This window comes from Lontra canadensis, unplaced genomic scaffold, assembly GCF_010015895.1.
Source record: "Lontra canadensis isolate GAN:19392208 unplaced genomic scaffold, GSC_riverotter_1.0 scaffold60, whole genome shotgun sequence".
NCBI lineage: Eukaryota > Metazoa > Chordata > Mammalia > Carnivora > Mustelidae > Lontra > Lontra canadensis.
Genome location: NW_022631054.1, coordinates 5,117,006 through 5,221,915, shown reverse-complemented (window position 1 = coordinate 5,221,915; position 104,910 = coordinate 5,117,006). Strand labels below are relative to the sequence as shown.

Genomic DNA, 104,910 nt, shown 5'->3' with positions numbered 1-104,910 from the left:
GCACTGGGGCTCCCCAGGGATGTACCTGCTGCTTCCCAACTGTCACAGCCCTCAGAACCTCCTCTGTGGGAGTGGGTACTCGGATTCCAGGGTCAGTGCAAGGACCCGTCTTCTACCGTGGGGAGGGGAGGCAGATCAGGTACCGAGGAGTCCCGCCATCACCCTTGCCCAGGTAACCACCGCCCTGCGAACTGGGCACCACAGCAACCTCGGAGGAACCCAGGGGTCCTTCCCTGTTGCAGCTATGGATCCTTTTCTTCTTTGTTACATTCACCCAAATATTTTTTAGTGCCTTCCGTATCCCAGCTCAATTTACAAACCTTGAGGATTAGGTGGAGGTGAGATGGGGTATGGAGGCCCAGTGACAACCTGGGCAGGGAGAAAGCCCCCTGGCCAACTGCACCAGGCCCGAGGGGCACGGAGCTATCAGCAGAGGCGCGGGCCGACTGGCAGAACCGGTTCTCACAGAGGGGACTCTTTGAAATCTGGACTTCAGGGGCTCTGCCATAGCAAGAACAGGGTTCCCGCTCAGCGCCCTGACCGGCTCGGGCAGGAGCGGGATGGTTCTTCCCTGGCTTACAGCAGTGATCCTTCATCTTCCTGGGATCCTAGATCTCTTTAGAAAATACAAAGATGGGGACACCTTTGTGGCTCCATTGGGTGTCTGCCTTTGGCTTGGGTCATGATCTCAGGGTCCTGGGATTAAGCCCCTCATCAGGCTCTCTGATCAAGGAGTCTGCTTCTTCTGCCTGCTTCTCTCCCTGCTTCTGTGTGATCTCTCTCTCACAAATAAAAATCTTCAAAAAAAAAAAAAAAAAAAAAAAGGAAATACAAAGATAAAAATTTTGTGGATTTTCTCCCCAGGAAAATACATGTGCATAGGTACTATGCACTCCATTTTTAAGGTTCACAAATGCCCAGAAATCCATTCTTGGTTCCTGATTCTTACAGGACTCTCTCCCTTAGACGTGGAGTCTGAACCTCCACCTCCTGGTAGAGACCAGGGTGCTTCCTGCTGAGAACAGGTGACTCCGCTCCCTCTTCAAGAAGAAAGGCTGCTCATCAGAGAAGGAAGGCTGGCAGGAAGCTGAACCCAGAGGCTGATCCTGGGATGGAACTCCCAGAAACAGGAGTCTTCTCGGTCCCACCCCTGAGAGGAAAGCGCATTCATCTGTGTCCAGACCCAACTGGCCATCCTGTTCCTCCACTTTCCTTCTGATCCCTTCCTGGAGGTCAACTTGAGCTGGCAGGCTTCACAAGGAAGAGTACCATAAACGTAACCAATGTGCTGGGGGAGTGAGCAGGATTCCACGATATTTCCCCTCCCTCTGCATTACGTTATCCTTGGGACGATGGCTACCCCTCATTGTTTGGATCCTGCCAGCAGCCTCACTCCAGAGTTCTCGTGGTAGGAATGGACCTGTGGTCTCTCCCCACACACCACCCTTTCTACCACCAGCCAGCTCAAATTCTCCCATTCCAGGTGGGTTGTGGACGAACATGGCCTCCCCACCCTTCTGTTGCTTCTGAGAGTCCTCTCTACTCACCAGGCTTCTGATCTACACAAATAGGCATGTCCCAGTGGGACTTTGGGATGGGGGGGGGGTCCTTCAATCTGCCGGTGCTGCCAACTGGCTTTAATTTCTCCCTCTGGCTACAGTCTGGACATCCTACTGTGGCCCCCGTGGCCCCAGTGGCGGCAATGTGGGAAGGAAGTCCCGGGGCTGACAAGTGATTTCAGCGGCTGCAGCATGCACACGTAGCCTCAGGCGTGCAAGTAGGTCGATGACTACGGGAGTGGCGTGGCACGGGGAACATTGGGAATGTGCTCTCTATGCATGGAGAGGTGCGCAATCTAAAGTAGACGGGCAAGAGCCAAAAGTAAGGCAGCTGAGCTAACCCACCAGGTTTTCTGATTCTGCTGAGTGCCTGGCCCCCTCACACTCGAGCTGTCCCTCCAGCTCATCTACCCAAACCAAGGAGGAGAAAAAGAGCCTTATGTGGGAAGCCCTTCCTTTCACATGGACACAGACGTCCGGAGAGCCTCTGGGCCTTTCTCTTGACCTATTCACTTTTGGAAACAGTTCCCCTTGGACAGGTGTTGATGTGAGAGCTGCCTATTGCTTGTGGTGCTGGAGGGGAGGGGAGCAGCAGAGAGACTGAGGCACCTGGTGATAAGAAGAGGTGAAAGTAGGGGCACCTGGCTGGCTTAGTACCTAGAGCGTGTGACTCTTGATCTCAGGGTCGTGAGTTCGAACCCCATGTTAGGAGTAGAGATTTCTTACAAAAGAAAAATAAAATTAGAAGGGGTGAGGGTAGAGAGTGACGTGGCCCCTCCGGCCAAGCCTCACGTCAGCACCTTGGATCCCAAGCACTGCCTCCGCCCCTCGTGTGTGTAGCCCTCAGCTGGGTCCTTCGCTTTCTGGCTCCAACAGCACCTCGACAGAAGATGCCTGTGGCTAGCAGTAGCCATTCGGCTGCTTTGCTCAGAAGTAGCTGTCCTCAGCCCAGAGAACCCAGCCCTTCTTGGACTCTGTGACCAACCCTAACTCATGACTGTTGCTGGACCCGGGACTGCCCCTCCTTTTCCCCAACCTCATGACCTCTTTCACTTGACCTTTCCTTGACTTGTGACCCTTGAGCTGGTTGCCCCCTGCAGTGGTCCCCCCTCTCCTTCTCCTCCTCTCCTGCAGGTCTTAACTGGTAGCCCAGAACCTGGGGTGAAGCCAGCTGACCCCTGCTCCTGTCCAGGAGGAGACAGCCTCCTGATGCCTTCGCCCCATGGGAATGGAGCCACAGGGTTCAAGCCTATCCGCAGATATGCACAGCTTTGGAGAGATGGGCTACCAGGAGGCAAAGTTCAACAGAACAGAGCAGTGGGGAGCAGTGGGGAGCATCGGGGAGCATCGCTGCTGGGAGGTGAGGGGCGGGGCTGCGCTGCTGCTGACCCTGCATGCAGTGGTAAGGCGCTGGGAGAGAGATGCTGACAGGAAGAAGAGGAGTGGGTTGCTGGGGTTGGGGCAGGGGGTTGAGCTTGGTCCAGGACTGGGGTTGGGACAGGGGGTTGAGCTTGGTCCAGGACTAGGCGTCCCTATTCCTCCCAGAATCCCCACACTCTCTTCTTCCAGCTGATTCGACTCAGTGTTGCCCACTACATAGGCAGCCCAGTGCAACCTCAGTTATGGGGGAAATGAAACCAGTCCTAGCCCTTGCCTGCTGGGCGAACAGCAGGCTGCCAGCCCAGGCCCTTGCTCTGTGCCGGGCCCGCAGTGGCAGCCCACAGGGCGTGGTACTTTCTGAGCCAGCCTCAGCAGAGCAGCCCCACCAGCCTGGGGCCAGAGCCATTGCCTCTGCTCTGACTTCTCTCATTGGCCCCTTGAGCTCTGAGCCTTGCCCACCTATGAGCCCCCAACTCTGAACCCCACTCTTTGAAAAGCCCTTGAGTCTGAGCTCAGTTTTCACCAACCCTCAGCCTCCATCAACACCCTAACCTCTAATCCTGGCCAGGCTGACCCTTCCTTACCTTTGGAATCTACTCTCCTCACCACTCCCCAAGTCTGAGCTTTGTACCTTTGGGGCTCCACCCCCTCCAGCTTCCCCCGCCCAGCCCCTCCTTCCCCCTCTCCCCACCAGCACTCCCCTTCCCACAAGCTCTGTGGAAGCTGGTCCAAGCTGGCAGCACAGTGGGGAGCTGCCGGTTGTGACTGCCCCCCTCCCAAATGTAAGCCATTTCTGGGGTGGGGGCTGGGACTTCGAAAAGCAGTTACCACCATACTCCGCTGCAGCGGAGGTATCTCAACACTTCCCTAGACAGCCCTGCTGGGCTTCCAGGCCTAGGCCACTTGACCATTCCAGGGACAAGCTGCTTCCCACTAGGGAAAGGAGCCCCCTTCACACCTGCCTGCTCTGGGAGGCAGAGGCCAGGAAAAGAGTCAGGGCTCAGACCAATGGACAGACACATGAGTCTCCTTGCTTCTGTGCAGCATTCACGCCCTGTTCAGCCCGAATGGAGTTCCCAGCCCCTCAGCCTGCCTTCACCTTCTCTTGCAGGGGAAAACATGTGCCACCTTCTCCTGCAAGGGAGGGACTTCTTCCAAGGGCAGAAAGCTGTGACCCTGGGCCCTGAGGGCTTGGATGGTTGTGCAGTGAACACTGGGAGTACTCCAAAGATTGAGGGGCTGTCCTCCCTCAGAACTGTGCCCTTCTCCTCCTGCTTGCACAGAGGAGGTCAGCAGCTGAAGAATCTGGCTGGAGCTAGACCTGCTGGGGGCTAGGCTGCCTGGGGTCCAGCATGCTTGTCCCTCTCAGCTCTGAGTTATACTAAATCCAGAGCAGCAGCTGGGATTTTCCAAGTCTCCATGGCAGGCTTCCTTGTTTCTGCTCACCCTGTATGTTCTCTGGGGCCTGGCTGGTTGACCTTGTGGGGAGGGAGCTCGGGGACCAGGGAGGTTCTGCTCAGCGCATGATCTACTTAGCACTTTCTGCCTCGGTGAGTGGGGACCAGGGGCAAGTGGAGTATAAATGGTCTCATCTCTTCTTGCAGCTGAACTGGTCCAGCTTAAGCCATTCTGTGGGCTACAGCCAAGCTGCAAGGCAGGGACACCTGAAGGGTCCCAGGGTTGTGGCTCAGCCCTGGTAGGAGGGGTGCTGCCAAGCCTCAGCCCCAGGCAACTGCCTCCAACTGGATGGGAATCTTCACTAGGAGCCCCCTGCGCTGGGCCATGGCTGGGTCCATGCTGCTGCTCCTCCACTCTGCCTTGCTCCCTTCCCACTCCTCTAGCTGGACCCAGCAGAACCCGGGAGCAGCAGCTAAAAAGACCCCATAGTCCCTGCAAGCCCCCAGTCCCACCCCAGCTCGGATAACTGCAGCTATATCTTTAGTGAAAAGGATTGATGGAGTCCACAGCCTGGGTTCCAGGATCCTCACTTCTCCCTCCCAAGGCCTGGGCCTGAACTTGGTGCATTCCAAGGGGTCAGGGCCTCAGCGCCAGTCCCAGGGAGAGGCTGGGGTTCCTCTGGAAAAACAGAACCTCTCTCCTGACCCCCATCTAATGGGAGGACACCAAAGTCTGGCCCCATCCACTTTTCCCAGACCTTCCTCCCTAGCTTTTGTCATTAAGAGTGGGGAGGAATTGGGGTTCCCCTACTTTCCTGGTGACCCCACCCCCTTTATCCCTAAGGGTCTGAATCAATTCACTTTCTCCTCATCCCCCACGTAACTTTGAAATCAAATTCAAATAAACCTGAGGTCCATTTGAGTTGTGGATTTCTGGCAAAAGGAGATTGGGAAGAAGGAGCCATCTGTTTCTTGAAGCTGTTTCCATGTGTAGAGTTGGACTGGCCATTAGGGCAGCAACTCCCAGCTTAGTGAAAGAGAAGGGGGCACTGGTTTGAGGTCACAGTGGCCACTCCTTCCCCAGGACTGACCCCTTCGTTTGGGTCAAAGCTTAAGAGAAGATGTATTCATTAGGACAATGCATTAATTCCCTGACTCAGTAAACACAGTCTGCGGGCCAACTGTGCCAGAAACCGCACTGGGTGATATGGAAAAGACATAGCCCTCTCCTCAGGAAGCTTTCAGCTTACAGTGACATAGCCAACACGGTGAGAGACTCGTCCTGGACTCCCATATCGGAGCTGGCCCCTTTTTTCCATCTAGGGGAAACTCCTTATCCTAGATGCAGAAATCAAGGCCCAAAAGGAGAAAGAGCATAAATCAGGAGAGGAGGCTGGAGAGTAATAGGCTGTCTTGAGAGCTGAGGGACTCCCTTCTAAGTCCTCTCTCCTCCCAGAGGTGGGGGAGAGGGAGAAGGAGAAGGAGGAGGATTGGGTCTCTGGGTCTCTTCCTGGCAGTGCCGGGAACAGGGTAACCCCTTTACAAAGGCCACTCACATCCATTGTCTTCCAGCAGTCCCATGAGGCAGGCAGGACTAGGCGTCCCGTCACGCGCACGTCACGCGCACGTCACGCGCACGTCACGCGCACGTCACGCGCACGTCACGCACAGACGTCGCGCACAAAGGGAGAAGGGAGGGCAGGGCGGTGTGTGGCAGGGTCAATGCATGGAAGCTGGAGCGAGACTTTAGCTGAGCCCAGTTTTGCCACTTGCTAGCTGCAGGGCCTTGGTCACGCTGTTTAACCTCTCTGATCTTCAGTTTCTCCACCTGGGAAACTGAGGCGATGGTTCTTCAACAGTGCTGTTCTTCAAGCTAGGACAAGGTAGTTCTGTGGGGAGAAACCGTTCCAGTCGAGGCCAGAGCTGGCCAGCGGCGAAGAGAGGAGTTGAGGACGGGATAGAGGAGAAAGTGAAAATGCATTCTTTTTTTCCCTTAAGGCAGACGTGGCTGTCTTCCTTCCCGGCCCTGGGCGGGGAGCTCTGGCCCCAAGACTTAGAGGGCCGGGGTAGAGGTTAGAGCAGTCATTAAGAAAACCTTCCGGAACCGGGAACCCAGCATAGCCCAGAACCTAAGGAGTTAAAGGGGGTGGGGAGTGGAGGTGAGGGGGAGCCCCGGGGGGGGGGGGAACCCTCCCCCCACCAGCACCCCTGTGATTGGTGCGGGCATGCTGGGACTTGCAGGCTGGCTGACCAGCTTGTGGCGCAAATGCTACTGGGAAACGTAGTCCCTCGCCAGCCAGGGCCGCAGTGTCCCACGTACCCAGCGGTGACAGCTCAAGAGGTAGGTGAAAATGGCAGGGGGCTGGGAGCAGATGCGGAGCGGCGAGGCCAGGGCAGAGCTGGGCAGGAGGGAGTGGGCAAACTGAGGGCTGAGACCCTTGTCCTGTGGCTGTCACTACTGGACACCCCCCTGTGGCTGATGCAATGAGGCCTGCTGGGCGGGTCGGAGGACCAAGGAGCAATGGGATGTTTTTTCCTGTCTCCAAGGAAAGAGGAACAGGACTGGGGTCCTTGTCCAGGATAAGACACCTCCCTTCCTGGGAATAGGACATTTCCCCCCAAACCCAGGCAGACACACCATGGACACCTCCCAGAGAGGTGCCTCCCAGAGAGGACTACTACTGCTCCCTACAAAGGGAGACAGAGCCCTATCCCAGGGGCAGTGGGACTGTGTCTCCTTCTCCAATAAGGGGACAAGGCACCCACCTTCCAACAAGTTGACCGGACCCCACTCAGAAACAACTGAATGCCCTTCCAGACAAAGGGTGGTACAACAAATTGTACATCCCTCCAGGGCCAAAGGGATGACCCCTCCCCCTGGAAACTAAAAGGCCCATCTAAGGAGGAGGAAGAGGATGGTCAGGCCTCCTCTACCCTCTCTCTTTACAAGGACCCCTCTTCCCTGCCCCCCAGCCTTCTGAGGCAGCTCCATCACCTCCTGGGTAACATGTTGACCAAAGAGGGCTCCTATCTGCTGCTCTCCAGGGTGTGTCTGCCCAGCAGGGCCCAGCATGGACCAGTCTGTGGCGATCCAGGAGACCCTGGCTGAGGGGGAATACTGCATCATCATATCCTTCCCAGCACGGAGCTCCCAGCCCTGGCACTCACCCTGACCCTGGGCAGTGGAACGGACCTGTCTATGTATCTGTCTGTTCTCCTTCTTCTCTCTGCCATCGGGGAGAAGGAAACCAGTATTTACTAAGTACTTGCTCAGTCCTGGACTCTGCCCCGTGCTTTAAATACTCTGTTATCCTCCCAACCTACTGTTAATTGGGGGTTATCAGTCCCCACATCACAGATGAGGAAGAATCAGAGAAGTGAAGTAACTTGCCCAAGGTCACACAGCGAATCTGGGTGAGCGATGGAAGGGCAGGGAAGGTGGGCTGGGCTGGCTGGGCTGGCAGAGGCCTGGCCTCGGGTTTCGTTTTGGTTTCCCTTGACCTTACGCAGCAGGCACTACAAGGTGTGCTGTGTGAGGGAGACAGCAGACAGAGCCGCCTCCTGGGACTCGTGCGTCACCGCCCGAAACAAGGTGGCCAGGAATATGCGTAAGTGAGGGGTTTGGTCCTTGCCTGTCAGGCCTCAGGGTTATCCTTGACCATACCCTCCAGCTGGACTTCAGCCATCCCTCTGGGGCCCAGTCTTAAGTCTTCGAGATTAATTATACTAATGATACTTAATATTGTTTGAACGTTATATTCTAAGCCCTTCATGTGTATTAGCTTATAAAATCCTCAACAGTCTGATGAAGGAACGCCTCACACACAGATGACTTCGTGTACTTGCCCAGATCTTGAGCTGCATGGTCTTTCTGCCTGGATTCAAATCCAGGTTTTATTACTTCTGAGCCATGTGACTTTTTTTTCTTTTTGTTTTAGGGAGAGAGCATGCGAGCCAGTGGGATGGGAGAGGGGCAGAGGGAGAGGGCAAGAGAGCATCTCAAGCAGGCTCCACAACATGGAGCCCGACTCAGGTCTCTATCTCATGGGGCTCAGGGTCACAACATCAAGAGTCGGACGCCTAATCGAATGAGCCACCCACGCCCCTGAGCCCCATGATCTGGAGCAAGCAAACTCTGTCCCTCAGTTTGTCCAGATTAAAGGTTAGAGTGGGTTAGTAACACGTAACATGTTTCAGACCCTGTGAAGGACACAGAAAGTACCCAGTAAATGTTGCAACTAATGCCTACATATTACACAGAAGCAGAGAGAGAATGAAGACTTCTTATCAAAGGTCTCAGAGCCAGAAAGTGAGCCTCACGGTCTCAGAGCCAGGAGGGAGAGGCATGAGACATTTTCTAATCTGCCACCCTCACTTTGCAGATAGCAAAACTGTGGTCAGAGAGGGAAGGGGGCGGCTGAAGTTGTACTGTTGCTGTCACAGGCAATGGCTAGATCACGCATGTGTTTTACTCACAAAGCAGGGACGTCCCCCAGATGAGACATGTTCAGCTTTGAGGACCTATCCATAGAATGGTGGTCTCTGATGGGCACCAAGGACAGAGAAGGCATGAGGACTATGCATCGCTGGGCACCACCAGCACGACCCTAGGGACCAAGGAGGGAATGTGAGCATGCGAGGCTTAAGGGACAGCTAGGGAGCCCCGTCTTCACTGCTGCTTCCTGCCCTTAGTCTCTTCCTGTATATGCACCGGAGGATGGCCATTACGGGGGACGATGTCTCTTTGGACCAGATAGTGCCAGTCTCACGGGATTTTACGCTGGAAGAAGGTGCCACAGGGGCTGGGCGGTATGAATCCCTCTCCTCTGGGTCCCTGGGTCATGTCTGCCCTTGCAGGGGCTAGGGTGCTCAATGGCTAAGGGCCTTTGCCTTTCCCTCCCCACAGTGTCCCCAGATGGCGAACTCTACATTCTTGGTGAGTGGTCCTTTCAGCGTGAGTCCCAGCTGGGACAGGGGGTAGAGGAGCTGCAGAGAGAAGAATGGTGTGAAGTAAGAGCATGGTGATGTCCTTCCTGTGGCAAGCAGGACGCTGCAGGATCAGGCCCACCCACTCTCTGGCCCGGCTTCCACCATTTTCCTCCTCCTTGCTGTGCTTGGAATCCTCTGGATGGCTTCCATCACCATGAACATGACACCACCACCACCACCACCCCGCCGAGCCCCTGCCCATGCTGTTCCCTCTTCCTGAAAGACCCCACACCTCCTTTCACTTAGCCAACTCATCCTTCGGGGCTTCAGTCTACACTGGGCTTTTTCCAGGAAGCTTGTGTTGAGCCCCCTGAAACTGTCTGAGCCTCACGCATACCCATTCCTTTTTCTCATCTTCTCCGGTCTGTGGCACTCACAGTGATTTAATTATCGCTGGTGAATCTGTTTAATGCTCGTCTCCTTGGCTAGACTGCAGTAGTGGGGGCGGTGGTAAGAACAACAGGAATGAACATCTAATCCCTGGTTTTCTTGTGCCAGGCACTGTGCTAGGAGCTTCACAGGCATCATAGGCTGCTTTCCTCACAACTCTGTGAGGTTATTACTGTTGTCATCCCTAGTTTATGGACGAGGTAACAGAGGCCCAGAGAAATTAAGTAACTTTGTATGGGTGAACTGCTTACAGGCCGAAGGAGATTTGGGATCTTGGGGGACTGATTCTCTTCCATTCTGGGGCCTCCAGCCTTAGCGCTTGGTTCCTGGAGGCCAAGGGCTCAATTCCCACCTCCTCTGTGTAGGCTCAGATGTGACCGTCCAGTTGGACACGGCAGAGCTCAGCCTCGTATTCCTGCTGCCCTTCGGTTCACACACCAGGATGTTCCTCCAAGAAGTTGCCAGGGCCTGTCCAGGTAGGTAAGACCCCAGGTTCTCTGGGGTGGGGTGGGGGCGTTGGCTGGACACTGACCTACCTGCTGCCAGTTGACTTTCCACCCTTTGGCCCCATACTCCCCAGTTTCTGCGCCTTCTCAAAGCTGCTGGCAGGAGGCCAGAGTGCCCTCAGGCCACGAACCAAACACGTGTTTGCATTTCTGGTTTCCCATTTCCAGACCCGAGATTTACATCCAGCACAGTTCTCTTTGTCCTCCTGGCTCTGGGCAGGGCTGCACAGGGCAGTCTGTGATTCTGATGCAGAATCTCTTACAAGTTGGTAGGCCAGAAGCTTCTAGAGACCCATCTTCCCTCTCTCTGGCAACCACAGCTGGAACAAAGAGAGGTCGGGTACGTGGGCTCTCCTGCCCTTGAACCCTGCTCTCTCTCCCACTGCAGCTGAGGAACAAGTCTAGTTTTGGCTTAGCAGTGAGAGGTTAGTGGCTTCTGGGGAAAAATTTGTTTAGAGCAGGATTTCAGCCAGGCAGGGAAAGGAGAGTTTGTGCAGAACAGAGGATTAGCCACAGAACATGCAAAACCCAGCCACCAGGTGCTGGCCTTAGGTGTTACCCAATACTGTTACTTGTTTCCTCTCCAGCCAACACCTTGTCTCTGTGGGAATGGGGTGGGGAATGCGGTGGGGAACGCCTTCCTTCCATCATGGTCTCACCATGGACACTGACCGTCCAGGAGGTTCCAACTTAGCTACATGGTACGCCAGGAAGGAGACTGGCTTTTTTTTTTTTTTAAGATTTTATTTATTTATTTGACAGAGAGAGAGATCACAAGTAGGCAGAGAGGCGGGCAAGGGCCGGGGGGGTGGGGGAAGCAGGTTCCCTGCTGAACAAGGAGCCCAATGTGGAGCTCGATCCCAGGACCTTGAGATCATGACCTGAGCAGAAGGCAGAGGCTCAACCCACTGAGCCACCCAGGTGCCCCAGGAGACTGGCTTTGGGTGCAACCTGGCATACATAGGAAAAGGAAGTAGAAACAAAATTACAGAGCCTTGAATGCCTGGTTAAGGTTTTTTGTTTTTTTTTTAAGATTTTATTTACTTATTTGACAGACAGAGACCACAAGTAGGCAGAGAGGCAGGCACAGAGAGAGGAGGAAGCAGGCTCCCCGCTGAGCAGAGAGCCCAATGTGGGGCTCAATCCCAGAACCCTGGGACCATGACCCAACCCGAAGGCAGAGGCCTCAACCCACTGAGCCACCCAGGTGCGCCCCTGATTAAGGGGTTTAAAGTTTACCCTACGAGCGGAAATTTGTCTCCAAAGCTTCAACTAATATGGATAACTCATCTTACGATTATCAGTAGTAGATGTAGGAGGGGTAATAGAAGTCTAGTCCGCTATCCATTGTCCTATGGAGCCTGTAGGAGGGGTAATAATAGTTAATAGCAAAGAGCACGGACCTTGAAGCTACACAGCCCCTTGCCTTTGAAACCTATCTTTGCTGATCCCTAGCTGTGTGTAACTTGGGGCAAACCACCTTACCTGTCTGAACCTTGACTTGTAGACTTGTGTATGTCAAGAATATCTCCCTCATGGAGTGTGAGAATTAAATAGCATAACACATGTGAGAGTGCCCAGTACACAGTAGGAGCTCAGAAACCATTTCATCCTTCTGTATGAGAGGGTCCATAACTTAGCCAACATTCACTGTTGACGCATGTGTTTGACCCTGCTCTAGGACCTTTTCATGCATTACACCATTTTCCTTACCGCTGCGTTACAAGCTACGTCTTAGCAATGCCCCCATTTTACAGATTGGGCACCTGAGGCTCAGAGAGGGTGTCTTAGGTCACAGCTGGTAAACCATGGAGCCAGGATTAGACAAGACTAGAAAGTCTTCTCCAGAGCTTGAGCTCTTTATGGGTTTTGTTTGCTTGTTTGTTTGTTTGTTTGTTTTCAAGATTTTATTTATTTGAGAGAGACAGAAAGAGAGCACGAGCAGGGGGAAAGGAGGAGCAGAGGTAGAGGGACAAGGGGCAGCCAACTCCCCGCTGAGCACAAAGCCTGATGCAGGGCTCCATGTGGGGCCCGATCCCATGACCCTGAGATCATGACCCAAGTCAGACACTTAACGTACTGAGCCACCTAGGTGCCCTGAGCTCTTGTGTTTTGATGCAGAATCTTTTACGAGTGCTTCCTAAGCTCACGCCATCCTATCCCATATGAACAGATCCATGAAGAAAAACTTTGTGGGGGGAGGTGATGTGTAAGCTGAGAGCGGAAAGACGAATGAGGTTTTTCCAGGCAGGCAACAAGGGGGAAAGGGTTGTCTGAGGGAAGAGAAGGTTGTTGGGTGGTATCAAATGTGGGGTAGGAGGGTATGGAGGAAGCTGAGCCAGGAGAGGCCAACACAGACAGCTCAGGGAAGGGTTTTAACCAACCAGCAAAGACCTTGGACTTTGCCCTACAGCTTGTGGGGCGCTGTAGGAGTTTTATTTTTTTTTATTTTTTATTTTTTTTATTTATTTTTTTTTTTTTTAAAGATTTTATTTATTGATTTGACAGAGAGAGATCACAAGTAGACAGAGAGGCAGGCAGAGAGAGAGAGAGAGGGAAGCAGGCTCCCTGCTGAGCAGAGAGCCTGATGCGGGACTCGATCCCAAGACCCTGAGATCACGACCTGAGCCGAAGGCAGCGGCTTAACCCACTGAGCCACCCAGGCACCCGCTGTAGGAGTTTTAAACAAAGGAATGGCAAGGTAGGATTTGCATGTAGGAAAATGTGCCCATTTGCTGGAAAACTGGTGCTGAAGGGGAGAGCAGGGAGGTCAACGGAAGTGTACTGCATGGGTTCAGGAGTAAAAAACTTACGCTGGGAGGGGCGCCTGATAGCTCAGTCAGTTGAGTGCCTGGATGTTCATTTCAACTCTGGTCATGATCTCAGGGTTGGGGGATCAAGCTCCATGTTGGGCTCCACGCTCAGCAGGGAGACTGCTTCAGATTCTCTCCCCCTCTTTCCCTCCCCCCCCCCCATAAATAAATCTTAAAAGAAAAAAAAAAACCAAACTAACAAAACTGAGGCTTAGGCTAGAGCCTGGTAATTGGGACAGGGAGCAAAGTGTGCACTGGAGCGTTCAAACTGAAGGGGATGAAGGTTCCCCCGGGGGGCGGGGGGTGAGTTTGAGTTGTGTTCACAACTTTACCCCCAGTGTTTGGAACAGTGCTTGGCACTTGGTAGATCCTTCATGGATATATGCTGAATGCAAGAACAGAAATTGAGGCTGGCGTGAAGATGGAAAGAGAGGGAGGAGTTGAGGATGACTTCCCTCTTTAAGGCTTAAGTGTGTGTCTATTGGCTGTCTTCCCTGTTCTGCTTTCTGGGGCCCACACTTGGGACAACCAGCAGGAACCTGCACTGAATCTAATTCTTTGAGCAGTCGTCCCATGTGGACTTCCTCAGGGAGGGGCCCAGAGAAGAGGGGACTCTCACTGCTGAAGGCTCTTGGGTGTCTGTCTATAAGCCCAAGCCTTGCATTTTACAGGTAATGGGACTGGAGTCCATGATGAGGTATGAGGTGAAAGGTGAAAGGAGATAGGTTTTCTCCACCCAGTCCTTGGTGGATAATGTGCAGCACAAAAGGCCAGGGAGTGGAACTACCTTGGTCAAGAAACCACCGCTAGGGAAAAGAAGCAGCTAATGAAATGAACACCTACTATGTCCCAGATATTTTTCTAGACATCTAGACAATGCACACCAACCATGTTCTCCTGTTCTTTCTTTTGAGCAATGCTAAAGAGTAGATACCCTGTTTTACAGATGAGTAAACTGACATAGAGAAGGTAAGTAACTTACCCAAGCTCATTCATCGATTGAAGTACTATGATGAGATTTGCAACCCCAGGTTCTAACTCATGCCCATGGGGTCCAGAGATTTCAGTTCAGATCCCAGTTCTGCTACTTCCTAGTCGTGAATGTGAACAGTATGTTTTATTTCTTTAGGCCTTGACTTTATCATTTGTACAGTGATGATATGAACCTCCCTTCCCTACTACTCCAAGAGTTTTGTGAGGATCAGATGAGGCCCAGGATGGGCTAACAGTATGTAAATGCTGAAAAGTATTTAAAAGCTGTGTCTGGCGGTGCCACACTGGGGCCTGGAACCCAAATTTCTTCGGTTATGATGCTCTTGCAAATCCAATTCAGTTTGGTCAGGTTTGTGCAGTTTTACAAGACCAGGCAAAAGAGCATAGGAGACCAAAAGCATCTGGGGCTGAGACAGAACTGGGTTTGAGTGAGAGGCAGAACCACTCAAGACTTTCTAGGAAGGAGTGGCAGTCTGGTTAAGCGGGAACCAGAAGGCTTGTCATTGAGAGGACTTGTCTTGAAGCCATGTCCCAGAGCAAGCACGCTGCTTTCACTTAGAGTGTGTGTTTATTTGGAGTAGTTTACAAGTCGCTGAGGGAGATTATGGGCCATTAAAGCACCCTACCCCGCTCCCTACTACTGACAGCTATTTGAATTCCCACTGCCTGACCTTAGACTTAAGGTCTCTGAGCTCAGCTGCCATGGCGTAGTAGTTCCCTACCTCCTGAAGTTAGTTGTGAGGATAAGGAGTAACACAAAGGGAAGCGCAGGCATTGGCACATAGTGGCGCGGGTCTAGCCTGGAAGGTTTCTTTTGTTTTCACATTTATTATTGCATTTGAATCTGAAACGCACCGAGTGCGCGGGGAAGCGGGCTTAGGGACCCTCCCGGGAGGCTGAGCGACTTGCTCACCGGCATACAGTCATGCAGAGGCGGAACAGGCCCTTCAAGCCCATGGCTCAGCATTCCCTCCATTTTCCCGCCACAGGTTTCGACCCTGCGACTCCAGATCCTGAGTTCCTGTGGCTGTCTCGATACAGGTGCACCCGGCCGGAGTCCGAGCCGCCGACGCCACTCGGTTGGAACTCGCCTCCAGGTACCGCGCCGCGGTTCGCCGGAATTGGCGGAGGCAGGTATCCGTCTCGAAACGGCTGGTAGGGATTGGAGGAGGTGCGGCTACGGGCGGGCACTTTTTTTCTGTTTAGGGGCGGGGCTATGGAAAAGATCGGCCTTCGATTGGCGGAGGTGACAAGCGGGGTGGGCCCCTCTGGGGGCGGAGCGGGTGGGGCGGTGCGGGCGGCGTGATGAAGAGCTTGAAGAAGCAGGCAGGGAAATGTCCGCCGCCGCCGGCTCTCGAGACTGCGACTCTGCAGGTCTTTGGCGGGCTGTGGGTAGCTGGGCTGGGGCTCGGGGCGGGGAGGGGCGACGGGCCCGGGCCTCGGGCGCGCACGGTCTGCGGTTTGGCCGGTGGACGCACGGGGCAAAGACCAAGGTCCTGGCCCTTCGGAGGCGGGGACGCTGGGACTGAAGTTCCGTGGGGATATTATTATTCGCCCGCATGGTTGAGGGCAGGCAGATGGCTGTGTGGTACTCAGGGATCCGGAGGCTGGGGTTGTAGTAAAGCTCCGTTCCTGACTCGCTGTCTGACCTGGGGCCGGTCGCTGCCCCTCTCTGAGCCTCTGTTTCTCCATTCTGACCTTGCGTGTTTGGCTTGTGTTGGGGGTGCGCTCGCCATGACGGAGCCTTCCTTTGGGCGAGGAAGGGTTTGTGTATTGGGGCTTCCCTGCTCTCCTGTCGGCCCGCCCGAAGATAGATGGGGGTGATAGGTGGGGGTGTGCACACATCTGGAGTCTGAGAGAGTCCTGCCTACCCTGGGACTGGAGGCCAGGATGAGGTTACAGGTGAAAGGGACTAGATTCTTTAAACTGAGCCCTTACTGGGGAATGTTGTGCAGCACAAAAGGCCAATTGTTGAGCAGGAGGTAGTCTTTTGGAAAGCGAGAGGCCCAGGGCTGAAGTGTGTGTCAGTCTGGTGCTTTGGGAGGACCTGCAGACCTGGATTTTCTGTCCAGCTCCTGGATTTTCTGCAAGGGCCCTCTGGTATGTTTTTCTCCTGGGTGTGCCCATGCGGCACCAGTTACGTGTGAGCTCTGGCATGACCACTGGTACCCATTCGTGCCCCTTTTCTCAGCCATTTGGGAAAGATGAAGAGCCTGTCAAGTAGCTGTGTAAGTGTGGCCAGCACTCCACTTGCTCTTATAAGGCTTGGAAACTATGAGGGGCTGGGGCAAGGAGGGTGGGGATAGCATGTTGCACAAAGTTTGTAAAATGAGAGGAAATTGGGTGAGCAAAGGACTTCCTTAGTGCGTATGCTTTTCCATCATTGCAGCTGCTACCAGGCGCAGTTGAGGCACCTGAGGGTGCCGACAGTTTGCATCTTTCTTGGGCTTATCTCGTCTCACTTGAACTACTGCTCTTGAGAGGGCTGTTGCTTCAGTTCCCATGACATTCTGGACTGTGGTGCTGGGGCTGGTGAGAGCCTACAACTGAGAACAGGCCCAGTGGCCACGGAAGGGGGTGGGTCGTGTGTTCTTGGCCAGCGCCAGGTTGCTGGAGTGCTTCATTCCCTAAGTGGAGAGAGGTCTTCCAGGAGAAGTCCGGACAGCTCTGAAGGCGGCTTGTCCACCCATGGGTGATAAATGTGCAGGGATCTCAGAATCTTTCGTTTCCATTCACAAAACAAAACCTAGTCACATGCTGGTGAGGAATTATGGTCAAGGTTTTGGTTTTATTTTTGGTGTAAAATGACTTGGCTCCATCTTTGTACCTACAGTAAGTGGAGTTATGTGATTAATTGCTAAGTTGCTCATGGTAAGATTGGTAAGAGAGAGCACCAAGCCCCTAGTTCTATCTCTCGTCTCTGTTTCCAGAGTTGCTCCGGCCTCAGAGGAGAGTCCCTCTTTGGGCCTCCTCTGGATGTTCTGGATAGCTGGGGCCCCAAGGGAAACAGGTAGTGGATTGGATTCTAACAACATGCATATGATCAAAAGACCCACTTCCTGATAGCCTGAGGAACCAACCCGAGGCAAAAGGCTGCTTTAAAAATGCTACTCAGGAGGCACTTCAGAAGAAACAGGGCTCCCTCAAGGAGCTGACGGTCTAACCGAGGGGTCTGACAGATGGGATGCTGCAATGTGGGCTGCAGGTGGAGTGGTAGCCTGTTCATCTGATTCTCTTGGGCTAAGAAACTGCACTGGCCTCAGACAAGCAGCCATCACAGGTGGGGACATTTTTGCTTCACTTATTTGTTCTCGATGGAGCTTTTTCTTAAAAAGAAATAAGGACAAATGCCTTCTTAGTCCTATCCAGCAAGTGAAGGTGGTTTTATCCAGAAAGCTCCTTGGGGGATCCTGCATAGGCCTCTGCACTCATCACTGTCCTGTAAAACATTCACCTGCATTTCATCCTGGGCACATGCAAAGACCCAGAGCTGTGTTCTGGAAGATTCTAAGGTATGCGCTAAAAGGGAAAGAACCACTCAGAAGTCCCATAGGGGCTCTTCTGGGCTGATTTAACAAAGTGGTAATAACAAACAAATTTTGGTCTTTTGAAGTGGTTTTTTTATTTCCATGGTTGATTCAAAGTGAGGCAGCTTTGTAGTAACTCGGATTGCAAATGAGATGTGCTGTGAGTATTTTTTCCCCTGGACCCAGGAAACAAAGCATTAAAGTCTGTCTGGCCTGAGAAAGGAAATGAATGCTATTTATATCTCAGGGCAAGCCTAAAGGGTAACCTAGATCACTAGGGTAGAAACCAGAGAGAATGTTGGAAAAATAACCCCTGGGATGGTCAGTTCGCTCACCCCAACCCCTCTCTTTCAGTAAGTAAAATTTCTGTGACCAACATATCCTTTTAGCATGGAGAAAAGGAATTCTCTTAGATGTTTCTGCAGGTGGGAATATCGCCCATCCTCTCTCTCTGTCTGTGCCTTTGTGGGAAGCTCCACTGGCTTCTAAGCAAATGAGTTTGAATCACCTTGTTTCTTTAAACAAAAGAGAACTGTGCTTCTTTTTCTTCCTCCTTTTGTTGTTCCCTTCTCTATTTTCCCTCTTTGTCCCATTTAACCTTGTGTTCCTTTCTAGAACAGGAGAGCCCCCCACCCCCACCCCTACTTTTCTTTCCCTCAGAAAACAGTTTCTGTTGGAATTCTACAGTGGGAGTCTAGAGCAAGAGAAGTGACCCACAAACATTCACTTAGAAGTAGAGCTCTGCACAGAAAATTCCTCAGGGACGGAAGGTTCAGGAAGAGAGGCATCAATATTTATTAGAGGGAAGACAGTGTTGGAACATAGAAGTTAGCTGACTTGCATGTTTTCTTTGCTGCTTAAAATATACTGTAACAAATTTGTAGGCTTTACCAGTGATGATGCTTAGGCTAGCCGAAGCTGGATGAATGATGAGGATTTGAACAAAGTGTGTGGCTAAGTGGCCTGGATATATATATATATATATATATATATATATATATATTTAAGATTTTATTTATTTATTTGACACACAGAGATCACAAGTAGGCAGAGAGGCAGACAGAGAGAGAGGGGTGAAGCAGGCTCTCCGCTGAGCAGAGAGCCCAATGCGGGGCTCAATCCCTGGACCCCGAGATCATGACCCGAGCCGAAGGCAGAGTCTTAACCCACTGAGCCATCCAGGCACCCCTGGCCTGGATATTTTAATTTTTATTTTCCTTATTTCACCTTGGTATAATATTAGCTGTGTCTCTTGACTTTCCTTTCTTCCATCTATACAAGGAGAGTAAATGTTAGTCTCCTGAATTCACCTCTGAATTATTTAGTTATTTATTTAAAGATTTTGTTTATTTATTTGACACAGAGAGAGCATGAGCAGGGGAGCAGCAGGCAGAGGGAGAGGGAGAAGCAGACTCCCCGTTGCGTAGAGAGCCCGATGCGGGGCTCAATCCTGGGACCCCAAGATCATGACCTGAGCCAAAGTTAGGTGCTTTACCAACTGAGACACTCAGGCGTCCCTTTATTTATTTACTTATAAATATTTATTTATTTGAGGATAGAGTCAGAGGAAGAGGGAGGGAGAGAAACTCTGAATTATTTAGAGGTGCTTCCTTTTGGGAAACTCATTCAGGAATTGCAAAGCGCACTTCCCAGAGCTTAGAAACTGGCTGCTCTCTTCAGGGCCTATCCTAGGCTGGTTTCTTCCAGGTAACCACTCATCATCTTTCTTCTGTCCTCCCTCCAGTTTCTTTTCTGTTAATACAGTCACTAAAAACCTCAGTCATCCTGGACTCTTCCCTCTCCTCTCCTAATAACCACATTCTATCCATTTGTCTTCTGCAATTAAAAATTTTTTGAAAATTGAAAAAAAATTTAAAGTCCCATAGTTCATATAAGTAGCATCTTACCTGAATAAACCCAGTGGCTTCCTTATAAGCCTTCCTAACCTTAAGCCTTCTTCTCCATAGGGATCTCCTTAAACTCTTATCGTACCCTACTATTTTGTATGTGAACTTGAGTGTTTTGCCACTTCCTCGTGTCCACATGGCTGTTCAAGTCCTGCACAGCCTGGCTTTAGCCCCCTCTTATCTTATCTAGTCTTATCTGCCCCAGTTCACCTTCATTTCCTCTTCTTCAAACTTGACTGCTTATAGTTTTTGGATAAAGCCCTTTGCGTTTTCATCTTTGTTGACTGCTCGTTCAGCTACATTTGTACAAGCTTGAACTTGCTGTTGTTAGCATTTTTGCATCCCCCCCGCCCCCAAATGCCAGCCAGATTCAGCCTTGCACATCAGTAGGTACTCAAAAAATGTCTGTGACTTTGAGCTATAGCGACCCAGGCAGTTTATCCCCCGAAGTGCTTAGTCACGTGAGCAGCTCCTGCCCCCTTCCTCTCTGAGCATGCTCTGAACTCCTCTTCCCTCCCTTCCTGGTTTGGTCTTGCCACTTCTCTTTTAGCTGTATGGCGGGACCCAGACAGTTCACAGAGGTCCAGGGAAGGGAAAGCCTGGAGGGAAAAAGTTACGTCATCTGTCTAGTGGTCTGTCACCACTATAACCTATTGCTGTGAAGTGGTTGCACTGGAGTCTTCCTCCTTGAAAGCTGAACTGGGGGGCGCCTGGGTGGCTCATTCAGTTAGGCATCTGCCTTTGGCTCAGGTCACGATCCCAAGACCTCCCTGCTCAGTGGGGGAGCCTGGTCTCTCTCTCCCTCTGCCTGCGGCTCTGCCTACTTGTGCTCTCTATCTCTCTGTCAAATAAATAAGTAAAATATTTAAAAAAAAAAAAAAAAGAAAGAAAAGAAAGAAAGAAAGCTGAACTGGTCATGGTTAGCCCTTGCTTGACAACCCAAGTCGGATTTGCACAGGGTGCAGATTGGAGCTTGAATCCAGGGCTTGTCGGTTTGCAGGACACAGGATATGTTTTTAGAGATCTCTAAAGGAAGAAAAGAAAAGAAGAGAAAATGAAGAAGCATAGTTATTCAACTTTTAAGAAAGTAACAGAACTGTTTGGGTGGTGGCTAGGCTGAAATAGGAAAAATTGATTCTTTGCATTGTTTGTAATGCTAGGTGCGCTGTGTTACAGGCTTTTCTCCAGGATTTCCTGCATTGTGCACTATTTACATAGCTCCTCCCACCTTTGTTTTGTTTTGTTTTGTTTTGTTTTTGTTTTTGTTTTAAATAGACTCCATGCCCCACGTGGGGCTCAAATTCACGACCCCAAGATCAGGAGTCGCCTACTCTTCCAATAGCCAGCCAGGCGCCCCCTAGCTCCCATTTATCATAGAGTAAAATCCAAGCTCTACATGGCATTCAAAGTCTTAACACTTTGGCTATATATTACTAGTATATATGTATTACTAACAAATCCTTTAAAATAAAAATTTGTTCATAAAAATGTATGTGAACTATTATTATTAGCAGTTACCATTTATTAAGTGCTTACTATGGGTCTGTGGGTCTCACACTGTGCCATAAAAGTACAGTAAGAGGATATCCATTTCTCAGACGGAGAGATTGAGGTTCGGAGAGGGTAGGTAACATGCCTGTGGTCACTCACCGGTCAGTGACAGAGTTGAGAACAGAACTCCAGCTGTCAGTTTGAATCTAATGCTTGAGCCCTCATCCTTTCATTTTCCCTAAAGCTTCTGAAACAGAATTTTTCCTTTCTACTTGTTTATCCTACTTATTATTCCTTTTTTCTGAGGATACCATAATGCCATATCGTTGTACTGAAATTGTTTCTTTTGCCAGAAATGTTTTCTGAACTTCACGTTTTTCTGATAGTTAATATAGTTTACTGGTTAAAAGCACAAACCCTGGACCCACATTCCCTGGGTTTGACTCCTGGCTGTGCCATTTATTATTTCTGTGTTCTGGGGCGAGTTACTGAAGATCTTTGTATTTACTTTCTGGTCTGTAAAGTGCAGATAATAATAGCACTTACTGCTGGAGTAGCTGTGAAGATTAAATAAATGGAGAGCATTTAAAGCCATGCCTGGCATGTAGTAAGCCCTAAGTATTCGCTATTAATATCATTCATGATAGTGGTACTATCACTGTCATCATTAACACAGCCTTGACTTGGATTCTGGGTAGTTGGATCTGGATCTGTTTATCTTCCTGTCAGTTGAGTGTGTCTCTCTCTCTCTCTCTTTTTTTTTTTAGGATTTTATTTATTTATTAGACAGGAGAGAGATCACAAGTAGGCAGAGAGGCAGGGGGGGATGCAGGCTCCCTGCTCAGCAGGGTTCAATCCCAGGACCCTGAGACCACCACCTGAGCCGAAGGCAGAGGCTTAACCTACTGAGCCACCCAGGCACCCCAGCTGAGTGTATCCCTTGCCACTACGTGTTGCCGTTGTAGGCTGCGACAGTGCACGGCATGGCCCCCTGTGTACACAGTGCAGTGTCACTGATAAGCACTGAACCAGCTCACTCACTGCTGACAGTTTGAATCATGAGGTATTTTTCTCCCATGGTTTTGCTGGTTCTTCTAGTGTGCTGGAAAAGGAATGCGAAGGCCAGTAGCTGAGAAGATAGGAAGGGTCCTCCCAGACCTGTCTGGTAGATGCTCAGCAAGGGTAGGGCATGGCCTCCACCCAGCACTGACAGCCACACACCCACACACCCGGTGGACACCATAGTAGTACTTTTGCTTTGTTATCCAGACAGACTCACAGAGAACTTAACTCTGCAAGTTGACAGTTTCATCGAAGATGTTGTGCTCGTGCTTGCTTTAATGTCACTTGTGCCATTTACTGGCTTGGTTCTGTGTCCTTGGGTGTGTCTGCTTTCTACTGTGGGCCTCAGTATCCTTATTTGCAAAAAGAAGCCAATAATTGGAAATAACAGAGAAGCACTTAGGAGAATCCATGGCAATTAGAGGGTACTTGATCAATGGTAGGCTTTATGATCAGGGCAGTGGGGGGTTAGGAGTGTTGTGGGGGCAAGTGGGAGAGGGAAAAGCACTAACTGTTCCTGCTCGTCTGCTGTGTACCAAACTTTGTGCTAGGCTCTTGACCCACTTAGATTTCATTTGGTTATTCCTTTGGCTTCTCTGAAAGTTCAGTGGTGTCATCTGCATTTTGCAAATAGGGAAACAAATTAAGTAATTTGCTTGAGGTTTCATACAAGGTAATGAATGGAGTCAGTGACAAAGCCAGGGCTGTTTTATTCCAAAGCCTAAGACTTCTTTCCCCAAACACTCTAATTTCTCTTAGAGGGCCACACAAGTTCTATGAACAAGAAGGTCTCAAGAAGTCGGAGAAATGATACCGGGGACTAGCATGGCAGTGGGAGTGGGCCTCATGAGGGAGAGGGGCTTCCCCTTAGAGGCAGGTGTGAGGGTGGCTTACACAGTGAACCTGGCCGCTGAACCTGGCCATTGTGGCTGTTTTGATGGGGCTGTTTCTAAGTGGTGGAGCTGTGAGCTGGGGAGGAGGGCCAATTTGCAAAGGGCCTCATCTGCTAGTTCAACCAGTTTGTATCTTAACCTGCAGGTAGCAGTGCAGCGCTGAAAGCTTTGGAGCAGGGAGACAGGAAACCATAGTTCAGTCTGGCCACCTCCAGACACAAAGCTGGATAGGGAGAAGGGAGAAGATCCTGTAATGGGAGACTCTTGCGGTAACAAGTTGAGGAGAGGTTGGCCTGGGAGAAGGCAGCCTTAGGAACGAGGCCATCGGCTCTGGGGGCCCAGTGAGAGGGTTGAGCGAGAGGGTTGAGTGGATGGCAGGATTGTATCCGCACCAGGCTGGCGAGGACAGGGCAGGTGCAGGTGACAAGGGAGAGCTCAGGGAGAGAGGGTCGAGCAGTCCAATGACAGCTTTCCCTGGGACGGATCAACATAGGACACCGGGTAGAGATGTAGACGGTGACAGGACTGCGCTCAGGCAGAGCTGGACAGCTCCGTTTGGAGTGGACTGTGATAATTGAGGATTCTCGTGGAAGAGAAGGAGTGCGACCATCTGCACGACTCTCTCTGGTGGCCACACGTGGCTATTTACATTTCATTTAGGTAAATAAGATAAAATTCCAGTTTCTCATTCGCTCTACGAACATTCAAGTGTTTCAGTGTGGCTAGTGGCTATTGTTTCAGGCAGTGAAGTTGCAGAACATTTCTGCCATCGCGGGAAGTTCTGTCGGACTGTGCTGGTCTAGACCTTGGGGAGTACCTCCAGATAAGTAGGGGACTTGTAGGAGGAAATGGAGCAAGAGGGGGAGATAGAAGGGGCAACCAAATTAAGAAATAATGTTGCTGGGGAAAAAGAAGAAAGAAAGAAAAGAAAGAAAGAATGTTGCTGCCTCACAGACAATTCTGGAAAGAAGTCTGGTACTTGGATTTGGGTTTGAATTTACTGTTTTTTCCTCCTGTGATGTCCTGTTTGAGAAAAAAGCCCCCACCCCAGGTCAGTGATAGGCCTGGCCACAAGACGTTGGCATTGAGACCTTGTCTCCTGTCTTGGTTTTGAAGATCAGGCTTTCAATAGGTCTGGTTTGGCTTCTAGAGCTCCTTTTGGCGTTGCAGGGAGGGAGAGGCTCCAGTTAACCATAGGAAGAGAAGATGGCAACCATAGAGGGCAGATACACTGTTATCTCTGGTCAGTGGAGGAGCCTAAGCTTAGAGAAGTTAGTGACTTGAAGTTAGTGACTAGAAGTTAGTGACTTGCCCAAAGTCATAGAGCTAATGAGTGGCAGAGTCCAAAATGGAATCTGGGTCTTTGATTTCAAAGCCTGTGATAGACGTATATAAATAAAATACACATCGTAGGGGCACCTGGGTGGCTCAGTGGGTTAAAGCCTCTGCCTTTGGCTCAGGTCATGATCCCAGGGTCCTGGGATCGAGCCCCGCATCGGGCTCTCTGCTCGGCGGGGAGCTTGCTTCTCCCTCTCTCTCTGCCTGCCTCTCTGCCTACCTGTGATCTCTGTCTGTCAAATAAATAAATAAATAAAATCTTAAAAAAAAAATACACATCGTAGCTAACTTGGAAAGTGCATATAAGCAAAAAGTAAACGAAGTCCTACCACGGAGAAATGACAACTGTCGACGCTTTGGTTTCTCCCCTTCCAGGCTCTCCAATGTGTGTACGTAAATGTCTGTAAAATGTATAGGTATATTTATAAGCCTGTTTTATATGTGCACATACATACACTCTATTCCTTTCTGATGTATGTAGCTATGTCAGGCCATGTCCTTAACTGCCATCTTCATTCCCTTATCAGTAGTTCTGAAGTCCTAAAAGCTCCAAAGACTGAAAAATTTTTTTTGCAAGTTTGGCCCAAGCTCAGTTTGGCAGTAAGACTTGCTTGGACTGACATGAGGCTATTTATAGGTTTTCTTTATCCCACCTCGTATGACTACTCCTAAGTTGCATTGTGGAAATATTAAAGTGCTCGATTCCTTGGTGTCGCCGCAGACTCTGCTGGGGGTATTGTATTATAGGCAGCGTAGGTAACACATTAGCTTTCCAAAGTCCCCAAAATGTTGGGGTGCCTGGCTGGCTCAGTCGGTTGATCATCTGCCTTCGGCTCAGGTCATGATCCCAGGGTCCTGGGATCGCATCCTGCGTTGGGGTCCCTGCTCCATGAGGAACCTGCTTCTCCTTCTCCCTGCCCCCAACTAGTGCTCGCTCTCTCTCTCTCTCTCTCTCTGTCAAATAAATAAGTAAAAAATCTAAAATAAATAAATTAATAAAATCCCCCGAATTATGAATTCCAAGGTCACTTGGAATTTGGGTTTCAGATCAGGAATTGGGGGATCTGTTGCTGCTTGGGCTAAGGAAGGGGCCTCCAGGGGCATTGTCACCTGTTTAGCCAAGCATGGGAGAGGGGGCGTGGTCTGTAAGCTGTGCAATGCAATGCACAGAATTTGCAAGAAGAAGAACACTTCTGCAGTTTTATACACCAGATCAAGCTGTTACTATGGTTGACCTACTTCCTCCGTAGGCTCTTCAGGGACATGGTGTCACTTGTAGGTGTGAAAGATGGTCATCAGGAAGGCACCCAGGAGGCACCTGAGTGGCTCGGTTGAGCGTCTGCTGCCTTTGGCTCAGGTCATGATCGCAGGGTTCTGGGATTGAGACCCAGTCGGGCTCCCTGCTCAGCGGGGAGTCTGCTTCTCCCTCTGCCTGCCACTCCCCTTGCTTGTGTTCTCTCTCTCTGCTCTCTCTCTCAAATAGAAATCTTTAATTAAAAACAAAATTGAATTTAAATAAAAATAAATAAATAAATAACCAGAAATGATGCTGAGCTTGCTCTCTGCCCTGTGGCTATTTGTTCAGCGTGTGTCTACTGGCTGCCTGATATGTTCCATAAATTGTGGTGAGCCGAGGGCCACAGAGAAAAAGCAACTCCTGCTTCCAGGAAGCTTGTGGTCTAGCTAAAGAAGGAGGCAGAAAGAGTTAAACAGTTATGGTTCCATTATGACAAATCCCTTGCCAAGACAAACTCTGGGTGTGTGAAGGTACAAGGGCCAGGGTGCCTGGGTGGCTCAGTGGGTTAAAGCCTCTGCTTTCGGCTCAGGTCATGGTCTCAGGGTCCTGGGATCGAGCCCCGCATCGGGCTCTCTGCTCAGCGGGGAGCCTGCTTCCTCCTCTCTCTCTCTCTGCCTGCCTCTCTGCCTACTTGTGATCTCTGTCTGTCAAATAAATAAATAAAATCTTAAAAAAAAAAAAAAAAGATACGAGGGCCAGAGAAGACCTTTTGAAGGAGGTGAATCCCGAGCCGAGTCTGCAAGGATGACTGAAACTCACCCCATGAAGGTGGGATTGGGGGGTGGTTAGGGTCGGGGGTGTGAGGAGGCAGTGTGCAAAGAGAGAAGTCGTTTTGCTGTGAATCGTTTGGGGGAGGGTGGCAGGAGATGGGGCTGGAAAGGGAGTCTGGGCTGATTACAAAGGTCTTTGTATGTAATACTCTGTTTTTGGGGTGATTTTTGGGGTTTATTGCACGGGTGATAGAAGTTATTGTGGGATTTGAGGCACAGGAATGACCTGCTCAGATTTGGGTTTTCTTCAAGATGGTGGCAGAATAGACTGGAGAGGGGGAGATAATGGAGGCAGGGAAGTCACTGAATGTGCTTTCCAGAAACAGTAAGGGCCTAACCTAAGGCATGACCGTAGGGATAGGGAAGAGGGTCAGGTATAAAAATATTCAAGAGAGAGGATTTATAGGACTTGGAGGACAAACATGGGAAGAAAGGAAGAACCCAGATGTCAGCTGTTAGATTGGCTGACAAAGAAATGGAGGTCTGAGGTCGGAAAAAGGGCAGAGTGGGAGTAGGGAAGCAGGAGAGGAGGAAGGACAGGAAGCTGTGGTCAAGAAGGAACCATGGGGCTACGTGATGGTAAATTTGGCAAAGAGCCGCTGACAGCCGGCTTCCGTGCTAGATTCAGGGGAGAAGAGATTCCGAGAAGACTGCCTTGTGGCTGGAAATCCCCCAAATCATGCCTTAAAGTTTCCATGCATGGAGTGAGGAATGAAGATGTTCTTGTCCTTGCTGGACTGGGTCTTGCGGCAGACACAGCGATGTAGGTCTGCAGGGCGATTTTCAAGTCCACTCATGGACAGCAGCTGAATCCATCGTCGGGACATGCCACTTATCCCCAGGAGATGTCCTTTCAGTCTGGCTGTTAGTAAGAACCACCCCCTCAAAACAATATCCTTAGGAAGCACTGATGCAGGAACAGAGCTCTAACCCTTAGTCCTTAATTTGCCTTGGCCCATCATAACGCCCCTGAAGTTCCTACTTTGTAGACGAAGAAACTGAGACCCAAAGAAGGAACTTGTCACACAGGAAGATAATGCCACAGCTAGGCTTCAGCTTACGTTTCCTGATACTCGTTTGCATTTAACACTGTAGTAGTTACTATAAGCCAGGCGCTGATTCAGATACCTGGGAAAGAGCATGAGGACAAGTCCTCTGCCTTCCAGAGCTTACCTTTCAGGGGGCATAGCCTCCACTAAGCTGAGGAATCCTTATGAGGTAATGATATCAAATGGTATTAGTACTAAGAGGAAAGAGGTAACAGGATTGTGGTTCCCAGACAGTATGCTGTGGCTCCCTGGCGTTGTGCAGGGAATTCACAGTGCGACACATCAGAGTTGGGACACGGTGTGGGACACGTCCCACCATGGGACAAGACAGAGATACCTGTCCTGTCTGCTGGAACACTGACCTTCTAGCTCAAAGTAGTTCACAGCTTCAACATTAGATGGTGCTGCGTTTCTTTTGGTGACATGGTATCTTTGCGAAGCTGGGTTGGGTGGTTGCTGGGATCACAGGCAAGTACCAGGCACAAATCAATGTGGCACATCGTAGGCGGTGTCCCCTTGGATTCCAAGGTTTGAGAGAGTGTGCAGTGCCCAACCTGCATAGCCACCTCCTTAGTCGGTAATTCTGGTTATTTCAAAGGAAATAGAAATAGTATCTTTTCCTCCTATTTATGGGTATTCATTTTCAAAGTGCTACTTAAGTTGTTAGAAGTTAAATTAATCAGCGATTTTATTTTGGTCCTAACTACTTGAACAGCACTGGTCAGTACTTTTGGCCTATAGGCTCTTTGAAAAAAATCACTGTGGCAGTAAGGGTGCTGTGAACAGAGGAATCTGGAAGCTCTGGAGTAAGGGGATAGAGTGATGTGGGGTTGGTGGGGGGCTGTTTAGATAGGGTGGCATGGCCTCTGAGATCTGAGCAGAGCCCTGAATGAAATGCAGAGTCACACATTTCAGAGATCTGAAGGAAAAGCATTCCAGGCAGAGGGATCCACAAGAGCAAAGTCTCTGAGTTAGGAGTGAGCTCGACATGCCCAGGAATAGCAGGAAAGGAGATGTGGCCAGAGCAGACTGAGTGAGGGAGAGCGCGGTGGATGGGGCCAGCAGGGTGTGGGGGGCCAGCTTCGGGAGGGTCTTCTCAACTCTCTCAGGGGACCAGATTTTATTCTGAGGTGTGGGAAGTGACTTGAAAGTCGTAAGCACCTTCTTTTCACTCTGACCGCTGTCTAGAAAACTAATGGGAGGATTGTGTAAGGGTGGAAGTCAAGAACAGTTAGGAAGCTGCTGTGGTGAGAGATTCCAGGTATGTTTCTGAAGGTAGACCTTGGCTGAATTGCTGATGAATTAGCTGTGGGAATCAGGTGAAGAAAGAGGAGTCTCAGGCTAGTCTCATGTTTCTGTTCTGCGCAGCTGGTCCGGTGATGGTTCTGTCTACCGAGGTGAAGAAGCCTAAGGGGGGAAGCAGCACAGAACAGTCTGGAGCTCAGGTGAAAGGCTGGAGCATGGGGACTGGGAGTGGTCAGCATGGAGGTGGTGTTTAAAACTGTGAGACTGGGGCGCCTGGGTGGCTCAGTGGGTTAAAGCCTCTGCCTTTGGCTCAGGTCATGATCTCAGGGTCCTGGGATCAAGCTCTCCACATCGGGCTCTCTGCTCAGCCGGGAGCCTGCTTCCCCCCCACCCCCACCCCCGCCTGCCTCTCTACCTACTTGTGATCTCTGTCAAATAATAAAATCTTTAAAACTGTGAGACTAAGTGAGATCACCTAGCTGGGAAAGAGTGTAGCTGGAGAAGCCGTCTCCGGCCAGGGCTTTGCCGGACCATTGGAGTTCTTCCCGTTGGCTCCTATGTCCCTTTGACATACCCTTATCATTGTGGGTGTTTTTATTTTCGGAGTTTTTTAAAGTACTTTCTTGTTTTCTGACACTGGAAGATGCTCTGTCTTGTATATTGCCTACCCCAGTCCTAAAATAACCATATCTCAATGAGCCCCTATTCCTTTTATTGGAAAATGGTATTGGAAATTAAGATTGGGCATTAAAGATTGGTCCTTGCTACTGGTATGTCCTTGCTTCTAGGCCTCTTAGCAGATGGCACAAGGAAATGTACATGTGTATACTTAAATATGTGTATCTCTATATTTCTACATGTAACCGTATGTATCTATATTAGGTAAATATGAACTCATGCTGATATCTCCAATTCTAACTCATTACCACATTCTAGCCTCTTCCCCTTGTTTATCTGGAACCTCCCACTCCAGCAATGAGAAACCTGGCTCCCACAATCCACTCTCCATTTTTTTTTTAAAGATTTTTTTATTAAAAAATTTTTTTTTATTTGACAGAGATCACAAGTAGGCAGAGAAGCAGGCTCCCCACCGAGCAGAGACCCCAATGTGGGGCTCAATCCCAGGACCCTGGGATCATGACCTGGGCCGAAGGAAGAGGCTTTAACCCACTGAGCCACCCAGGTGCCCCAACTCTCTCCATTTTCTTAAGTGCTAAATTCCAGGATCCATGTATAGCAGCTTTAGAATTGTTAACCCATGTCCCTGTGGGAGACAGCGTTATCAGCTAGAGTAGGGTGCTTAGGAACAGTTCATTTTGCCTTTAGTCTTACAGATTCCACTCATTTCCAAAGCTATTAAAGTCAGCACTTTTTTCCTCTGGCCCCCCTCAGTGAGGCTATTTCACACATTTGTAATATAGTTAGATTCTTTTGTCATTTTCTGCATTTCACTCCAGGATCCTTTGATCTTCAAAATGATTTTTTTAAGAATTTGCATACATTACTGTGTGCCGTAGAGTTCTGTGGGTTTTGAAGCCTATGGATAGTGTCATGTATCCAGCCTTACAGCTTCTCACAGAATAGTTTCACTGCCCTAAAAAGTCCCCTGTGCGTCACTTACTTAATCCTTACCCACCCACTGCTTACCATCTCTAGAGTTTTGCTTTACCGTAAGGTTGTGTAATTGGAGTCCTGCAGCATGGAGCTTCTTCGCAATGACTTCTTTCACCTCACATGATGCATTTAAGATTCATTCAGGCCTTTTTGTGACTTGGTGGCTCATTTTTTTATTGCTGAATAATATTTCATTAAATAGATAAACCATAGTTTGTTTATCCATTTATTGAAGGACATCTTGGTTGCTTTCAGTTTTTGTGAGTATGAATAAAGCCAGTGTAGGGGTGCCTGGGTGGCTCAGTCAGTTAAGCATCTAACTTCGGCTCAGGTTGTCATTTCAGGGTCCTGGGATCGAGCCCTGCTTTGGGCTCTGCACTTAGTGGGGAGTCTGCTTGTTCCTCTCCCTCTTCCTCTGCCCTTCTTCCCCCTCATGCTCTCTCTCTCTCTCAAATAAATAAAATCTTTTTTTTTTTTTAAGATTTTATTTATTTATTTGACAGAGATTACAAGTAGGCAGAGAGGTAGGCAGAGGGAGGAAGGGAAGCAGGCTCCCCGCCAAGCAGAGAGCCTGACCTGGGGCTCGATCCCAGGACCCTGGGATCATGACCTGAGCTGAAGGCAGAGGCTTTAACCCACTGAGCCACCCAGGCACCCCATAAAATCTTTTTTTTTTTTTAAGTTATATGCTGGTTTTTATATGGACATAAAACTTCAAATAGATAAATATCTAGCAGTGTGATTGCTGGATCCTATGGTAAGGCTATGTTTAGCTTTGTAGGAAACTACCAAACTGCTTGCAAAGTAGCTGTACCATTTTCCGTTCTTACAGTCAGTAAATGAGAATTACTGTTGCTTCACATCCTTGCCAGCAATGGGTATTGTCAGCTTTTTGGATTTCAGCCGTTTTTAAAGTTTTCCCAGTATGCCATTCATTAACTCCGGTCCCTTGGTTCTCTAAGCTTTAGAGTTCAGTGAGAGTAAAGCAAGAGAGGTAGAATACAGTTGGGGATTTAGTTCTCAGAAATCATTTTGGTGAACCATGGAGTTGTAGAATTCCAGAAACCCTGCCTTTCTTATTTTTGTTGTATGCTGAAGACAATGGGAAGATGACCTGAGACATTCCAAAAGAAGGCTATACACTTGAGCTTAGATGTCGCATATTTATATATAAGACACATAAGGAATCCATGTGCATCCAGTATTTTCTGTTGAATTGTTGAATAATTGAACTGCTTTTTATGTGCTGGGTGACGGAGATGCAGTGATGAATAAATCAGACATAGTTTGTCCTCAGTAAGCTTCCAGTCTAACTGGGGGACGAACATTATAATAGACAGCAATTGAGGCTCTAATGAGACGTGCCGGGAGCTGTGGGACACCAGTGGCAGGGCAGGGTATCTGGCCTGATCTAGGGGGAGTTAGAGATGGCATTTTCGAAGACGTGACCCCTGACATGGGGTCTATAGCAGGACTCGGCTAAGTACAGTCCATGAGCCAAGTCTAGCTCACTGCCTGCTTTTTTTTTTTTTTTTTTTTTAAACAGCCTGGGAGTTAAGAATAGTTTTTATAGTTTTAAATGTTTGAAAAGAATTAAAAGAGATTCATATTTTGTGACATGTAAAAATTATGTAATCTTCAGATTTCAGTGTCCATAAATAAAGTTTTCCTGGAACACAGCCATGCTCGTGGCTTCTTTACGCTGTGACAACAGGGTCAGGTCGTTGTGATGGAGACGGTTTGGCCTGAAGAGCCTTGGACATTTATGCTCTGGCCTTTTGCAGAGAAGTTTGCTCACCCCTGGCCCCGGGATGGGTAGGAGTTAGCCGTGTAAAGCAGAATGAAAGAAGGAAGTGGGTTTCTGATTGGATTGTGGTGTAACTGCAGTAACTTTAATAGACTATGGCATTCAAGGGGATGGGAGGCAGAGGACTGTGGTAAGACATGCAAGAGGGCAGGTGGGATCCGGATTGAAGGGAGACTTGGCAGCCATACTGGGAGGTTTAAGTTTATTCAATGGGAAGCTTTTAAAAGGTCTTAAGTGATGTGATTAGCCTTCCTTTTTCAAAAAATCCTTTGGCCACAGTGTAGAAATTGGGCCAAAGATGGTGGGGTAAGAAGGGAGGCCCGGAAATTAGTTTGAAGTCATTCCAGGGAGATGTTGGTAACATGGGGTAATAGGGTCACATTGGACTATATTGATTTGAGTGGCATTCAGGAAACAAAATTGAAAGGCCTTGGTGATTGGCGTATTGAAATGTCATTATTTTCACGTTTCAAATTTGTGTGTGTGTGTGTGTGTGTGTGTGTGTTCTGGTTCCTGTGAATGCATGGTCGAAAAATCCATGTTTAGTAATAGTCTTCAGGGCAGAATTCTTTCGTGATGGTTCATGCCTGCAGTGCTCCTTGTAACTTGTATGTTGAAGCAGCCCGGTTCTGTGGCCTCTCCATTCTGTTTTCTGTGGATAAGTGATTGGGCTTTTAAGGAGCAGAGAAGCTATTGGCAGATTACTTTTCCTTTTCAGGTTTATCTTGGTTTAACAACTGTCCCAAAGTATTTATTTATTAAAAGTCCTTGGTTTGCTCTTTTGTTTTTGAGGCAATTTATTAACAATGACAGGCTATTCTCTAACACTTAGACCCTTTCCAGTGTCAGATCTCTGACCATTGGCTCTCTCCTCCTTGAACTTGAAGTTCCACTTGGAGTAAATGGAAATGAGATCACTATCTTATATTTCATAATATGCCGTGTTGCCTCCAAAATGCTTACTCATGTGTCAACTATTTGATCCTGGCAATAAACCTGTGAGAAGGGCAGGGCACGTCAAGTCACTGAGATTGAGAGAAGTTGGATGACTTGCCTGAAGTCAGAAGGTCAGTAAATAGTAGAGCCAGTGAAGGAACTTAGGTCTGCAGCTTGCATAGTTTTTATTCTTTCTGTAAGGCACTCCGTCTCTAGGAAAAGGGAGTCGGACCAGCTGAGATAGTTACGTTTTCAGAAGTTAAGATCTCTAGATAAAATGCTTATTTTTTTTGCCCTCTCTCTCGTGCTCCACAAGGTACCACCATCCACCTTACCTATGCTTTCAAGCATTATGTGCACAACCAGTGATTCAAAGACAGTCTCTATGTTCAAGTCTGTGTAAGCCTGTTTTCATTCTTTCCCCTTCCCCTTAGGTTCTTCCGACTTTGATGATTTGCGGTCAAATAAGAGACGCCCGCTTGTGGACCCAAGCTCTTGCGCTCAGGATACACCAGACAGCTTACTCACAAGGTAATGCAGCTGTCCATTCATTTGTACATCCTAGGGCCGAAGTTCTCCTCAATAGAGAACTGAGACCATTGCTGTGCGTGATGTAAGTTGTCCCAGGGTAGCTGGTTTAAGAAATGTTGGATGTTCATTAAGCGTTTACTCAGGCTCCATGCTCTTACCTGTATTATCTTATTTTGACCTAAAAGATAGTTACTATTGTCTACTATGTTCTACTGCTGCAGGTGAAGAGACTTTATTATTCACACAAAATCCAGAACTAGCAAGTAGCCCATGTAGGATTTGAAACTGGCAATCTAACTCTACCTTAGACATCTAGAAGATTAGAAACATTTTTATTTCTCCCTTACATTCTCTTAGGAGTTTCCTGACTCTGAAGATGCTTCTTCTTTTTTATTTTTAATTTTTAAAAAATATTTTATTTATTTGAGAGACAGTGAGAGAGAGCGCGAGAGGGGAGAAGGTCAGAAGTAGAAGCAGACTCCCTGTGGAGCTGGGAGTCCAATATGGGACTGGATCCCAGGACTCCAGGACCATGACCCAAGCGGAAGGTGGTTGTCCAACCAACTGAGCCACCCAGGCGCTGGATACTTCTTTTTTCTGTTTTTATTTACTTTTGTTTTTCCTGATGTGCTCTTTTATTTAGTCTGTACACCAGTGCCCCCTGCTGCTCATAGCCCTAAACAGCTGGTCAAGATAAAAAAAACTTGCTTGTGTCTGTATTTTTATGCACTTAAGCAGAAAGGAACAATCCCTGAACTTTAAGTGTAGCTGGATCTGTCCTGCTCAGTTCACTGGAGTCTTTTTGGTTACATACATACATTTTCACATGGCTGTAATTAGTATGGACTTGATGATATGATATCAGATACTTCTGTGGCCAGAAGTTGTTGCAAGTGCTCCATATGTCAATTCATTAAGTAATGTTCAGCAAAAGTTTCTTGCACTTTTATTGGGCTTCTGTTAAGTAAATATGTCAATTTTAAAATTTTGCTTAACTTTAAATGTTGGCATTTGAATAATTGTTAGTTTGGCTATTAAAACTATATAAATAATCGTGAAATATGAACTTTCATTGCTTTTCTTTTATTCCAGATTATTCCTGTGTGAAAGAGTTACAGTAGAATTTTCAAGTCAAAGGATCTGGATAGTTTTATAGTTTCGTTACATGAGGCAGTAGGGTCTAGAAAGAGTACTATCACATCTGGGTTCTAGTCCATACTCTGCTGCCATCCAGCTGGGTGGATGGTGCTAGATCTTATTTTTCCTATTTGGGAAAGGAAGGGATTAGATCAGAATGCCTTTAAGGTCCCCTCCAATCTGAGATCTCTATCAGAATCTCCGGATCAGGGGCACCTGGGTGGCTCAGTGGGTTGAGCCTCTACCTTCGGCTCAGGTCATGATCTCAGGGTCCTGGGATCGAGCCCCGCTTTGGGCTCTCTGCTCAGCGGGGAGCCTGCTTAATCCTCTCTCTCTGCCTGCCTCTCTTCCTACTTGTGATCTCTGTCAAATAAATAAATAAAATCTTAAAAAAAAAAAGAAAATCTCTGGACCAATGTGCTATACATTCAACAACACACAAATTTACTTAATTGCACACAGATGTAGTGGGTTTCTTTGTTTTTGTTTTGTTTGTTTGTTTTAGTAAATACATTTGACTTTGGCCTTTGTTCGTCTTCTGTGACTCAGACAACTTGTGTGTAGAAACTTCTAGCTTCATGTTCATGTACTTTGTCGTGGGGAATTCATCAGAATGTGATAAAGTTTTGTCTGTTTGTTTTTCTAGACAGAATAAATCCAAGTGTGAAATCACCAACATGGTCCGCTCCTCCACTATCATGGTATCAGACAAGGCTCACATTTTATCCATGCAGAAGTTCGGGCTACGAGATACAATAGTGAAATCACGTCTCATGCAGAAAGAAGAGGATTATACCTATATCCAGAACTTCAGGTAGATAACTGGGCAGACTATTTTCAAAGCAAAATGATCATTCAGCTCTGAAATTTCAGCACTTCACACCCTACGCTGGATTTGGAAACAGATCCTTCTGCAGAATCTCACCCGGCATTCTCAAAATGATCATTTCTTTTCACTCTTCATGAGCAGCCATTTATTCTGGCTTTTCTGGCCAAGCACGGTAGTAGGTGTGGTATAGCGGAGTCACACAGCTTACAAATAATTACGGCAGTATTTGAAGAGGTATAAAGGACAGAAGAATGAACGATATCCTGATATTTGTGTATCCTTGGTCATTCTGGGCCTTTGAAGGAAGTCATTTAAACTGAAGTTAGTGAAATGAAGTTGGTGTTTGGTAATCTTTTTAGACAGGATTACCAAAAGTTAAATGAATAGAGGTTGCAGGATTCTGCTAATCTTTTTAAATCCCTGCACGGGGCCTGTAATACCAAGTGACGTTGCTTCCAGGTATACAAACAATCCCTTACGGTGAACACTGCAGTTGCTTTCCTTCTGAAGATAATTACCAAGGTACTTTTCATTTTTCTTTCATTTCCCCAGCACACACAGGCTGAGGAATCATTTTGGGGATTATAGCTCTAATGGCTGTCAAGGCTAAGTAGCAATGTTCACAGTAGGCCCATACTGTTCGAAGTTACCACAAAAGCAACAAATATCATGACAGACTGCACGTCACCCTTCAGTGTCACAGTCCTTGGTCGACGTCCGGGGTGACATTGCTCAAGTCTGGAAACGTCTTAAAATTTGTTTCCAGAGAGCCTGAAACTGGGCAGAGTCAGCGTAGGATGCTTTCCCCGTCACCTCCATTGTCCTCCCAAGGGACTGATCCGTTCTCTTTGCTGACAGGTTTTTTGTGGGAACATACAATGTGAATGGCCAGTCCCCCAAAGAAGGCCTCCGGCCCTGGCTAAGCCATGGCATCCCGGCCCCAGATGTATACTGTGTGGGGTGAGTGCTTCTCTTCTCAGTTCTGCCTCTCCAGCTCCAGAAAATATAGCTGAGGGGAAGGGACAAGGACATGAATGTATAACTGAGTTCTCACAGCAGGTAAAGGAATTGAAAAATGACCATGTGCTTAATAACAGCTGCTTCTCTGTTTGATGTTCTTCCTGGAATTAAATTTCTGGCACCGTTAAAGCGATGTGCTTGGCATTTAAATGCTGTTATTTTGTGCAGCCCCCTGTTAAAATCACCACACCTCAAACTAACTTTTATCAATTAGATGTTCGGGACTTCATTGGTCACAAGGCAAAAATAGCTTTTGCCAGGGAAGTAAGGTTAGCTTTATTTATTTTTAAGATCTTATTTATTTATTTGACAGAGAGAAAGAGCAGAAACAGAAGGGGGGAGGGGCAGAGGGAGAGAGAGAAACAGGCTCCCCGCTGAGCAGGGAGCCCGATGTGGGGCTCCATCTCAGAATCCCGGGATCATGACCAGAACTGAAGGCAGATGCTTAACCGACTGAGCCACCCAGGCGCCCCAGCTTTATTTATTTTTTTGTTTCAATTTTGTTGAGAGAGAGAGAGAGAGAGTGCACAAGTAGGGATTGTTTAGGAAGTAAGCAGGTTCCATGCCTAGCGTGGAGTCTGATGCGGGACTTGATCTCAGGATCATGACCTGAGGCGAAATCAAGAGTCAGACACTTAACTGACTAGCTTTTTTTTTTTTAAGGCTCTATCAGTTAGTCATTTTTTCTTCCATACATATTATCCTCCTAGCCCTGGCCTGGGCACTGTGAATGTGGAGGGGGGCAGCAAAGGAGCCTATATAGTAAAGTGAGAAGGGCCTAGAATTTGGAATTGATCTAGATGTAGGGATGGTCCCCAGTTTGGCATTTGCTGATTGTGTGAATCAGGGGTCTCGGGTAAAATGGAGACACTTCTGACCGCTTCCCAGGCTGGTTATGGAGAGGAAATGGGTGACAGCTCGCCAAAGGGCTGGTAGTTCCTTAGCATTTAGTCCCTTGGCTCCACATATTTATTTTTCTCCCCTCGAGGGCCCTGCGGTTTAGCTGGAAAGCGAGGATACACATAGCTAACCCAATCTGAGGACGTGCTGTCTTGCACATGACTCTTCTCGACTGCCTGACTGCTTGCTGCTTATTATAGGTTCCAGGAGCTTGATCTGAGTAAGGAAGCCTTTTTCTTCCATGATACCCCGAAGGAGGAAGAGTGGTTTAAAGCTGTGTCAGAAGGTCTTCACCCAGATGCCAAGTATGCGAAGGTAAGCGAGGGATCAATGACCCTTAATTGTATGTTGCTATGCAAGGAAATTCTGAGACCTGTGACCGTTATCATAAGCCCATCCTAATTCTTTCAATTCCAAATCCTCCAGAAGAGGTGCTCTGGGTAGGAGAGATGCAGGTTTGGGCAGCGGTAGGCTATTTGGGTTATCACAGAGCATGCTCGGTGAGCTACACAGGTGATTTCCCTATGTTCTGCTGTGGAGAAGGAAACATATCGGCATCTTCGGCCGGCTTTGAGACCACTTTTACTCTGGGATGTGTCTTCCTGTTTCCGGTTTCCGGTTCATGCTGTGAAGGGAATGTCTGGCTCTGTTGTCCAGGTGAAGCTCGTCCGACTGGTGGGGATTATGCTGCTGTTGTATGTCAAACAGGAACATGCAGCGCATATCTCAGAGGTGGAAGCCGAGACCGTGGGGACAGGAATCATGGGCAGGATGGTGAGTTTGGGGGGTATGCTTAATCCCTAAGGCTTCGACCCTGCCTCTCACGACACTGTGACTGGTGTGTCCCAGTTCGAGGGGACTGGTGTGACAAGATGAATGGTGCCCTTAAGCAGGGTGAGACAGAGTGGACCACTTAGAAGTTGTAATTTCGTGAGCTGCTGGCTAATTTGGCACACATCCCTGTCTGCGCCTCCAGCTGATCATGAAATGATCATTTCACCCATGAAATACATTGCAGAAAACCAAGATAAAGAATGCTCATAATAGGTTTGCAATTTCCTCTTTTTGAGGCTCCTGAAGTCCTGCTTTTAGGTTCTCCTGCAAGAGCTTAGCTTCCTGCGGAGAAGGCCAAGCATGTGGTTTGCCTGTGATATAGTGAAAAATGGACTCAGCTTTGCCGCTGGCTGGTTACTCTGCTTTCTTGGATTTGTTTACCTACCTGTTAAAATATGGACAATAGAGGTGCCTGGGTGGCTCCATTGCTTAAGCGTCCAATTTTCAATTTCGGCTCCAGACACAATCCCAGGGTCGTGAGATCCAGCCCTGTGTTGGGTTCTGCAATCAGTGTTGGGTCCTGCACTCAGTGTTGGGTCCTGCACTCAGTCTGCTGGAGATAGTCTCTCTCCCTCTCCCCCTCTAAAAAAAATTAAAAAGAAAAGAAAATACAAACTGCTTCACTTAGCTGTCAGGATGATTTTGAAGAGAAAATACGTTGAAAGCATGCAGATTTAAATGGCAGCCATGTTGACGTTATGAATTGCGTTCTTCCGGGCTCTTTCCCCTAGGGTAACAAAGGAGGCGTGGCCATCAGATTCCAGTTCCACAACACCAGCATCTGCATCGTGAATTCTCACTTGGCAGCCCATACAGAAGAGTATGAGAGGAGGAACCAGGACTATAAAGACATCTGTTCTCGAATGCAGTTTTGTCAGATTGACCCAGGCCTTCCCCCTCTCACCATCAGCAAACACGAGTGAGTCTGGGCTCAGACCCCAAGTAGTTCACTGCTCCGACGTTGCAGAATCGGGGCCTGTTTTGTCATGGAGGTGCCTGGGGAGGCTTTCCACTCCCAGAGTGGGTACTCTAGCCATCGCTCGCTTACATGTGGATTATGTCTCGTGGGAATGTTCCGTGTCCTAACATACTCAGGCAGACCTCTAGACTCTTTCTTACACATCATTTGTCCCCAGAACATGTATAAGATTTATTTTAACATGGGTCTGCCTTGGATTAAACCCCACGAGGAAAGCCACCAGACAGCGAGCATCTCAAGTCCGGGTTTCAGAAGTAGGCTTTAGGATAGTATGGGTCTGTTCTTTCCAAAAGCACTTGTAATTGAGATTTCCACTGCAGTGGTCCACCTTCCCTCTCGAGCCAGCCTTACGAAGCTGCCATGATAGCTGCTTGGAGCATCTTGTGCTAATCTTTGTTTTCTTTATCTCTAAGACGTTCTATATGTCTCAAGTCAAGGCATATTAGAATTTCAGACTTTACAGTAACACTCGAAGCGTGTGCCACTTCTTTTAGACAAAGGAAGAAGCCCCCGAGGCCATGGTGTCGGGCAGGGAGTCCCCAGATGCAAGCCTTGCATCCCGCCTGCTGCGGTGGTGGAACAGTCTTGGGCTCACTGGTGTTCTGGAAGCTGACAGGATGGCTTTCCTTCTCCAGGGAACCTAGCAGGGAGTGTGTCTTCCGTTCTGCTGGACTCCCAGCGCCCTAGTTTGGGAGGTGGCCACTCGCATGTCAGTTTGTCCGCTTTGGGCTTGTGGATGCTTTTGTTTTGTTGCGTGTGTCCTGCTGCGCGGGTTCTTTAATGACCTGGTTGCTGGCTTCGGATGGCGTGGTATTGGACCTGGCAGGCTGTGTGCTGTCATTCAGGGATGTCCGGGTTACCCTTCTCCCGAAGCAGTGGCTGTGACAAACCACCTGTCCCACTTTGCAGAAAGAGCCAACCGATGATACAGTGGGGGTTAAACCCAGACTCCACTGTACAGGTTGAACTTTGTTTCAGAGGACCTCAGTTCTAGAAACAAAGGCTGAGAGTGTATTTGTGGACTGTCATGTGCATGGAGGTGACATCATGGCATCCTCTGGCTTGGGGTCCCTGAGCAACTGACCTGACTCCCAATATTTGATCTTTTGTGCCTCTTCCCAGGAATGAGGTCAATGGTTGTCTTGCTTTTAGATCTTATTAGACTATCTTTCCAACCACACAGCGTAAAACGGTCCAGGACAACTCAAGGCTGTTTCTGATGAACCTGGAGCAAAAGGTCCCTGAGTAAGCAGCATGTTAGCTTGCTGGGGTGGCAAGAGAAAAGATTTCCCGAACAGCAGAGTCCGTGCCCTCCCAGTTCCCAAGAAGCTGGCCTCAAGGGCCTTCCATCAGAAGCACACTGGCTAGGATGGGTAAAGTCCTTCCCCAACTTGTGACCTTTGTGTTCTGTCCTCACAGTGTGATCTTGTGGATGGGGGACCTCAACTACAGGATAGAAGAGTTGGACGTGGAGACAGTGAAGAACCTCATCGAGGAGAAGGACTTTCAAACCCTGTATGCGTATGATCAGGTACACTGGCCTCCTGGACCTTCTTTGGCAGCTGTCCCCCCACTGTGAGCGCGCAGGAAGGCCTGGGTTCTCCACCCTCGGCCTCTTCTTCCTTGATGGGGTTGGCTTCCCCGAGGAGTTGCTGGCCAGCCTTGTCCCTGGCTGTTCCTCCGCCTTCCCCGCCCCCCACCCCGCTGGCTCTTCTCTCCAGGTGCCTTATCCCCCTGGGGGCGGCAAGAGCATGTGTGTTCTCTGTCTCAGTCTCTCTCTCTCTCTCAACCCCTTTCCCCAGTGCCCATTTATTGATTCATTCCAGTAGGGGCGAAGGGGTACCAAGCTTCTCCTAAAGACACTTGGGATGTTTAAGACAATTTAATTGTTTTCTGAGTGAGTCTGCCTTGCCCTCTCCTGCTCTCCCCAGACTTGTCTAGTGTAAATGACCACTCTTCTTGAACCGCTTTCCTCATGTCCCATAGGAACTAGTTTGGTAAGCTGCCGTTCTCTGCCGTGGTTGGGGTCAGTGTTTCTTGCTCGGAGTATTAGCCATTTCACAGGACAAGAGCCACCTGAGTCTCGCTGACTTTAGTCAGGCTACCCTTCTCTGTGGGTTTCAAGACTGTTCAAATGGTCAGAGTTGTTCAGAATGTTAAAGTCCCTTTTCATTTTCATTTGCCCCCTTCTTATTGTCATCAGTCTGGATCTTTCTGTTAACCTTTTTGTCCCCTGGTGCACATTAGTCAAAGGGGAAAAAATATCAACTTTGTTATATCTTTCTTTATGGAATAATCTTTTTTGGACCATTTTTCTTGCCAGTTTCTTTCCTTGGTAAATTACCTTTTTTTCCTCTTTAATCCCCATTTCAGCATTAAGCTGGTCTACTCTGTAACTGAGTTTACTGCATCTGTATTCCTGAGTGAGGCATTCTAACTTCCCTGGTGGTTTCATGCCCACTGCCTCTTGCCTTCTTTTCTATTCCCCGCCACCCCCCCCAGGTTCATTTATTGATTTATTTATTTTTAAATTTTTATTTATTATTTTTTTCCTGGTCTTTCTTCAGGTAACAGTACCTGTTGCGTGTGTTCCCTACTTCCCAGATGGTTTTAAGGTCTATGTATACCAGTTTAAGAATCATCTTACATGGGGCGCCTGGGTGGCTCAGTGGGTTAAGCCGCTGCCTTCGGCTCAGGTCATGATCTTGGGGTCCTGGGATCGAGTCCCACATCAGGCTCTCTGCTCGGCAGGGAGCCTGCTTCTCTCTCTCTCTCTCTCTCTGCCTGCCTCTCTGTCTACTTGTGATCTCTCTGTCAAATAAATAAATAAAATCTTAAAAAAAAAAAAAGAATCATCTTACATTAATATCTCCATTTTTATTATTTCTGTGGGTTTTTCCTTAGGAGTTTTTTTTTTTTTTTTTTTTTAGGAATTCATGTTTTGGGGAATTTGGCAACTGTTGTTCCCTGAGTATCTGCCCCGTGTCCAGTGTTAGCTCACAGTTCTTCATCAGTTCTCACAGGGCCGAGCTTGGTCCTCTAGGGAGGACACAGGAACACCTGTGGTTGTTAATCTTGTTGCGAGGGTGATCTGGAGGAAGCCCCTAAAATGAGGGTAGTGGGAGGAATGCTGGCTGTTCTCAGAATGTTCCAGACGCCCTTCTAAGTTGACAGTTCTTTCCAACAGTCCTGAGTGGCAGATTCTGTTACAAATCCACAATTTGCGAATGGGGGATGTCAAGGCACAGAGCTTCCCCTAGTTCATGTAACTTGTTTGATAAACTCCTTTAGAAGATTGTTTAAATTTAATTCATACATGTTTTGGTATACTTCTGCTATTTATTTTTAGATACCTGGAAGTTCCCCTTTGCTTTTTGGATAGTATCTTCCCAGACCTTTTTCTGTTGGTACCTGATCTTCTTAAGGACATTTCAGCAAGATGGTACTCAGGCCCCCTGGATACAAGTATCCTCTTATAAAAGAGCCTTAAAAATGGTACAGCAGGGGCCTCTGGGTGGCTCAGTGGGTTAAGCCTCTGCCTTTGGCCTAGGTCATGATCTCAGGGTCTTGGGATCAAGCCTTACATAGGGCTCTCTGCTCAGCAGGGAGCCTGCTTCTCTCTCTCTCTCTCTCTGCCTGCCTCTCTGCCTACTTGTGATCTCTGTCTGTCAAATAAATAAATAAAATCTTAAAAAATAACAACAACACACACACCAAAAAAACCGTACAACAGGCAAAGGAATGGTCAGCTTGCTCCTCTTCCTAGGATTTAGCTCTCAAGATCTTACAGGATAGCTTTCTCCTGGGCCTTTCCCTTTGGGTTAGGGTTCAGATGCCAGATTGATTTCCTTTCCTCTGCTAATTCAAGATTTGACTTTTTTATTCTGAGGTGATTTTTTTTCCCCCCTTCCATCTCTTCTTGTAGCTGAAAACTCAGATGGCTACCAAGGCTGTCTTTGAAGGCTTCATTGAAGGCAAGCTCACGTTCCAGCCTACCTATAAGTATGATACTGGCTCCAACGACTGGGATACCAGGTAGGTAGGGGGCTGCTTCCGGGGAGCTGAGCAAATGGAAACCCCAAAATTCAGGGAAGCACTTGTCCCCATTGGCCTACAGAAGGAGATAGGATTCCTGTGACTTCCCCGTGTTTTGTGCTCTGGTCAGACATTTTGACAGAGAGAGAGAGCACAAGTAGACAGAGAGGCAGGTAGACAGAGAGGGGGAAGCAGGCTCCCTGCTGAGCAGAGAGCCTGACGTGGGGCTTAATCCAGGACCCAGAGATCATGACCTGAGCCGAAGGCAGAGGCTTAACCCACTGAGCCACCCAGGTGCCCCTGGTCAGACATTTTCTGGCAGCATCTGCTCATTCAGCAGCTCTCTTCCTGCGTGTTTTCTTTTTGAGTGCCTTAGCCTTTGTTCCCTACTAATTTACTTTCCAGCTATGCTTAGGGGGATAGGATGACTCCAGCCCACTTAGCTTATACTTGGTCATTACATAGGAGTTTATCACTTTTTGTTAGTGCTTCTGGTATGCTTCACATTATTTCATGCACTTGACCTCTGTGACCTCACTTAGTCTTCAACTGCCAGCTGAAGGAGGTGTGATTTATCATCGTCAGCTTCTAGATCGGGGAACTGAGGCAGGCAAAAAGTAAAGAGCCTTCCAGGGGGCACCCGGCTGGCTCAGGCAGCTCTTCAGCGACTTTTAATCTTGGGGTCATGAGTTCAAGCCCCACATTGGGTGTAGAGATTACTTGAAAATAAAAAAATTGTAAAAGAAGAGAAAAAACGTAAGGTAAAGAGCCTCCCAAGCAGGCTAGCCTAGAACCAGGATTATAACTGAGGCAGTGAGAACTGAGAGGCTGTGTCAAGCACCGTGTTTTAGGGACTTAGGGACCACAGAGTACTTACTTCCAGATTGCTTTTTTTCATCTCCTCCCCATAGGAAGGTAAAGAACAGAGAGTCATTCTGAACAGCATTTGGCTTGGAGCCCTCACGGCTGTCTCGGGTGATGGGACATGCTATCCCCTGGTGGGCCCGAATCTCTGTGCCTTGTTGGAACCCTGGGGCCACCTGGACTTGAAGGCCCTGCCCGGTCATTCCCCAGCTGCCCTGGGGCGCTGGCCAGGCAGTGGGTGTGCTTGCCTGTGTGGGGGCCCCCAGTGCGGACTTTGCATTTCAGTGAGAAGTGTCGTGCTCCTGCCTGGTGTGACCGGGTCCTCTGGAAAGGGAAGAACATCACTCAGCTGAGTTACCAGAGCCACATGGGCCTGAAGACCAGCGACCACAAGCCTGTCAGCTCAGTGTTTGACATTGGGGTAGGTGGGCAGCCGACACCCGTCCTGAGCACCCCTATGGGGAATTGGTTCCTATAACCAAGACCACTTTTGTTGTTCTGGTCTCCTCCTCCACCCTGTGTGAGAAAGCTTTTAAAAATGATTTTTAGGGGCACCTGGCTGGCTTAGTCCGTGGAGCGTGCAACTCTTGATCTTGGGGTTGTGAGTTCGAGCGTCACGTTGGGCATAGAGATTACTTAAAAATAAAAAACCAAAAGAGTTGTTTAAATTTAAATTTAAGTCATAATTATTTTGGTATACTTCTACTATATATTTCTATGTCTGTACAAGTTCCGCTTTGCTTTTTGGCCTGCATTTTTCCAGGAGTTTTTCTGTGCATTTATAAACATGGCAGTATTCTATATACAACATAGAGGGTATTTTTTCTTTTCATAAAAGAGATCATATTATACATATTGTTCTTTTTTTTTTTTTTTTAAGATTTCATTTATTTATTTGACAGACAGAGATCACAAGTAGGCAGAGAGGCAGGCAGAGAGAGAGGAGGAAGCAGAGAGCCCGATGCGGGGCTCGATCTAAAGACCCTGGGATCATGACCTGAGCTGAAGGCAGAGGCTTTAACCCACTGAGCCACCCAGGCGCCCCTATACATATTGTTCTGAGAGAGTATCTTTTTTTTCTCCTACTGACTATGTCTTAGCAGATCTTTCCATGTCAGTAAAGGCAGAGCTTCCTCCTCCTCCCCTGTCTGCCAACTCTATATGAGCTTATTTCCTCCACCCTGGCTAATATTAGAGTTTACCCGTCTTAAATTTCTGCCAACCCAGTGAGCTAAAAGAAAGAGATCTTTCATTATTCTAAATCACATTTGTTTGATTTTGCTGGTGAGGTGGAACGTCTTCGTGCTTACTGTCTCTTCTCCTGGGATTTGTTCCTTTACGCTATCCACTCTCAAGGGTTCGGGTAGAGGCATATCGGAATCTGTGAAGGTGTGAGTAGTTTGAAAAAAGGCCTAATGCATGTTACAGAGTTTTTGTATTGGAAAGTGACAACAATTGTGTTTATGACTCAGAATACAGAGGGAAAGCCTGACAGAATCTTGGCCATTGGAGCACAGGTTACAAAAACTTGAGAGATGCCATTTGAAATTAAACCCTAGCAGTTTTTCACCACAGGCCAGTGGATAGCAGCAAGTGAATTAGAGCCAGTCACTGGGCATCTTTCTGCCCTGGGGCTGCGAGCCGGCAGAGCTGCCCACCGGGCTTCCACCCCTGCTTCCTCTCCCTGCTCATCAGGAAGCAGTTGACTTCCTCACAAGCTCGGCCTCTGGAGGATCCCTCCTGAGTCTGTTGTTAATTGGGTTCTTGGTTAATTAATTAAATCTATTCAGTCTTCACTTTCTGCGTGGCCGCCAACTGTTCTTGCCCAGTGCTGTGCATGTCCTCTTTCCCGAAAAGGAGGAAATGGGCAGAAGGCACTCAGGCTCCGATATTTGCCTCCCAGGTGAAGGTGGTCAACGAAGAACGTTACCGGAAGACTCTGGAGGAGATCGTTCGCTCCCTGGACAAGATGGAAAATGCCAACATTCCTTCCGTGTCCCTTTCTAAGCGAGAGGTAGGAAGGACATGTTAACAATATTGGCAACAGGCTCCTCTCTTTATAGAACTTAAATCTCGTCTGTGAGGTCTCAGAAATCCAGGAGCCACCTGTCCGACCCCCGGACTCCACAGTCTTTTTGACGTGCAGCCTCTGGTTCCAGGGAGGCTGCTGGTGTTCGCTCAGAGGAGTGGGGTTGTTGGTTTAGATTATGTTCTTCTCCTGATCTTCTGAATCGGAAGACTTCAACCTTTGTGGCTCATAGGTTTCACCCACACATGGGCCATTCGTGATTTAAGTGATGTTGCAGAGGAGCCAAAAGGTGTTTTGTTTGGTTTTAGCTGGTCTATGTTCTTGCAAGGAATGTCTTCCTCCTGATATTTTGCTTTGACCAAGATTAAGTTGAGTCAGAGGTTCTTGGGTACAGACAGAGGCATTGGGGGGGGAGGACAGGCAGTGTAGACAAGGGATCTGCGGTGGGGGAAGTCAAGTTAGGGCAGAAGATTGTTCATGGAAGAGCTGCAGCATAGATTATTCCGGATGGACAATACCAAGAAGTCAAGCAAATGGGGATTTATGGTGTGGGTATTTTTTTAGTGCCCTGGGTGTCCAGCTACTTGGAAGGATGTGCTTGGTCTTCAAGTTTGGGGGTGAAATTTGTAAAGGGTATTTTGAAAATGGTCTTTGGGCACAGAAGATAGAAGGTTCGAACTTTGATTCCTTTAGGAAATTTATTTATCAAACAACCTAAGTTTTGGGGTTTTTGGGTTAAACACAGACCGCGGGTCTTTCGTGGGGCTGTGGCCTCCTAGGAAATACTTAAAGCAGAGACATGATTTGAAAGAGGCAGTCCTTCATTGTCTTTCCAGAAAGGGCAAAGATTGCCCATTTGGGGTGGCTGGGCAGGTCGCCGAGAAAAGGGCACTGATCCGACTGGTCCCGGCCTGTTCCCAGTTCTGTTTTCAGAATGTGAAGTACATGCAGTTGCAAGTACAGTCCTTTACAATTCATAACGGACAAGTTCCCTGTCAGTTTGAATTCATCAACAAGCCTGATGAGAAGTCGTACTGTAAGCAGTGGCTGAACGCCAACCCCAGCCGAGGTTTCCTCCTGCCAGGTGAGGCCTCCGTTCCCAGGCTCCCGGCTGCTGGTTTGGGGACTGCTCTACCCCGACTGCTTATTTTTCTCCAGTAAGCTCTTTTGGTTTCTGAGTGTTTGCTGTCTGATCGAAACTTCTAAAAGCCCTGTGGGGGAGCCATCCATACTTAAGGTATAAAACAGGAAGGGGCACGAGGTCAGCCTGGAAACCTTTCTCAGCTGTGTGTGTGTTCCGTAATTTCACAGAAAAAGAAGACAGAAGATGGCGGGGAAGCAGGTGCTGCTCTTGAAGGACTCATTTTCACTGTCTGCCTCACTATAATCAGCTCCCAGCGTCCGCTCTTGTAGGGAAAGATAACGGGGTGGTAATCCAGAAATTCCCTCTGGCCCTGGAATGTACCATTCGTGTCTTTCCCCTAACTTCTTTGCACTCTGCATTGTGCTGTGTGGCAGAGGGATGAAGCCTGTTTTGTGGACGATTCACAGGCTGATGCTTGCATTGTATTTTCTCCTGGATCAGGTGTCTTCATCTGACCTGGTCCAGGGCAAGCTCTTTGATCCATGCCTTCTGATTGTATTAATAATTCTGACTTGAGCTGTCCTCCTTTGTCCTTGAATTTCATAGCAGTTGCCTCTTCACATGTTTTTGTGTGTTGTTTTCATGTCCCCACTTGGACTATAAATACCTTGTCCATGTGTCCTCTGAGTGCTGAACACATACATACCTGCTGGTTAGCTGATACCTCTGAATCCCTTTCCCAGCCCTTTGTGCCTGAGCCTTGTGCCTGCTGTCCTCTTTCCCCCTTTCCTCCTGGCCTCCCACCAGCCAACGTTACTTTTAATGTTTTTCTTCAGATTCTGCCGTTGAGATTGAATTGGAGCTATTTGTAAATAAGACCACGGCTACAAAGCTCAACTCAGGTGAAGACAAAATCGAAGACATTCTGGTTTTGCACTTGGACAGGGGGAAGGATTACTTCTTGTCTGTGTCTGGGAACTACCTGCCCAGCTGTTTTGGATCTCCCATTCATACACTGTGCTACATGAGGGAGCCGATCTTGGACCTGCCACTGGAAACAATTAGAGAGCTGGTAAGTTACATGATGTATGGTAGCATCTAGAACTGTAGCAGCCGAGCCAGGGAAGCAGGATATTCTCAATTTTTTCACACATAGTACATTAGAGAAACTCAGCCATGGATAGTAAGATATGAAGCTTCCCAGGCCTGTGATTTTATTCCTTTTTTTGTTTTAATCATGACTTCCTCATCATCCTGAACTAAATTTTCTGAGATGCAAAGGACTTCTGTGGAGACAGTTTGAATCCAAGGGCTCTACTTCCGAACAGATTTATAGTAATATGCATATCCCACCCCTGCCCTGCTCCAATGGACTTTTTAACTTAGGGACTCTTGGCTTCTATCCTCTCCATTATATAAGATGAAAACAGAGACCCAGTAAGGAGAGTGATTGGTCACAGGTCACGCAGCGAGTTAGCAGTGGACCTGGCTCCTACATTCGGGTTTTTGGACTCCCAAGTCTCTGCCCTTAACTGCACCAGACTACACTGTCTCCCTGTTTCTGACAGTGAAATGGCAGGATGTTTTTTCAAAGATGATGATACATATTTCACCCGATTTATTGAAACTGCTTGTCATAACCCACTCCTAATTCTCAAAAATCACCTTCTGGTACCTTGATTGTATCACTTAGTTTTGTTTTTTTGCCTGTAGCATGTTTGCTTAGGGGATGGAAGTGCATCCCTTCCTCTGTGGGTCTGCCGCCGCCCCCATTATCGGAGCCAGCCCATCAGAAGGTCCATGGGCGGGCCTTCGTGTTATGCTTTTTCTTTTTTTTTTTTAAGCTTTTATTTATTTAGTTGACAGAGAGAGACACAGCTAGAGAGGGAACACAAGCAGGGGCAGAGGGAGAGGGAGAAGCAGGCTTCCCGCTTACAGGGAGTCTGATGTGGGGCTCGATCCCAGCACCCAGGGACAATGACCGGAGCTGAATGCCTGAGCCACCCAGGCACCTATGCTTTTTATTTCTTTTCAGACTTTGATGCCCCTACAGACTGAAGATGATGGGGTCCAGTTGGAGAACCCCTTGGGAATTCCCAAAGAGCTCTGTTTGATGGTTGATTACCTGTACCAAAATGCTGTCCAGCAGGTAGGCGGTGGTTAAGCAATCAGACCTGATTGAGGCCAGACTGCCTTGGGGAAGAACATCAACCCCAAGAACTTCTGGTGTAGGAAGCTTTTACCCCAACAAATCTGTGGAAAGCTGTTGCTTCCCAAGAGAGTGAGTGGGGGACAGATAGGGTCATGTTTCACACCCCCATGAGACCTTGCTATTACATAGAGCACTTGATTACCCCCAAGGGAAGCAGCCTGGCATAGGATGGCCTTCACGGCACAACATGTACCCTTCCCTGGCCTCTGGGGTCCTCCCAGTACAAAGCCATCTGGAGCCTTCTCAGGACGTGAGCCTGCTATCCTTTTGAGGAACTCTTGACAGTTTCTGGAAATGGGAGGGCCTAACTCTTTGTTAAGCCAGACAGAGGCAGGAGACCAGATGGAGCCTCCAGGCCATGAGTCATGAGTCCTGATTTCTAGAGTGATTTGAGCCAGTTTCATGAGATCAGATCAGTCTGTAATACTGACTCATTCGTATAGGGAGACTAGTAGAAACCGTACTCTACCACAGCTCTACCGCTTGGGAGCAACATACATTCTTAACGACATGTCTTTTTACTCTACCCTCGCCCACATTTATTATTACAGTGTCCCCAAATACTATTCTAAGTGTTTAACTGCATTGCCTCAGTTTGTTCTCCTGATAGCTCTCAGATGAAGAACTGAGGTCCAGAAAGCTACGTAACTTGGTCAGGATCCCAAACCTGATAACTAGGCAGGATGGGGATTTGAACCCTGGGAGTCTAGCTGTAAGGTTACAATCTCACACAGGAGCCATGCTAATCTTCTCTGTGTTGTCCTAATTTTAGTGTATGTGCTGCCAAAGAGAGCACAAAAGTCACATTCTTATTTCTTTTTTTAAAGATTTTATTTATTTATTTATTTGACAGAGACAGTGAGAGAGGGAACACAAGCAGGGGGTAGTGGGAGAGGGACAAGCAGGTCTCCTGCTGAGTGGGGAGCCTGATGCGGGACTCGACCCCAGGACCCTGGGATCATGACCTGAGCCAAAGGCAGATGCCCAGCGACTGAGCCACCCAGGCGCCCTGCAGAAGTCACATTCTTAAGTACTGTGCTAGTAGTCTACGTTCTCCATGGCGCTCCTTTCAAGTGTAACTTGAACAATACATAGAATATTATTATTCACTTAAGTGGCATTAAGTCATTTAAGAAAACAAATGAATATAAAGCATGCTAGGACTAATGGAAATACCTTTATTTTACTTTATTTTATTTTTAAAGATTTAATTTATTTGACACAGAAAGATCACAAGTAGGCAGGGACGCAGGCAGAGAGAGAGAGGAGGAAGCAGGCTCCCCACTGAGCAGAGAGCCTGATGCGGGGCTCGATCCCAGGACCCTGAGATCATGACCTGAGCCAAAGGCAGAGGCTTAACCCAGAGCCACCCAGGTGCCCCTGGAAATACCTTTATTGCTGTAATCTTTTTTTCACAAAGCAAGGTGGTGTCTTTTTAGCTTTCTCCATCTTATAAATGATATATTTTCTTCACATTTTTCTTTTTCTGGTTAATCCTTCCACAACACTGCAGGAAACCGTTTTCAGTTTTCCCTTACTGTTGTGAGTAGTATTCCCTAACTATTGTTTTATAATAGATGTTTTATCACTTTAAAGACCTGTCATGGGACCATGCTTAGGAAGGCCGGCAGGATGAGCTCGTCGCATCAGCCCTAACTTTTTCAGATTGTTTACCATTTGATTCAAAGGCCTCACTTCACTGCCCCTTTTTTGCACCTTGGTGGTGATAATATTTCTAGGTCAGGAGATCATGGCTGACTTTCTTTTTGCAGGAAGATCTGTTCCAGCAGCCAGGCCTGAGGTTGGAATTTGAGCATATCAGGGACTGTTTGGATACTGGAATGATTGAAAGCCTCTGTATCCTCAGACATTTGTGCGTGCGTGCATGTGTATGTGTGAATATGATTAAGAGGTGAGAGAAAAGAAAGAGTATGATTTTAAGGCTCGAAATCCTATCTTGTGTCCTCAGCTGTCATATTTTTCTTACTTAAAGTTTGCATAGAGAAGACATTACAACTTTAATCCACCAATATAGCAGGAACTCAGGAGGGCCCAGTTAAGCTGACATACAGCTTGGCCCCTTCACCATGGCATCCTAGCTCTGAGCAGAGAGCCTTCCTGGGGAGGCAGCACGTCTGGCATGTGCTCACTCCTGGGCCTTTTCCTCACCACGGCATGGCATTGCCAGTTCCTTAACGATGGGCCAAAAGCCGCCAGCAATCATTCCGTAGCCGAAGCCTTGCTACTTTTCCTGGAGAGCCTGCCAGAGCCTGTCATCTGCTACAGCACCTACCATAACTGCCTGGAATGTTCTGGCAACTACACCGCGAGTAAACAGGTGAGGGGAAGTGTTGAGCATTCATGTACTGCAGCCCCGGGCCTCACAGGGCCTGAGGGAACAGAGTGGGTGCCGTTCCTCAAACACAGTGTCCTAGCAGCTCAGCTCCATAGCTCTCCTTCCCAAACCTGTTCTTCTCACGTCCCCTTTTCTTTTAGTGGCTTCACCCTGAATTCCAGTGACTCAGCCCAGAAACCTGAGTCATTCCTGAGTTGTCCTCTGCTCACCTCCCCCATGCCCAGTTCCCTTGATCTGTCACCCGTCTTCCATTCTCGTCCACTCACCTTGGTTCTAAGCCCTGTGTTCAGGCTCTCCCTCTGCTCAATTGTTTCGCATACAGCCATCGGACCACACGCTCTAAAGCTCTCATCACGTCACTGTTGGTCAAAAACCACACTTGGCTCTCCATTGCCAATGAATGATTTTCTTAAACAAATAGGCAGGACTTTTAACCGTCTGGCCTAATGGTTCACACATGTAACAGGCCATGGTGGAATAATCTAGAAAACTTGCTAATAATACAGGTTCCAGAGCCTCACCCCACATCCACTGAATTGGAATCTCTTTTGGAATATATCTTGTACAAGCCTCCTAAGAAATAATGATGACACACAGATAGTTGGAGTACTCATTGAGTTCTAGCCTGATCCATTCCTCCAGGTTTAGCACTTGTTCAAGGGGCGTCCTGCTAAAATTGACTTCTCCGTGTATTCTCTCTCCTTATCTCACTGTGTTCCTTCTCTTGCATTTTTTTATACTTTCTTTTGCCCCAAATGCCCTAGACCTTACCTCTGCAGGTCCAATTTTGTCTTATATTCAAGACCCAGCTTATAACGTCTTCTATTCCCGTAAACCTTTTGAGAGCACGTAGTTAAGCTATTGAGCTCTAAATTCACAAAGCACTTGATGTGTGCTTCTCTTTTGACTCTTGTGCCAAGTGGTAAGTGATCGGGGTTTCCTGTGCACAGTCTTACTCGTGTCCCTTGGATCATGTACTCAGCTCCTGGAACATAGCACATGTCTGACAAATGATTGAATGAATGAATGAAAAGACAAATCCCCGTTCTCCCTCTTTCAGGTCATTTCTACCCTCCCTACATTCCACCAAAATGTCTTCAACTACTTGATGGCATTTCTGCGAGAACTGCTGAAAAAATCAGCAAAAAATCATTTGGATGAGAATATTCTAGGTAAGTAGTCAAGTTTCTGTGGGAAAGATCTCTGCATATTGAGAGACTCATTATGAGAAATGTGCTTGAGGAAGGTCCCAAGACCACTGCAATGGAACTAAAATCTCTAGCTCTGGGCCAAGTTTACCCTCACATAGTTTTTTCCCAAGCAGAAAAGAATGCTTTCGGGTACTCCTCCCAACTCAACAACACAAGAATAAGTAGTGTTTCTTTTGCTGATTCATTTGTCTTCTGTGTGTTTCATGCAGCTAGTGTATTTGGCAGCTTACTGCTTCGAAACCCAGCTGGTCACCAAAAGCCTGACATGGCAGAGAAGAAGAAGGCTCAAGAATTTATTCACCTGTTCCTCTGCAACTCACCCTGAGCCTATCTCCTCTCCTCTTTTACTGGAAGCAGTCAATTACTAGCCCCACCTGTTTAAGATCAAGAACTACCACAACAAGATGTGAGGCGTCTTGGAAGCAAAAGCGGCTGCTGCCTATTTCCTGAGCCCTGACACCATCCCCCGCCCCACCATGGCTGTCACAGTCCTGTCACTCTGAGTTCTGAAGACATGGGGGAAATCCGCCACAATAAAACCGACTGTCAATGTTCAACTTCAGTTATTTAACACAGATCTCTCTATTTTTTTAAACTTTAAAGATTTTAAATAACTCTGTTTCTTGTGCTCACTTAGCCTGCCTTCAGGACATAGTGCCTTCCCTGTAGCTTGGGCTGGGCTCCCCTTGAACAGATATTTGAACAAACTTTGGGGTCCTAAAGGGAGAATGAATTGGTCAGCAAGAATGCGAGTGGAATCTGCTGGATACACAGATCACAGCCACCCAGATGCTTCCAGGGCTCTAAGGACATGTGTATATGTATATAAAAACCCTGCCCCCTTTCCTACTCAGATGTGGCTAAACAACTCTGGGGCTGGCCACTCAGCCTCTGAGGGCAATACAGTGGCTTGAAAATGAAGGTACCGAAGAAAGTGGTGTTTGGGGAAACAAATGGAATTTTCTGGGTCAACAAATCCTCCAAACTGTATATGATGCATCTCCTCTCTCATATTATGTAATATATTTTAATGATAAATGTATTTTTAACAGTGGTTGTTTGTATGTTTTAATCTTTTTAAAAAAGATTTTATTTGAGAGAGAGACAGAGATAGTGACAGAGATAGAGAGTATGAGTGGGAAAGAGAGGGAGAAGCAGACTGCCCGCTGAGTGGGGAGCCCTACTCGGGGCTGGATTCCCGGACTGGGGGATCATGACCTGAGCCGAAGACAGATGCTTAACTAACTGAGCCGCCCAGGTGCCCTGTTTCTATCTCTTAAGAGATGGCTGCTGGACCTTTTGTGGCTTAAGTATTGGGGCAGCTGGTCAGGGGCCAAAGAGGCCGTTATCTGGTGGGTAACAATCACTATTCATAGTTTTCAAGCAAGAGATGTACTGGCATGACCTGAACACCTTAACCCTAATCTAGTTTCAGAGTTGTCCCACTCTGAATATTCTAGAGAAGTAGCTTATGGGAAAATCAGGCAGTGGCTGCTGGGAGGTTCTAACAGATGTAACAGGCACTGAAAAAAGATAGGAGGGGGTGCCTGGGTGGCACAGTTGGTTGAACATCTGACTTTTGGTTTTGGCTCAGATCGTGATCTCAGGGTTATAGGACGAACCCCACATCCCGCTCCTCACTCCTTGCTCATGGCAGAGTCGGCTTGAGATTCTCTCCCATCTCCTTCTGCCTCTCCCACTCATGCTCCTTCTCTAAAATTAAAAAAAAGAAGAAGAAGAAGAAGAAGGAAGGCACGTGCAAAGTCGCCTCTTGGGCCCTGGGACACCAACACTCCTTGGCAGAAGGAAATTTGACTCAGATGCAGGCTGATAGGATGACAGCGCGAACGGTCAAAATTTAAAAAAAGGGAATGGCAAATAGGTGACGCTGACTGGCCAGGGCGGGAGTCCCGTGGAAGCCGGCAGTCCTTAGCAGGGGAAAAGTTGGAACCGACAGCCTGGAAAGAAGTGAGAGTGAAGGAGTGAGGCGTCCCGTGATAGCGAGTGGGGGGCATGGTGGGAGTGGGGAGAGGCGGCGGCGTCCTCTGGCTGAGCTTGGTTCTGCCATTTGGATCCCATCTTCATTTCTTGACCCGACCCGCTACGTTAACGTTGGCTGGTTCCAGCTTCCCCTCAACACTAGAGGTAGAAAGCCGGGAAGGTCACAGCATCGCAGGCTCCCCTTGAGGGTCCGAAATGGAATGAGGAGGGCTAACTGGGGTCCTTCCCGTTGCAGGTGGGGCTGCCAGGGCTAGGGCGGCAGGCGCAAGCCGGGCTGACGCTACTTTCCCCTAGTGGTTGTGGAGGTTTGACCCCTTCTCCTCGCGTCTGGCGCCACAACGCGGACGCGCCGGCATCCTGCAGACAGCGAACACCAAGAGTGCTTCTGAGCGCGGGCTCTCCGCGGCATCCCGCCCCGCCCCGCCCTTTCTGCTCGCCAATTGGAGGCTCGGGCTCCGCCCCCACACCGCCGAAACCAATTAGAAGCACCAAGGAGAGGCGTGGCCAATATCTCCTCCTTCCTCCGGAAAGCGGAAGCGGAAGTGACGTTTAGGGAAGGTGGGGGCAATCATGGTGCCGCTGGGGAGGGGAGAAGCTGCCGCTGCCGCCGTTGCCGGGAGCCGCGGAGGTAAAAGGCGAAACTAGACGCGGCCTGGGCTGGGGGCTTCCCGGGGGGTGCGGGATTTAGGCTCCCTCCTGAAGCATTTCTCAGTAGAGACCCCAGTCTGGTCACTATAGGGACCCCACCCCTCCTCCGTTTCCATAGGGATGGGTATCCAGCCCCCCTTCCCTGTTTCCATGGAGACCCGGACCCTGCCCCTCTTCGCCCGGCTTGGAGCCCCCCAGCCTGTCTTCAGATTTTTCTGTGTAGCCCCGTCTGGGGGCTGTCCCAGTCAGGTTCCTTTTCCCAGCCTTCTCTCAAGGGTGCTCCGTTTGTACTCCTCGTATGCCACCCTCATACCTCCTGGTCTTGTTTGTTCCGGACAGTTGGTCTCCGCTTAGCCGCTGATGGTGCCAGGGAAGCCCTGTGGGGCCTCCGGTGCTCTTCTCTCTCCTCAGATGCAGCGAAATGTGCATCTACCGGGTTGCGTAAGCCAGAGCAAGGGGTCGGGCCGGTTCCTCCCAGATCTGATCCCTTTGGCCTGTCTCTGCTAAATACCTCTCTGTCTAGCCGCCCCACTCCGTAAAGGTTCACTTTCTAACCCAGGGCAGAAGAGAAAAAGTGCAAAGCCAGACTGAACACTAAAAGTTATGTGCTGATTGTTTTTCAGTTCTGTTCTGCCTGCCAAAACTACATTTGTAGAACCTGTATGTTTGCAGCTAAAGGAAGGAGAACTAATTCAGAACAGGAAAGCTTCAGAAAATGTATCTTTCCAAGAGAGTGTGTCTTCCCAAGAGAGTATATCTGCAGGTCTTTAATTCATTTAGCTGACATCTCCTGAACTCTTGGTGTAATTGTATTGTGCTAGGGGCAATAGAAACGAAAATAAGATTCACCATTCCCTCACTGCAGAGAGCACACTATACAAGCGTAGGTTCTAGTGGATACCACATTGTTTTAGAAGGTTAACAGATATAATGATCTTCATTGAATATGCCTGACTAGGGATCTGCCCTCCTACCCGGAAGCTGAAACATCTGTTCTAGGAAGGAGGGAATGAATTCACACTTGTTTTCCCTATAATAATCAGACATCGTGCCTTAACATACATTATCTCTCTCACTCTGTGTAATAACTTTTGAGAGAAGTAACTACCAGTTCCACCTTACTTATAAGAAAAATGGGACACAGAAAAGTTACTCAAGTAGTAAGTGGCAAAGCTGGGATTTGTGGGTAGATGATCCTGCCTCCAAAGTTCTACTTCCACAATAGACTGCACTGCCCCAGGGTCTAATCTGAAGGATATGTGACTGGAGTTTTCTTACTTTAAGACTTAAAACAACTCAGCCTTGAAGTAGTATGCCGTTTATCACCTTCAGGAATTGTTTGGTAGTAAGGCAGATTTGGAGGGTCTTAAGAACTGCTACTTATTTCTTCAGTGTTTTGTTTTGTTTTAAGACATTGCTTATCCTTTAAAATGACTTGATGGTTTCAAAGTTAAATTAAAAAAAAAATTATTCCCAGGGAAGATGATTTTCATTTACTTTGACCTATTCTTCACGTGAGAGGAAAAATGAGTCTTGTGGTTGCTGAGGAGTTCCCTGGGTTTGACTCTAACTCTGGCTTTGTCCTATTATTGCAGACAGGTCATTATCTTTCCATTTCTCACAATTGGGCTGAGCACGATTGAACCATGGGGGAACACAGTCCAGACGACAACATCATCTATTTTGAAGCAGAGGAAGATGAGCTGACCCCCGATGACAAGATGCTCAGGTTTGTGGACAAAAACGGACTGGTGCCTTCCTCATCTGGAACTGTTTATGATAGGACAACTGTTCTCATTGAGCAGGACCCTGGCACTTTGGAGGATGAAGATGACGATGGACAGTGTGGAGAACACTTGCCTTTTCTAGTAGGGGGTGAAGAGGGCTTTCACCTAATAGATCATGAAGCAATGTCCCAGGGTTATGTGCAACACATTATCTCACCAGATCAGATTCATTTAACAATAAACCCTGGTTCCACGCCCATGCCAAGAAATATCGAAGGTGCAACTCTCACTCTGCAGTCGGAATGCCCAGAAACGAAACGTAAAGAAGTAAGTAAAACAGTGGGTGAGGTCCCAGTTTAGGTTTGGAGAAAAGTTCTTACCCAACTCGTGTTGGCAGTTTTAGCCGGGGAATAAAGGAGTTCCCGGAATGAGGACCTGCAGTGGCTTTACTTGTCAGCAACACATGTGTTTCACGTTTTGTTCTGACTGCTTTCTGGAACTTTTTAGTTTGTATGGCCACATTGAAATTTGGGAAAGCTAAATTATAACGTTTCAAATTTTCCTCCTCAGATCATAAATAAAATAGAAATCTCACTGAGGTAAGTCCATGTTTTTGATGCTGAAATAACTAGATTTGGCTTATTTCTGGGGTGTGGATAAATGATTTGTTTTGGAGAGGAGTATTTGCTAGAGTAAGCTTTATTTTCATAGTGAATATTTGATGAATAATAAGGCCTTGCTGTCTTTCGTAAGAAATTCAGGCAAGAGACAGTAAATGAGAGTAGGTTATCTAAAATAAGTGTTCACGCTCGTACTTAGCAACGGCGAGTAAGGCAGTGTATGTCACGATGGTTGGAAAACTGTAAAGCCTTGTACAAACTGTACCGGTGTGGTGATCGTTAGCAGAATGAAAGATACGGTTTAAAGGTAGTGATAGACATTATCTAGGACTGATTACAGGTCCATTAGAAAAAAACAGATCACTGGTAGTCTCAGTGTCGGGGACTAAATGTAAAATGTTACCAGACAGACATAGGGTAAATCATTGAGCAAAGTATTTTTCTCTTATGCTGTAATTAAGGTCTTGGAATTGGAGAATTTTATTATTCGTGCCATATGGCTTTTCCACTGCTAGCCATAGAATCTCAGAGCTGGAAGTAGCCTGAGAGAAACCATCTCGTCCTACCTCCCACCTCAGGCAGGAATTTCTCTACGGCATCTCTGACATGAGTTCATCCGGGCTCTGCTTGAACACTTGCAGAATGACGAGAGCATGATGTTTCACCACTCAGCCTCCTGCATTTGTTGGCCAGCTCTGATTGTTAGAAAGCTTTTCCTTGTATAGAGCCAAAAACCTGCCTTCCTGCAGCCGCTGCCCACCAGTTCCACCTTCCTGAACTACAGCAAGTTAAACCTTCCTGTGACAGTATAACAGATATTTAAAGACCATGGCTTTCTCTTTATCCTGTCTTGTACAGGCTGATCACCTTGATTTACTTAAATATTCCTCTGTGACATTCTTCACTAGTTTCTCATCAGTCTGGTCACCTTGGCTTATGTGAATTCCAGTTATCCAAAGTCGTCTTAAAATTCACAGTTGAGCACATTCTCCCAAATGTGAGGCAACCAGCGCTGAGTACTGTGTGATTCTTACCTCCTAATCTGGGCACTCTCCTACAGTTGCAGTATAGTTTGTATTTTATTAGCAGTGACATCATACTTACTCTTAGCTTGTACTTGGAAATCTCTAGACTAGTGATTCTTTACTGAGGGCAGTTTTGTTCCCCAAAAGACATTTAATAATGTGTGGAGCCATTTTTGGTCATCACACTGGGGAAGTGCCACTGGAATCCAGTGGGTGGAGGCCAGTGATCCTTTTAAACATTCAGCAATGTACAGGACAGCCTCCTGCAACAAAGAATGATCTGGCTCAAAATGTTGATTGGATGTTTTCCAATAAAACTTCATTTACAAAACAGGCAGTGGGCTAGAGTTGACCCACTGGCTGGAGTGTGCCTACTCCTGGACTAGAACACAGGGCTTAGGGAGTATTGAAAATAAGGATGGAAGGGTAGCAGAGATCCAGATATGGGAGGCAGTGATAACATGCTAAGGGGTTTGGACTGCGTTCTGGAAATAGTGGGAAACCAATGAATGTGTCTGAGCCAAGGAGTGATGTGGTTAGAGTAGCACTTTAAGAAATCCTGCTCTTGTAGCAGTGGTAGCTTGATTGCCCAGTTAGGAGGTAGTTGTAGTTTAGAATAGAGTTTCATTTGAGTCTGATGAAGGATAATGGCCTTGTAAGTGAAAAGAATCCAGAGCTTTTGTTGAACTGCAAGATAACTTTGTATATTATTGGCGTTTGAAGAACGAGCCATGAATTGGGTATGTTTCAGTGGATTCATCCATTTTTCCAAGTATGTCGGGTTTCTTCTCTGTCTTGGCTCAGGGGCCACACAGAGGATTGTTGGAGCTTCAAGACTTGGAAGTTGAGTAGCTAGAGTAAACCATGGTAGGTGCATGAACAGAGGTCGTTTGACTGCCATGTCAGGCTGAGGAGAAAGTGGCGGACTCCGCTGCTCGCCTCAGCATCTGGGAATAGTGAGATCATGAGAGGAATCAGGAAGAGGAGAAAGTTTGGTGGGCGACTGATGAGCTTCTTTGGAGTGTAGTGAATGTATAGTCCTTGAGGAAAATAAAGTGAACAAGTTGAGAAGCCCATTGGAAATGTGGATCTGAAGTTGAGAACTAGGTCAGGTTTCCCCAAGGTTCAAACCGTGCATGGGCGGTTTACTCAAGGGAGGAGTCAGAGTTGGTCTGCAAATGTAAAGGCTAAAAAGATAAAGAGGAACCAAAGATCCCGTAGTCAAAGAGATGAGTGGAATTGGAATACAGTGTTGTGGAAGGCAAGGGAAGACTGTCCGGGAATGGGGCTGTTCTCTGTGACCCTGCAGAGGGATTGACGGGCGGAAGAGAAGCCATTGGTTCTGCTCTCTGTCCATCGATCGCACCATGAGAAGACTTTCTGTAGAGCACTGGGGGCTGAAGCCAGATTTCCAGTGATGGAGAAGTGAGTGGGTGGTGAGGAAACCGGAGGCAGGAAGTGTCGTGCGCATGTGTGTGTGTGTGTGTGTGTGTGTGTGTGTGTGTGTTTTACTATGGTATTTGGAGGAAGAGTGATGAGGTAGTAGCAACTCAAGGGGGATTGAATCATTTCTTTAGCACAGAAAATGTGAACATGGCTTAGAGCCTAAACTTTAAGCCATCCTCAGTTAATGATTACTATGTGAAAGTCTTTGAGAACAAATGTTTGGGAAACATTAAGTTAAACCGAGATAGAGGCTTATTACAGAATTTCTCAGAGCTTTTGATGTGTTAATAACTGCGAAGGAAGGAATTGGGGACTTCTCCAAATACTTTGAACTTGGGGAGCCATTTTCAGGTGTCATTTCCAGGGTCGGTATTTTGTGGAACGCATTTTGGGAAATGCTGATCTAGGCAGGAAAGGAGGAGATGGTAGGGAGGGAATGATATTATGCAATCACTTATATGAGCTGTTACTTTCTCACTCCCGGCTTCAGATCTTCCTTGACTCATGGTTTGGTTCTGTTTCAGTAAACCAGTCAGCAGTTGAAAATATCATGGAAAGTGTGTTGTAGACACCTAACCTGTTGCTCTCATAGCTTTAGCCTAGCCTACCTTAAACGTGCTCAGAACTCTTACATTAGCCTGTAGTTGGGCAGAGTCATCTAACACAGCCAATTTTGTAATAAAGTGTTGACCCGCTTATGTAATTGATTGAATACTGTGCTGAAAGTGACAAACAGAATGGCCATATTGGTACAGAATGGCTAGAAGTATATTGGTTGTTTACCCTCATGATGATGGGGCTGACTGGGAACCACAGCTCCCTGCTAGTGCCCAGCAGAAAGTACCCTGCCTCATACCGCTAGACCGGGAGGAATCCAGATTCACAATCTGAAGTACAGTTTCTCCTGGATGTGTATCGCTTCTTCACCACTGTGCGGTTGAACCGCCATAATCTGGGGACTGTACTTGCAAGACTGGTTTACCATCCATTTATGGCTTCAGGTCTTGAACATCATGTTGAGTAGATAAGGTGAAGGGTACCATGAACACTTTGTTCAATCTCCTATGGATTTAGCTCACTGTACTTTCATCCCACCGTATTGTTTCAGTCTGTTCGTGAAACCTACATGGAAGAGTCTAGAAACTTAAAAAAAATCAGTTGATATGGAGTTTGTTGGAGATGGAGGGTGACGTGTCAGTGGCTTTTAGTCTTTGAAAATGTTACTGAATGACCAGGCCTTCAGGAGACTTGCCTTCTTGAGGCACCATCTTGCCTTAGCTTTTGCTTCAACAGTGGTGGGGGTGGGGAGGCACTTAAATCCTTTTAATTGGCCTAAAGAGGGCAATGTTTATGACTGCTTGATAATACTTCTCATGATTTCTGTACCCCCTCTTTTCCCCTTTTTTAAAACCCAGTGTTTTCCTTCCATCTCCATGTCCAGGTGTTACTCTTGAGAAATCAAATCATTTGATAACTAGTTAATCTTCTTGGCTTCCCAAGCAGCTTATTTTCTGAGTCAGATTTTAGCCTGATTTTCCTGTTTACCCTGGATTGTTCTTTTGTTTCCTGTAGTGTGTAGTTGGCTTACCTGTTACTTCACTTTTCCCCTTTTGCTTGTCTTGCGTAAAAATAAACCAACCAGAACTTGGCTACAGATACTGTCTTCTCCTCCTTCCACAGGCCCACTGGTCATTCTGACTCTAATTTCTTGTATCTTCTTCTCATACATGTCTTAACCACCATCCACCTGTGGGTATCTTTGAGAAGTTTCCAATCAAAATACGTCATTCTACACAAGTCAGCATTCTAAAGGGGGTTGCTCCTTTAATGCCCTGCTTTGGGTTTCTGAGCAGCTGTGTTTCCTTTTGTTGGTTCAGGCAGCCCATGATTTCCCAAACTTTCTTGCATCCCTCCCTTCGCAAGAACCTGCCAGGACTCTCCAGTTACCTGTTCATCCACCTCTGTACGAACCACACTGGTAAACATAATGTACCCCTGTGGCTAGCTGACCCTGCCACTTTTCTGCTCGATAGCTGGCCAGGAAGTATGAAGAAAGCCAGGAACCCCGTACCAGTTATTTCTTCACGAGGTGCCAAAGTATTCCGGTGCGTTGACTGGAAAAGAATATCTTTTTTTTTTCTATCAAGAAGCACAGTTACAGAGATGCTTTGTGAATTAGGCTGCTTGCTAAATTAGTCAGGGACACTCCAAGAGGAGTTTTGTGGGTTTTTTTCCCCTTTAGTGTGACAAATTTTAAGTATAAGAATAAAGGGAGAATTTTGACTATGGTGTTTTGCAATCGCTCTTTACTTTGGGAGACCTAGTTCCAATTTCATTCCTCATTATCAGCCCCTCAGGCCTCAGGCAGTGGAATGATCCACTCTGACAAACCTGGATATTGCTAACTCTCCCAGAGGGGAGTTACTTGCTTTTTAGTCTTTGCATACTGTGATTACATTTCTTCCTAGGCTCCCTTCTGAACTCCCACGGAATTGCTATTCAGAACTAGGACTGTTGCTGCTTGAAATTCTGGTGTTAAGAAGCCATTCACTCTTTCCACAAGCTTTTACTTATGGAGTCCCTACTTTTGTCAGCCATCAGAAAGGACAGAGAAATAGTTCCTGCCCTGAAGGGCTGGGACTCCAGCAGGGAGACTGCCAGAGGCTGTATGTGCAGGGTTGGGGGGGAGGGTTGTAGGAACCCAGGGCAGGAAGCATTTTCCATTTACCACGGGGAGAAGCCATCTCTGCACTTTCCCACATGTCTGTATGCATGGTGGTAGCTCTCCATAGCCGTGGGCACTTGCATCATTGAAGCCCCCTGGCCTGGAAGAGGGGCAGAGTGGTTTTGTGTACATACTGGTTTTATAGCACGGTGCTACAGGAATAAACAGGTCTCAGATTTACATTTTATATAAGCTGTACCTCTTGGTTATTGCTAACATTTTGGTAGTGTAGGACATTGGAGAAAGAGCCCGAATTTTAATGTTTTTCTCTTGAAAATCAAGCCTATTCTTGAAATTGTTTCTTCTGTGATGTGCAAAGGGATAATTTAGACTTAGGTTCCATCTTTGCTCTGCTTTATTCTGTGTGGCCTTGGACAAGCTGCTCTGTTTCCTCTTTTGTAAAATTGAAATAAAAATATCCCAGTTGCATTTTGTGAAGATTAGATGAGATTTATTCATATATAAATATACAGCAGTATGTGCATAAAACATTGAGCCCAGTGTCTGGCTCACAGTGGTGGTTCAGTGAATGCTCATTTACTCTCTCTTCCTTGTGGGCCCACGGGTTCTTAAAGGAGGTTCAGAGGTAATCTTCTGTTTAAGAAGAGGTTAAAATGGCCTTTGTTAGGAACTCTTTGGGAAGCATTTTTTTTTCTGAAAACAAGGAGACAGCCTGCAGAATTCCCCGTAACCCCGATTAGCTGAGCTGTTGTATTAATATTGCTGTGGAATATGAACCTCTGTTTATAATCAGGACAACAAGTTTGTAGTCCTTCTGTGGGGTTCTGTGTGCACCAGCCCTTGCCACAGGTATTCTGTTCCCTTTGACTTCCCTAGCACCCGGCCACTGAAAGTTACTCCCGTCAGTGGGCAGTTGGAGCACCAGGCAAAAGATGGGGACTCATTAAAACAAAAAACAAAAAACCAACAAAAAAACCACCACCTTTTTAATTGCGAGATAATTGACATGTAACATTTTATTAGTTTCAGATCTGTAACATAGTGATTCAGTATTTGTGCACACTGAAATGATCCCCACAGTAGGTCTTGTCACCACACATAGTTGCAGGTTTTTTTCTTACGGTGAGAACTTTTAAGACCTGTTCTCTCAGCTGCTTTCAGATGGCACCGTATGATACCATTACCTGCAGTCATCCTGCTGTGTGCTACATCCCCATGACTTAACTTGTGTTATAAGCTGAGGGCCCCTAGAACTAAGGATCGAGGACTCCAGATACGCTGGCTGTGGTGAGAGGGCCAGAAAGCCAACATCTGCGGAGCGCCTGCGCTAGGGGCTTTAGCATGGCTTGTATGTGATTTTCATAAGAATTTATGAAATAGGTACCGTAGCCCTCATTTTACAGATGAAGAAGACAGGCTTAGTGTAGCAGGTGATAGACATGAGGTTTGAACCAAGGATGTTCTGGATGCCAGAGCCTGTGCTGTTCTAACATAACATACCACCTTTGTAAGGACAGAGGGGAGACTGAGCCACCGAGGCCTGTTAGCCCTGAAACAGGGCAGCAGGAAGGCGTTAGTTCTGCGAGTGTAAAAGGCTGAGATGTGGGAAGTACTGTGTGACTCCAGCTCTGGTGGTAGGCAATGGGAGGCCTGTTGAAGAAACGAGGTCAGTCAAAGCTCTTAAATTTCTACTTTGAGGGGCGCCTGGGTGGCTCAGTGGGTTAAAGCCTCTGCCTTTGGCTTGGGTCACGATCCCAGGGTCCTGGGATCGAGCCCTGCATCAGGCTCTCTGCTCAGCAGGGAGCCTGCTTCCTCCTCTCTGCCTGCTTGTGATCTCTGTCTGTCAAATAAATAAGATCTTTAAAGAAAAAATTTTCACTTTGAGCTCTGTGGTTGCACATTGTACAGTAGAAGAAATGAGATCAATGACAGCCTGGGAACAGAGTTGGTATCTGGGAGGGATAGTGGGAAGGGTGGGAAGTCTCCAGGGTTGGGGAGGAGGATTGGGCAGCTCCAACAGCCATCAGGGCCAGGCCAGTTGTTGATTTGTGAGAATGTTCGTGCACTGGATGCTCAGGACCAGAGACTCCTCATCGAGTATGGGGCTGGTAAGGAGGGTCACATCTAGTTCTCTAGGTCTCTCATTTCTCTTTCCTCCAGCAGAAACCCAGCCTTTTTTCCTTTCTGAAAAATTTTAAGCTTTTGTCTCTTGGAGTCTAGTGTTTAGTTTTCTCATTTTTGCTTGTCTCATTTACCTTTCCTTCTCTGATTCTGTTGACTTAACCAGGCAGTCATCTTTGTTAAATATTTCTGTATTCTAGAACTACTCAGAACACCTTGTAAAGCAGTATCAGTTCTCTGAAAGCTCATGCTTCTTGCCTATTATAACATTAGACCCCGTCCTCAGTGAGCCTACCCTGTGCAACCCCCCCCCCACCCCGTGCTTTTTAGCTTAGTAATCAACAAGTGTTAGATGTCACACAGGAAAGTTAAGGTGATGGCAAGTCTTCAGCTCTTTTAAAGAAATGCAGTCTTTATTATCCAGTGGAATCATCAGTGACATTAGGTCCATCTTATACACAATGCTAGTTAATTTTGAAGATGAATTATGTGTCGCCTCTTTCTTTAGATTCAGCTTGAGCATAACTTCTTTTCAGAAACCTTTCTCAGTGGCCCCCACGTCTAAGTTAGATTCTTTTCCCCTGTACTTCTGTTCTCACATCCATTATCAGCCCAACTTCTCATACCATATTGGTCTTGTCTCTCTGTTTGATTCTCCTTCTGACATTGAGCTCCTTGAGAGCATGGACTGGTTTTGCTGTATGCCTAGAACCTTGGACAATATAATCCCTGCGACATTATTTTTTGAAAGCATGATAAACCTTACTTGTATTTAAATATACCGTGTGTTGCAATACCTCTTTTCTGTAACCGTGAAAACTTACATGTTTTTTGCAACTTCCTGTTCCGATCCAGTTTGAGGAGGTTTAGTTTTCCCTTTTGTGAAATTTGGTGCTATTTAAAAATGATTCTGAAAGACGCAGAATAATGGCTTTCATTTATAGCCTCCCCCCTGATGGCGCAAGAGATTACTTGTCCGTTCAGCACATTAGCCGGGAGCAGGCTTTGGCTTTGTCAGTGGGCCCGTCTCCCCAACCTTGAAACGCAAATACCTTCCCCAGTCTGTGTCCTCTCCCAACTCTCTCTCCTCTCTCTCTCCTCAGCCAGGTTCCTTGAAAGAGTGGTTATATTCATGGTCTTTAGTTCCTTGCTTTCCCCCAACTATTCAGCCTGTTACATTTTGGCTTCTGGTCCCACCCTTCCAGTGAAGCTAATCTTGCTGGGGTGGGGGTGGGGGCTTATGATCTAGTGAGTCAGGCGAACCCAAAAAATGCTTCAGTAGTCCTCTCCGCTACATTCCATTCGACTAGTTGACCATCCTTCCTTTGTCATTTGTCACCCTTTGTCACTACTTTCCTCAGCTTTAAGTCCTGCTGGTTTGTTTGTGTTTGTGTTATCATTCCTTCATTCATTCAACAAAGGTGAGCGTGGTGCCACTCCTCCACAAGGCCAGCCCCTGAGGCTGTGACCAACACAGATAAAGGCCCTGCTCTCAGGGAGCCTGCAATCCACCGGGCCGGTAGCCATTCCTGCATTTAACTCAACAAGTGGTTCTTTAGAGCCTCATGTTCTCCACCTACTGCTGTGCCCACCAACTACAGAGGTAATGATGTCAAGCAGTTCCTTGAGGAAGGAACTTTTAATAGAAGCTTGAGGTGGCCAAGTGGAAATCCTGGACAGGAGTAGGGGTTGGCAGGGCAGGGAGACAGGGAGGGGTAGTTAATGATTGATTGCACTGTTCTTAAAAAGTGATCAGCGCAGTCGCATCTTAGGAATGAGAGTCTGCTCTCATTGGCCGCCATCGCTGATGTGCTCCGATGGAGACACACTACTCCTTTATTGCAGCTTCTTCCTGGTCAGTGACTATTTTGAAATCTCCGCCTGGCAGAACTAGAGAGGTTTTCAGTCTTGATGGGAAATCAGGATATAGGCATGAGAGAATAGTTAATAATACAGGCTAAGTGCCACAAGGGAGGTATAGTTTAATATGATTGGAATTCAGAGAAGGGCACTGTCACTTCCACGTGTGTTGATCCTGGAGCACCTTGGAGGTAGTGAGGCCTGAGTGGAAGGGAGAGAGAGACTCAGAAAAGCAGAGAAGGAAGCAGGCATTTCCAGCAGAGAGAACAGGTAGAGAGCAGAGGCAGGTGAGTGGGGATTCGTTGTGGCGATTAGGGGAAGGGGGTCCTGTTGCCTCTAGGCTCAGACAGAGCCTCCTGCTGGGCTAGTGGTGGAGTCACGTGGGGTCATGTGGGGGAAGGTGGAAGAGGACCTGTGGAGGGGTGACTTGACTATCAGGCAAAGAGGGACGTTAGCATCTGAGCATAGAGGTGGCATGTGGAGAATACCCTTTTAGAACAAATCTGGGAACGATTGGCTTCAGACCTAGGCAGTAAGACACGAGAACACCTGGACTGGTGGGTCAGTCATGCAGTTCAGCAAATGTTGACGGAGCACCTCCTGTGTAGCAACGGGAAGGCTCCCGAACAAAAAGTGAGTGAGCACTTGTGCAAGATTGTGTTGGGGGTTGGACAGATGAGACGGAGTGTGAGGGGAGATGGGAGGAGTTAGGGCTCCTCCTTTCCCCACACCCCCAGGTTTTAGGGTTTGGCAGACTATGGCCCACAGGCCAAAGTGTCCAGATGCCTGTGTGTGTAGAATGGTTTCTACAGTTTTATTTTTATTTTATTTTATTTTTTTAAAAGATTTTATTTATTTATTTGATAGAGATCACAGGTAGGCAGAGAGGCAAGCAGAGAGAGAGGAGGAAGCAGGCTCCCTGCTGAGCAGAGAGCCCGATGCGGGACTCGATCCCAGGACCCTGGGATCATGACCTGAGCCGAAGGCAGAGGCTTTAACCCACTGAGCCACCCAGGCGCCCCTGGTTTTTACATTTTTAAATGATCTGTTTTAAATCAGAAGAAGAATGGTATTTCGTGATATATGAAAAGTATATGAAATTCAAATCCCACTGTCCATAAATAAAGTTTTTCTGGAGCACAGCCTGGCTTGTCCATTCGTACATTGTTTATGGCTACTTTCACATAGTAGCAGCAGGGTCGAGTGGTTGGAACAGAGTCTGCATGGCCCACAAAGCCTTAAATATGTACCATTTGGCCGTTTATAGAAACCTTGTATGCCCTTGAACATACCTGTCCTTACCTCAGTCCCTCTCGGTTCTCAAGCTACCTGTGCCTCTTCCCATCTGAGGCTTTTCCCTCCACCAGCCTTTTAAATACCCTTCTCTTCTTTATATTCCTCTCAGGTCCTCAGCTTTTCTTTTTTCCCAGGACCTTTCCCCTTCCAAATGTGCTCAGGACCTACCCTACTCAAAAAAAAAAAAAAAAGAAAAAAAAAGAAAGAAGGAAAAGAAGGAAATGGGCATCAGCTCAGAAGTCCACTCTTGCTCCTGCTGTCCATTTCTCATTTCTGCCTCCCGTTCACCATTGATTTATTCACCTTCTCCCAGACTTCAGGCCCCAGTAGTCCGTGAAAACTAGACTTGCTAAGCCATTAGTGATTCCTAGCGCTGGATCCAGGAGTTTCCTCAGTCATATCTTCCTTACTTTCTCGGACATGTCATGTTTTGATCATTCTTCTTCCCTGAGATTCTTTCTCTGTTGCCTTCTGTGCCATCATTGTCCTTGGCCACTCTTCCTGTTTTCCCCGCCCCTCTCCCCACTCACCCGTAGTGGCTTCTCTTCTTTTACCAGCACCTTATGCATTGGTGACTTACTGCAGTTTAGCCTTTGTCCTCTTTCAAGAGCTGTTATTTTATTGTATGCCTGTGATATGCCAGTCACTATATTTAAATGCTTTCTGCAGATTATTCCTGATCCTTACAACAAACCTAAAAAGATAGGTTCCTTCATGTTATAAATAAGGAAAGTGAGGCTTAGTATGATTAAGTAATTTTCCCAAGATTACACAATAAATGGCAGAACCCGAGCCTGCTTTGGTATATAGGTAAAGTCAGCTCTGTGTACCGATGACTCCTACCGTAGGCTTTCCTTTCAGCTTCCAGCCTGTATGTCTATCTACTAGAAGTTTCTACCTGGAAGTCCTGGCAGCACTTCACAGCCAACTCATCACCTCTTCTCCCACCCTCCATCCAGCCCCAACTTGGTGGCGTGACCATCTGTTTAGTCATCCAGGCCATATTCTTGACCTCGACTTTGCCTCCCCCTAACCCCTTCCGCTCCTCAGTACCCAGTTTCCACTATGGCCAGTCATTCCTCCCCCTTTAATTTCTCTGGAATTCATCTTCCATACTGTCCATGCTCACTTCTCCTTTGAGGTTCTTCTTATCCTCCTCCTGGATTATTATTCTTCTTCCCAGTCTCTTTACCTTTTTCTGTTCTTTTACCCTTCCAGTCCATCTTCCACCAGGCTGCAGATCTGATATGTTGCTCTCTTGGTTGAAATCTGTTGGTGAGCCCCCAGTGTTCTATTCTTCTATTCCATGGCTTGACTAAGGAGGCCTCACCTTATTTTTCTAGATTCTTCTCCTTCCAGCCTCTTACATGCTGCAGGTATGTTTGTGGTTCCCTGTACCAGCACACCTATTCCTCTTTCCATGCAGTTCCAAGGTGTCACCTCTTTGTTTTTTATCTGAGAGGGGGTTGCAGAGGGAGAGGGAGAAGCAGACTCCTGACCCAGCAGCGAGCCCAATATGGGGCTCAGTCTCACATCCCTGAGATCATGACTTGAGCTGAAGTCAGATGTGTAACCTACTGAGCCACCCAGGTGCCCTGTGTCCCCGCACTTTTTAGAATGCCCTTCTCTTCCTGGTTTATCTGCAGAACACGTTTTCAGTTTACCCCTAAAACAAACAGGCAACTGAAAAAAAAAAAAAAAACCCACTTCAGAGAGAGGACCTCAGCTTCTGAGCCTTTACCACTCCCAGTCTTTCCAAGAAGGGTTAGGTTTCCCCTTTTTATATTCCCCAGCCCCCTTGGGCAAATACCTGTTGTCCCCCTCAGCACAGTTTGTAATAATTCGAGCACATCCGCCTCCTAAAAATTGGCACTCCTTAAAAGCAGCCATTTTTGTCTGGTTCCTTTGTTTATCTCATATGGTATCTAGCTTGTTGCCTGGGACCTGCTAATTCAGTAACTGAGCAAGGAATACTAGCGGTGTAGCTGGAGATGCAGACTGAGGCTTTTGAGCAAGGTCAGGTCAAAGGATGGAGATGTTGGTGAAAGCTGAAGAGTAGACTGTGCTAGCACCCTGGTGTGTACGGCATCACGTCTCTTACCACGGGGTCTCACAAATGTTTGATCTCATTTCATTCCACTCTATAGCACTGTGAGACAGGCGGGGCACGCATTAATATTCATTTGAGGGGTGCCTGGGTGGCTCAGTTGGTTAAAGCCTCTGCCTTCATTTCAGGTCATGATCTCAGGGTCCTGGAATCGAGCCCCGCATCAGGCTCTCTGCTCAGCAGGGAGCCTGCTTCCCCCGCTCTCTCTCTGCCTGCCTCTCTGCCTCCTTGTGATCTCTCTGTAAAATAAATAAATAAAATCTTAAAAAAAAAATACTCATTTGAGAAATAAAGGACTGAGGCTCAGCAAAGCAAAATGACCTGCGGAAGGTCTTGAACATAAGTGCCGGAAATTCAGTCTCCTCCAGCCACGTCTGAGGCTGCTTCCCACTGCACCGGGGCAGGCAGGGGAGGGTCTGGGAGGGGATCGATAAGTTCCAGAATAAACCTACATATCACTGGGAAGGGAAAGGCGTGGCTCAGAGGAGGAGAAGAAGATAAAGAGAGCCAAGTGGAATTGCTGTGCTGTGAAGGACAGGTTTTCAGGAGGGGAGGGCAATGGGAGAGGTTTGCAAATAAGGGAAGGCAAATGGCGAAGGATGGTAGGGTTTGGCCACTGGGAAGTGCAAGAGAATAATTTCATGCAGTGAAAGCAGCTTGCCAAGTTGTTAAGGAGTATGTGGGCATCGAGGGAGATGGAGGCACACATGTATGCCACCCTCTCAAGAAGTTTGGCGGTGAAAGTGAAACCGAGAGGCTGGCATTTTGAGAAATGTCATATACCAGCAAATACTCTGAGAAATTCATAATACAGTATTTTCATTTCGTGGACTTGAAACTTTGCAGTGGAAGCTATGCTAGGGAGATACTGCTTGATGACTGAGTATATCCGTGTCAGGGTGGTTTAGACCCAGTTTAACATTGGTCAGTTCCAGTCAAGGTGGGCTGCCATAAGGCAGGGTTGTTTAATCAAGCCTGAAAACAAAGCCAAGGGATGCCTGTGGAGTGCAGTTACTCAAGCATCCAGCTCAGCCCTTGTTTTCGGCTTAGGTTATGATCTCAGGGTCATGTGATCTCAGGGTCATGAGTCGAGCCCTGCAGCAGGCTCCGTGCTCAGCGTGGAGTCTGCTCAAGGCTCTCTCTGTCCCCACCCCCTACACACACAGTCTGAGTCTCTCTTGCTCTTTCTAAAATAAAGAAATCTTAAAAAAAAAAAAAAAGGCAAAGTGTTATTTTGATATAGGTGATTGTGACAGTATGGACCCACCTTTAGATGCCAGACATATACTAGAGTCTGAAAAACCCTTTATTATATTCATTTAGAATATTCATCTGCCTATAGCCTTATCTCATCCTTATGACTTACTTTTTGTTCTGGCGTGATTCGATCAAGGGGAAGATTCCCTTGCTTTGTTGCTAGAGGTGGTTTTCTGTGCTTATGATAGGAGCCTCAGTGTGTCGTCCACATTTCTTGGGAGCCAGACTCTGGGAGGAGTTAGGCGTTGGGCAGCTCTTTTGTCCTGTTGATGAGGTGTCCTTTGTCTGCCAGGTAAAGCGGTACCAGTGCACCTTTGAGGGCTGTCCCCGCACCTACAGCACAGCAGGCAACCTGCGCACCCATCAGAAGACTCACCGAGGAGAGTACACGTTTGTCTGCAATCAGGAGGGCTGTGGCAAGGCCTTCCTCACCTCCTACAGCCTCAGGATCCATGTGCGAGTGCACACGAAGGAGAAGCCATTTGAGTGCGACGTGCAGGGCTGTGAGAAGGCGTTCAACACGCTGTACAGGTCGGCCTCTCCTCCAGCCCCTGCCCCTGCCCTTGTGATTACAGAGTCCTCTCCTTGCCCAGTGCAGATGGGTACTTCTAGCGCTCAAAAGGGCACAGCTGGGGGGGCGCCTGGGGGGCTCAGTCCATTAAGCATCCAACTCTTGGTCTCAGCTCAGATCTTGATCTCGGGTCCGTGAGTGCAAGCCCTGTGCCGGGCTTTGCGCTGGGTGTGGCACCTACTTAAAAAAATTAAAAAATAAAATGAAATGCACAGCTCTGCTCTCCCAACTGTTTAAAATTCGCTGGAGAAACTTGTTACTTAAAGATTGACCTATATGGGGTTGGTTAAAAAGGATAGCACATTTTATATTCAGATTTGCCTCTCCCGGAGTGACATACTGGCCTGGGGATTTTAATTCTTGCACTGTTGCTTCCCCTTGGCTCAGGATCTTGTCCAAAGGCTTCTGTCATTTTCTTTCCTTCATCACCTTGAAGTTAACTTCTTTCTACCACACTTTGGCCAGTTCTCTTTTACACTGTTTGTATCAGGAGACTCCTGTTAGTCTTCAACTTTGGCAAGATCTAACACTTAGGAAGCACTCACCCTGCGCTAAGCACTGTTCTGAGTGCGAATCCTCACAGCGCTGATAGGTAAGCAGAAGCGGAGAGGTTCTGTAACTGTTTGGAGGGCCCCACCCAGTAGGAAGTGGGACCAGGATTTGAGTCCTAGGCAGTTTGGCTGTACAGTCACACTCCTACCACTAAGCTACATACTTCTCTGAATTTCTCTTCAAGCAAGAAAACTGGGGATACTAGTATATTAAGGATATAGAGTTCTTAAGCCCTGGATCCTGAAGCACGTTAAGCTGACGGGGGTGGGGAGGCTCTGTCCTACATTATGTAAATGCCGGAGGGACTTTGTCTCTTGGGCTGTCTCTCAGGCTGAAAGCACATCAGAGGCTTCACACAGGGAAAACGTTTAACTGTGAATCCGAAGGCTGCAGCAAGTACTTCACCACACTCAGCGATCTGAGGAAGCACATCCGAACCCATACAGGAGAAAAGCCATTTCGGTGAGTCGAACTGCTCTCTGTTTGTCGCTGACCAGGTTGTAGCTGGATGTCTCCATGGGCCCTGACATTTTTCGAAGCAGAAAGAAAATTCCCTCTGCTAGTCCTTTGGCGGCCACAACTGACTCCTGCATACAGGAGGGAGTGGTGATGGGTTCTAAGAGCATCCTTACTCGGGACCCTAGTGATGGCCTTTCTGCCTCAGGCTTTACCTTTCTCAACAGGCATTTCTTGAAACTCACTGTGAGGCACTTTTATTGGTGCTAGAGAAATACTAAGACACATGCTCTTCTTTTGGGAACGTAGTCTGGTGAGAAAGTACTAAGTAACAGACAGTATGAGAACAAGGTGCATAGATGACCTCAAGCACACTGGAAAGGAGAGCTACCTAAATATCTAGGTGGGTAGAGGAGGAGATGAGAGGGGAGATGAAGGGTAAGAATGCAGGTTTTTTATTTTGTTGCATGTTTAGTTGTTGCCTTGTAATTCTACACACACATATAGGAGCAACCATTTTTGTTTGTATTTCAGTCTATATATATGTGTGCCCATGTGTATTGAACACATCCACGTGTAAATGTGTATGTAACCTTGAAGGAAGGATGTATATCATCTACCTTCTTCTCCGCTCACAGCATAGGGTGTGGTTCTGGGCATTCAGTAGGGGTTCAAAAACATTTTCAACAAATCTTGAAATTTTGAACAAAATGATTATATGACATTTTTAAAATAAGATGATCAGCTTGTAAGGATTCTCCCTAAATACAGTATAGATGTATTACTGAAAATTGCTCAGAAACATTGTCTCTGAAGTGTGGCAGGAGAGACTGCTGTTACATACATGGCATCACAATGCTACCTTTCCCCTCTCAAGTCACTCATCTCATCAGGATCCTTAGAATTTGTCCTTGTCTCCAGGGGCATTCACCTATTTTTTTTTTAAGATTTTATTTATTTATTTGACAGAGCAAGAGAGCACAGGCAGGGGGAACAGCAGAGGGAGAGGGAGAAGCAGACACCCCACCAAGCAGGGAGCCCAGTGCGGGACTCGATGCCAGGACCTTGAGACATGACCTGAGCTGAAGGCAGACGTCCAACCATCTGAGCCACCCAGGCATTGCATGGGGCAGTCAACTTTTTTTTTTTTTTTTTAAGATTTTATTTGTCAGAGAGAGAGAGTACAGACAAGCAGGCAGAGAGGCAAGCAGAGAGAGAGGAGGAAGCAAGCTCCCTGCCAAGCAAGGAGCCCGATGTGGGACTCGATTCCAGGACCCCAGGATCATGACCTGAGCTGAAGGCAGCGGCTTAACCAACTGAGCCACCCAGGCGTCCCGGGGCAGTCAACTCTTAAACATCAACTGAATGGAATTGTGTTTGAAAATTTAAGTTTCATTCCTGAGTCCTAGCCCCTCTAAGGCCAAGAGTATTTAGTTAGTTAGTTAGTAAGTAAGTAAATAAGTAAGCTATATGCCCAACATGGGGCTTGAACTCACAACCCCGAGATCAAGAGTCGCATGCTCTACCTATTGAGCCAGCCAGGCACCCCTAAAAGCAAGAGTATTTAGATTCTAGTTGGTTACTCTCCAGATTCTGGGAAGCTTGGGTTGCTTTTTCCCCCATAGGGTTGTTCAGGGGACTCTTAATTTTTATTCAATCACATGCATTTTTGTGATGATTGAAACTGCTAATTTTTCTTGAATATTAGATGGGAATTTAGACACATGATTATCTATAATTAAGAAGTAAAATGCTCCAGAGAAGCTTTCTCTTTAAAGAAAGAAAATATTTTGGCTTACAAGAAAATGCATTCATTCATATAAATAGTTAACTGAATGCCTGCTGTGTGGAAGAACTACAGCAGATATAGAGGACTACTTGGACCCTGCCCTCAAAGAGTTTCTAATCTAGAACTGATAACGAATGTATACCCTTAAAGATAAAAATAAGATTGGAAAGGACAGGTGCGGTAGAAGAAACACAGAGATAAGTGCCTCAGGAGTTCTCAGGAGGGAGAGATTACTTATAGCTCTGGTTATCAAGAAAGTAAAAGAGAAAAGTAGATCTTGACACTGAAGATTATAAATAAGTCATAATGGCCATTATACATGACATATTGTGTGGTCAGAGTAATTGGGACTGGTTTTGTTTTAGTGTTGTGTTTTAGGCTTCCTGCCTATGTGAGAGCTCCTGTACCCACCATTGACATTCCTAGTATTCCACTGGTAGTAGATTTTCTGTATCAGCTCTGATCGGCAATAGAATTCTGTTAAGTAATTCATCAAAAGGCTTTCATTGTCAGAGCTCTCAACAGGTGACTTACTTGTAGGACAAGAAATATTTATCCTGGACCATCAGTTTCCTCTGTTCCCAGATCCGTCACTTTTTCCAGCGACCTGTCTTCATTTCCCATCTCTAAAATCAATTTCCTCGATCAGATCTCTGTGTTCTGAACATGTGTTTTAGTTTGAGCTTGTATTTATAAGAGATGTTGAAGATAAAAGACGTATTTCCCATATGACTGCTGTTTCTTTTTGCTTAAACAACTTCCTTAGGTGTGATCATGATGGCTGTGGGAAAGCATTTGCAGCAAGCCACCACCTTAAAACTCACGTCCGTACACATACTGGTGAGTTTAGGCTGATTTGTAGTTTTTCTTTTAAACTTTGTCAAGCCAGTAAATATCTGTGTTTCTCTCGGGACCTGTAGAGCTTCCTGGACGGAGCAAACCTAATCAGCTTAGCCTTCACCTATAACGTTTGAGTTTCTTTCAGAGGGAAAAAGATCTAAAGGTTGGACTCAGGAATCCAACCTTAACAAGTGAAATAAGTGCAGAGATTCTCAGAAGAACCTGTGGTGGGGGGAAATGAATCGTCTCTTTAAACTTGCCAGGGGCAAGCTATGTTTACTCTACATTCAGTTTTAGGACTGGGATGGTTAACATGTAACTTGTCCAACTTGTAACAACTGTTACCTGAACCCTCACAGGAATACTTACTTCTCTGTGTAGGGAAAAGTAGATGTCTGAATCGAGTGAAATGACTATTGGAAATATTAACACTATTTGTCATTCTTGCAGGTGAAAGACCCTTTTTCTGCCCCAGTAATGGCTGTGAGAAAACATTCAGCACTCAGTACAGTCTCAAAAGTCACATGAAAGGTCACGACAATAAAGGACACTCATACAATGCACTTCCAAATCACAATGGATCAGAGGTGCGTGGTGTTTTGTTTCTTGTTTTGATCTGGGCAACACAGAACAGCAACAGTTGTTTGTGTATCAAAATAAAATGTCAAAAAGTCTTCTCTGTGTATCCGACAGTGAGAGGGAAGAAGTCAGGGTCAAGATCTGTGTCTTTGTGATGGGATGGTGCAAGCTGGCAATTTCACCAGGCGCCCTGTGCTTCAGCTTTTGATTTGGCTCTGCCTCCTTCCCATCAGATACGGTGCAAGAGGCACCTTGTAACCAGAGGTCTCACGTGGGTCAGCCAGATGCTCTACAAGTGTCTTATCTTCTCACTTGTGTTTGTGAAACATCTGTACTTGAGTTTGAAATGCAAATTAAAGCTTTGCTTCATACATCTGTTTAATCTGTCACTGGAGAACCAGGCAGAATCTGGAAAATTTCTTGCCCTTTTGAATTGTCTGTAGGCCAAAAGGTTTGAGAGCCACTGATGGGAGGTACTGAACTCCAGAGCTTTCTCTGCAGAGTTTTAGACAGTTGGTCTGTTCTTTGCGAAGCCCATCTACTGTATTTTCTTCTCTGCAGCTTCATTCTGGAGAAGTCCTGGGAGAAATTTGCTGTTTTTACTTCTTCTTCTTCTTCTTTTTTTTTTTTTTAAAGATTTATTTATTTGAGGGGGGGAGAGAGAGAACAAGCACATGGGGAGAGGGAGAGAAGCAAACTCCACTAAGTGTGGAGCCCGACATGGGGCTCAGTCTCACAACCCTGAGATCACGACCCAAGCCGAAATCAAGAGTCAGATGTTTAACTGACCGAGCCACCCTACTGTTTTTACTTCTAACATATTGGGCACTTATGTATATCTTTTAAACCTAGGAAGTGAGTATTATTATTATCTTAACTATTTCATAGATAGAGGAACTGAACCACACGGACCTCCTTTTGAAAAATGAGGTTTTTACTTAAAATAGGTAATATCTTTTGGTTTGGGGAGAGACCGCATAAATTCTGTGGTTTCCAATTTTTTTTTTTCAAAGGGTTTTTTTTTTTTTGGTTTTTTTTTTTTAAAGATTTCATTTATTTATTTGACTGACACAAGAGATCACAAGTAGGCAGAGAGGCAGGCAGAGAGAGAGGAAGGGAAGCAGGCTTCCCGCTGAGCAGAGACCCCGATGCAGCGCTCCATCCCAGGACCCTGAGATCATGACCTGAGCTGAAGGCAGAGGCTTTAACCCACTGAGCCACCCAGGCGCCCCTGGTTTCCAATTGTTAAACAGCAAAGGATCCCTTCAAACCTGTTCTGCCCCTGTATCTTACTAGTAATAATAACTAGCATTCCCTGAGTGTTTACCTTGTGCTGCATTCAGTGCTAAGTGCTTTTACATGGATGGTGTCACTCACGAGCTCTGCAAGGTCAGTACTGTTATTAGCCCCACATTACCGATAATGAAACTTTTGAGGCAAGGAGAAATTAAATGACTTGCCTGAGTATCCAAAGCTTGTAATTACTCTGATTTAACAGGCAGTCTGCTTCCAGAGCCTGGTTCTTGACCCCTGTGTGGTGAGAGGCAAAATAACATTAGCTGTGAAGGCTGTGGCCTGTGGAGCTCAGCTGCCTGAATTCAGATCCAAGCTCTGCTACTGATCAGATGGATGCCCTTTGGCAACTGGCTTCTTTGTGCCTCAGTTTCTTCTTCTGGAAAACCACATAAAAATATTAAGATCTGAGAGTCTTTGTCTACTAAGCTGCCTGTATTAAGTTGTGATCAGTCTTGTTCATGTGACAGTCAGAGGACAGTTTAATTGGTGATAGCCCCTAAGCACTGGGACCCCCCTCCCCAGACCCCCCAGTGCATGGTGCTCAGGTCTCGTTTTCTCTGGGTTGCAGCTCATTCCCCAGTAGAGGGAAGCTCCTGTTGTCGCAGGCTTTCAGAGCCATCGAGATTGTCTCTGAGTCCTAAATAAAGATCTCCAGCCTGGATCTCTGACACAGACAGTCCCCACTTAGGATGGTTTGATTTTATGGTGTAAAAGTGATACGCATTCAGTACAAACCGTACTTTGAAACTTGATTTGACTCTTGTCCCGGTCTAACAGTAGGCTAGGCTGCATGATCCTATATGATCCACAGCCCCCGGTCAGTCTGCGATTATCAGGGTAACCAGCTGGTAACATTTCCAACTATTCCAGACCCATTCAACCGGTCTGTTTTTTTCCCTTTCAGTACAGTATTCAGTCGGTTACAGGAGCTAGTCAACGCTGTTATAAAATCAGCTTTGTGTTAAATTATTTTGCCCGACTATAGGCTAACGTAAGTGTTCTGAGCCTGTTTCAGGTAGGTTAGGCTAAGCTGTGATGTTTGGAAGATTAGGTGTTCAGTGCATTTTCGACTTAGGCTGAGTTTATCAGGATATAGCTACGCTGTAAGTTGAGAAAGATCAATATTTTCAGCCTCCCTCCTCAACCCAGAAAACATCAGTCTTCTCAAATTTCATATGTCCAAACCTCTTCCACCCATAGGTCCCCACCTTAGTAAATGGTACCTCTGTGTTTTTAGTGGCATAGGCCGAAAGTCTTGGAGTCGTTCTTGATACCTCTTTTTTTCCCCTCAGATCCCATACCTGCCAGCAAAATGTCAGCTCGACCATGCGAATATATATAGAATCTGATCACTTCTGATAACTTTGTTCAGGCCACTGTCACCTTTTGTCTCGATTACTACAGTAACCACTAAATGATCTTCCTCACACCTTTCCCCTTCTCCCCACTCCTACTCTGCCCTGACACAGACTGGTTTACATATTTCACCCAGAGCAATCTTTCTAAACCATAAATAATGTCTGTCCTCCGTTCATAACTCTCCAGTAGCTTCTTGCATCACTTAGAGCAAAAGTCAGTCAGAATCTTACAGTGGCCTATGAAGTCATTTCTCTTGGTCACTTCTCTGGCCTCATTTGCTTCTCTTCCTCTCACTTTAGCTCTACTGTCCTCTTTGTGGTGCCTTGAACAAGGGAAGCCCATTCCTGCCTCTGGGCCTTTGTACTTATACCCTCTGCTTGGAACACTTTTCCCAGATATGTGCCTGGCTCGTGCTGTCTTTCCCTCAGTATTTGCCCAAATGCTAGCTTATCTAAGAGGCCTCCCCTGATTTAATAAGAAGGCACCTCCTGCCCTGGCATTCCCTGTTTCCTTTATCCTCCATAAACTTAGCATCATCTTTGGGGATTTTGTCACACACCCCCACCACAACCCCCAAATGTAAGCTCTCTGGTGGCGGGGACTTGTTTGTTCAGTATCGTAGCCCTTGGCCTGGAACAGTGCCTCATACGTAGTAGATGCTCAGTGACTATTTGTTGATTGTATGTATGAATGGAAACATTTGACCCATGTGGTAATAAGTAGGGTTCCCACTCAAAGTATGTGAATCGCAGCTGGCATTCTAGGAATCCAGAGTTCAGAGTTAGCCTAGGCCGCTGTATTTGGAAGTAAATCCTCAGCACTACTGAGTTAGGAATCCCTGAGATGCTGGGAACACAGTGATACAGAGGAAGATGGCGTTCCCTTCAGAAGCACTGGGTTTGTGTTCTGCTAATTAGCTGTGTGATTTTGGACAGTTCACTGTCAGTCTTAGCATTGATTTTCTCATACTTAAAATGGGAATATAAAATAATACTTCAGGTTCATATGAATAGCAAGTCAGGCCATGTGAAATTGCTTTATAAATGAGAAGACCAATTACACAAATACTATTAATTTCATATTATTACAACTTTTGTTCCTCTGGAGCCTGAGTCATGAGACAATTCTTAAACTCATCTATTAACCACCTTTAAGAAATATAAGACAGTCTTCTAAGAATATCAGGATTTTAAAAATTAAAATAATTCACATAGCCCTTCGGATGTTTTTTACCTTTCCAAGTAACAAATCTTGACATTTGCAACCATAGGGACATTGTGATCGAGTGTTTTATACATGCTATGCTACTATAAATCTTAATTCTTTTTGTTACTCAATAAGAACTTTTTGTCTTTCACAGGATACAAATCACTCACTTTGTCTGAGTGATTTGAGCCTTCTGTCCACAGATTCTGAACTGCGAGAAAATTCTACAGTAAGTGTACCTGTGATACGGGTATGAGAAAAACAAGTGCAAGAATTGAGCACACCCCTTTGGTGGGAAAATTGAGGGAGGCCAGCCTTTGGAGTCTTCCAGATTTGGTTGCAATCCAGTTAGTTTAGGGCTGTTTTGATTTTATTTCCCGATAGAGCCCTCATGGGAAAGGTTGTACTCTCTGATGTCTAATGCCTTTTGACCCATGTCACTCACTCGATAACCTCTGTCTTTCTTTTATTCACTTAGCAAATACTTACTGAGTGCCTAGTCCATCAGGTAGTGTGCTGGTATGAGCTCGTTGGGGTAAAAAAGTAAGTGTGGTCTGTCCTTGAGGAGTTTAAAATTAGTCCAATATAAGGGGAGAGCCAGAATTCACCAGAACTCCAGTTTGCAGGCTTTCTCAAGCCCTGCTGATGTGACTGGAGTCCGTCTTTGTCTGTCTTTGAGCTCACTCACTGCATTGAGGTCCTGAGGGAGCCTTCTCTCTGAGCCTCTTCTAAAGGACAACCCCGCTGTCTCTTGATCTGGTGGCTTCAGTTGACTCTGTGTGGAATTCCCCTGCCATTCCCGTGGCTTGGTGATGTGCCTTGCAGGCCACTGTATGAAGGCCTAGCTTATGCTCCATGAGGATCTGCACTTTGCTGTGTCACCAACTGGGTTGTTATGGGTGCATTGTTTGACGTTTTTCTATGGTAAATAAACATAGCTTAAGTTAGATTTTCTATGAGTATTTGCCTAAGTAAGAAGGAATCAACATGACAGGAGGTATTTGAGCAGAAACGGAAAGACTCAGGAGTGCCGTGAAACGTGTGCAGGTTCTCAGAGTGTGTCAGTGGGGTCCTCTGCGCTTCTGATGCCAGGCTTCTTGGGCCTCACCCCAAGCCTGCTTCGTCAGTATCCTCTGGGAGTGGCATCTGACACTGCGTTTTTTTATCTAAGCACCCCAAGGCTTGGGTTCTTCTGGTAATGGCAGAGTTGCTCTTATCAGACCAACCCCCCATGGGAAACAACTCCATATGCTGAGCAGATGATCAGGAACAGCTACTTGAAGGCACCAAAGGGCAGCCCCCAAACAGGCAGAGGTAAAAGCTTGGAAGAAGGAGCCACATGGACAACGGCAAAGGCCCTAGATATGTTCTCGAGTTTACGGCTTATCAGCCTCAGGGCAAGCCCCAGGTGACACCAGACAAGATGGCTAAAGCTCGGTAAACATGCAGGCTCACTGGCTGGCTAACCAGAGGACAGAGCTCAGAGCTACCACAGCAGCACCTGGAAGATGAAGGGGGGAATAGCCTGGAAAGTGAAGAGCCACAGAGTGGGAACCCCAAGCTCTGTGTATAAACTGGTCACATCTCTAGTTGACCCCCGAACTGGGCATGTGTGAGACAGACCCTCAGCAGCCCAGCTGGGGCAAAGAACTGGATGAAGAGAAGGCTGCTCTCCCCCACAGGGAACACCGAGTTTGCCATCGGAGCACAGCCAGATCCACAGAATCGTCAAGCCGACAGTCTCTACAACATACCGTTTACAGTGTCCTGGGTAATCCCAAATTAGTACACGTAAGAAAGAGGAAGACATTTTTTTTAAGTTCATTTCTTTAAGCAATTTCTACACCCACCATGGGGCTTAAACTCACGACCCCAAGATCAAGAGCCACAGGCTCCACTTACCGAGCGAGCCAGGTGCCCCAGTAAACAAGGCTTTCTGAGTAGCTCCTTCGTGCTCAAGGAACATGCTTGTAATAATTGAATAAACAGGAAATCTCAGCAGAGAAATAGAAACTATAAAAAGTGCACCAAATGGAAATTCCGGAACTGAAAATATATCTGAAACAAAAAATGCACTGGATGGGCTTAACAGCAGATTGGAAATGACAGAAGAGAGAACCAGTTAAATTGAAGACCGAGCAATAGAAATGAACCAATCTGAAAAACAAAGAAAGACGCTAAATAAGCGCTTCATGTGATTTTTATGCCTCTTCGCATTTCAGAGCTAATAGTCTAAGATGAAGTTTCTGTGCCAGAGGCCTTGATGCCCTCTGAGTTGGGGAACCTAAGATTTGGGGGTATAATAGCACTTTAATCTCAGAGGTTGTATTAAATGATTTGTTTAGGAGTCTACTCCCTGACCAGGGCCATGATCTAGGACTAAAGAGCTTTCTGGAGCCCTGGGGTCATCAGGTGAGGAATCCTGGTATGGAGGGACATTAAGTACTTGTTAAAAAGAAAAAAAGCCTTTTCTACCACAGTTGACGTTGGCAAGACAGAGGCTCTGTCCCTTGGGGTCAAATTACATAGTGTGCCCTCACCACCCATCATTTACTCCAGAATTGGAAATAGTCTCATTTTTATTCTTTCATTCTAAGCCACAATTCTTAAAGTAATAGAATTAATTTGCCTTTTTTTTTTAAATTAATTTGCTTTGTTCTGCTTTAAAAAAGAATGATGAATTGTTAATACCAAATGACACGTTCTGACGAAGTCCTTCTTTTCTTGGTTTCTGGACAGCCATATGTGTGTGTGGGTCCCCGACGTGAGCTTCGGTTTGCTCAGGTCTTTCATTAAAGGAGGGTTGAAGCGCCTAGGGAACGGTGCTCTGGACCTCTTGGATCTAGAGCTTCAGGCTCCATCCTGGTCCTAGACAGCTCCCAGGGTTCTTTGTCTCTCTGAGCCAGGCCCCAGAGGCTCAGCCTATTGTGGTCTCCTCTCCAAAGGAGCTGCTCAAACTCACTCTGTCCCCAGGGTTTGTATCCTGAGGCCTGGCAGTGGCTGAGTCACAGGCACTTCAGCACTTTTTTGGGTTTTTTTTTAATTTAAAATAGTTTTTATTGAAGTGTAATATACATACAGAAAAGTACACCAATCACAAATATGCAGCTTAATGAATGATCACAATTCATCACATAGATGTAACTAGCACCCAACTCAAGAAATAGAACATTCTCAGCATCCCTGAAGCCTCCCACCCTCCATGCCCATTAACAGCTCTTACCTCTCCCTAAGGATAACTTCTATCCCAACTTGGCCCCTCTTGGCTCACATGGGTGGTTTCATCTCGAGGACCTCTAGGCTGCTGGACAGTTCCGCTCACCACACTTGCCCAGGCCCAGAGTGATCCTTCCCCCTCCCAGAAGCAGAGTTGTTACAAAATGACCTTTAAACACGAGTTGGCACTGACGCAAAACATGGCCTGAAGATGGGTTTTGTTTGGTCTGTACAGTGCTTTGTTTTCGGTTACTTGCTTTTAATTACAAACCAGTAGATTTCACATGAAAATCCACATTTCAGACCATTCTTGAGCTCCGGAAGTCCCCAGTCTGCACTTCATAGGGCAGTGTTCCTCTGAAGCCCTTGAGGTGCCGGGGGCACACACTCCCCAGTTTGCCCCAACCTCCTGTCCCCGCTGCCCTGGCTTCATGACTTCTGTTATCTGCCTGCTCTCCTGGAGGCACTTGCCTCTGTCCCTCCTGCCCTACTAGCTGTGGGGCAGAGGCAGACTGGAGGGAGAAGAATTGCTGTCCCCTCCCCCTCACCACAGAGAAGCCTGGAGATGGCCATTTTATTTGGTGCCCATCAGGAGTCAGACCCTTAGGGCATTATATGTTTTTTGCCCCCCCCCCCCGCCACATTTTATCTTTTTAAAAAATGTCTCTGACGTTTTCTTAATTACAAAGAAACTTGCAGTGACAAACAATAGTGAGTATAAGGTGATAACTACTGTCTCTCATGAAAGGTTTCTTTTATTGCCTGATTTGTCGCCATGCATACCTGTTAGACTTCCATAGGTTTTATGTAATGACCTTCAAGGTGATATTCACAGTACATTATTATTACATGAGAAGAGCAGGTTGCAGGTAATAGATATTATACAATCCCATTTTTACGTAGGATTTGGTCTTCTTTTAGGGCAGGGGTCAGGAAGCTCCTTTTTTGGAAAGGGCTGGATAGTAAATATTTTTGGCTCTGCGGACCATAGAGTCTCTGACAAAACTCAGCTGTGCCGTCAGAGCATGAAAGGAGCATGGAGATAAATGAGCCAAGCATGCATCATTCCAGTAAAACTTAATTTCCCAAAACGGACACGCAGCCTACAAGTCATAGTTTGTGGGCTCCTGTTTTAGAGTATCTGAGGACCCAAATCGCCAGTGTCTGAGGTTTAGGGAACTAGATGTCACCTTGGAAAGGGAGAAGTTAGAAAAAAGAAACATAACAAAAAAGATCATTCTAGTTCTGCTTCTGTGTGTTCTGTCCCAGTGAAAAATTGCCTCAGGGTGACAAGCCTCACATCTCTGTCTGTCTCTGTCTGTCAATCACAGGGCCAGGACCTTAGCACAATTTCACCAGCAATCATCTTCGAATCTATGTTCCAGAATTCCGATGACACGGCAATTCAGGAAGATCCTCAACAGACAGGTTTGTGCCATAGTCTCTCTTCCTGCTCACGTCTCGGCACCGGGTAAGGGAGTCCCCCTCGGTGACACACCGCGGCAGGCGCCGTGAAGTAGATTTCAGTTCCCTTGAACAACACACGCATTTGGTGAGGGGTCTAGGAAGTATGAGCCTTTTGTTTGGTTGCATCTTTTTCTCTCCTTCCCTCAGCAAGAGTCTCCTTGAGGGCCTACTTTCCCTAGCCCTTCAAAAGAAGAGGGTCGTCTTCAAAAGCTCTTGTTGGCTTTCAGAAGCAGGAGGAGCTGTGAGCTCGCTCTTCTGAAGCGCCACTGTGCTCGCGAGCGGGCAGGATCCATGAACAGCCTCAGATGCCTAGATCCTTCTGTGTTTGAATGAAAATCTGTCCCTGAAGCCTCACAGCAGTCAGAAAGCGTGTTCGCTGGTTATGCCAAAAGGGGATGTCTAGTCTCTTTTCCAGAAAAGCCTTAGAATTTTTTTTTTTTGGATGGTGAAGCCCATACTAGCTCTTCACATGTAGAAAGCGAGGTTGGTCTCGAAGCCTGCTGCTTCGGCCGGAGGGGTCGTTAAAGGGAGCGCAGGAGGCCGGCCTTCTGGGAACGAAGCTCTTGGCTCTAACGGACTTCAGCTCTCTTTGGTGTCGCCATGATGACTGTGTTTTTGTGGCTCCTGTAAGGCTTGGGATATGTATATATGTTTCTATTTCTTTTTCTTGCCAGCTGCCTTGATTGAAAGTTTTAATGGTGATGCAGAGTCAGTCAGTGATGTTCCGCCATCCACAGGAAATTCAGCATCTTTATCTCTCCCGCTTGTACTGCAGCCTGGCCTGTCCGAGCCACCGCAGCCTCTGCTACCAGCCTCAGCACCGTCAGCTCCTCCGCCTGCTCCTTCCCTAGGAACTGGTTCCCGGCAAGCTGCCTTTGGCCACCCCTCTGCTCTCTTCCAACCTCCAGAAGTGCCTGTCCCCCACAGCACACAGTTCGCTGCTAATCATCAAGAGTTTCTCCCGCACCCTCAGGCCCCGCAGCCCATCGTACCCGGACTCTCTGTCGTTGCCGGGCCTGCGGCGGCGGCGCCAACACCACCGGCCGTGGCGGCACCGCCCCAGTCCCAAAGTACTACTGAGCCCCTGCCGGCCATGGTCCAGACCCTGCCCCTGGGCGCCAACTCTGTCCTGACTCACAATCCCACGATCACCATCACCCCGACGCCCAGCACAGCCATCCTGCAGTCCAGCCTGGTCATGGGAGAACAGAACCTACAGTGGATCTTAAATGGTGCCACCAGTTCACCGCAAAACCAGGACCAAATTGTAAGTACTGTGTCTGAACGGATCCGGTGGGGTGAAGCGTCTGTCCGCAGAGGACACGTTCCCAGGTTTCGCTTCAGAAAGGAACACGGTCATCGTATCGGCCCTGAAACCTGTGATCTGACCTCTTGGCCTTGTCCCCATGAGCGAGTGGTAGAAATCCGGAGAATGCCATGATGCAGACCCGCAGTAGGGAAGCAGAGGACAAGCCCTCCTGTTCTGCCAGGCGGCAGCAGGCTCATGAACGAAGATCCCATCTGCGGTGTCACGGCACCCTCTAGGAGAGCAGAGCAGTCAGCGGACTGCAGAGGCCCAAGAACGACTTAGGAAACCGGGGTCTTCTCCAAGGCGGAGTCAGACTGATGTGCAGGGATGGTCAGACCCCATCAGGTGGAAAGCACAGCTGTGGCCAGGTCAGACAGAGAATCTGTGCTCCCAGGGCCTCCTTGAGAGCCGGTTTCTACAGAAGTGTTTCGTTTTGATGATGAAGGAAGTGACTTGGTCACTCAAATATATTTTTGAGGGCCTGGGCTTTTTTTTTTTTTTTTTTAAAGATTGTATTTATTTATTTGAAGGAGTGAGCGAGAAGGAGAGCGAGCGAGCATAGGAGCAGGGGCAGAGGGAGAGGGAGGGGGAGAAGCAGGCTCCCCTACTGAGCGGAGGCTCCATCCCAGGACCCTGGGATCGTGACTGGAACCAAAGGCAGACACTTAACCGAATGAGCCCCCTGGGCACCCCGAGGGCCTGGTATTTACCAGGTACCGTGCATGATACTTTTAGGGATACAGAAGAGTGGAAACCATGAACTCTTTTTCATGAAAACTTAACATTTTAGTTAAAGAGGCTAAAATGCCTCAAAGTTGACATCACCAGTAGGGAAAGGGCCAAATAATAATAAAAATGGTAATAAAAAAATAACAGCAGTGATTTATTGAACCCTTACTATGTATAAGGGCTCTCTGTGCTGATTAAGCACTTTTTGAAATTGAAGGTCTGACATGTGCCAGTTGTTACCTTATGTACGTTATTCTTAGATTTTTTTTTTTTTTTAGATTTTATGGAACAGGTGGTACAGAGAATTTCTGTGCACTCTCTGGCCACCGGCCCTCGGCCACCACCACCCAGTTTGCTATGTTAGTGACATCTTGCATTAGTCTGGCACATTTGTTACAACTGGTGAATCGGTATCAATATATTACTACTAACCAAAGTCCATCGTTTACATTAGGGCCTACTCTGTGTGTGCACCGTTCTGTGGGTTTTGACAAACGCATGATGTCACGTGTCTCCCATTACTGTATTCAGAGTAGATTCAACACCCTAAAACTCCCTATTCTTCACTTATTTGTCCCGTTCCCCTCTCCCTTAGCAACCACTGATATTTTCAGTCTCTAGATGTCTGTATGTCTGAATGTCACCAAAACTAAGCACTTTTCAGTGCATTGCTCATTTAATCACAGTAATCCTAAGAGGTAGGTATGATTTTACCAATGGAGAGCTGAGGCCCAGAGAAGTTAAGTGACTAGCTCAAGGTCACACACCTCATTAAGTGGGAAGGCTGCGATTTGAGCATAGACAGCTTGGTCTCAGAGCCTGTGCTCCTGACTACTACATCGTGCTGCCAGATGAGGGGTGCAGAGGATCGGGACTTGTTGGGTAGCCATCCAGGGCAGGTGAGCCTTGAGTTAAGAGGAGGAAATAGATGGAGAAAATGACGTACTAAGTCGGAGAATGCCAGGGTGGATGTATGATGCCGTCGAACTGGAAGGGTAGTCTGGGGCTAAACAGCGAGACCAGAGTGTTCGGATTCCATAGATCAGGTGCCAGGAACCTCTGGAGGCCACCTGATTCCATGTTTAGAGTGCCAGAGTCACTGGAAAGGCCTTTCTGGTGTCGTAATCCAATCTGCTCATGTCATTTTTACTTGTTTTTTTTTTTTTTTTTTTTTTTCCTGCATCTGCCCTGGGGAGCTGCGTGGGGCCGGTGTCATTCCTTTTCCATACAATTCATTTTTGTGTATTTAAATATCGGTCTCATTTTTCCACCGTTATTTTAGTGTCAGCTCCTATAACTTAGCCAGAAGCTCTCACATTCCTCCTAGACTCAGCCTAGAGGGACGCTCCCCGTCCCCCGACAAAAGAGATAAAGTACAAAGCCTTTCTAAGGTAACTACTAGAAGAAAACAGAAATCCTGTAGCCAGTGTAATAGGAAGTATTACCACAGTGGAAGGGGTGGCCTCTGGGCCTGACTTGTGGTCCGCCTCATAGAACGTAAATTGCTCATGTTTGCTGCGGGCTTACCACGTCCTGCAGGCTTCACACGCCTCCTCTCATTTCGCCTTCACAGGGGCCCTCTGGAAGGTCCTTTGGTTATTATTCCCATTTTACAGATGAGGAAACTGAGACTTTAAGAAAAATCACTTACCTGCCCTCAACAACTAAGAAGTGGTGGGGCTTGAACTTGAGGCCAGAGCCCACCCTGGAGCTGCTACCCTGTGCAGCTTACAGCACACCTCATGGGGCTCTTCTACCAGTGAGAGGACGTCTTAGCCGGTCCTTAGCATGCAGGTTGATCCTTGACGAGACAAAAGAACTTTCCAGCCTCACAGAAGTATTGGGGTGTAGTGGCAGTGGAGACCCTGTAGGGAAGCTAGCCCTGGGGTTCCCTGTGAGAAGACCCCAGCTTAAGCAAAGCAACCTTGGCAGAGCCTTTGGGTGGATAGAACCCACTAGATTGGGCAGCTGGGATACAGCCAAGTAGTAAGGGACAAAGCCGGCTGCACCATCAGCACTGAATGTCAAACAGTGCAGTGACCTCATGTCAGAGCACAAACAAAACATCACTCAGTGCAAAAATCCTTGAACACTGAGGCTTTTCTGTCCTCTTGGATGACCAGTACAATCAGGCAGGCTTCAGGTCCTTGGAGATCTGCCATACATGAGTGGCCATAAATGTGATTTTTTTTTTTCTTCCTCCCCAGCAGCAAGCATCTAAAGTCGAGAAGGTGTTTTTTACCACGGCAGTACCAGTAGCCAGTAGCACAGGTATGTAACTGTATGGGGGCTTTAAAAGCACGTCAGCTCTCGGGGCCCCTTGAGGCAGAGTTCATTGTTACTTTGCCCCAGTTTTTAAAACCTCACATTTGTCACATTGTATTGTTCATAAGTTAGCACACTTACGGCATAAATAACCACATCTAACATTCCTTAGGGAGTAGTGGTTCTTTGCCTCTCAGATACAGCTTTTAAGTGTAACCAGAAGAAAGTCTGACTCACAGTTAATGCCGAAGAGGGCGGCTGTTAATTCACTGGAATCTTTTCTAATTACAGTAATGAAGAAATAGCATCTGGGTCAGAGACTCATACAGAGCGAAAAGTTCCTTTTTTTTTTTTTTTTTCAAACTATCTTATAGATTAAGAAACGGGGCCCTGAAAGATGAAATGACTCCTCCGGAGTCCTAAGAGAGTTTGTGGCCAGAGTCAGAGCCCTGGTTCTCAGGCTCCTGACTTCTACTCTCTTCTCCTGCCTCCCTGGCCTCTAGTTTTTTTGAGACACACACAGCCTGATTGCGGAGTGTGCGTGTGCAGAGCACACAGACACGCAAAAAAGAGCAGGCACATGCGTGAGCACAAGGCTGGCAGTGTACAGGGGGAAACCCCTCCCCCACTGTGTGTGCAAGACTGGGATGCGAGAGTGAGCAAGAGGGTGTTCAGGAGCTCGGTCCTAGGCAGGGGGGACTCAGGCCACGCATCTCACGCGGTGTGGAGAGAGGTGTGAAGGAAGGTGGGAGCTCCTGGCACACAGACAGGAAGCTGGTGGGCCGGCTGCCCTGGGCCAGCCCTAGGTGGGAGCCTGCGGGCATCCCAGGCTGGCAGCCTCAGGAGAGGGGATGAGCTGGGTCTTCAGGGAGAAGAAGAGTAAGTTCTCCAGAAAAACAGCCCTCTGTGGGGAGTTTAGGCAGAAGGAAGAGCCCAGAGTCCCAGAGGTATGAAGAACATGTCAGGGAAAGGGAGGCATCTGCTGTGGCTGGCATGGAGGGTACCAGGGAGAATGGCCAGAAACAAAGCTGGAGGTACAGGGTCATCTAGATGGTCTGAGTGCCTTTCTGAGGAAAAGGGACTTTGCCTTGGAGGGGATGGGGAGTGTCAGACAGAACGAAGCCTGGAGCATGGCATCCTCCCCACGGTTCTTGCCTCCGTGGCCCTCAGCGCTCACCTAGTCTGTACCCCCCTGTCCCTCACGCCCCTGCCTGCGGCTACTTGAGGAGCAGTGTCTCTTGCCTCTCTCACAGGGAGCTCTGTACAGCAGATTGGCCTCAGTGTTCCTGTGATCATCATCAAACAAGAGGAGGCATGTCAGTGTCAGTGCGCGTGCCGGGACTCTGCCAAGGAGCGGGCGGCGGGCAGGAGGAAGGGCTGTTCTTCCCCACCCCCTGCAGAACCGAGCCCCCAGCCTCCTGACGGGCCCAGCCTGAAGCTACCACCACAGACTTTTTCCTCGCCCCCTGACCCCCTGTCGACATCCTCCGCTGTACCCTCTTCCTGTGAGCAAAGCAGACAAGCCGAGACTCCTTCAGACCCTCAGACAGAAACGTTAAGTGCCATGGATGTGTCAGAGTTTTTGTCCCTCCAGAGCCTGGACACCCCGTCCAATCTGATTCCCATTGAAGCACTACTGCAGGGCGAGGAGGAGATGGGCCTGACCAGCTTCTCCAAGTGAAAGGGCCACATGCGCTCACCTCCAAGAAAGGAGGAGTGAGCGGGAGGCGGAAGGGCTGGTGCCTGCCTCACTGGGGGTGGGTCAGCAGTTCAAAGGATGAAGAAATCTACTGTTTGAAATCCTCACCTTTCAGACGTATTTTCTTTAGTCATACCCCAGGAGCATCCATTTTAAGGAACTGATCTTTGGAAAAAAAAAAAAAACAAAACCCAACAAAAAAAAAACAAACAAAAAAAGCTAAGTTATAAATGAACTGTTTGGCTGCACTGTATGTCACTTTTGCTTATTGTCATGTGAACTTGGAAACTAAGGTTACTCGTATGCATAAACATTCGAAATGAAAGGGTGTGGCTTCCATCAGTCTGATGCTGCCCATGACTTGCACTCGGGTCTCTGTGGTTTGGGCAGCAGAGTTCAGTGGGTCGGGTGTTGCTCCTCCCTCCCTGTGCGTCTTTTGAGTCTGAGGCCGCAGCTGGCCTGGATGGCCAGACCCTGGCTTCATCAGAGGGGGCAATGCCAAGGCAGGTCAGACAGCCGTGAGCCAGACAGGGACCGGGTGAGGTGGTTTTGTTGTTTGCTGTTGGTGTCGGTGGAGCTCAGGGTGGCTGTGGCAGGTGTCCCCCAGCAGCTGGCTGCAGGCCGGTGGGTAGTGAAAAACCTGGCCTGAGGCTGTGTGGTGGATCAGGTTCTCTGGGGGTCCCTGGAAGAGCTGTTGACTGCTGTCTGTCAGTGCGTGTGCAGAGCAGGCTCTAGCCACGTCATCCCAGTCTTTGCCTTCCTGGTTCTTTGCCTCTCTTGGTTGGCGGCCAGGGCTTGCAGATCGCAGTGAATTTTTCCTGGGGAACCTCCCTGTTTCCTCCTAGAGTGGACATGTGGCTTATGGCCGGTGGCTGGGTGGTGGTCTGTCTGCCTTTAATGGTATTTTCTTCCTCAGAGCAGAAGAGCTGCATTTTGCTTATCGGGAAAAGGTGCAGCTTTAAGGGAGTTTTTTGTTGTTGTTTTGTTTTCTTTTTTGGGCGGCATGTAATTGGCAGGCCAGGTGTCCTGGTTCCAGGTTCTAACCAGGCTTTTGGTTGCCCCTCCCATCTCCGCCTCTCACCCCTCTGGATTTTGCATACAGTCTAGTGCAGTGCAAAGAAGGATGTGACTTGCTTGGCTTAGTCATGTGATTTCTAAGCAAACAAACAAACAAAAAACAAAAACCACAAAACGATGATCTTCTACTCAGGGTAAAACAAGACAAAAATCCCCCTTCCACCAAAAAGCCTGAAATGTTGCAATAAGTTATCTCATTTGGAATGTTTCATTAAGTTGTGTTATAGGAAAAAAATTTTTTTTTGATTTGTGTATAGAATTATATCCATCTGTCTGCCTTTGGCTCTAAGTCATTGCCTCTTTAAAATAAAACCTAAAATCCAGTTCACACTAAAATGGAAGGTTTCTCTCAACTGGCTATATTAACGTAGTCATGAGTGCTCACTCACCAAGCTCACTGAGCTCAGAAATGAGGTCTGACCCAGGGTCTAGACTAGGCCTCTGCCTCCAAGAGCCCGTTCCCTGCCTTGAGCAAGGAAAAGGGGTCCACAAACACAGCTGCTCTCCTGAGTCAACAGTGTCAGGCAGAACGCAGCCATAATTTTGTCGTCTTCTTCCATTCCCTAACGTACAGAGATCTGCATGTGTCACTCTTGTGTTCTCTGAGCTATTACTCAGGGCCAGCCAAGACAGTATCCAGAGCTGATCATTTACCTGGGGGCCCAGAGGCCCTGCGTTTGACAGAATTTCAGGGACAGAGTTGGACGGGAAGGCAGAGGTAATAAATGTTGTTACTGCCATGAGAAAAGGACTTTCCCTCAGGCAGCTGGTGGTTTCTCATTCCAGGAGTTTAGTCCAGAGAATCCATTTCTTCTTGACTTTCTGCACTCCCCTCCCCCAAAGGCTGGTGGGTTCTGGTGACCACTGACTTCAGCAGAAGTTGATAAGGGGGAAGAAATCTTCTATTACCACAGTGGCTTAGTCTTCCTGGAAAGCTAGTTGCTGAGTGTGGGTTATCCATGGCTGTCTCTGGGTCTTGTACCCATAGGAAGCTTTGAGGCTGTTTTCGCTACAACTTCAGACAGAGCAACGCGACAGGGTCCCAAAGATAGCTCATATCAGAGGGCACAAATGACCTCCCCACATACCCAGTCTAGGGGCACCTGGGATTTGGTTCCCTGGGAGCTGAGGTGGGAAATGGGAGCCCAGGGAAGGTCATTGGAAGTGTCCGTGGTTTCATGATTGTTTCTTTCTAGCTAGCCAGAGCTGTGCTCCTCTTGGGCCTAGTGAGGTCATTGGCTTTTCTGCTCTCCAAAGATTGGGGGTGATGAAGAAGCATCTTTAAACAGTATTTAGGCTGACAGATTTATCTAGTTGAAGTATCTGCCTTTTGAGGGTGACTCAAAATTACAAGGGGACTATCAGAGCCAATTAGCTTTTGAAAAATCAGGAATGTGCTTAAAATGCTAGTGAGCGGTTGTGAAGAGCAGGTTTTTTTCCATGGGACAGGCAGTCTTTCCTTCCTCTTCCAGAGCTCTCTCCCTCCCATCGCCTCCTGCAAAGCCTGGCCTCTGGTGCCAGGAGCCTTCCGGGGGGAGCAGGCTACTGGCTACAGTGGAGCTAGAGCGAGCCTTCATGGAGAGTGTGCTGTCCCAAACCCAGGAATGACCCTGTGGTGAAGTTAGGGAAGAGCTGCAGACTTCGGGCAGGTAAAATCAAGCCTTTTTTCTAACCATGGTAACCTTAGTCATTTCCACCTGGTAGGTGTATGCTTCCAGCCCCCGCTGGCATCTCCAGCTCCCCAACCCCTTTACAGGGTGTCATCAGCACCAGGGACTGGCGTTCATGGACTTAGGAAGGGGTAGGAGACCGGCTGGCACCCTCAAGCTGCCTTAGTGATGTGGGCCCTTCCCCAGCAGGTGGCTGGGACATCGAGGGAGAATGGCCCTGCCTATCCTGGGTGGAGGGGCGAGGGGTGGGGAGAGGAATCTGGTCAGCCTCAAGGGGGCATCGCTTCTTTGATAACAAGAGTTGGTGTCATTTATTAAATTCTACTCCTTTCCCCTTAGAAGGAGATCATGGTACAAAACCCAGGAGGGGCCTTAAGGCGTGACGACCTCTCTGTGTAGAAGCCAGGGACTTCTCTCCACCAGCTCTGGGAAAGTCAGTAGATTGGAGTTTCACCTTCAGGGTCAAGGCAGTGGGCTGATGGGGATCATGGAGGGTGTGGGTGGGTTTTCCTGAGAGACTTTGTATAATGCTGAATGTGTCCAGAGGGATGAGTTTGCAGAACCTCATATTGGTATATTAAAGAAATAATAAAATAAAAAAGCACTTTAGGTTATTTTATCTTTAACCCAATTGCTGCAATTTCTTTTGTGTATATATATACATATATATACTTTCCACAAAGTTTTATTTTTTGCTCAGAATAAAAATTTAAATTGAGGTGTGAAAAGAAAAGCACTTACCTTGGTGCAATATGTGTAGCTTGACGGTCGTTGTCCCATGTGGCCCTGGCCTGGCCGCGTTTTTCCTCTCTGATCAGCCCTGTGCTGTGAGGCTGTCTATAGGGAAACACTATTATGCATTCTCAGCAACTGCTTCAATCTATGCAAGCCTTCCCTGTGTGCCCAAGGGCGCCCCCTCAGGCTCTCTGAAGAACTGTTGCGGGTCCTGTTTTCTTCTGCTGACTGTTGAGGCCCTTTCTCATCACTTCTTGGTCCCTTGCCATCTTACCCCACCTTCACCATTACAAAGTGATGCCTGAAAGGAAGGAACAGGTTGTCCTAGTAGAAACCTGGCACCTTCTAGACTTTTCTATTTGTAATCACGTTCATTGTCCTTAAAGACTTCTCCAAAGTCACTGAAACCATTGATTTGTGGAACTGCAACTGTATTGCTGGAGTTAACATTTTCCTCCACCACCAATCAGAAACATGTCTGGGAGGTTGTGGTGGTAGTGGGGGAGCGGGCAACATGAGCCATTTTCCTACTGCTCCCCTCACCACCCGCGTCGGTTCCTTAAGAAAAAAGGTCTCCAGCCTTCATTAAATCCAGTAAACAAAGCTGTTAATAATCTGCTTTTTTGACTTTCTTCCTTCCCCCATATTTCCCTTTTGTTGGGGGGGGAGTACCCCCCCCATTTTATCTTCAATTCTCAGGCTACAGTAGAATAGAGAAGTTTTGACAGAACACTTCAGCCAAAGCAGAAGGATTTCCACAGATCAATATGCAAATGGACCTGCTGTGACATAGATGGGAAGTTGTCCATTCCCTAATATTGGGGTGGGGGCGGGGGGAGGCGACAAAACGGAATTTTGCATATTTCTGGTTGGTAGTCAGTTTGGCCTGTTTCCTCTTGCATAGTTTTGGGGGACAGGGAGGGTCCTGTGTTTCCTCTCATGCCCCTTGGGGAAGCTGATGATCACCGTTGGGGCATTTTTCACTGTTACTCCTGTTCCAGAGGGCTTCTCAGTCTGCACTGAAAAATGCAAATTAAACTGGATCTTACGTCAATGTGTACATAGTACAAGCTTTTTTTACTGGAAGCAAAGTTTAAAACCACACACTGCCCTTTTGGTGGTGTGCCTGCTGGGCCAAAAAATTGGGTGATAATGTAGTGTCACTTTCTCAGCTCAATGCAGTTTCTACTCTTTTTCTTATGGGAAAATTTTTCATAAAACCTTTTTTCACCAAAACCCAGGGGTGTTTTTTGCAATATCCTTGTTATTCTCATAGTGGTGCCAAGTCAGAGGCCTCTCTTGCCCTTCTCCCACGTCCTTAGGCCTCCCTGAGGCGCCTTTGGTTCAACAGTCTACATCCTTTGTTGTGTTTTGGAGAATGTGGGGGTGGAGGGTCAGAGTTCAAGGTGGCTGTTCCTTTCCCTGTCAACTCTTCCAAGTCCCTTTTTGGGGAAGGTGGCTGGAAACAGGATTTTGCTGAATCCCTGGCTCACATCTGGCCAGGAAAGGCAAGACCCACAGAGAGCCTTCTTTTTCTGACACACACTAGTAGTCATTGGCCGGAGGTCTTGGTGACAGTTTTTTAAATCTCAAATGGTTTTATTTGGATTATGTGAAAGCCTATCAAAGTTATTGAAGTGTGAAACATGGGAACAACGGACTTCCACCGAGCGATATGAAAACGTTACAGGTTCAGTACTTCCAAAGGAAGAAACCTCCAAACCCAAAAAAGTAAATATGAATTTGTATTTTTGAAGAATGTGAAATAATGGTGTTTGCTTAATTGCTCATTTTGTATAAACTTAATATTGTACTTTAAAATATCTGCTAAGAAGTGAAAATTTAACTTTTTGGAATTGAAAAAGCAATATTAAATACTAATGAAATCCTAATTAAATGCTTATTTAAATCTGGTAGTATCTGTGGCATTTCTTCCCAAACCTACCCACGGTTGATGATTTTCCTCTGCTTACCACCCTCTCCCCTCCCCAGCTGAGTCTTGGGGGACAGAAAGGAAAGGTCGGTCACCAGGAGAGTCTGCAGGTTTCCTTTTAATCAAGGCTCTGCTAAAAGTGTTTTGCGGGGCTAGGAGCCCCCAAAGCATGAAATGGACATGTAACACCACCTGGATCCCCCAAAGCAGGCCAGACCACTCTGGAGAGCACTGCTGATCTGCCCAAATCCGGGTAATCAGACAGGGTATTCGTTGGCTACATTTCAAAGCTCAGCACTGCCTTCAGCCAGGATGAAGTGGGAGTGAACCCAGCTGCTAGCAGAGCTGCCACCCCAGGCTGAGAGCCAAGTACCAGCCACTGCCAGTGAAGACTGGCCCCTTTATTGAAGGGAGTTGTTCAGAGTTCAGCCACCAGCCCCGGGAGGGAAAGAAGTCAGGGCGCCCATCAGGGATGCTCAGGGCTCCGCAGCTCCATCGCCAGCATCCTTTGGAAAGCCACCTCTGGCGGAGACAGCTGGCTGGGGAGGTGCTCCGGGTTTGGCTGAGACGTTCTGGTTGGAACAGAAAGGAAAAATGAGGCTGGGAGGAAAGGCCTTGGATTAGGCCCCGCAAGGACATGGCCACTTGGCATTTGGATAGCACAACTTTTTCAAAGCCTCTCGCCCAGATGAAAGGAGGTTCGGGGTAAGGCGGTGGGGACACTCTTCCACCCTCCAGGGGAAGCTAGGGCTTAGCAAGTCCAGCCACGGGGCAGTTCCCACCTCCCAGGCCCAGCCCGGGGTGGGCACTGACCCCGCCACCAGCCGGCTCCGGGCGCCGGCGGCCCAGCTGCCGCAGCATCTCCTCGCAGGCGGCGATGGTGTCCAGGAGCTGCCGCTGCCGCTGCTCCACCGCGTCCAGCAGCTGCTGGGCGCGCTCATCCCGGGGCGGCTGCGGGGGTGGCCTCCCGCCGAGCCCCAGCCCCGCCTTCCCACGGTCCACGCCGGCAGCCTCCCTGCCCGGGAGAGAGCGAGAGACACACGGTCAGGGCCGGCGCTCGCGCGGGGTCCGAGCCCCTTCCCCCCCCGCCCCGACGGGCCCCCTCTCACCCCCGTGACCAGTCTGAGCCCGGGCCCCATTCCATCTCCGCCTGCGCGGCCCGACCACCGCCCCCCTTTCGGCCGCCCCCCTCCCCAGCGCTGCTCTAGGGCTCCGCAAAGCTGCGCCCCGCCCCGTCCCCACCGGTCTCCTTCAATCCTCCTGGGGGTCGCGGTCCCTTTAAGTTGCCCGGCGCGGAGGTGGGGCCGAGCCTCCCCGGCCGGAAGCTGACTGGGCGCGTCACTTCCTCCCGGAAGCGGGCCCTGGCGGATGTCTCCGGCGCGTCCGTGCAGGGGGCTGAGGGCCGCGGTGGCTGCCAGCGTGGGGTTGAGCGAGGGGCCGGCGGGCTCCGCCCGGAGGGGCCGCCTCCTCCGCCCGCCGAGCCCCGCTCCGGCGGCGCCGGGGGCCCGGCTGTTCCGGCTCCCAGGGAGCGGGGCCGTGCGGGCCGCAAGTCCGGAGCGCGCCGGCTGGACCGAGGCGCTGCGGGCCGCCGTGGCCGAGCTGCGCGCCGGCGCCGTGGTGGCCGTCCCCACCGACACGCTGTACGGCCTGGCCTGCTCGGCGAGCTGCTCTACGGCACTGGGCGCTGTGTACCGTCTCAAGGGCCGCAGCGAGGCCAAGCCGCTGGCCGTCTGCCTGGGCCGCGTGGCCGACGTCTACAGGTGAGGCCGCCCCGACCCGGCCCCGCTGGGGGCGGCACCGCGGGAGGGGCTTCCGGTGACAGGCTTGGGAGACTGAGGCGCAGAGAGCGGGAGGGGCTTGTCCAGGCTCACCCAGGAATCCGGAACTGGAAATGTGTATCGAGCACTTCACGTCTTCCAGTCCCTGAGAGAGGTGCTGGGGTGCAGCGATGAACGAGGCAGGCAGGGTCCCTATCCTCCCGGCGATTATGTGATGATGAGGGGAGGGGGTCGGGACTCCTACGGTTTAAAAACGGCAACAAAGGAAACGAACGCTATGGGGATGCCTGGAAGAAAATGAAACACGGAGCGTGATAACGGTGTAGCTGTTGTAGTCCCGGAGACCAGAGGCATGTGGGCTCCAAGCCGTGGGTGTTCCTCTGGAGCACTGCCTTCTCAAACTCTTAGGGAGGTGAAGAGGGAAGACAGATCCCACTGTGGTCCCAGGTTCCCCTTTTCTAGATCTGTCTACCGTCTGGAATAGGACCAGCAGAGACCCTTCATTCTTGGGTAGATTTGTGCCATCTCTGTTTTTCAGGTACTGCCATGTGAGAGTACCTGAGGGACTCCTGAAAGACTTACTACCGGGACCAGTGACCCTGGTGTTGGAACGGTCGGAGGAGCTCAATAAGGACCTGAATCCCTTTACTCCTGTGAGTCAGAGTTTCTCCTGTGTCCCCAGACTTCTGCCATCTGGCTTTCACTAGGATCCATGCGAGCGCCGTTCCCTATCCCTTCCAACCTTTCTGACTATCTTCTTTTCCCTTGCCTCATAGCTTGTAGGCATCCGGATTCCTGATCATGCCTTCATGCGGGATTTGGTCCAGGTGTTTGGGGGACCACTCGCTCTCACCAGTGCCAACCTGAGCTCCCAGGCCAGTTCTCTGAATGTCGAGGTAAGTTACCCAGCCCTCCCCGCAGAAACATCACCAGGCCAGACACAGTTTCCTCTGAGTCAGTAGGGTTGACGGTTCACCGGAACGCCTTGCAGGAGTTTCATCCATTTAGTCTGATGGTGGGAGGTCTGTCCGGTTGGCAGGGGTGGGGTAGCATGGTGGGGGGATCCAAATTAAAGAATCTTGGAAAGGTTTAATTGAAAAGCTTGAGAGGTGAGGGGAAGAATTGGTGTTTTCTTCTTGTTGTCTTTATAATAATAAGGAATGTCACGGTGAATCTAATTCTTTCCTTCTTTTTGTGGTGGTAGCTGTTGGAAAGCATAGTCAGGTACTAAGTCTTTACAACAGTGCTGTAAAGACAGTTAAGGCTCCAAAAAGTTAAATCACTTGGCCCAGGGACTCCTGACTCTGTTCTCTTCCCTGGCCACTAGCCAGGTCAAAGAATCCATCCTAATTCTGTCTTGACTGCGTAGCTTGGAACGAATGACAACACAAAGAAATGACAGTTACAGGGGCGCCTGGGTGGCTCAACTGGTTAAACGTCTGCCTTTGGCTCAGATTCTGATCCCAGGGTCCTGGGATCTAGCCCCACATCAGGCTCCCTGTTGGGGAGCCTCCTTCTCCCTCTCCTTCTGCTTGCCACTATCCCTGCTGTGTGCACGTGAGCTCGCTCTCAAATAAATAAATAAAATCTTAAAAAAAAAAAAAAAAAAAGATGTCACTTACCACTTTTCTTCTTCCTGAACTTAAATGTAAAACACAGCACAGTGATGGGGGTTTTCCATGTCCAGACCTAGAGAGTGGCTTCAGGGGCCTTATAAACTGAGAGTCCAGCACCCTGTCTTATTCTGGGACTGCAAGCTTTACCTGGTGGCTATGCCTGAGGCAGTGGCGATAGGGGTGGGGGTGTTCTTGTCAGCAAACAAGTACCAGTACAGTAACTGGTGGTTAGGCTCCTCCATCCCAAATGCCCGGGCTTAGCCACCACTGCAGGGTTTTCGTGAGTGGTGGTGGCGGGGACAGTGGGTGATGCTCTAAGCCAGTTAACAGTTCAGATCACGAATTTCGGAGGGGCTAGCCTTCCCACAACCCGAGGATTGAGAGCTGGTGTCACACATGTGCAGAATGCACCCTGCCTTCCTCTCCCTGACCTTACCCAGAGTTCTCCTGAGAGCCAGGAGATGCCCTGAATGATGTAACTTGTGAAAACTTCTGACTCAGAAGTTTGGGCGAAAGTTCAGGGTGAAAGCCTACATCTTTGGACATCCACCTAGACCTCCGGTCATCGGACCTGTATGTCCCTAACAGAAGCCCTGTGTGTAAGCTCCTCTTGGCACAGTGAGGTTTTTTTTTTTAAAGCTCTAGATAGGTGTTCCTTGAAGTGCTAACCTGGGGCAGCTCCAAACCCCATAGGATGCTATGTCCTAGATGAAGGAGGTTAACTGAAGGAGGTTGCTTCCCTGCTTAGAGGAAGATGCCTCCTGTTTTAGACGTGTGCGGGCTTCGTCTCCTTGTGCACGTTGCGTGCACAGTGACATCATTGTGGATGCCAGAGGTGGTGTCCATGATCTTCCTCTCCCTCTTCTCAGGAGTTCCAGGACCTTTGGCCTCAGTTGTCCCTGGTCATTGATGGGGGACCAATTGGGAAAGGCCAGAGCCCTGAGTATCGCCTGGGCTCAACGGTGGTTGATTTGTCTGTACCTGGAAAGTTTGGCATCATTCGTCCAGGCTGGTGAGTCTGCTATGGCATGGGGAAAGAATTTGAGGAAGGTTGGAAGGTGGGGAACCAAAAGGCCTTAATAAAATAAGGATTGGCACTCCTATCTTGTCCTGGGTTGGGTGGGCAGGTTTGGAGAAGTGGTGGATGGACTGAGTTTGCTGGCATTTGCTGGCTTTTTGAGGATTCAAAGGATTCATCACAGGTTTGGTGACGAGAGCATATTTAAGACCTGAGGGTTTAGAGGTCACTGATCAGCAGACTCTGGTGGGCTCGGGGCTTTGAGAAGTCAGACTTTAACTGCCCTCCATTTTTCTTTCTCAGTGCCCTGGAGAGTACCACAGCCATCCTCCAACAGAAGTACGGGCTCCTCCCCTCACACTGATCGTGCTTTTGCATCTTGGGTAGGGGGAAGGCCCAAGGACTGGTGCTGGACACTATGTGTCTATCCACTGGGGACTGGCACGGCCTCATTGAGAGAGGCCACTGGGGCTGCAGCATCATTAGTCCTGACTCCTGAAGGCACTGTGTCTTTCTGAATACTGCACACCAAGTCCCAGAAGCTGCTGGTTTCGTCTAACACCTGGTGGGGGAGGTCCTATTTATTATCTGTGATTTCATGTATCAGCCAAAAGCTGACTTAGAGATTTTGTTTGAGAACATTCCTTGGATGGCCTTGTTCTGATAAGTTTCTTTTTTAAAAAAAATTTTTTGAGAAGTAATTTGAGGAACAGATATGGAATCCAGTCAGAGCCCCCTCTCTGGTAGGTAGTGGCATTTAAGGTCCAAATCAGCCAGAGCACCAGCTGGTGCTGTTAAGTCTCCAGTGACCAAAGACATGTATTTAGGCACCTGAAGCTGGACCTAGAGTAGGATAAAGACTGTTGAGCCACAGGCCCGACACTGTTTTCTCCAAACCGGAGAGGCCGGTGGTGTGGTGTGCCTTAAGGCCTGGTGGAGAGAGTCAGCATTCTGGACTAATGGTGGGAAGTGAGCTCAGTTGGCAGGGGGCGGGGCTGGGGAAGGCCAAATCAAAAGAATATGGGAAAACAAATCTTCACTACTCTTTTCAGCCAGTGGCTTTTTTTCTTATTTATTCATAAAATAAATTATAATGAGTTATGCCTACAATACCTTTATTGAATCCGGTATGTACTCAGAGCCTTTATTCATATGTATGCCAAGTGTTAAACAGAATTATTCTTGGTTATTTGAACCTTGTTTTTCTTTAATAGAAAATGTTTTGTAAATAGTTTATTTTTCTTCTTTTGAATTATTTCCTCAGGGATTAGGATTAAATTAGGGTTAAAGTGTATGAACATCTTTATGGCTCTCACTACAGATTAGTCTTTGAAAGAACTGACCAGGCTGTAATGAATGAGAATTACTGCTCCTGACCCTGAGCTTGCCATATTTTTAGTATTTTTCAAACCGTGTGTGTGTGAAATGAAGCCTTGGTGTTTCTTGTTTCTGTGAAGTACTGCAGGGCACCGTGCAGCACTGTGCTCCTGTTCTGATCTGCCCTGTCCACCATGGCATCCAGTGCCCATTACCTCACGGGAGCTGGGGGTCCCATGGTAATCCGTAGGCCCCATTTCCTCCCCTCCTGCCTTGCACCCTGGTCCCACAAGTGGGATTCAAGCTTGAGCCTATAAAGTAATGCACATATTTCCAAGTAGCTCCTAAATCTGGCCAAGAAGGTGTTCCAGGACCTGCCCTGAGGACCCCCACAATGAGTAGATTCATTTATTTGTAAATATGCACTATTAAATGTCCCCTCTAAAAATCTTCTTTATACTCCTGGTTTCTTAAGCAAACTCACTCTTCATTGTGCTGACACTGGCCAGCCCATCTCATGTGTCTGTCACAGCATTTGAGGGAGGGCTCAGAGTTCAGGAAGGCCTGATGAGAGTGAAGGAATGCTTACTTGAGAAGACCATGTTATATTTAATTACTACAAATCACAGTAGCACTGAAAATGGCCCCACCGAGTGGGCCTCATTCAGTTTAGGCAGCTAGAGGGAGGGAGGATGTCCTGGTCCTCTCCCTGGAGCTAGATGGTCATCTGGGGAAATATGGGCTCTGGGGCACAGAGGTATTTTCTTAGAGGAGGAAAAAACTGAACTCCCAGCACTGGAGAAAACGGCAAAAAAGGAAAAACTGCTCAGGCACTAGCGACAAGGCCACGCCAAATAAGGAAAGCTGGATCCTGTAAGCTTCTAGAAGAAAAGAACCTTCCCGTATGAAGTCTCTCCCTAGCGCCTAGCACATAGTAGGTGCTCCATTAGTATGTGCTGAATGAGTGTACAAATGCTCAGGGTTATTTCCTGATCGTTGTGTTCAGGGGTCTACTGGGAAGGGCTTAAACCTAAAATTTCCCTTTTGGGAAGTCTCAGATATGGTTCCCTCACTTGGAGAAGACAAATGCTATGGAAAGAAGGCCAGAGAGGGAGCAGGGCACCTGCTTGCCCAGAGCCCTGAACCCTCCTGACAGCCGTGACCTGGGGACTGCTACGCAACACCAACCTGCTGAGTTCAAGCTCAAAGGGATAATTCTAAAGTGTTTCTCCAGGTTGTGGAGTGGCCCTGGGCTGAGTCCAATCACCTGCCAGCCTCTCTGGGTCCCTCTTGGGAGCCCTGCCTCACTTCCCACCCCTACAGAGCACCCCAGTGCCACAATCCTGAGGAGGAAGCTCTGGTCCCCACCGGCCCAGGCTCGATGGCCCACCCAGAGGCGCCCCACTGCTAACGTGGGAGGCCAGCGAGTGTCTCCAACCACAGCTGAGCCCCACACGGTGACACCTTCCGGGGAGGCCAGGACATCGGCACCTCGTGGCCAGGCTCCTCACATCAGCCACTGCTCCTTCTCTTTGATGAAGTGCTCTGCCCAGCGGCGAGTCAGCTCCAGGTACAGGCTGGGCTGGTGAGGCAGGTAGTCCAGGTACAGACGTGTTGGCGTCTTCTTGGGGATGGCCTTCTCGATCTGGGTGCCCTCGTGCCACTCATTGAAAGACGTGATGGAGACGATCTCGGGCCTCACGGTCAGGGCTGCCTGCAGGGCTGTCTCATAGTACTTGCCGTTGACCCTGTTCCGAGTATTGTGGTTGTTCCAGGGCCGGATGCTGGTGTCAATGTAGCCAGGTCCCACGCTGGGGATGAACATGAGGTTGTTGGCATCACAAAAGCTCTTCACAGCCTTCCAGTTCTGATGGGAGGAGCCGAAGGAGAAACCGTTGGAGGCGAAGTAGGTGTACATGCCGTCAAACCCGGCCGCCAGGATGTCGTGGGTGTGGCCCTCTTCCACCAGCAGCGCGATGAAGACCCCATCATAGGGGGTGTTGCGGATGGAGTGGGGCCCGTTGGGTGTCAGGAGGTGGGCCCAGGCCTCAGGGGATGTCAGGTAGGAGTCGTAGATATAAAAGAGTGGAAGGCTCTTACCCATGCTGTTCTTATAGCGATAAAACGCACCATGGGAGCCATACCTGAGGAGCAGGAGGGAGAAGAACCTGAGCTCATGGCCTGGGAGGGGGGCAGCCAGCTCAGCTGTCAGGCAAGCCATGGATCAGGTCCTGATGCCCAAGTGTGATTTGGGATCCAGCCCTTCCCCGTGCTTGCACTCTTCATGCCTCATAGCAAGAACCTAGTTCCCACCCTCCTCTCCTCAGCCTCAACCTTCCTCCATTAAAGTTTCACTTCCAGTCCCACAGCACACCAATCTCCTCTCCCATTGGGACTACAGGAGCAGCTAGCCACTGGGTCTCCAGGCTCCCACTTCTGGCTCCCTATAACCCACTCTCTTTCTAAGGCATGAACCAGATCCAACCGCTCCTAACAGAGACGGGCAAGGCCCCTCCTACTTGATCTAGCCCTCCCCACCTCCATCCCTGCATTACCCCATCTCCACATATCAGCTACACAGCCTTTTATTCTGCTGTCAAGCTTGTCCCATTATGGTCCTTTCGATCTGACAGCCCTCTGCCTGGAATTTTCTGC

General features: G+C 48.0%; 5 protein-coding genes and 1 non-coding gene across 12 annotated transcripts in view; 3 read left to right on the top strand and 3 right to left on the bottom strand.

Moving 5' to 3' along the window:
- The first annotated feature begins 6,596 nt into the window (after nt 1-6,596).
- On the top strand, nt 6,597-54,038 carry INPP5B (inositol polyphosphate-5-phosphatase B). 3 transcript variants are annotated; one of them, XM_032877315.1, is made up of 23 exons: nt 6,597-6,677; nt 7,382-7,464; nt 7,850-7,944; nt 9,243-9,272; nt 10,081-10,191; nt 15,017-15,157; nt 33,398-33,494; nt 35,278-35,445; nt 36,319-36,420; nt 37,581-37,695; nt 38,038-38,154; nt 38,946-39,133; nt 40,613-40,724; nt 43,119-43,228; nt 44,378-44,513; nt 45,996-46,106; nt 47,043-47,205; nt 48,042-48,277; nt 49,241-49,354; nt 51,190-51,274; nt 51,628-51,755; nt 52,834-52,945; nt 53,194-54,038. In XM_032877315.1, the coding sequence occupies exons 1-23, from the start codon at nt 6,603-6,605 to the stop codon at nt 53,307-53,309; spliced, it is 2,745 nt and encodes a 914-aa protein (XP_032733206.1). In that variant the 5' UTR covers nt 6,597-6,602; the 3' UTR covers nt 53,310-54,038. The 3 variants fall into 3 exon arrangements, with proteins under 3 accessions (XP_032733206.1, XP_032733204.1, XP_032733205.1); XM_032877313.1 differs by lacking the exons at nt 6,597-6,677; nt 7,382-7,464; nt 7,850-7,944; ... (2 more) ...; nt 15,017-15,157; nt 33,398-33,494 and adding an exon at nt 15,355-15,401; XM_032877314.1 differs by lacking the exons at nt 6,597-6,677; nt 7,382-7,464; nt 7,850-7,944; ... (1 more) ...; nt 10,081-10,191; nt 15,017-15,157 and having other exon boundaries at nt 33,472-33,494; nt 35,282-35,445.
- LOC116879443 lies at nt 50,107-50,213 on the bottom strand. Its single transcript, XR_004385020.1, has one exon. It is a non-coding gene; the product is annotated as a U6 spliceosomal RNA (small nuclear RNA).
- A 1,489-nt stretch (nt 54,039-55,527) lies between the features above and the next one.
- On the top strand, nt 55,528-91,300 carry MTF1 (metal regulatory transcription factor 1). 2 transcript variants are annotated; one of them, XM_032877312.1, is made up of 11 exons: nt 55,528-55,613; nt 57,229-57,687; nt 72,071-72,309; nt 73,232-73,363; nt 75,913-75,986; nt 76,437-76,573; nt 80,581-80,655; nt 84,974-85,070; nt 85,784-86,376; nt 89,358-89,418; nt 90,666-91,300. In XM_032877312.1, exons 2-11 carry the CDS (start codon nt 57,280-57,282, stop codon nt 91,091-91,093), a joined length of 2,244 nt encoding a protein of 747 aa, XP_032733203.1. In that variant the 5' UTR covers nt 55,528-55,613; nt 57,229-57,279; the 3' UTR covers nt 91,094-91,300. The 2 variants fall into 2 exon arrangements, with proteins under 2 accessions (XP_032733203.1, XP_032733202.1); XM_032877311.1 differs by having other exon boundaries at nt 89,355-89,418.
- A 5,329-nt stretch (nt 91,301-96,629) lies between these two features.
- CUNH1orf122 (chromosome unknown C1orf122 homolog) lies at nt 96,630-97,899 on the bottom strand. 2 transcript variants are annotated; one of them, XM_032877310.1, is made up of 3 exons: nt 97,769-97,899; nt 97,340-97,541; nt 96,630-97,098 (listed from the first exon to the last, which is right to left on the bottom strand). In XM_032877310.1, exons 2-3 carry the CDS (start codon nt 97,385-97,387, stop codon nt 97,003-97,005), a joined length of 144 nt encoding a protein of 47 aa, XP_032733201.1. In that variant the 5' UTR covers nt 97,388-97,541; nt 97,769-97,899; the 3' UTR covers nt 96,630-97,002. The 2 variants fall into 2 exon arrangements, with proteins under 2 accessions (XP_032733201.1, XP_032733200.1); XM_032877309.1 differs by lacking the exon at nt 97,769-97,899 and adding an exon at nt 97,636-97,756.
- YRDC (yrdC N6-threonylcarbamoyltransferase domain containing) lies at nt 97,887-102,048 on the top strand. The gene is made up of 5 exons (XM_032877308.1): nt 97,887-98,286; nt 98,843-98,957; nt 99,081-99,200; nt 100,790-100,932; nt 101,242-102,048. The coding sequence occupies exons 1-5, from the start codon at nt 97,895-97,897 to the stop codon at nt 101,300-101,302; spliced, it is 831 nt and encodes a 276-aa protein (XP_032733199.1). The 5' UTR covers nt 97,887-97,894; the 3' UTR covers nt 101,303-102,048.
- Nucleotides 102,037-104,910, bottom strand: part of MANEAL (mannosidase endo-alpha like) — a 6,379-nt gene continuing 3,505 nt past the window's right edge. For 2 of the 3 annotated variants that reach the window (XM_032877305.1, XM_032877307.1), the window contains one exon: nt 102,037-104,399. In XM_032877305.1, the coding sequence (XP_032733196.1) occupies nt 103,763-104,399 (637 nt within the window). In that variant the 3' untranslated portion in view covers nt 102,037-103,762. The remainder of the gene's footprint in view (nt 104,400-104,910) is intronic. The other variant, XM_032877306.1, reaches the window with a different exon arrangement.

What these genes read in the sequence shown, in the direction of transcription:
- INPP5B (XM_032877315.1), top strand. Translation starts at nt 6,603, where the DNA reads ATGCTACTGGGAAACGTAGTCCCTCGCCAGCCAGGGCCGCAGTGTCCC. An exon ending in CAGCGGTGACAGCTCAAGAG is followed by an intron (nt 6,678 to 7,381) that starts GTAGGTGAAAAT and finishes GCTGCTCTCCAG; the next exon opens with GGTGTGTCTGCCCAGCAGGG. An exon ending in GCTCAGTGTTTGACATTGGG is followed by an intron (nt 44,514 to 45,995) that starts GTAGGTGGGCAG and finishes TTTGCCTCCCAG; the next exon opens with GTGAAGGTGGTCAACGAAGA.
- MTF1 (XM_032877311.1), top strand. Translation starts at nt 57,280, where the DNA reads ATGGGGGAACACAGTCCAGACGACAACATCATCTATTTTGAAGCAGAG. An exon ending in ACAGGAGAAAAGCCATTTCG is followed by an intron (nt 73,364 to 75,912) that starts GTGAGTCGAACT and finishes CAACTTCCTTAG; the next exon opens with GTGTGATCATGATGGCTGTG. An exon ending in AACTGCGAGAAAATTCTACA is followed by an intron (nt 80,656 to 84,973) that starts GTAAGTGTACCT and finishes TGTCAATCACAG; the next exon opens with GGCCAGGACCTTAGCACAAT.
- CUNH1orf122 (XM_032877309.1), bottom strand. Translation starts at nt 97,670, where the DNA reads ATGGAATGGGGCCCGGGCTCAGACTGGTCACGGGG. An exon ending in GGCTCAGACTGGTCACGGGG is followed by an intron (nt 97,542 to 97,635) that starts GTGAGAGGGGGC and finishes TCTCCCGGGCAG; the next exon opens with GGAGGCTGCCGGCGTGGACC. An exon ending in CGGAGCCGGCTGGTGGCGGG is followed by an intron (nt 97,099 to 97,339) that starts GTCAGTGCCCAC and finishes TGTTCCAACCAG; the next exon opens with AACGTCTCAGCCAAACCCGG.
- YRDC (XM_032877308.1), top strand. Translation starts at nt 97,895, where the DNA reads ATGTCTCCGGCGCGTCCGTGCAGGGGGCTGAGGGCCGCGGTGGCTGCC. An exon ending in CGCGTGGCCGACGTCTACAG is followed by an intron (nt 98,287 to 98,842) that starts GTGAGGCCGCCC and finishes TCTGTTTTTCAG; the next exon opens with GTACTGCCATGTGAGAGTAC. An exon ending in ACCTGAATCCCTTTACTCCT is followed by an intron (nt 98,958 to 99,080) that starts GTGAGTCAGAGT and finishes CTTGCCTCATAG; the next exon opens with CTTGTAGGCATCCGGATTCC.